Consider the following 133,463-nt stretch of genomic DNA (forward strand, 5'->3'; position numbering starts at 1 on the left):
AGCCCCCCGGACTCCTGGAAGGGCACAGAGCTGGCTGCACGGAGCCAAGCGACGCGTCAGCCCAGAGCACGCTGGCGCGGCTGCTTTCATCCATCTGCTCCAGCCCCAGCCCGGCACAGAGGCTCGGCACTAATTGCAACGCACCCTTTTATTTCCCTGTCATCATTATCTTCCCAAACTTGACATTCGTACTAATGAGCCTTGGCATTTTGTCAAGCGGGCGCATCTCCTCCCGATCCCGCTCTGCGCTGCTCTCTCCTGCTTTCTTCTTGGCTTTCTGAACCCACATGGCGCTAACACCCCGCGCTCATTAGGCCGGACAGATTGTGTGTTCCACTTCCAAACGCAGCCGTTTAGACTGCGCCAAAGCAAGCGGCTTAGCGCCAGCCCCGGGCAACGTGGCAGACCATGGCCACAGCCAGGCGCTGCAAGCAACCCACGTCCCTTCCCCCGGGCAGGGCCAGACCACCGCTGAGTAGCACCAGCTCAGAGCGCGTGGCCTCTCCGGCCGGTGCACGAGGCTCGTTCGGCACTGCCTGGGGTTGTTCACAGTGTGCTGAGGCAGGGGAGGGGCTCTGTGTGGGGATGGGATTCAGCCCCCCGGACCCACGCCTCACAAGGGAGAACAGGGCAGAGGTCACCAGCCGGAACAGGTTGCTTCTCTGTACACTGGGACTCTCTTGTGCAGCAAGAGCCTCGCTCCGGAAGGCCCCCAGATGTTCCATGACCAGAGAGTCCCAGGGCAGGGCTGGCGGCTGGGCATGACCCAGCCGGGCTGCCTGGTTTAGCAGTGAAGGGGGTGGAGGAACCAGGGGCAGCGTGGCTGGTGGCAGCAGGGGGAAAAGCCCGAGAGGCCGGTGGCCAGTCCAGAGGGCTAGTACCGGAGAGGGGGGAAGCTAGTACCAGGGGGGCCAGATATGAGCTCCCCAGGTCCAGCAAAATCCCTCCTCCAGGACCAGCCAGGTCCCAAGGGTGCCAAGGGACCAAGTAGTGAGTCCTGGAACCTCTGCCGGGATACCGACAGGTCTGGCCGGGGGGCTAATCGGGGCTGGCACTTCAGCTGCCCCCTCCCCCCGCTGCTTTGCTGCTCCTGCCCCTGCCTTGGAGCTGCCCCTTGGAAGCCTCCTGATTGCTACGCAGTGGGGGGCGGTAAAGGAGGGGAACACTGTCAGGGTGACCCCTCCCACCATCGCTGTGAGCAGGGTGGGGCCCCGGGGAAGGGGCGAGAAAGGAGGCGGGGCCCCAGAGAAGGGGCAGGGCAAGGGTATTTGGGTCTGAGGTAAACCCTGGTAAATCCTGGATTGATTTACATTCGAACAGTGACCGTGTGCCCCCGCGACTGGCGCGCCCCGCTTTGAAGGGTCAAGAGGCTCCGCGGGAAGCACCCCAACCTAGGCTGGGCTTTTCCCACAGCCCTCTGTGCTCTGTCCCAGGGTTTGGCTCCTAGGGAGCAGGCTGGGGAACAAATCCAGGCCCGGCGCCCCCGCTCGTCAGTGCACGTCCAGCAGGCTGGGCCCCATGCTGCCTCCTCCCCCTCCGCTCTGCCGGATCCCCAAATGCTCGGCAGGCTGTGCCCGCAAGGAGCCCTTCCCCCCACGTCCAGAATACGCGGCTCCGCAGGGCGAATTGATTCTCCAGCAGCGATCCACTGCTGGGAGGGGGCGGCAGTCGTTCCACGCCGCTTGCTGGGCAGGCCGCTGCATTTCACAGCCTTCTGCAGACATACGATGCGATGGGGCTTCAGCCGGGCTTCCCATCTCCCCTCAGCCATTAGCAGCCCAGCCCCTGCTGTGTTCCAGGGCCCTGGTTCAGAGGGAAGTGAAGCCAGCTACCGAATCACCAGCACCACTTCCTGCAATAGCTGGTTTTCCATCCGCCGTCCCAGGACTGACCACACCCAGCCACGCGCCGCTTCAAGAGATATGCTCAAAGCTGAACAACTCTCGCATTTCTGGAGACCTTGCGTACGGCCAACAGGCGGAATCAAACCTGGGACCTCCAGAGCTTCATGCATGAGCTTCTACCACACAAGCGACAAGCGACGGCTGTAGAGCAGACTCATTACTCTCGCTGCAAGTGGCGCCAGGAGGCATGTGGGTTACACTTGCTCCGGTGCAGAGGCTGAGCAAATGCCACCAGGGGCGATGGCTTTGCCAGACAGAGAGATACCTTGTGTCACACCTGAGCCGCCTGGACAGGCTGTCAGCAGGACCATGGGCTGCCTGTGAAGCCAGAAGGTGAGAAATCCCTGATTTGCGAGATCTGCAAACACTGAGCCTTTCCCTGGCTCTCCTGGGAGCTGCCCCTCTTGCTCCAGGCACATGGGAACCGGAGCCACCAGCTGCTTTGGAAGGCATTGGTGCTAACTCCCAGCTGCCCAGCGGGGCTCACGGGCCTGAAGAGACGGTAGCGCTACTGACGAGAAGCAGAGTGACCGTGCTAACGAGGGGTGCGACTTTCACCGAATCCAACCCGGAGACTGAGGCCCGTGGACAGAGTCGTGTTGTGCTCAGCAAGGAGACCAGCGTGCACCACGTTTGGGTTCAAAGTCGACCCGTTCATGCCACACTCCCGGGCACCCGCCCAGCAGCTCCCGGTGACTCAGCCCGAAGGAAAACAAGCCCCCCGGGGACCCTGCTGAGCGCATGGAGAACGCGCACGTCACACGCTGCTGCATGGGGTTCTAACGCTCAGCACAGTGGCCTGCCACCCTCGCGCTGGAGTCACGAAGCTCAGAGCAGCTGGGGCAGTTCAAAGGGAACCCCCTGCCTGCCCGGTCTCCCTGCTCTTCAGTGGCTCTAAACTCCCTGGAGCATGAGCAGAGCCCAGAGTTCAGGCATTTCAGCATCCAGGTCTCTCCCCTGCTCACGCACAATCTGCCCCCAAACATGTGCAAGGTCAGCAAGTGCCTGGCGCCGCCGCACAAGCGCCCTGCAGAGACTTCACCCGACAAACGTGCCTTTATTTGTCTTGCTTCTTGCCGAAAACCAGCCCCTCCCTTGTGGGCAGGGCATCTTCATATTACAGGAGCAGCCTCCTCGCTCCTGTGAGTTCTCCCACCTGCTCGAGGATGCCCCTGTGCCGGACTAGGTATAACTGACCAGAATGGAAAGATCAAACGTTGAGCGGGTCACTCCTTAGTCCAGAGGCATCTGCTCCAGTCACAGGCAGCTGCAGCATCAGAGCTCTCAGGAAACGGCAGCTCCAGCCAAAGGTCTGGGCAGGGAGAAGCCAGGCAGGTGCAGAGAGAGGGCTGGGAAGGAGCCTAGCTAGGGAACACCTCTTGGAAAATGGGCTCTTCAGACAAGCGGGGGAAAGAATCACATGATCCCACAGCTGAAGTGAGACAAATTCTGGCTGGGAAGAAGCCACACGGGTTTCACAGGAAGGGTAATTGACCATGGGAGCAGCTGACCAAGGGTCGAGGGGGATTCTTCATCCCTGGCCATTTTTCATGGGATCTTTCAAGCTCTGCTCAAGGGATTCTCGCGGGAAGTTCTCTGGCCCGTGTTATGCCGGAGGGGACACTAACTGATCACAGTGGTCCCTTCTGGCCTTGCAATCTGTGGGTCTGGGAGATCTATGGATGGGAAGCCAGGAATTTCCACAAGTTAGACACACGGCTGTTTTCACTGAACGGACAGAAACGTGAAACTGCTCAGGTGTTCCATGAGGGCCCTAAGAAAAACTACCCTCGGGACCTGCTCCTCCTCGCCCGACTCACCTCACCAGAACACCCCCTTCCAGGCAACCGGCTGTTAGAATCCAGCTGCCCTAAGCTGGCACAAAATGCCCTGGACTGAGGGAGATGCAAGCACTGAGGTTAAGTTAAGACAAACTCAACCAGCATTAACTTAGGTGTGATTCTCCAGCTTGAAAAGCAGTGGGTATCTCACAGAATGAGAAACAATTTGGCATTTTCTCTCCTGGGAACTTTGTATTTGTTCTCTCTTCGCGTTTTCCATAACTTCAAAGCAGAGCGATCGCCACCAAAAGTGCGCGCTTTGGAATCTGCGTATGGGAAACTGGCTAATTTGCAAAATGTGAAACGCGTCCATGTAAAGAACAATCAGTAAATGTCATTCTGCATGCGGAGATGATCAGTGACAGGCAGAGAGCGGCGGCAGTGGTAATAGATCCTGCAGGTGAACTTGAGATGCACTAATAGCGGTAACAGGAAACAGCTGGACCCGAGGCATTTTATGTAGTTGATGTTCCTCTACCACACTCCTGTCTCTCTCCAGCACATGCAAGGTCACACTCCCGTCTTTCCAGAGCTGTAGCGCGGGCCCTCATCATCCCCCTGATTGCACTCCCGTCAGGTGCAGTAAAAGGGTCAAAACTGGGAAGATTTTAATAATCTCCTCCAGAGTCATTTCTGGGAAGGATGGAAGAAGAACAGAACCGGTCTCGACACTGATGGGGAGGCATCCATCTGCCAGGCATGAAGAATTCTCCGTGCTTTGGAGAACTAAGGACAGGCTGGAGATGAATAGCAGCGCACCTCATACAGATGAGTCTTTCCCTCCAGCCCTTATGTTTTAAATGAAACACATTTGAGCTGGGCTTGTGGAAGCTCAGTCCCGTAGCGATGACAGTCCTTGGGTTACTGGCACCAGGTACCTGACTACTGCCTTCCCGCTGCAATTGCTGGATTATCAGGCCTGTCAGAATTAGCATGATCAGCCCCTATTTTCCAGGAAATCCGATTCTCTCCGATAGCATTGCTCGCCGTTAAATGGGTGTGCTCGGGCTTTCCGCTCAGGAGAATGTCCACTTTAGCAATGTAAGAAAACGAGCGGCACTGCATGGACCCCGCTCGCCATGGGTAGAATCCACCCTTGTGCAGAAGGCAGCACGGTGAGATTTGTGTGACCCTGGTGAGGATTCCCTGCAGAGTGGTAAATCTGGCCCTGTTGGCATAAACAAGCACAACTCCACTGGCTTGGGTGGATTTTTAGCCATTTTGTGCTTGCATGAATTTGGCCAATGTGGCTACGTTAACAGATGCAATACGAGTGTTTTAGTTTGTGGATGTAGCTTTGGTGCATAATACATCAGCCTCTATGTACATGTAGACACTTTTTCCTTAAAAACCCCAACACTGAAAAAACCAAGAACTACACACCCAGAGTGAGCAAGGTAATTCTGTGCAGTTCTGCAGGAAGATGTCACACATAAGGAATTCCCAATGAAGACCATACATATCTCCTGACCTGCCTGGATCTTGCCCCTGAGGCTCAGGGCTTCCTCCCCCAGCATTGGGGAACCCGCGCTGGCGCTCCAGCCTCTCTGTCTCCCCACTGTGGGGTTGGAGCACACAAAGCTGCCAGCCTGGGCCCCCTCAGCTCTGGTGTGCGTTGGGAATGTGGGGAAAGTCTTTCTGCTTTTTTTTTTTTTTTTTTTTTTTGCTTCTCACTCGTGTGTGGCCCCAACTGATTTCTCTGTGGGGCCCCTAACCCAAAAAAGGTTCCCACCCCTGCTCTAGGCACGTTAGCCCATATTCATGCAGAGTTAAACTGAAGACATTAGCCCCAAGCAGGCATGTGTACAGGAATACATATCTGGCCACTTTCAGAGGGGTACTTTCTGTGCACACACCCCACACCGAGAGGAGCTGCCCCCCCACTGTCCCATCCGGGAAGCTGGCTCTCCCTCCCTCCACAACCCAGGGCCGGCGGAGCTTTCGTTTCCTGCCCCAGCCTTGGGCGCTCCCTCGCCCTAGCCCAGCCCCAGAGGAATTCTGGACCCTGCTGACCTGGGAGGGCCTGGCTCCCTGCTGGCCCCCCTCTGTCTAGCCAAGAGCTAGGCAGATTCCTCCTATGTCTGTGTCCCAACTACAGAATCCATCTCTCTGTGCTCAGCTATCGGTCTTACAATGAATAAGCCTCCCTGTGTAAGCCAGGCCTTTAGCTAACCGATTCCCTGCCCTCGCCTCCTGACAAATGCTGTGTCAGCTCTGTTCCATTGACAGCCCTGACATCTTACCCAGCCCCCCTGAATCCTACCCTGGACCTTGCTGGCCCAGCCCAAGAAAGACTCTGTCTTAGCAAGCTCCTGAAACGCCTGCTAGTGCAGCAGCTGCTTTTTACCCAGAAGATATGCAGCACGCCTGTCAGCAGAGCAGGTGGGTGTCAGAGGTGGCAGGCACAGCCAGGTAAAGTGGGTTAAGTAGGAAAAACAAACCAGGTAAACAAAAGTCTTTCAGCTGCTGTTCAACAAACCAGGTTTGGGCTCAACTGAAATGAGTCTGTTGGCCTGAATGCCCCAGCACAGCTGTAGACCCCAGGATACAGACCAACCTCAAGAAAAACAAAGGGAGGTAAAAGTGATACAAGAATCACAGATAAACCACCAGTGGAGAGAATGAGGGAGGTAAACCTACAAAGGCTGGGAAAGAGGACAGAGGAGACACCAGAACCGCCCGTTAACCCCTTCCAGGTCACTGCAAATGTAAGGAAAAGAGGAAGAAAGGAAAGTTTAGACTAGGCACCCAAGAAACATTCAGAGAGTCTAGGCAGAGAGAGCCGGGGGGTGGTGAGCTGTAGGCAGAGTCACCACCCCTGTCAAAGAACGGGGCCAAAAAGTCTACAGTAGGGAAGATGTAGAAACGGAGTCAGCCCGGAACAGGAACCAGGCCAGACAGCCCCTTGCCACACCCCATGTGGACAGGGCACAAAGTAGGGAGGTAGCATCCCGGTTCATCAGTTAACCAGTGACATGTTGGGCCCACCTAATCTTTAACTGGTTGGCTGATGAAGCGGAGGCAGGGTTACCAGTTAACCAGCACCAATACACATCATCCATTCAAGTCCCGGTTAACCTTTCCCATCCCTGGTAGGTAGCCAGCTACCACCTGGCTTAGCTCTAACAAGTGGGGTCAGTTTCTCTCCAGTAGAAAAAGGACCAAGAGAGGAAGGAAGGAAGGAGCAGTCCAAGGCAGCCAGGCGGTTTCAGCCAGTTCCTTAGGCCTTGGGCTACTCACCCCAGGCAGGGCTGTTAGGCAGCGGGGGAGGAGAGCAGAAGTCACAGATCTTCAAAGGCGCTGAGCTCCCGCAGCTCCCGTAGAGTGATGCTGCTGGGGAGGGGGATCAGCACCTCCGAAAACCCGCCTCTAGCGCTTGGCACCCCCCTCGCCCGCTCCGGGCTGCCTGGGCAGAGGGGCAGGGCGCTGGGGGGGAGGCTCCCCGCCCCGCTGCATGCTCCCAAGGGGGGCCCATCAGGGGGGCCCCGGCCCAGCCCCCCGCCTGCAGGCGAGCCTCAGAAAGCAGCTGCCCACGGAGCCACATCGCCTGGGCTCCGTCCCTCCCGGGCAGAGGGGCAGGTGCCTGGACCCGCGCTCCGCGGCAAGGCAGAGTCCTCGGCAGCCCCGAGCTCCCGCAGCCCCCCGCCCCGGGGCTCGGCGCCCGCCTCCCATCCCCACCCCGGCCCTGCCCGCGCGGCGCCCATCACCGCAGCCTCCTGCCCGCCGCCTACCGGACATGTCCTCCTCGTTCTCCGTCTCGTCCCGCGGCTCCCCCGCCGGCCCCCGCATGCCCGCGGGCTCCCACCTGCCGGGCGCGGGCTGCGCGGCGCAGGGTGAGGCTGCTCCGCGCGAAGATGGCTGCGGCGGCCCCGGGTCTTTTTTTTTTTTTTCCTTTTTTTTTTTCTTTTTTTTTTTTTTTTTAAGGAGGGCTCTCCCTCTCCCTCTCCCTCTGCCCGCCCCCGCCCCCGCGCTCCTCCCGCCCCCGCCCCCGCGCCGGCCCCGCCAGCCCGCAGCGCGCAGGAGGGAGACACGCACCCAGCCCCCCCTCCCCGGGATTACACATGCCCACATTGTGACGTCCAGTCTGGTTGCCCCGGCAACCGCATCCCATCGTTTGGGCACCCGTCCTTCGCGGGGTGCGGGGGGCAGGCTGGGCGCTCGCTGCACGCCAGGGGCGGGGGGGGCAGGCGTGGCAAGCACCCTCACCCAAGGCTGCAGCTGGGGGGGTAGTCTGCTTATCCAGGGCTTTGTCTGCGAGAGGCACCCCCCCCCCACGCCCATCCCCCGTTTCCACATCACACCCCTGGCACAGTACACTCCTGACACTGGACATCACGCCCGGCCACTGCACCGCTGGCAGGGCTCCTGTGCCCAGGGGCGAGGCTGGCTGGGAAGGGGACAGGCAACACAGCTGCATCCCAGCCAGATCTGACCCTCCAGATCCTGAATGCTTAGCCTCCCCTAGCACCTGGCTAGCAGCCCAGGGTGGATGCAGGGAAAAGTCAGGGACAGGGCCCAGCTAAGCACCTGCAGAGTTCCCTGCTTCCAAGAACCAGCAGCAGCCAGTAAGCTCTTCGGGGCTCCTTCCATCCCCTAGGGCAGCCTGTGCTGTTCCCTTTCATTATCAGGACGCAGCCTGGAAGGGAAGCCCCCACAGCTGGATTCCTCCTGGCCAGAGACCCTGCCTTGTGGACCCATACATGCCTACCAGGCCCAAAGGAAAGGAGACAGCTTGGCTACTGACCTCACAGAGCACCCCTAAGATATTATCCTGGAGGGCTGGGCAGGGGGTGCTTAAGCCATGAGCCCCCATGGGAAACTGAAGGCAATAGCCAGAAAAGCCCTAGCCGGAGCCCAGCCTCTGACATTGGCCCACTGGCTCATTTCTTAGCTTTATAAACAACATCTGCATTTCTGAATAATTCACTCAAAGCGCTTAGGTAACACTAGTCCTAATCCACTGACCTGCTGGCCGTGGGGCATGACCTCCCTCATCCCACCAGCCAAAAGCATGATTTAATATGGCGCATCTTTTGTTCTTCATCTTTTGTTGCGCTCATCTTTTGTTCCTATGTGGTGGCTGTTTTAAAACAAATTGTACATTTTGTTACTGTGTAGGACCTGCAGCCTAGCTTCTTTTCAGTGTCATAACATATTACTCCTGGTTCAAATGAATAAAGTCACAAAGCTTTGCAGGAAAAGGACACAGCAACTCAAACTTTTGCATCAAATTCAGCAAGAGAAAGTTGAAAAAGCCTAGTTAAGAAGTGAGCATTCTGTTGAAATGACTCCCACATCCTATTTATTAAAAGAGACCGGGCACATCTGATCGCTGCCTTTACATGATATTTTTATTCTTCCTTTTCTTTGAAAGGATTAGCCACAGCTTAAAAAAACCCCGAACACGGGAATACTCCAGGTTTCTAAATACAAGCCCCTGCATCCCTCTGCATTACTATTCGGCGAAAGGACTGAGGCTAGGCTGTCTGTGCCTGCGTATCTCTAAGCTCTAGAACCCATCTGGTTGCTGGCACCGGAGCATCACGGAGGAGGGAAGGTGCCTGTATAGCTAGAGACACTAGTTTTTGCATTATCAGAAGCCCTGGATCCAGATTCCCTGTTCACACAAATCAGAACATGCCTCCCTCCCCCTTTTCACTGCTGCTCAAGCGAAGCCTAAAACTAGAGACGCTGAGATGATGCAGACCAGAACTGACCGTCAAATTTGGGCAAAGTTTGCAGATTGCCAACTAATACGGCTGGCTGTAACCTGGGCCATTTTCACACACACCAAAGAACTAAGGAAAAGGTCTGCCCAGATGGAAGACTAATGTTAAACCAAACCAATCACCGTAGCCCTGCTAGGAAGTTTCCCCCACATGTACTTCTACCCTAGTGCATAGTGGACCCATTTTTAACGGTCAACACAGAGGAAGTCTAACAACAAACTCATTAAAAAGTTCTTACATTTATTTTGACTGAGTTCAAGCTTTCAGCAAAACCAACAATTCAGGAAAAAATGTGGAAACTGCTCTGGACAAATCAAATGGGGGAGAAAGCCTCAGTTAGCCCTATTCAAGCCCCATATGTTCAGGGCATGAAAATGACTTGCTATGTTGTCCTGGGTGAGCACTAAAAGCGCCATGACTGAATATAGTGAGTCACCTGCATGACCTTCCAAGATGGCGACTGCAATGGGCTGCCACTGAAGAGGCAGCTGGTGCAGAGCTCAGCCATTTCCCTCCAAAGCAGAAGGTCAAACATTGCATCTGTGCTTCTCGGCACGCGCTCCATTCCCATTGCGTTCCTGGCTGTCGGTGACGGTGTTAGGCCCAAAAGTGAAAGGTTTTGTCTACATTAGAAAAGCTGCACCAGTCTAACGAGATACATTTAAAATCCACTTGGTTTGGCTCATGCCACTTTATAGACAAGTCCTAACCCTAAGACGATTAGGACTGCTGGATCCAGTGCTGATCATCTCTGACCTTCATTGTCCTGGCAAACTAGCAGGCCGATCACAGCTGCGAAACACTTCACTGGCATCCCAACAAAGGCCACCGTTTGCAAGTTTCAGGACACATTACAAAACGTGCGTTTCTGAAGACTTTGTCATGAACCTGACCAGATGGCTCTTCGTTAGTAATACATAAAATAAGGTTAAAATCCTCTTTTTTGAAGGGGGAGGCGTTGTTTTGTAAAGGAAAAATACTTCAAAACTGAGATCCAAATTAACAAGCCATGATAAAAGACTGCAACAAAAGCCTGATGAACTCCAGCAGGTCTCAGTGGAATTCAGTGTGTATGCTAGAACGCCGAGCATTGAATCCCATCACCCCAATGGGGCCTGATGGGGACAGGAGAATGTGCTACACTTCCTCCAAGGATCTCAAAATGCTTCACAAAAATATTCATTAAGCTTCACAACACAGCCACCAGGCAAGCAAGCTTTGTACCAGCTTAACTATGAAGTATTTTTAAATCCATTCAGTTAAACCAGTGTGCACCTACTAACAGGAAAGGCACGCACAACTGGCATACATCAATTTAGGCAAATTCAGTAATTTACTAGTTTTCATTAAACCAATGGAAGTTGAGTGTGTAAAGACGGACCCAAAGCGATTTACCCAAGGTCACAGCCATTCTGGGTCAGAGATGGAAATAAAGCTGAAGAGTCCCATATCCAGCTCCTACTCTGCACTAGGGACGTAAACTAAACAGGTGAGGCTTAACCGTTGCAGTTAACCGGCAGGGGCTGGAGCAGCTCCCCACCCGCTCCTGGGAAAGGGCCGGTGTCCAGCCCTGCGAGTCCTAGGGCAGGCAGGGGCTACTCTGGATGGCCAGAAGCTCCCCCACTGCAGGTTACACACTGGCTCCCTGGGAGTGGGGCCAGCAGGGGCCATGGGCCCTTCTCCTGAAGCACCAGCTGCAGAGCCCACAGCAAAGCCTCCGTAGGAGCGGAGCCGGCAGTCCTTACTTAGCTTTACAGTGCAGAGCCTGCAGCACACGCAGCCATGTAACCTCTAGGAGTTTTAGCGATTACGTCCCCGCCCGGCACACTGGACAGCTCAAGTTGTCTTCCCAGGCGTCTACTAAAGAACAAAACTCATCTGAATGTGACACAAATACCAAATGTCTTACGGGTGAGAAGTTGATAACATTGCCCCATAAATACCCCCCACATTTTTCTCTCTGAGGCTACGTCTATACTGCACTCTTCTTGCGCAAAAGCCTATGCAAATGAGGCATAAATTAGCATATTGCCACACTTCATTTGCATAATTAATTGGGGCAATTTTTGCGCAAGCGGCTTTTGTGCAAAAAGCTGTGTAGATGGCTCCTTTTTGCGCAAAACCCCCCTCTTGCACAAGAGCCATTCCTCATTTTTTCAGGAAAAACAGCCCCTAATTATGTAACTGAAGCGCTGCACTATGCTAATCCGTGCTTCATTTGCATAGGCTTTTGCGCAAGAAGAGTGCAGTATAGATGTAGCCTCAGTGTGCCAGAGAAACGGAGAGAAAGGAATATCCATTAATTACAAGCCATCTTGACTAAAGCACACTTATGCAAATAGTGTTTGTTTATGGTAATTAGTTCTGTAATGATACTTTTTTAAACCAAAGGTGTTACTACAGAAGCTGAGCATGACACATGGACAGGATCGACACTTTAAAACGCACTCCCTGTCAAGTAATTGGGCTTCAAATGAACTTACTTAGGATTCTGTTTCTAGGAGTGAGGTTTTCTGTTGGATAATAAAGAAAAAGTTCAATTACAGGGTAAGGTTCTCTCAGTGCATCAGCACTGTCCGTTATCTGAAATATATTTAAAGAACTAACGCCTAGAAGAATAAATACATAAGAACTCAACAGTCTCAGACTCCAAGTACAAGATCCTGCCAAACTGCTTTACTCAGAGAGAAGCTGGTCACAGCTTGCTGGCAGAAGTACAGCTGTTCTGCTGCCACACTCACTGGGTGGGAATGAAACTCAAGTGCTGTCTATTTCAAGGCTTCAAGACCAGTAAACCTGAAAACACTCATCCCGCACATCCCATACCTTTCGCTACTCGATTTCTATTGCTATACAGTCCCCGCCTCGTTATTAAATGATCCTAGACTGCATCATAGACAGTCACCTGAATAAAATGGAATCAGATCCCTTTATTGAAGTGTAGCAGTCAGGCCTTAGATAGGCTTCATATCCCAGGACAGATGTATGCTAAACGTGTGACGGCGCGTTGGGGGTCCCCCGTCTCCTGCACCTCGAAATGGCACAAACAGACTCCACCAGCCAGTAGAATTGAGGGTGGTTTATTGCTCCTCCAGGACACAGCATAGCACAGATGTAATCTGGTTACAGGAACTGGGGCTAAGAGGCCTCAGTGCCCCCCTTGAGATAGGGGAATCCCAGCCCCCTCCCAGTTCCTTCTCCCCTGCTTTCCAGCCAGGAACTAACTCCCCTTCTCCAAGCCCTGCCCCCAGCCAGGACAGCCTTCCACCTCCCTTTGTTTCTCCCCATGGGGGGTAGGCTGGTTCAACCGGTATGGAGTCACCTTTGCATAATAAGGTTTTCCCTGCTGGGTCTTGCTCCAGACAGCAGAGGTCACCACAGCCCAGCAAGTACCCCCACTACGTCACAAAACCTTACGTCTGTTGGTCGTAGCTTCCATTTTACCAGTCTGCATCTTCACTGCTGTTACAAATTGTCTTGTACTCACGCTGCAGACTAAGGGTTTGTCTCCACTGGCATTTTACTATGCAGCACGTTATAGAGCTGCAAAGTGCTAGTGTAGACGGACTCCCAGTGCCGGGAGCTACACCTCTCATTTGGGTGATTTACAGAGTATTTGGAGAGCTCTCTCCCAGCGCTGGTGCCACGGCCACACTTCCACTTTGAAGTGCTGCTACCCTGGCAGCACATTAATGTAGCATGTGTAGACATAGCCAAAGGTAAGTTAAACATTTAGAGTGGACGGAGACACCTGGCAGGTCAACGTCTGAGGATTCCTCAAACACTGGAAAGGCAGGTGGATGTGGGACGGAGATCATGATGATGCAAGGACTGCGAACATGACTTCACGATTGTTCACGACCACTGCTGGCTGCTTTGCTTATTTGTTCATTCTTCACAGCAGGAATTGATGCATCTTGCTTCTAAGTGGCTAATGGCTACATGACAAAGCTGTCGACACCCTGTTGTGGGCTTCCCAATTACTGAAATTGACCTGCCAGGCTGTCAACGTGGATGTCAGTGTATCTTTAGCCCATTTGTACTGATCATGAGATGCCTTGTTTCAAGTGACAACCAAACATGGCCTTGGGTAGTCTCTAGTCTGTCCTAAGGCGGTAGCCAGACCAACACAGCTGAGCTATTCTGAGCAGGCTTTGAATGCTGGACAGCTGACAATGATGAAGGATTTCAATAGCAGGCATAGTCCCACCATCCGCCCTTGCAAACAGCACATATGGAACTGACATTTCCCGATAGGGTGCCAATCTGTCGTCCACCTCTCACAACCACGTAGAAGTGCTGTTAGCACAAGTGTTCAGACATTTCACTTCTTGCTGGTTTGGATGCTCCTCCCTATCACTCCACTGGAAGTGGGACATTCCTAATGCAGAGCACATCTCGGCTATGGAACAGGTCATCTCTAACTGTGAGCACGCACTGGGGAGCAAACTTCTCCGCGGACTTGCAAGGAGCATTGCTGATTTCAATAACTGGGAGTGCTCAGCCCCTGGGGCAGGTTGTACTTCAATTTTGTTGGTTTTTTTTTTTTTTGGCTAATTGTGAAACCAAAGCAATTAACTGTACAAGCCAAGTGATCAGTTACATACAGAACATCCTCAGAGACAGCAACCAGTGCGTAGTCAGCAAATAAAAGCTCCTTAAACAAGAAAACCTGCCACTTTTGTGCAAGGACACAAACATTACAGATTAAACAACATTGGTTTGGAACTAAATGAATACAGTCAGTGTTAGGAACATGATCATAACTGAAAAAAAGGATGTAATAGAGCAGGGAAGCCCTGTTTGCTGCCATTAGTGACCAGCAGATGTTTTGATCTCTCACCATTTTCAAGCACTCTTGCCATCATCCCGTCCTGGAAAATGACTGAACAAACTACGCAGGGCATCCAAAGATGAAAAACACAAATGGTTCCCCCACTCCCTTGCAATTTACCTAATCAAAAGCCTTCAGTAGGCAAACCACCATCAAGTGAAGGGCTGTGGGGTTTGCTCCTGGCAATTTTCCTGAAGCTGGGGAGCTGCAAAGATCATATCTACAGTGCTCCACCCACAACAGAAAGCCAGGATAGCTTCCAGAAAACAAGTGTTAAAGCTAATCAATATGAATCATGCAGGGATTCCTCCCTTCCCCCAACAGAAAGCAGGGAAACACACTATTATCAAGGTTTAAGGTGAACAACACTGACATCTCTGTAGCCCCATGACAATCAGTCCCAGATAACACAGGAGAACCCTGAAAAATGCCTTGCAATATGGCCTCATAAGGGAGGCGCTAGTGCAAGCTCTTCTGGGATTGTAGTAGAAAGCAGCACAGTTGAATATTTGTACAATATCCTTTTAAGGGAACTCAAAGACCTGGGACTGGACATTGCAAATATCCGTGGGCAGGGCTATGACAGCGGTGCAAATATAAAGGGAAACATATCAGGTGTATAAGCACGACTTCTGAAAACAAACCCAAGAGCTTTTTTTTACACCTTGTGCATGTCACAACTATAATCTCATCTTGGGAGACATGGCCAAAACATGTCTAGATACGATGAGTTTCTTTGGAGCCTTGCAGCGTATTTACCACCTTTTTTCTGCATCTACTAAAAGATGGACTATTTTTAGAAAACATGTTACAGGCCTTTCTGTAAAGCCTCTTTGCAAAACACGATCGGAATGTAGAATGCAAAGCGTCAAAGCTCTGGGGTACCAAACAGGAGTTTTATGATGCACTCGTAGAAGTACCAGAAACAATTGATGATGATCAAGCAAAAAATGACGCTGAATCGCTGGCTATTCAAATGAAGGATTATAACTTTTTGGTTTCGCTAGTTTTCTGGCATGATTTACTTTTTCAAATAAATTTTGTGAGCAAAGAGCTACAGAGTGTTACAATGGATATTTCTGCAGGAATTTCTTCATTCGAAAAGCTTTGTAACTGGTTAAAAACATAGGGTATGTCTACACTACAAAGTTAGTTCGAACTAACGGACGTTAGTTCGAACTAACTTTAATAGGCGCTACACTAGCGCTCCACTAGTTCGAATTTAATTCGAACTAGCGGAGCGCTTAGTTCGAACTAGGTAAACCTCATTTTACGAGGATTAAGCCTAGTTCGAACTAGCTAGTTCGAATTAAGGGCTGTGTAGACCCTTAATTCGAACTAGTGGGAGGCTAAGGCTTCCCAGGTTTCCCTGGTGGCCATTCTGGCCAACACCAGGGAAACTCTATGCCCCCCTCCCGGCCCTGGACCCCTTAAAGGGGCACGGGCTGGCTACGGTGCCCGTGCCAGGTGTAAGCCTGCCAGCACCCAGCCAGCAGACCCTGCACCTGGCACGGCACAGAGCCACCCACCCGATGTCCCCCAGCCCACCCCCTCTTCCCGGGACCAGGCTGGCAGCTCCCGGGAGCTTGCCCGGGACCGCAAGAGGCGGGCACCCGCCTGGGCTAGTGCGGACATTGTGGACCTTGTCCACGATCTCCGCACTAGGCACAGGAAAGTGGCCGGCTTGGGCAGGAGAGCTGCCAGCCTGGCCACGCAGGAGCAGGTGTGCAAGAGAATCAAGGGGGTCCACTGAGACCCCCGACCCTGAGCCCTGAGCTTACAATGGCCGTACTGGGTCAGACCAAAGGTCCATCTAGCCCAGTAGCCTGTCTGCCAACAGCGGCCAACCCTACGGACCCTGGAGGGGATGGACCGAAGACAGTGACAAAGCCATTTGTCTCGTGCCATCCCTCTCCAGCCTTCCACAAACCTTGGGCAGGGACACCACTCCTACCCCCTGGCTAATACCACTCCATGGACCCAACCTCCATCACTTGATCTCACTTCCCTTTAAACTCTGTTCTAGTTGTAGCCTTTACAGCCTCCTGCAGCAAGGAGTTCCACAGGTTGACTCTTTGTTTTGTGAAGAACAACTTTCTGTTACTAGTTTGAAGCCTGCTACCCATTCCTTTCCTTTGGTGTCCTCTAGTCCTTCTTTATGGGAACTAATGAAGAACTTTTCTGTATGCACCCTCTGTCACGTTGCTGAATTGGAGGGAAGCAGCCAGATCACTGCTGCACCCCTAGGTGGGGGTGTTGGCCCCAGAAATTGGTGTGGGGGGGAGCCATGTGGGGTATTGAATGGGAGATTATTGTTTGTTGATCTTATGTACGCTATTTATGTGAGTGTATAATGTCTATGTGTGTAGTTAGGAATCTGTAATCTGTGTGGAAGCTGAATATTTCTGTGAATGTGATTAAGCATGGCTATGGACAGGCTGAATAGCAAAGCCCTGTGGAACAATGACTCTCAATAGGCTATGGACACACCCAAAGAATGGGGTTTGTCACCTGAGGGCAGCCAGCAGGGAACATAGAGTTTGGCCTCTGACCAGGTGACTTGCTGCATACAAGAAGAGGCCAGGAAGGGGATAAAAGAGGCCATGTGGTCAATGCCATTTTGTTCTCAGCTCAGCACTTCATCCCAGAGGCAGCATTGCAGGGATTGAAGAGCCCGGAAGACCTGTGAACCCATCCTGATCGTAGGATGTGCAATAAGAACTTCTAAACCAGCAGCTGCAACATCTCTGCTAGAGCCTGCATCGAGAACTGGGAGATTCGGTGCATGTAACGTACTGTACTTTAATAACCTCACTCTCAGGCTTTTCTTTCTTGTAATAATAAACCTTTAGATATAGATTCTAAAGGATTGGCCCAGCGTGATTTGTGGGTAAGGTCCAGAGGGTAAATTGACCAGGGATCTGTGGCTGGTTTCTTGGAACCGGACAGAACTTGTTCGGGGTAGGTGGGAATGGGCGCTAGGACCCCCCACCTGTGTATGAGGCCCAGGGCCATCTGGGGCACGGATATTGCTGGGGTGTCGAAGGGGTTTTGCTCAGGGGGCTTCAGGCAGGTTGCTGAAGCGCTCTGTGGGACTGGTTTGTGGCCTGTGTGGAGAGGTCACCAGTCGGGGGCTGTAAGTAGCCCCGGATTCGAGCAATTCACCCTGAGCGGACGCCCTCAGCTGTGCCCAGACACGGCCCGGTCCATCACACCCTCTCCACCCAACTCCTGCTTTTAGAGACCTCTATCCTGTCCCCCTCCGTCTCCTCTTGTCTAAGCTGAAAAGTCCCAGTCTCTTTAGCCTCTCTTCATATGGGACCTGTTCCCAACCCCTGATCATTTTAGTTGCCCTCCCCTCTCCCAGCCTCTCTCTTCTCCTCTCCCACCTCCTTTTCCCAGTCTCCCCCAGTTTTGTTCAATAAAGACAGATTCCATTTTGGAAGACACGTTATCTTTATTTTGTACATCAAGAAGAGGGGCTAGGGAAGGGTAAGTGGAAGGAGGTGAGGGAGGAATGGGGCACGAGCCCCCGATGGGGAGGACTGGGCTGGCTCTGCGGGCTTCTGGAGTGGAAGCTCTCCTGCAGCCCCCCAATTGCCCCCTCTCCCCAGATGGCAGCCTGCGGCAAGTGCAGCCGGGCTGATGGCCGAGTGGTGTGATGTGCCCAGTGTGGGCACTCAGGGCACTCCAAACCAGGACTGGTTTTTCAAGCGGGGCACCCCTGAGGACTGTCTGTCCGGGGTGGGGGTCGGGTCCCTTTAAGCACAGTCCTTGGCTAGCCTGAGACAGCAGCTCCACGCTCTAAGTCCTCATCTGATGCCCTGCCGGTACTGCTTCCGGCCATCCTTAGCCCCGGTTCAGGGTCCACTTAATGTGGACATGCTAGTTCGAATTAGCAAAATGCTAATTCGAACTAGTTTTTAGTTCTAGATGCGTTAGTTCGAATTAGCTTAGTTCAAATTAACTAATTCGAACTAAGTTAGTTCGAATTAGCGCTGTAGTGTAGACATACCCATAGAGAGAAGGGTTTTCAAAAAGTGTTAACTGGTGCCAATGAACTTGCCAAAGATCTAGATGTGACTCCAGTTTTCCAGACTAAACGCTTGTGCAAACGAAAAAACAATTTGAGTATGAGTCTGCAGATCCAAAAGAAGCCTACAGAGTGCAGTGCTTCAATCAAGTGTTAGACAAAGCTTTATAGTAACTTGAACCAAGGTTTGAACAGTTACAAAAGCATGTGAGTTTATTTGGATTTTTATGCAAATTCATAAATCTTCCCAAGGACACCATACGAAAATCTGCTGCAGATCTGGAACTCGCATTCAGAGATGTGAAACTAGCGGAGGAAAATGAACAAGTTTCAACTGTAAAATCAGTTGACAAATGGCTACATGCTTTGTGAAGAACTGGAAGCGTTACAGCCAATTCTTCCATCCGATTGTAGAAACCCCCTAAAAATGCTTCAGTTTCTTGCATCTAATAACCAATCAACAGCATTCCCAAATTTATTTATAGCAATTTGAATCTTACTGACTATTCCACTAACTGTAGCCTCAGGAGAGAGGAGCTTCTCGAAACTAAATCTAATTAAAACATATCTGCGATCAACAATGCAGGAAGACCGATTAAACAGTTTGGCAATCATATCAACTGAATGCGAAGTAATGAAGAGCTTAGAGTTAGGCAATATACCGAAAGATTTTGCTGAACAAAAAGCAAGGAAGATAAAGTTTTAAAAACATATGAGTGAGGTGTACAATAAAGTCCCGCTTAGTTGCCTAGGCTAAGGGAATAATGATTCCAACATTCAAAATGGAGTCTGACAGGTTCCATTTTACATTTCATTTCACCTCAGAGCGGTTTTCCCACCAAACCTAACAGAGTGTGCACACTAACATGCTTTGCACCCCGCACTCTAGCCAGTGCACACAGTCCTACCTCTCTGCACTCCTTCCCATTCTGATGTGCACACATCCGAGCTGTGCACTCAGCCCCCCTTTTCATTGCGCACACACCATATTTTGCAGCCCACTCGCTACTCCTGTTTTCCCACCTCAGAAACTTTTAAGGCTGTGTCTAGACTGGCAAGTTTTTCCGCAAAATCATCTGCTTTTGCAGAAAAACTTGCCAGCTGTCTACACTGGCCGCTTGAATTTCCGGAAAAGCACTGACCATCTCATGTAAGATTGTCGGTGCTTTTCCGGAAATACTATGCTGCTCCCGTGTGGGCAAAAGTTTTTTTCCGAAAGACTTTTGGGCAAAAAGGCCAGTGTAGACAGCACAGTACTGTTTTCCGCAAAAATGCCCCGATCGCGAAAATGGCAATCGGGCCTTTTTTGCGGAAAACCGCATCTATATTGGCCATGGACGCTTTTCCGCAAAAAGTGCTTTTGCGGAAAAGCATCCTGCCAATCTAGACGTGCTTTTCTGAAAATGCTTTTAACGGAAAACTTTTCCATTAAAAGCATTTTCGGAAAATCATGCCAGTCTAGACGTAGCCTAAATGTTTGGTTCTGAGGGGAATTCAGGTTTGTCTGTCTGTAACCTGGTTAGGTTCGTGTCTTCATTTGTCTCCCCTGTGATGCTCCATCCTATGCCTGTGGACGTTTGGCTAGGGTTTTGAGGCCTAACTCGTAGTGCTGTGGCAGCTCTGCGTGTGGGAACGCCCCACACAGCGGATTACTGGCAGGTGCCTATTGGACTGGGACTCTATTGCTCATCTACTAAACCCTGCCTACATCACCGGTCCGTGAAGCTGTAGGGCTTATGGGAGCTTCATCTGGAGGAGCCACCCCAAGGCGGAAACGAGGATTCAGGAGGCGTATCTGTTCCAGAGGACAGACCAGCGCTTCGAGGGATCTCCCTGCTGATCCTCTCCTAAGGCTTTCAATTAGCCAAGGGATTGTGGGTCACAGACATCCACTGCCATCTCTTATTCTGTAAAGCAGTGGTCCCCAACCTTTAGAGGCTCCCGGGCACCCGGGGGTGGGGCAACTCATGTGCCAGGCGCTCAGGGCTGGGGCCAGGGCAACTCATGTGCCGGGCGCCCGGGGGCAGGGCCGCGCGTCTGGGAGCACGCCAGGGGACTGGGATGCCTTTGCACCTGGCGCCAGCATGTGCCCTAGGGCCGGGGCTGGGGCCGCCCGAGCGCCTTGTGCCCGGGGCTGGTGCTGCCGCCCGAGCCGCGCGCCTGGGGCTGGCACCGGCGCCGCTTGAACGCCGTGCGCCCGCATGTGCCCCGGGGCTGGGGCCACCCGAGCACCGCGCACCCGGCACCGGTGCGTGTCGCGCACCTGGGGCGGCGCCTCCTGTGCGCCGCGGGCGGGGCCGGCCCAGGTTGTTGGCAGGCGCACAAAAATGCCCTGGCGGGCACCATGGCGCCCGCGGGCACCGTGTTGGGGACCACTGCTGTAAAGTATACCCCTTGGCTATGTCTAATTTACATCCCTTTTTCAGAAAAGGGATGTAAATTAGACATATCGCAATTGCTAATGAAGCGGGGATTTAAATCTCCCGCGCTTCATTAGCATAAAAAGTGGCTGCCGCTTTTTTTCGGCACGGAGCTTTGTGGGAGAAAAATACCAGTCTAGACGCTGATCTTTCGAAAAATAAAGCCTTTTCCAAAAGATCCCTTATCCCGTATTTCAAGTGTGCACGCATTGGGGGTACTTATAATTTTTTATAAAAAAGGTGCTGTATAAAAAAGGAAAAACTTAAACCACCAATAATTTAGTGGCACTTTGAAGACTAGCAGAACATGTAGATGGTATCGCGAGCTTTCGTGGACAAAACCCACTTCTGCTCATGAAGCCATCTACATGTTCTGTTGGTCTTTGAAGTGCTACTAGACTATTTGTTGTTTTTTTAAGTTTTTCCTGTTACAGACTAACTCAGCTACCTCCTCTGAAGCTTATAAAAAAAGGCTGAGAAAGCTTTGGGCAGGCAGGAGTATTGGTAAAAATATATCAGACTTGTGCACACGGTGCCTGCTCTACCTCAGCTGGTGCTGGATAAGCAGAGCCTCAATTCTAAAGGAGTTGGCATTACTGAGGTGATAGATCCCTCCCCCCCCCCCCCAAGTTTTTTTTGTAGATTTTCCCCCCAAAATGCTGGTGTTTTCTATAGGTCATATCTACAGTGCCCCTTCCCCAACAGACAGCCAGGATAGCTTCCACAAAAGTGTTAAATCTAATCAATATGGATCATGCAGGGATTTCACCCCGCCCCAACAGAAAGCAGGGAAACACAATTACCAAGGTTTCTCTCATCCCTGTTTATAAAGGTGAACAGGGCTTGACCAACTGCTGAATCTACTCGCCCATGGCCGGTCGCTCCGAGCGCCCCATTCACCGGCGCTTCGCGCGTGAGCAGTGCGGGGCTGGCGAGTGGCTCTTGCCAGGGTGTGTCAAGCCCTGAAGGTGAACAACACTGACATCCCTGTAGCCCCATGACAATCAGTCCCGGATAACACAGGGGAGCCCTGAAAAATGCCTTGCAATATGGCCTCATAAGGTAGGCGCTAGTGCAAGCTCTTCTGGGATTGTAGAAGAGCAATAATTGCTTCCTTAGAGATGGTGGAAGGGCAATTAAGAGGCAAACATACTGTCCATTAAGCAAGTATTTCTTTTTGTCAGTTATGAGTCAATTGCCATTGTGTGTGGATACAGGGGTGACACACAGAACACAGACCAGCCAAAAAAAGTCTTGGGAGGATGGGTCTTTGTGGTATGACAATTGTAACACTGCCACATTCTTTTCTCTCCACTTGATTTTCACTGGCCAAAGTTTGTTCTGAACCATCTGTTTTGCTCAATGATACGCAGCCCTCAGCTGCCAAATCCTTACTTGGTAGGCAGGCTCAATAGGCAACATGGAGTGAGTTCAAGAATTTGGGGTCATTCTCATGGTAGCTCTTTAAGGAAAGTAAAAACTTTAGCCACTCTGACAGCCTGAAAACATTTTTGGGGTGTCTCAACACCCACCGAGTCTTGTCGCTAAGGGAAATGCTTCTGTTGGAATTCAGACCATCACTTTCCAAGCTTAAAATATTGCTTTCAAGCAACACAGTGAAGAAAATAAATATGAAGAGGTATTTGATGTCTCAAAACCTTGTGATCTGACCAGCAGTTGGTACCTAATGATGCAAATGAGCTTAACATCATGAGATCTCTTCACAACACTAACAATTTAATCACGTGCCAGGGTTCTGAAAAGGGCCTTATTTGTTGACCTGCTAAAACATTTACTAGTGAAGACTAGTTTGTGTTCAGTGCATTTGGAGAGTAGCAGCAAGCTGTAACAGCTTGCATTATAAACTCTGATGACCTATACATTGTTCCAAACAACCCTGGTGGAAATCACCCAGGATGATCAATCTATAGTTACATGGAACTGACTTGATGCTATCAAGGGTTTGCATGGATCACTCTCAGTGCATGTGCGCTAATGACAGAAGCGTAACAACCTTTAGCAAAGCTGACATGGGAGAGCACAAGTCTCGTTAGCAACCTTCAGCAATGACTGAAATTCGTGGGCAGTCGTAAAACACATGGCGAACCCCACTGTGTTCATCCTCAGACTTGCCAACTCAATAAAGGTATCTACAACATCTGCTTCTAGCTGCGACTTATCAGCTAGTCTTGTCTGAGTGCAGCCATGGCTAGATTGCACCATGCCAATATTCTACAGACTATAATGGTTCTATATTTAGGTCCATTACTTCTGTCAAGGAGCATGTGACATTTCAAGGTTGCAAAATGTATTGCAGTGGATTGGGAACCCACACCTGAAGGAACAATGCCAGAAAGCTTAACCAGTCCCACCGCAACTCTACTTCATTTTTGAAAGCTGTTGTATGGATATAGCCATATCCATGGCATCAGAAATAACACAGCAAAACAACCTCATACAATAATCCCGAGCTGTCCCTCAAAGCATTTTTTAAGTCACAGCTGCTTGAAGAACGGTCTCAGGGCTGGCCTCGTAGAAAGTGACCTACTCAGGTTCCAGACTTAGGTCAGCTGAGCTCAAGTTGCACATCAGCCCTTCCACTGATCTACCAGCAACACTATCCATCTCCAAAGAGACACATGGCCAGCCCTGTACCACCGATAAGAATGGCAACCCAGACAGAAGGAAGGGAAATAGAAAAAACAAGAAATACATTTTGTATGCTTTAATGCTTCAGCTTCACAAAGCTTTCAAGACTAACTCTCAACATACTCCACGGTAACAGTTTAAATTTAATTACAGCAATAGAAAGGAAGATGAGCCACGCCACACCACAAGCATCAAGTCTCCATCTGAAGTGAGGTAACTGTACATGCAACAGGTTCTCTTCAATATTCTAGCTGAGCCAAGACTAGCTGGAAAACAGCTTCCTATCAGTGTTTTAGAACCCCCACCCCTCTCCCCTGCATTCGTACCAACAATCCTTCATCCTCTATGACCTCAGCCTGAGAATTCCCCACTCCAGCTGAGTGCAGAATACTTCAGGCAATTTTAAATTTTAAGGCTGAGTCACATTAGGTTTTTAGCATATTGTAAAATGTCGTATGCCGCTTGAAGGACATTACCCACACAAAGTAGGGTGTGATTTACCTTCTCTATCACCCACTGTGACACTAGCACTGCTTTTTTACTACTACAGCCTTGGAAGGGTAAAAAAGTCTTTATTGCTCTTTTGTCAATAGATAATTAAAAGTAGGGCCGCCAATTAATGCACATTAATGCCTGCGATTAACACAGGGCAGAATTAAAGCATTAAAAAAATTAACGTGTGTTAATCTAGGGTTACCATACGTCCGGTTTTTCCCAGAGATGTCCTCATTTTCACTTATTAAATCTCCAGCCAGACTGCTTTTTTAAATGGCAAAAAATGTCCAGGATTTTGCCCTGCAAAGGGGATCAAGAAGGGGGTGGCGGCACATGCCTGTCAAATGGAACTTTCGGAACGGCGCACCCGAACCGTTCACGGTGGCTCTGCACACGCCCCAGCGCCTGGAGGGAAAAGCGCATGGCCGCAGTGGCTCCAGTGAGACCTAGGGCAGGCCCGAAGGGGGGGTTGGCTTCTGCCACGGAGTCGCTGCATTACCCTCCACCCCACTAGGTTATGTCCCCTGTTCAGGGGGAGGGGTGAGGCATTGGGTTAGAGGAGGCAGCCTGGGAGTACCTGGCTCTGGGGGAGGGATGGGTGCATTGGGTTAGAGAAGGGGGGCTGGCTGATTCTGGGGAGGGCAAGGGCACTGGGTTAGAGCAGGGGGCTGAGGGTACCTGGCTCTGCGGGAGAGGTGAGGGCACTGATTTGGATCGGGGGGGGGGGGGGGGGGAGAAGAGGGGGATGTATTCTTATTGTTTAACAGAGCGATTAATTCCAATTAATTTTTTTAATTGCTTGACAGCCCTAATTAAGTCATGTATCTCAATATTTAATTTGGTTTTAAATCTGACAGCATAAAAAGGCTAGTTCCTGGCTAAAATTTTCAAACCCAACTAGGGATTTAGCCATCCAACTCTGCTCAAATGAAGAGACTAGTGGCAAAATCTACTTGTCAGCTTTGAAAAAAATCTCACTCCCTAGAGATAAAAAAAATTATACCCTAAGTACTTTACTAAAAAAAGAAGCCAGGCCAGTGAAATAGGTGAATACCAGAGACTATTAGGCCTAAGCTTTACTTACCTTATAAGTGTCATTTCACAGAAGAAATCCTGATTCCACTGATAATCTTTTCCACTTACCAATTTTCAGCGTAAAATACTTTAATCAAGCTATAAAGCCTCTGAAAAGAGACCATTTAATATTGCTGTACTTGGAGCATCACTATAAGGAAGAGGAAATCTCAATTCTCCAACAAACGGAGAAAACTTGTATCCCCTTTATGAGGAACCTTGTTTTCTGAATACATTCTCTGAATTAAAAGTGTGAGAAAGTAAAGTTCTGAAAGCTGGGATAGTGGGAGTTAAATATAATCCTTATAATGCAAACTGTAAACCTTCTCTATGAAGTAGACAGATATGAAGAAGTAGGCTTTAGAGTGATCACTGTAATCTGAACAACTGGAAGAGCTACCGATGTCTACAGTTTGGAAAACACAGAAAATGTTAACATTTTTTCCCCACATTTTATTGAAGGAAATTTAATGTACAAAATATTTCCAGATCCATGTGCACTTAGTCCTCCTCTTCCTCTTCCTCTTCATCCTGGTTAATCTGGAAGTATCGCAATTCATAGCTTTCCTTGCTATTGGCAACTACACGCAGCCAGTCACGCAAGTTGTTCTTCTTCAGATATTTTTTAGTAAGGTATTTCAGATATCTGTGAAAAGAAGGCAGCCAATCACTGAAATGGACACTGTATAAAGATTACTTATTCTACATTACATGCTCTTGAAATCTTGAATGATATTTAACTGAATTTCCCTACCTTGCATTATTTAATCATGCCTTTCATTTTCATCTCGGATAACAAAAAAAACCCAGTTTGTCTTAACATTTTCCTCTCACGCTTTATAAGAAAATTACAATATGATTGGCTGTAATGATGTAGATTGTAACGTGCCATTTTACTTCTCAAACAAAATGTGTAGGTTGAAAGTATTTTTTTCATGTTCAAATTTGCAACATTTGCCTAATAACAGCACTTAATATTATCTTTTCTGAAGACACTCCCTTGTGGGATGCTACCAACTAGCTCACCTTAGAAGGACAAATTATCTTTTCCATTAATGTTTTGACAAGCAGCTTTAAAAACAATTTTACTTAAAAGAAAAAGAATTGTCACTTTTGTGAGAAATTACTTTTCTGCAAGCCAAAAGCATTATATTACTGCAAAAGTGACTGGAGTTTATATTGCTCACAATACAGCATTGAGAAAGCAAAGCAAGACAAAAGAATGCGCTCTAAACACAAAAGAAAAGCACATTTAACAATCCATTCCATCAAAGCTCAGATACTATGAGCCAACTTCTCATAGACCTTACTTGAACAAAAACTCCCACTGGAATCACCAAAGTAAAGACAGCAGAACAACGTGCATTCAATTCAGAGGATTCTAAAAATGAGATACTACGAATCAGTGTTCCCTGGAAGCCGAGTGCCTGGGCGGCCACCGAGGAAAGATTCAAATTCCACCCAACTGATTGGCAGAATGACTGCAGCCAGCAGCATGTGTTTCTACTGGTGGTGCACATATGCACATGCCTCAGGTGCACATAAACTTTATTCCACGCATGGATGGAAAAAATCAGAGGCAACGCTGCTATGAATCACAGAATAAATCTTCTGTAATCGAGGTATGCCTATAAAGAAAGGCTAGCAGTTCTCTTCCTCTCCCAAAACTAAAGCAATTCAAACTGATGAGAAACAGCAAGGGGAAAAAAAAAATATACAAAATTCAAGTTTTTTGATACCACAGAAATTTAACCACCCAGAGGTGTAAAATCACCCAGAGAGAAATGGGCCAACTGACATTTTTGAATTCTTTATTTAGTTATTATTGCAGAAGTGCTCTTCTCAGAACGTGTCAAATCGCGTGACATGCAGGACACACTCCCTGCGTAGAAGGACAACACACAAAGGTAGGTAACATACATGCAAAATAATGTGTTGTGTGTATAGTTTATATATAAAAACCTGGACCTAAGCGTTAGGATCTAGACAGTCAAGCCTCCCTCTTAAGGCCTATACTTTAAGAATGTAGGCGTATTTTACAGGGGTCTAAAAACAAAGAATCAAAATCACTTCCTATTCGTATATAACTGTCTGAGCTAAGGCTTTTGGTTAAGCAGCCAGGGCAGCCATAAGCTGGGAAATCAGTCCTGACATGTTCCAAACCAGTCATATTGAACAGAGAAAGGAAAAAGCCTAGAAACTTCGGTGGACAGCTTTCAGTCTGGCAAGGACTCATTTATCAACAGTTGGGGTTCTGAAATCCACATCTCTTTATTGCTTTGTCATTATGCTCCCCATCTCTCTATTGTTTATCTGTATGGCTCTTTCTTTGTTTCCTGTATAGATAATTTTGCTAGGTGTAAACCAATTAAGATGGAATATAACCAATTGAACAATTATGTTACAATATGTTAGGATTGGTTAGTTAAATTTTAGTAAAACGTTTGGTTACAGTATACCTGAAAATATTACTAAAATAGTATGTGAGATCCACTGTTGACTGGGCAAAGTGATTCTGCGTAGATTACACTTGTAGGAAAGTTCAAGAAAGTAAATATATGTCCTAGAAATTTTTTATTAATGTGTTTGTAAAAGATCAGTTTTAAATTGGTGGGATTTCAACTTCAAACATTGTTAATTTTATTGAATATTTACCATACATAGTATGTTTGAATCAGAAACTTGTAAAGCTTCCATTACTCTTTCCATAGCTAACTTGAATTATTTTGCTTTAGGGGGTAGCCGAGTTAGTCTGTACAGGATAAACTTAAAAATCCACAAATGGTCTGGTAGCACTTTATAGACTAACAAAACATGTAGATGGTATCATGAGCTTTCATGGGCACAACCCACTTCTTCAGATGAAAAAACTCCAGTCATCTGAAGTGGGCTGTGCCCACGAAAGCTCATGATACCATCTACATGTTTTGTTAGTCTATAAAGTGCTACCAGACCATCTGTTGTTTTTTAAAATTATTTTGTGATTTGTAACTGAAAATTTTCTTTGAACTAAAAAGATAGTTGAATAGGAGACTTAGATTTTAAAATTGTTAGCAAATATTTTGTATGAACTATAATCATAGTGGTCATGATTTTTTTCCAATGAAAAAAAATATTTAGACCTTTCACCCAGCATATTCCAATGTAAAAAGTAAGTGCATTCAGCTAATTTAAGTAGCACAATTGCTCATGCAAAATTTGGTATCTGTAGGTAATCACGAAGTATGACTTTATTTTGCACAAACAAATCCATAAACAAACTCACTCTTCAAAATATATAATAGATATATTAGGAACAAACAGGACGTGAGTGAGGAAAAAAAGGTAAAAAGAAAAGGAAACTGAATGCATACTTGTTACAGACTGGGGACCGAATGGCTAAGTAGCAGTTCTGCAGAAAAGGACCTGCGGATTAAAGTGGATGAGAAACTGGATAGGAGTCAACAGTGTGTCCTTGTAGCCAAGAGGGATAAAGGCATATTAGGGTGCACTGGGAGGAGCACTGCCAGCAGATAATCAGCAGAAAAGTGATTATTCCCCTTTATTCGGCTTTGGTGAGGCCACATCTGGACTACTATGTCCAGTTCTGGGGCCCCCACTATAGAAAGGATGTGGACGCACTGGAGAGGGTCCAGCGGAGGGCGACCAAAACGATTAGGGGGCTAGAGCACATGACCTACGAGGAGAGGCTGAGGGATTTGGGTTTGTTTAGTCTGCAGAAAACTAGAGTGAGGGGGGATTTAATAGCAGCCTTCAACTTCCTGAAAGGAGGTTCCAAAGAGGATGGAGAAAGGCTGTTCACAGTAGTGACGGATGGCAGAATAAGAAGAAATGGTCTCAAGTTACAGTGGGAAAGGTCTAGGTTGGATATCAGGAAAAACTATTTCACTAGGAGGGTAGTTACCTAGGGAAGTGGTGGAATCTCCATCCCTAGAGACTTTTAAGTCTCAGCTTGACTTAGTTGGGATTGGTCCTGCCTTGGGCAGGGGACTGGACTTGATGATTCCTGAGGTCTCTTCCACCGCTATGATTCTATAAGTCTATGAAAACTAATCCAATGAACAGCAAATTGTTTGTATCTCCGGACTTTGGGTATTGCTGTTCTCTCTTCATGTAAGCAGGAGGATGCAGGGAAGTGGGATAGTGAAGGGATAAATCCTCTAGCATCTTGGTGCCATGACTCAGATGCATCATGTCAGACAGGTGAGTGGCAGCCTGTAAGTCCCCCTCCCCAATAGTCTGCACAGCTGTTTGGAGGGATTTAGTATGGCAGACTCATGATGGTAGTTACAGGATCTGGCAAGCCAGGATGAAGGATTTATTGGATAAAGCAACGTGGAAAAATCAGGGCCCATTTTAGGTATTGCCAGGACGGGGGCGGGGGGCAAACCTTGCATGAGATTAAAAAGGAATTGGAGGCAGCATTAGGGGACCCAAGGGATGGGGATGGGCAGAGTATATGGGTAGTAAAAGATCCACGTGGTCTGTTGTGAGGGAAAACCAAGGCACAGCACCTCAAATAAATGGTAAAATCATTCACTAGCATGCTTATAAAACAAAAGCGCAGGTAACTATGGGGGAAATTCCTCCGCTCTGCCTGCAATCAGCAAAAATATTTTTTAAAGTATGTTAAGCAATAATCTGCAACCCCAAAAGGGACAACAAATAATTCTTTAAAAAAAAGTCAGAAAGCTGGCACCAGCTAAAAAGCAACTAAGAGTACTATAAATCTACTATTGCAACAAAAATTGTTGTTTTGTGTTCTTGTTGCTAGCACTGTTGTTTCAATAAACAAAAAACCTCAAGAGAAGGGTGGGGAATGACTTCAAAAGGCTAACTTGGGGGGAGGGGGAGACCCGAAAGTGTTATAAAAAAGCAAAATGTTCAACTAAGGAACCAGCACACATATAGGTAATCTAATACCTTAAAATAAAACAACAAAACAACTAAGGGTGACCCCCATAAGCCCCATGGAAATATCTAAAAGGGAAAAATCTCACTGGGAGATAAATAAAGGGGGGGGGGGAATAAATGGTGTAAATTGCTCGATTCAGCTAAATAATTATTTATCCAAACAAAACATACAGATGTGCCCTCCCCCAATGGTCATAAAACAGCACACCAAATCCCCAAATTCCCTACAGCAAGTGGTGAACAGCTGGGTGTCACGGGCATAGTGTATGGGGTGTTTTGCTGGGAATTAACGTATTACCGGGGGCACAATTACACCAACACATAACCAAATCACACACCTCTACACACTGCTCCCTGAATTTGGTGCACAAATAAATTTGTAAAACTTAGAGAGGGTGAAAGGATAAATCCCTCCCCTAACATTAAACTTCAAGCTTCCCTCAGCCTAGTCCTTCCTAATTTTGGAAGAGTAGAAACATTTATATCTTGTAAGTGGATCTACAGACATGAGGCTTTTCACATTTGGTTGAGACAATGGCAGAGGTTGGATTATGAGGATGAAAGGGGGTTCCAGGCATAAGGGGACAGCCTGGAAGAAGGCAAAATGATGTCAAAAGACATAACAGGAGGATATCAAGGTTAGCATGGGAACAACAGGAAAAAGAAAGGCAGGTCAATGGTGTAGGCAGAAACTACTCATGGAATCTCAGAACTGGAAGGAACTTTGAGAGGTCATGAAGTTCAGTCCCCTAGACTCAAGGTAGGAAGTAAGACATTTATGTATTTCTGAGTTACTGGTAGTCTATACTTCCCCTCCCCCCCAAGGTATTTCATTAAATAATCTAGACTTCTTTGAATGTTAAAATATTGTATCATTACACTAGGCACTCTTTAAAAGGAAGGAATTCATTTATTTTCCACTTCAATATTCAAAAAATTCTCTTAACAGCCTATTCAGTTATTTAGATAACTAGCCCCAAACAAATCAGGTGTCAGTTTCTAGTCCAGAATGTACATGAGTCTTCATCTAATTATTAGTACTAAATATTAAATATCAGCATGCTATATATAAATTGGTGATCTGTTATCACTAGCTTCTGAAGACGACTGCATAGAAAATTCAAGTAGTAGCATCTACACAATGCTGACAGTATTAAGAAAAGCATGTTTAAGAGGGAATTAAAACTTACACATAGATAATACTAAATAAACAACTTTAGGACTTAAATTGGACCTATGCACACTTTTTGCTTGTTTTTGTTTCTGCTTTTATTTTAGTCATAGAAATATCACGTTTCTGAATTGTCTTTCCCAGTTCGTTCTGGAGGCTCTATCAGGCAACTCAATATGTAGAGAATGAGCACCAACTCAACTAACTGAAAGGATAAGGTGAACCTGGAACAAAGCTGTCTTCACCAAAATGGTTATTCACTCACATTAACCAGGCATTAAAAAGAAACTTAGAACAACAACTAAAAATCAGTTCCCTTCAGTTGTTCAGCTTTCATTGTCTGGACTTCTGTTATATTCATATTTTATTAGTTCTCTAGTTATTAGAAAGCTTTCCGAGGCTGATAAGACTTGAACTTCCAATGTAACAGGAAAGCAGAAAAAAAAGTAAAAGCTTCTACCTCATCTAGAAGGATCGTAACTGATGCAGGATTTAAGGAGACAGAAGAGGAGTATATTAGACTATTAGAAATCGTTCCAATGAGTGTATTTGTACCTGCCAGCTCTATGATATATGCAATCGGAGATTTCAATCAATGTAAAAAAATTACCGAAAGCATGTTGTCAGTAGCATAATGATGCTCACTTTGTAAATCAGTAACACCCTGTTAAATAAACTATAGCATGTATTGCTGCATGTCATTATTATTGCTGTCTGATTTCACATGGCAGAGATCTGTAAACCTGTTAACACTTCCTAAATTAAAATTTGTGTCTACCAGTAACTCATTTTGATCTTTATTTACTGTTTAAACATATTGTTAGGAGACAGCATAAAAGTGGGAGAGAGGCTGACATCCAGGAGGATAACTAAGAAACTGAAGAGTGTATCGTAATGGAAATCAATCTAGATGATTTCCATTACGTAGTCTTAATGTTTGAGATATTTTAGAAAGCTGTAGAACTGTTGTAAAAAACTATTTTTTGTTAGGCGTCAACTGGACTCCACTGAAACATCTTCCATAGCAAAACTCTAATAAAGCTTTTTGTTTACGAGCAGAAATGAAGTCAAAATGCCATGCGTGCAGTTCACTAGTACAACTGAAAGCTATTTGCCAAATCTTCTCCAAGATGGACCTGCCTTGACTCGTTTTCATCTTGTAGCAATGAGACTAAGATCTAATGTGTTAGTATTTAATGGCGGAGGATTCTGAGGACCCAGAGTGTCAGAGTAGGGCTGTGGTCACCGACTGGTTGATTGCGAGGCCTCAACCAGTCGATCGCGAGGCGTCCTGTCCGCCTCACCCCCATTTCCCTCCCACCCCCCGAGAAGCCCCACTACCTACCTCAAGTGAAAATGGAGGTAGTCTCGGCTTCCGGGGATGGACAGAAGTCCCACAGCTTAACGCCACTTCCAGCGATTACGGAAGTGCACTAGCTGCTCTGCCGGGTGTACTGCAGGAGGGAGCATTGGCTCCCTGCACTGCACAGGAGGGGTGAGTCAGCCCCGGGGGAGGTGCATGCAGGTTTTCCCGGCGCGCAGGGGGGGGCGGTTGGCCCCGGGGCAGGTGCGCGCGGGGCTTCTCTGCGCCGGGGGTTCGGTCCCCTGAGCAGGCACGCGCTGGTTTCCCTCTGGGGAGGGGGGGGGAAATCCTGGGAGGAGGCAGATGCAGGGGACTCTCTGCCTCCACTGGCACCCCGCTCCCCAGATCCCACTCTCCAGCCACAAAACTCTGTCCCCACTCTCCTGTTCCCAGCTACAGAACGCCTCCCCACTCCCGTCCCCACTCCCTCGTCCCCAGCTACAGAACGCCGTCCCCACTCTCCTGTCCCCAGCTACAGAACCCTGTCCCTATTCCCATCTCCACTCCCAGAACTCTGCCCCCACTGGCACCCTGTCCCCAGCTGCAGAAACCTATCCTCTGCCCTCCCAGCACCCTGTTCCCTCTCCCCTGCCCCCAGCCGCAGAACTCTGTCCCCACAAAATGTATAATTATAAATGCTTCATTTTAGATTTAAATAGCATGAATAAAATGCAGACCATTTATTTCATAACCATAAACACGTGATTTTAATTTTATATATCGCATAATTTAAAAATAAACTGTTTATCAGAGTGTGTAAGTAAGGGCTGGGGATAGCAAGTGATGGACAGGAGGAGAATAGAGAGGGCGGGGCTTCAAGGAAGGGGTGGGGCTTCAAGGAAGGGGCGGGGCGGTAGATCTTCACTTGTTCTGAGATTTAAAAAGTGATCTTGGGCATAAAAAGGTCGGAGACCATTGGAGTAGGGCATAAAAAAAGAAAGCATGAACAAAGAAGAAAACTGTTGTGAATGTGATGCTTGTCAATTAGTCAATTAGGACCTGCTGCAGAAGGCGGCGAAAACCATCAGGATCTCTGCCAACCTGATAGAGGGAAAATTCCTTCCTGACTCCAAATATGTTGCTCAGTTAGACCATGAGCATGTGGGCAAAACCCAGCAGCCTGACACTTGAGAAAGAATTCTCTGTAACAACTCAGCCCTCTCCATCAAGTGTCCTATCACCAGTCACTGGAGAGATTTCCTGCTAGTAGTAGATCCTCTAATCGAGTGAAAGCTATGCACTTATCCACAGAATATGTACAGCATAGACCAGGGGTCAGCAACCTATGGCATGTGTGCCGCAAGTGGCAAGTAAGACGATTTTCAGTGGCATGTGGAATCAGCAGCAGCAGCTCAACCCCTCCCTGCCCCGGAGCTCGCTCAGCCACAAGGTTTGGAGCACGAGCTCTGGCTTCTGGATGCATGGGGCAGGGAGGAGGGTGTGAGAAAATCCCGACTCACATTCACACCCGGTGTCCGAGAGCCACCCCAGTTCCCCACCCTCCCCACATGCATGCAGTTGCTGCTCCACCCACCCCAGCCCTGCTGGCATGTGGGGGAGGGAGGAACCGCCCCCAGGGTCCCCAAGAGCTGCCTCCCGCTCCCTGGGGGCATTGGGGGTGGTGCAGGGACCACACACAAAGCCGTGGGAACGAGATTCCACTCCCACATTGCGGCTGCTCCACCTGCCTCAGCCCTGCTGGCATGCGGGAACCCGCAGGTTAGGGGAGTGCGGGAACAGGTTGCCCTGCCCCCAGGGCCTGGCCCAGACCATCTCCAACCAACTGCCACCACACAAGATGGGAAGGGGAGAGCTGAGGTGTCGAGGGTTGGGGAGTGATGAGGCAGTGGGGGGAGAGGGGCTGGGAGAAAAGGAAAGCAATGCGGAGGGGGAGTCCGCTCCCAGTGCCCACAAGAGCTGCCCCTGCTTCCCACCCACTTCCACTGGGCAATGCAGGGACCCCACACAAAGCTGGGACATCCCTCCCCTCTCATGGAAAGGGTGAGGTAGTGGGGGCCAGGGCAGGGGAAACGGGGGTGGGGTGAGGAGGTAATGGGGGAATTGGGGACTGGGATATGACGGTGTCAGGCTCAGAGGGTTGGGGGGTTTTGGAGTAGTTTTTTGCTTCTCACTTGCATGGTCCCCAACTGACAGCTCACCACCCCTGCCATAAATAAAGAAAACATTGAAACCTTTTGTGTTGAACATAAATGAATATTTTACTCTATTTAAAATGAAGTTTGATAAACTAACACGAGAAAGTTAAAATGCTTACTGTTTAATAATTTAAATTAAACCATTCTCTCTAACTGCACCACTAGCAAAATGGCTTGGGCGTAATTATGTAATTAATGGAGAGTTTCCATTAGCAACTAGGGGTCCACAGAAAGGTTTGCATTGAGCCAGGTGGTCCACGGACTAAAAAAGTTTGAGAACCATTGTGCTAGAGGGTGAGTACTGCCCGGACTGCAGCTCCAGGGCTGGGTGGCAGCAGGGGCAGCTGAGGCAAAAGGAAAACATGTGTGTGGGGGGGGGGTCCTCTTGTCCCAAAGCCATGTTGCCCCCTGGGTGCCTGACAGGGAGGTAAGGGCACCATGAACTGGACCCCCATCAGGTCTGGACACCCCAGGGTCACACACCCACCTCGCCAATTTCCCTGAAACCACACTCAACCTGGAGCCATCCTGACTCCAGCCCACTTGGCAATCCAGCATTGTGCCCCCCGCAAGATTGGAGCCAGTGTCAGCTTCCTGCAGGGAGAGGGAAGCCCCGAGGCTCTGCACTGCATCCTGCTTCTGGGGAAGCGCACATGGACACTGCTCCCTTCTCTCCCCACAGGAAAAGCCAGAGCTGATCCCAAGACCGGAGACCAAGCGCGGTGCACGGTGGACAGAGCTCTTCCTGGGATGGTGGCATGGCCCAGGGTAAAATTTTGGCATGCCACTTCGGAAAGGTTGCCAACCCCTGGCATGGATAGTTACCATGTAAACACTTTGGCTATGCCACCCAAAGTTCCTTGGGAATTTGCATATCCTCTTTCGGAACTTCGGCATAGTCTAGACGAGCCCCTTTCCATTAACCTCTTTATTAACACAACTCAAGGCTGACCTAGAGGCTGAGAAATTCAAACTCTATAGACCCTTAGTGGAGGCAGCCAAAAGGGGGCCAAATGCTGTCAATGGTGACTGATTTGTTGTCAGAATCTGTACGGTGACATCATAAACACCGCTGATGCTGTCATTACCAGAGATTGGAACTAGCCCCCTAAAGAGAAAAGGCTCTGTATCCCACTCCCACCTAACCCCTTAGCTATATAGTCTCTTTATATTTTAGTCCATTAAGTTTATAGTTGCCTTCTCTCTTACCTCTTGGAAAATGGAACCTCTGAAGTTACAGTGATTTTGCTCTTGCTTCTCTCAATGGTCACCACACCTCCACCCAGATTGCCAGCTTTTCCATTCACTTTGATGCGTTCCTGCAAGAACTGCTCCTGCAAAACAAAGAACAAAAAAAAATAGGTCAGACCTATTGCCTTAAAGTCTCTTTGCCCCGAAGGGCAAAATGTCCCCACTCACTTCCTAGCATTCAAAACGTAATATATTAGAATGAAGAGCATTCCTCTCTGCCCCCAGTTCACTGTAGCCAAAAGCCAGACACATTTTAAAGTATCTTCCTCACACATCAAACATTGAAAGCAAATAGTTGCTGTATTCCTCCCCAAGACATAGGCCCTGATCATACAAAACATATTAGTCCTACTGACTTACACAGGACTATTCAGGTACCTAACGTTAAGAACATCCACAAATCATTGCAGAATGACCGGTATAGCAAGCAACATCCATCAGGCCTTTGATGCCTCAACATATTCAGAAAGGCCAAGACTGGCGACTCTGGAAAAAATAAGGTTTTAAGGATTCAAGAACCTGCCATGAGAAAGAGGAGATTTAATAGCCCCCTTCATAAAACTTACTTTCCTAACCTCACATTTAGTGATAATGAGCTTATAAAAAGGCTTCTAAGAGGCTGTAGTTATATAAGAATCATACTTAAGTGTCCCACACATTTCAGCTAGCCCACTCCCTTTTGCCTTTGAAATCCCATATGCCACTATGTGTGCATCAAAGCAAATATAGCAGTGTGACGACTTTCTCTGCAAAGTGTACCCAGTTGGAGGCTCCGCAACCAAAAGCAAAAATAGTAATCAGGAAGGATCTAAGTGGTGTCTAAGTTATTATTTGAAATTCTAATATTTTACTATGATGTCAATGTTATTGCCTTCAGTATTCATTCATAATCCTAATGTGATGATTCAGCTAGTTGATCTGATCAACATTCATCTACATTTCTGATAAAGCACTTAAATTACATAGGCACTGAGTAGCAATCAAAATACACTGCTCTATCCAATCATCTCCACCACCTCATATTTTATTTTTGATCTACAAAACGCGTGTAGTATAAAAATAGCGTGCTTAAACTGGAAGGCTTAAATAAACTTACAGGAAAATCACTGGAAGATATACCATGAATAAAAAGTATCTAGACATTCAGCAGGGCTGTTGAAAAAACTCCCCAATATTTCTACAGAATTTCAGGGTTACAAACAATTCTAGTATTTTTCCATGATGATCCCAATCAGCAGGCATTAAATTAGAAACCAACAGAAAATATAGTTGATCAAAGTCAGAATTATATGGCCTACTTGGCTTAAGACTAATGACTGCATTTGTAGCAAGCCCTCAGAACACAGGGCTTTTAAAAATTCTCTACACGAAGGTATAGAATCTCTAGTCCTGCACACTCAGGACCTGACTGCTGCTGAATCAGAGAATTTGCTGGACCACGGGAGGTCAATATTGTCCATTAGTATTACCAACACTTCCACTGCTAACAGGGCTAGATAACAGCACAGAACACGGACAGCCAGGACTGGTGGCTAAGCGTGGAGAAACTAGGCCACACCTATGATAAGTGGACATCGGGCTAACTAAAATCATGACGGACTAGAGGGGTTCAACCTGTAATTCAAAGGCAAGTAGACCATTCAGTTCAAGAATATTTCAACACAACATTTGAAAACGCCCTTCACACAGCTGAAAAGCCACAACATAATAATTCAACTTCGGTACCTCCACAAGGGGTCTCAAACTCATGGCCCGAGCAATTCCATAATCCAGCCTGTACACTAGGGATGTTAAACTGAATAGTTGAGTAACCGCGTGAATTCTTGTAGCCTATTCTATAGTTCCGGGGGGGGGGGGGGGAGGGGAGGGGGGGCATCAGCCAGTGTGCTCCTGCCCCACTCCTGAAGAACCCCCTGCCACTCTGTACTGCTGCGTCTGTATCAGATGAAGCAGTGTGGGGTGCCAGGCGGGAGCTGGTCCGTGAGGGGAGCCAATTTAAAAACCTGTTCCCCTCGCGGACCGGTTGCCTGTTGCTCAGTGCTGCTACCTCTGAAAGAGGCAGTAACACAGGGTGGGGGATCTGAGCTCCCAGAACTGAGCCGAGCTGCCTGTCTGCCCGGCTCTTAATACACTTTAAACACAGAGCCGCAGCAAAGGGAGGTCCCAGACCTGTCGCAAGCCAGGATTGAGCTGGGCTGCTGGCCAACCTGCTAAAAAATGTACTGGAAATGGAGGGAAATGCATGTAGTCTATAGCATTAACCTATAAGCTTTTGCTTATCGGTTAATCACTACACTATGACATCCCTACTGCACACAGCTGCTGGCACATGAATCTCGGTAGCGCTGGTGGAGGGGAGGTGGTGTCTGTACCCTACGCCCAAGCCCAGTCCCTACTCTGTCCTCACCTCTTCTTGTCCCTACTCTGCCCTCTCTCCTCCATTGCACCCAGTGCCTCCCCCAGACAGAGGGAACATCCCATCCATAGAATGTTTGGGGCAGCTGCAGCAGGGGCCTACAAAGCTGCACCAAACAGTACTATGGATGGGATGGCTCTGCACCCCCCCCCCCCCCCAAAGGCCACAGAGATGCAGAGCTAGCAGCCAGAAACTGCTCTAGCCCCTCTGTATTACCAGTGGTGCCTGGGGAGGGAGGGAGTGATAAAGTGCCCAGGGGCAGCGGGTGGGATTAGGGAGGGCTAGGAGATGAATGGGGCAGGGAATCCAGGGAGACCTTGCCCTGCCCCATAGCTTTTCCAGAGAAGGGTGTCCACTGGCCCACTAGGAGGATTTAAGGACTAGCACTAAGGTAAACTGAGTTTGAGAGCCACGATGTCGTGCTTAAGTTGATGTTGTTAGGTCAACATTAGAGATGTTAAATTTAGTTTAATCAACTAGTACCCCTTGCTGCCTCTGATAGAGGCAGGGGAGGGAGGGAGCAACTAGTCGAGGGACTAGTCGACTATCCAATAAGCTTTTGCTTCTTGGATAGTCAACTAGTTGCATACATCCCTAGTCAGCATAGTGTCGGTTAGACCGGGGTGAGGAACCTCAGGCCTGGGGTCACATCCGGCCCCCAGCGCACATGGCCTCCAAGGCTCAGAGCCCCCCTTCCCCAGCAGTGGAGAGCCTACGCTGACGCTTCAGCACTCCTGCCACTCCACCATGGCTGGAGGATACAACACCTACTAGTCTGGGCCTCACTAGGCTCTGGTGTGCAAGGGGAATATGGGGAGTCTCTTTTTCTTTCTCAATCAGGGGCCACATCAGTGAATGTTTGTGGGGAGGGTTCTCACTTGTGTACGGCCCCCAACTGATTTTTCTGTGGGTCAGCAGCCCCCGACCCAAAAACGTTCCTCACACTGGTGTAGATACTAGGTTGCTTACATCAACTATTGCTGCTATTCAGAAATTGTCCCACAATGCCCCATGCTGGCAGTTAAATTTGTGAAAGTGCTCATGGTGAAAATGTGCACATCTAATATAAGGAGCATAGTATGAACATGTAAAACCAATTCAATTACTGCAGTGCTATATATCACCTATAGCACTGCAGTGCCATGAGAGCATGGCGGGTGAGCACATTGTGTGCAGATGAGAGCTCCATGCTGCCATAATAAAACCATCTCAATTAGCAGCAGAAGCTGTGTCAATGGGAGAAGCCTTCGTAACAAGGACAGTGGGTAATTTATGCTGCTTGGGGGGTGGTTTATTTACACTCCTGCACAATGTTCTCACTCATCTTTTCCAAACACGTGCAGATTTTTTCCAGCCATGTGTGAATGTGCACCACCAACAGAAACACAAAATCTAGCTGTGAGCGCTCTACTAATCAGCTGGATGGCATTTGAATTTTTCCTGAGAAGCTTCACAAACACCCAGCTTACAGGGAACACTGCTCCTGAGCAATACAAGTCCTGCCAACGTAAGCTCTACCATGGACACAGCCTTAGGTTGTCTAAATTTCTGAAGTGCAGAAGAGCTATCCGAGAGAGCCTGATCAACAAAGCAGAGAATGTATGTTACGTATATTCACTTGAAAACTTTTTCAGATCCCAAAAGGATACTTGTTAGCAGTGGATGAATATGCTTTCCCAATATTGTACAAACTTGCATTAGGCAAATCCTTTGCAACTAAAAGCCCAAACTTGCAACTTTGCACAGAGCCTTGATTTCATAAACAAGCTATGCTTTTTACAGAAGGTTGCAAGGACTAGTTATAATACTTATGATACCACCTACATGTTTTGTTAGTCTAGTAGCACCTTAAAGACTATTTGTTGTTTTTTAGTAATACCTTGGAGACGATCTTAGTCCTGACCAGGTGCAGTGATCAGGTGAAGCCTCCAAAGCATACTCCTCCCAGCAACGGATGTAAAAGTGTAGTCGAGTCGACTACTCACATTCCCTCCCCCCCTGCTGTCTCTATATCAGAGGCAGTGGGAAGCAGGGAGGGAAGAGCAGGAGCCAGTGCTGGGATATCCGGCTTAAAGCCAGTTCCCCCCCAAAACCATTTCTGCAGGGAAGAGGGAGGGTGGGAGAGGCAGAGGCACAGCAGTCAGGGAACTGCTCAATCCCGGATTACGCCAGGTCCTGGACCTAATCCCGCTGCGGCTCCACCCAGTTCTTACTACATTTAAAAGGCAGAGCCGCAGCAGTCCTGGAGCCAGCACAAGCCATGACTACTCAGTCCCAGCTCGCACTGGCTCCAGGAGCTACTCCTGCTGCAGCTCTGCAGAGCGCCTCATCATCAACTAATTGTGTAGTCAATACAATTTGTATCAATTAGCCAAATGGCCACTCCTTAACTGCACAAAGGTTCAGTTGTCCTAATTTAATTACACAATTTTTGCTTCACATCTGGAAGCAACCCGAAAGCCCTTGTTCCCAGCATTATAGGATAAGTGAGTGGCATGTCCCATAAAACACTGATACAATCAAACATGTACATTGTGCTTTACACAGACTTTCCTGTTGTGTGGAGACAGTAAACCAAAAGAACCAGAAAATTTATGCAATTAATGTCACCACAAAAGTCCTCTCACTTAGGGTCAAATTCTGAAATGACTTCACACCATTCATTTCTCCATCTATCAACATAAGAACAAAAGAATGGCCATACCAGGTCAGACCAAAGATCCATCTAGCCCAGTACTCAGCAGACAGTGGCCAATACCAGATGCCCCAAAGGGAGGGAATAAAACAGGTAATCCTCACATGATCCCTCTCCTGTCACCCATTTCCAGACAAACAGAGGCCAGGGACACTATTCCTACCCATCCTGGCTAATAGCCATTGACAGACCTAACCTCCATGAATCAATCTAGCTCTTTTTTGAACCCTGTTAAAGTCCTCATCTTCACATCCTCTGGCAAGGAGTACCACAGATTGACTGCATGTGGCGCGAAGAAAAACTTCCTTTTGTTTTAAACCTGCTGCCTATTAATTTTATTCAGTGACCCCTAGTTCTTGCATTGTATGAACAAGTAAATAACTTTTCCTTATTTACTTGTTCCACACCAGTCATGACTTTAAAGTCCTCTATCATATCCCCCCCTTAGTCTACTCTTTTCTAAAATGAAAAAACCAAGTCTTTTTAATCTCTCTTCATATTGGATCTGTTCCAAATCCCTCATCATTTTTGTTGCCCTTTTCTGAACTTTCTCCAATGCCAATATATCTTTTTTCAGATGAGGCAATCACATACTGTAAGCAGTATTCAAGATGTGGGTGTACCATGGTTTTATATAGAGGCAATAAGATATTCTCTGTCTTAGTCTCTATCCCTTCTCTATCCCTTTTTTAATTATTCCTAACATTCTGTTTGGTTTTTTGACTTATGGTATTACAGCAGGCGCAAACTGGAATAAATATGGACCGTGCATGTAGAACCACAAAAGATCCTGCCATATTTAACTGCAGTTTCACACTTCATGCTTCAGTTGTTGTTTGATCATGACCATCTAATCCAAGGTTTCCCAACCTATGGGTCGGGACCCAAATATGGGTCACCATTACCTGGTGACCCTTTTGAAATGTATCTCCCCAGGTGGTTCTTAAGGAGTCATTCACACATTTTTTGAATTGCCCCTGGGCCACCAAATCTTCCTGAATTGTCAAAATGGGTCCCCATCTGGAAAAGGTTGGGAACTGCTGCTCTAATCAATATGAGTAGTTTACCTTCAGTCAAGGTTGAACAAAATGTGTCTATATGGCTAATGTACGTTGCTAATATAGACGCGGTATTAGACTTCATCTTGACCAGATAAAATGGTCAAATTTACATTATTTACGACAGCATGTATTAGCTGAGCGCAAATTAAGCTCAATGTCCCCCCCCCCAACACATATGTAGGGTTACATCTTGAAGTCTTGTTTAGCTGGCCTTGTTCTACCCTAAGCAAACACTTGACTTTTTTTTTTTTTTTTTTTTTTTTACAGTCAAGACAAATCCTAGGAGATTTATCAGTAAAATTTTCAGAAACATCTATATGACTTAGATGCTTGGGAGCCTAATACCATTGAAAGTCAATCAAGTTTAGGAATCTCAGTGCCTATGGAACTTCTCAAAGTATTGCCATAAAACACTAGTCTAACAAAAGGTTTTCTCATATATACAAGCTTGGATTATGCTACCCAGGGAACACACAATTAATGTAATTTAAATCCAGCACAGAAAGGGTTTACTTTCAGATGCTGGCTTTTGTTCTGGGATAGTGAAGGTGTTAGAAGCAAATATTGTTCCTTCCATAATATTCATGCACTAGTTTTGCAGAGTTCCACTCAACTGCCAGCCCAATGTGAATGAATTCAAATTTACCCATTCTCAATGCCAACCACTAACCAGTGCACACCCTTTTAAGATCTCATCTGCAGAGAGATTTTTAGATGAACAAATCCCAACACTGCTTCTCCGCTGTGAGTAACCACAGTAGGTAAGTAGAGATATGTGACTGTCACCTGCCTTTGAATACCATATAATGCAACTCGAAGTTTAACTGATATCATTAAACAAGGAGCATCAGCTTCTTGGTTAATTGGTTAAACTCTAACATCCCTAAGAGAACCCAAGAGAGTGACAGCTCAGAAGGGAAGAAGTTAGTAGATTTTACTATACTAAATAAGTTTTCATAGTCATTTCATATCGCTGCCAAATGATTCTTGCGCTGGAGCTCCTACTGGAAAACTCCATTACAGAAGAAACACTTGGGGACTAGCACCACGGTGTCCAAGCAGTTCTGAAGCTTTAGCCAACTAGCCATGCTCAACCGGCCGAACAGCCGCATGTGGCTAGTGGCTGGACACCGCGGGGCTGACGCATTTAACACTTACGAAGTTGGCTGCATCCATGATGCCATCTTCCACGGGGTGGGTGCAGTCCAGAGTGAACTTGAGGACCTGCTTCTTTTTTTTGCCGCCTTTCGTCGCAGGCTTCTTCTGCCGAGTTAGAAAGGAGAAGCGCGCCGGTGAGCCGGGCGAAGGTGGGCAGGGGGGCCGAGCGTGCGAGACGATGGGGGGTAGGGGATGATGGGGGGGGGGCTGGGATGGTGAGGGGAGGCGGGAGCGCGAGGCGATGGGGGGGCCGGGGACGGTGGGGGGCAGGGGATGGTGGGGGGGGGGCCCGGGGCGCGAGGCGATGGGGGGCCCGGGGCGCGAGGCGATGGGGGGGCCGGGGACGGTGGGGGGCAGGGGATGGTGGGGGGGCCCGGGGCGCGAGGCGATGGGGGGCAGGGGATGATGGGGGGGGCTGGGATGGCGATGGGGGGGCGGCCGGGGGGGAAAGGCCGGTCCCCGGCGGCGCCTCAGGCGGCCTGGGCGGGGGGGCGAGGGGGGCTCCCGGCCGCACTGACCAATCCCCGGCCGGCGCCTGGGCAGGCTCGGGGGGGGGGCAGGAAACGGGGCCCCAGGCCCGAGGGGGCGCCCGGGCGCTCAGGAAGCGGGGGGGCTGCGGCCTGCCCGGGCCCCGCCCCGCAGCGCGCGCGCCCTGCCGGGCCCCCCACCGAGCGGGGCGGCGGGGGGCGGGGGGCGGGGGGCGCGGCGCGGGCCCGGCGTGGCTGGACACTCACCACAGGCGCCATGGCGGCTGCAACGAGAGGAGCAGAAAGGGAGGGCGGCCCGCCGCGCATGCGCCAAATCGCCCGTGGGCCTTGTGCGCAGGCGCCCCCCGCGCCCCCGCGTGCCTGGCGCGCAGGCGCCCGCCGCCTCCATGCGGAGGCACGCCGGGCGCAGGACAGGCTAGCCGAGCCCTGAGCCAACAGATTGCCGTTGGCGTGCGCGCGACACCCGCTTACCTCAGCCAGCCGCAGCTCTGGGGTCGATTAGCGCTGCCTGTGTGCAGGGAGCGGGGCTGGGCGCTGTCCCCTGCCTGGCTGGGGGGTCCCAGAGCAATGGGGGGGGGGGTCTGGTCCCAGGGCCATGGCGGGGGGGGAGGGGTCTGATCCCAGGGCCATGGCGGGGGGGGAGGGGTCTGATCCCAGGGCCATGGCTGGGGGGGGGGGGGTCTGATCCCAGGGCCATGGCTGGGGGGGGGGGGGGGTCTGGTCCCAGGGCCATGGCGGGGGGGGGGGGGGTCTGGTCCCAGGGCCATGGCGGGGGGAGGGGTCTGGTCCCAGGGCCATGGCGGGGGGAGGGGTCTGGTCCCAGGGCCATGGCGGGGGGGGGGGGGGGGGGTCTGGTCCCAGGGCCATGGCTGGGGGGGAGGGGTCTGGTCCCAGGGCCATGGCTGGGGGGGGTGTCTGGTCCCAGGGCCATGGCGGGGGGAGGGGTCTGGTCCCAGGGCCATGGTGGGGGGAGGGGTCTGATCCCAGGGCCATGGCTGGGGGGGAGGGGTCTGGTCCCAGGGCCATGGCTGGGGGGGGGGGGGTTCTGGTCCCACAGCAATGGCTGGGGGGGGGGTGGGTCTGGTCCCAGGGCCATGGCTGGGGGGGGGGGTCTGGTCCCAGGGCCATGGCGGGAGCGGTCCAGGCCCTGGCGTAGGGATGTAAGTGACTAGTCGAATGTCCCGTAAGCACAAGTGATGTGACTATTCGCTTCCCCCCGCCCACAGTGCTCCGGCCGGGGCTCTTGTACGTTTCAAAGGCTGAGGCACCACAGGGAGTGTGGGGCCAGTCCTCCGCCGACCCCATACTCCCTGCGGGGCTTCCGCTTTTGAACTGTAGCAAGAGTCCAGCAGGGCTCCTGGTGCAGTTCAAAGGCGGGTCGCCCTTATCGACTAATTGAATAGTCAATGGAAATCCCATTGACTATTTGGTTAGTTAATTAATCTAAATTTAACATCCCTACCTGGCAGGGGGGTCTCTGGGCAAAGAGCAGGGGCCTGGCTGGGCAGAGGTGTCTGGGTGGGGTCTGTACCATGGGGAAGAGGCAGCAGTGGGGGAGAAGGCAGGGTTTGTGTGGGGAAGGGAGGTCCCAGGCAGTAGTAAAGAGCACATGGTAGAGCGGGAAATCGCCCCAGAGAAGTAGGGGCACATGCAGGTTTCTGTCCCCTCAGCACAGTAGCCCCAAGGGAGACTCTTCTGTGGGACTCACGTCACAACGGCTTTTTTAAGCAACAATAATAACTGATAAATTAATAAAAAGCCACTTTTCTTCCCAGTGATCTCAGATCACGTCCTAGTACACACATACAAATCACCTCTTCCTGTGCTGAAATGCATCCTGTTCTGGAGTAGTACATAGCAGCTATGAACACCTCACAGAAACAGTGCACTAAGACAGGAATTTAGCCTGGGCACTGGAGCCAAAACTCTACTCCAATTCATGGTGTATGGAGTACGTAGCTCAACAAGGTCCTGATCCTTTGCTGGGTGCACTCAGCACTGCCACAATACACAATATGTAGCAACACTGAAGAAAAACTCTGCATTAGTCAGGACTTCAGTTTTACCTCCACTGCTCAGATTCTGCCCTCAGGCAATCCCTAGTCTAAAGGGGTGGTCTTTAAAAGGAGGGAGGGAGCATGGACTGAGGTAGTGAACAGCCTGGCATTCAGCATACTTGACGAAAGCATGGTCGTAGATGATGCCGTGCATCATTTTACAAAGGCCACGAGGTGGTGCTGCTCCCGCAGTGGCCTGCAGAAGGAGAGAGCAAGCCGTTATGAAAGCCAGCATTGCCGGCAACAAGTATTCCACAATAGGAGGCACTAGTTGGCAGGTGAAAGAGGCACACATGCTTCAAGGGGCACAAATTCCCTTCACGCTGGCCCAGTTTTAAACTCACCAAGCAGAAACTGACAGCTCGGGAGACTGAAGTTGCAAGCTAGCTAAAGAGCACAGACAGCAGGGGTGCAAGCTTCCTTCAAGCTGCCTCTCGCCAACACAGCTTACTCCCCAGTCCTGAGTTGGAGGGGCACAGGGGCTGTGTCTAGACTGGCAAGTTTTTCCGCAAAAGCAGCTGTTTTTGTGGAAAAACTTGCCAGCTGTCTACACTGGCCCCATGAATTTCTGCAAGAACACACTGACTTCCTACTGTCCGAAATCAGTGCTTCTTGCGGAAATACTATGCTGCTCCCGTTCGGGCAAAAGTCCTTTTGCGCAAAAGGGCCAGTGTAGACAGCTCAGATTTGTTTTGCGCAAAAAAGCCCCAATGGCCATTTTCACGATCGGGGCTTTTTTGCGGAAAAGCGTCCGTGCCAATCTAGACGCTCTTTTCCACAAATGCTTTTAATGAAAACCTTTTCCGTTAAAAGCATTTGCGGAAAATCATGCCAGTCTAGACGTAGCCAAGGAGACCCTGGGCCTCCGATCACTCCTGACGAGGCAATTACAGTGCAGTAGGTGACATGGACAATTTCCCCAGGAGACAAACTCGCCAGCCCATTTTACACAAGTTACCAACGGGCTATCGGCTCTTTGGTCATTACCAGCTTGGACAGGATATGAACTGATCACTTGGATGATCAAGCTTCCATTTCTAAAGACCAGAACCCGCCATTCTCCACTGGCTAACGGTGACCACGTTTTTCATTAGCACACTCTTCTCCACTTCCAAACGAGCATTGCTTATTTGTTACTGTTCTCACTAATGGCAGCAAGGACTCCTGACATCTCTATAGCACCAGAGGTCACAAGCATCGGTCCACACTCTGCCGAGGTGGTGTATGAATAAGGAGAGGTCCCTCATCCCTGGCATGTGGTTGCCTTTGGGGTTGAATCCTCATCGCTATTGTGTGCCAGTAACCAGACAGGTCTCATGAGAGAAAGTGAAGGAAAACTAATTTAACTGAATATTTGTAAAGACATTTGAGATCCACTGAGTAAACGCGGGGAACAGGCAGCTCAGAGGTTGCACCTGTGTTTAAGGTTTGTCTTTTGGATGGGAACATAGTTGCTTCCGAGGAAATCTGCTGTAATTCACTACAACACCAGAGGAGATAGGGGCCTAAGTTTTACGCTGCCTCTGAAAGCCTGTTGAGCACACAATAGCTCCGGGTATGTCTACACTACAAAGTTAGTTCGAACTAACAGATGTTAGTTCGAACTAACTCTCATAGGCGCTACGCTAGCGCTCCACTAGTTCGAATTTAATTCGAACTAACGGAGCGCATAGTTCGAACTAGGAAAACCTCATTTTATGAGGATTAAGCCTAGTTCGAACTAGCTAGTTCGAATTAAGGGGTGTGTAGCCCCTTAATTCGAACTAGTGGGAGGCTAGCCCTCCCCAGGTTTCCCTGGTGGCCACTCTGGCCAACACCAGGGAAACTCTTCTGCCCTCCTCCCGGCCCCGGACCCCTTAAAGGGGCACGGGCTGGCTACGGTGCCCGTGCCAGGTGCAAGCCTGCCAGCACCCAGCCAGCAGACCCTCCACCTGGCACGGCTCGAGCCAGCCACCCGATGCCCCCCAGCCCTCCCCCTCTTCCCGGGACCAGGCTGGCGGCTCCCGGGAGCTTGCCCAGGACCGCAAGAGGCGGGCACCCGCCTGGGCTAGTGCGGACATCGTGGACCTTGTCCACGATCTCCGCACTAGGCACAGGAAAGTGGCCGTCTAGGGCAGGAGAGCTGCCAGCCTGGCCACCCAGGAGCAGGTGTGCAAGAGAATCAAGGGGGTCCACTGAGACCCCCGACCCTGAGCCCTGAGCTTACAATGGCCATCCTGGGTCAGACCAAAGGTCCATCTAGCCCAGTAGCCTGTCTGCCGACAGCGGCCAACCCTACGGACCCTGGAGGGGATGGACCGAAGACAGTGACCAAGCCATTTGTCTCGTGCCATCCCTCTCCAGCCTTCCACAAACCTTGGGCAGGGACACCACTCCTACCCCCTGGCTAATACCACTCCATGGACCCAGCCTCCATCACTTGATCTCACTTCCCTTTAAACTCTGTTCTAGTTGTAGCCTTCACAGCCTCCTGCAGCAAGGAGTTCCACAGGTTGACTCTTTGCTTTGTGAAGAACAACTTTCTGTTACTAGTTTGAAGCCTGCTACCCATTCCTTTCCTTTGGTGTCCTCTAGTCCTTCTTTATGGGAACTAATGAAGAACTTTTCTGTATGCACCTTCTCCACCCAACTCCTGCTTTTAGAGACCTCTATCCTGTCCCCCCTCCGTCTCCTCTTTTCTAAGCTGAAAAGTCCCAGTCTCTTTAGCCTCTCTTCATATGGGACCTGTTCCCAACCCCTGATCATTTTAGTTGCCCTCCCCTCTCCCACCCTCTCTCTTCCCCTCTCCCACCTCCTTTTCCAAGTCTCCCCCAGTTTTGTTCAATAAAGACAGATTCTATTTTGGAAGACACGTTATCTTTATTTTGTACATCAAGAAGAGGGCCTAGGGAAGGGTAAGTGGAAGGAGGTGAGGGAGGAATGGGGCATGAGCCCCCGATGGGGAGGACTGGGCTGGCTCTGCGGGCTTCTGGGGGTGGAAGCTCTCCTGCAGCCCCTCAATTGCCCCCTCTCCCCAGATGGCAGCCTGCGGCAAGTGCAGCCGGGCTGATGGCCGAGTGGTGTGATGTGCCCAGTGTGGGCACTCAGGGCAATCCAAGCCAGGACTGCTTTGCAAGCGGGGCACCCCTGAGAACTGTCTGTCCGGGGTGGGGGTCGGGACCCTTTAAGCACAGCCCTCGGCTAGCCTGAGAAAGCATCTCCACGCTCTAAGTTCTTCTCTGATGCCCTGCCGGCACTGCTTCCGGCCATCCTTAAGCCCGGTTCAGGGTCCACTTAATGTGGACATGCAAGTTCGAATTAGCAAAACGCTAATTTGAACTAGTTTTTTAGTCTGGATCCGTTAGTTCAAATTAGCTTAGTTCGAATTAACTAATTCGAACTAAGTTAGTTCGAATTAACGTTGTAGTGTAGACATACCCTCAGGGAGCCTACAGGCAGATCAAACTAATGGACTGTGGATCAAACTAATCCATCTGCAAAGCATGGACATGTGAAGGTGACCCTGACCTGGCCTCGCTGGGACAGAGTATGGACGAAACCTGCCAGCATGAAGTGTGTTTCTATGTGTGACCATAAAGCGACCTGCTTCTCTGTCTCTTTAAATATACCATTGGGCTTCATAATCCCAACAGACTGAGAACAATGGGGAGGGAGACTGATCTTTTTCCGTCACATGGATCATCCACTTGATTTGACCTTGGGTGAACCTTGATGCTTGTTGATGCGATGAAAGCAGCGAGATGGACAGGACTGGAGTACAAAGGAAACATGAATCATGCATTCCCATGTCTGTTGTGCTGGCTTCAGTTTACACCCTGGGCTACTTTTAGAGGTGCCTTTTCCTGGGAATTGCACTCAACGCAGAGATAACTCAGTCTGGAGAAAACTGCCGACCTGTGGTAAGAGGTTCCTCCTTTCCTCCCTGGAAGAGCTGGGACTGAATTAAATGCACTGAGTTTCCTCCCTTTTACTTAGCCTTAGCAAATCCTAACAACCCCTTTGCTAATACTTCTTAGCCACTGAAGGGGAACATGAAAATATCAAACAGTCCCCTTCCCACCAGGGCTGAGTAAGGCATGTCAGCTGTTGGGGTTTAAAAAAAAGTTCGCTCAGTTATGCCTGCAGAAACAACTTACTTTGAACCAGGCAGCTCTTCCTTTTTGGCAATGTTGCCCCGGCTATTGCGTTCACGTCACTCGTAATATTCTGGCTGTGCTGAAAGCCTCGGCATGTCTGTCATTCTAGCTTCAAATGCAAGAAAAGCAGGAGCCAGAGCAAGGGGACTGAAATTTTACCTTCTAACAGGACGAAGTGGAGGCAACGTTGGTAACCTTGGAAAAAAAGGTAAGAATCTTTGATACTACTGCTGTGTCTAACTACAATAAAGTGACCATAAAGGATATACTGTTGGCATTTGCTTACAATGCAAAGGTAGCAATTGCTTACAAAGTTCACTAAAGAGGTTCTGGCAGACCATAGACACAGCCCACCTTGTGTCCATACATGTGTCCGTATCTGAAACTCTGTTTTAAATTCTGAGCTCTGTAATAAATTTCAGAACTTGCAGCTTTGCTCTCTATGGCTTGCTAGTATGAGTATAAGGACTTAACAGGTAATTTGCTGATCTGTTTCAAAATAACTTATATAAATGGCATCACCGTTAAATTGACAAATTGAAAATAGCTAGATTTGCTCAATAGGTTAAAGGAAATGCCTTCTTGCCTCTCATTTTTACCAAAGTGTTTTCACTGGCATAATGGAATAGCCATAAACATTTCTCTTCTTAAATGTGGTCACACACTGTAGGAAGTAAAGAATTTTAACTATACCTTTTCTGTTTGAGAAGTTGCATTTTTCCTCTTCCAACTGTACAACGTTGCTCCTTTGTAGCTGGTACAATGGTTTTGGAATAAAATATTCAGATTAAAATAGTATAAGAAAATGGGCATGTTTAGAAACCTTCCATCCGCCTTCACTTTATAAATAATTTGTTTTGTCAGCACCAAACAACATAGGATGGTGTCATTTTTACGCTCTGGCTGTTTGTCTTCTGGCATGCAAAGACTAGACAGAATGGGCTATGTCTACATTGGCAAGATTTTGCACAAATACTTTTAACGCAAGAGTTTTTGCGTTAAAGTATTTGCGCAAGAGAGCGTCTACACTGACATGTGCTTTTGCACAAGAGCATCCGTGCCAGTGTAGACGCTCTCTTGCACAAGAAAGCTCCAGTGGCCATTTTAACCATAGGGCTTTCTTGCGCAAGAAATTCATGTTGCCTGTCTACACTGGCTTCTTGCGCAAGAACAGTTGTGCAAGAGGGCTTCTTCCTGAGCGGGCGCATCATCGTTCTTGCGCAAGAAGCCCTGATTTCACACATTAGAACGTCAGTGTTCTTGCGCAAGAACTACCCGCCAGTGTAGACAGGCAGCATGTTTTTGAGCAAAAGCGGCCGCTTTGGCACAAAATCGCGCCCATGTAGACACAGCCAATGTTAGTTTACTTGTTACTGCTCTGTATTGGCTCTTGCTCATGGTCAAATATTGGAATAAATTGCCAAGGGAGGTGGTGGAATCTCCCTCTCTGGAGATATTTAAGAACAGGTTAGATAGACATCTGTCAGGGATGGTGTAGACGGAGCTTGGTCCTGCCTTGAGGGTGGGGGGCTGGACTCGATGACCTCTTGAGGTCCCTTCCAGTCCTATGATTCTATGATTCCAGACCTTTAATTATTTGTGTTGCTCTTCTCTGGTCCTTGTCCAATTTCTCCACATCTTTCCTGAAATGTGACACTGGACACAGTACTCTGAGGCGTAATCAGCGCAGAGCAGAGCGGAAGAATGACTTCTCGTGTCTTGCTCACAACACTCTTGTTCATGCTTCCCAGGATGATGTTGGCTTTTTTTGCAACAGTGACACTGTGGTTTCATATTTAGCTTGTGGTCCATTACGACCCCTAGATTTCTTTCTGCCGTTCTCCTTCCTAGACAGTCACTTCCCATTCTGTTTGTGTGAAACGGATTGTTCCTCCCTAAGTGGAGCACTTTGCATTTGTCTTTAAACTTCATCCTGTTTACCTCAGACCATTTCTCCAGTTTGCTGAGATCATTTTGAATTATGACCCTATCCTCCAAAGCAGTTGCAACCCCTCCCAGCTTGGGATCATCTGCAGACTTTATACACATAGGCTGTGTCTAGACTGGCAAGTTTTTCTGCAAAATCATCTGCTTTTGTGGAAAAACTTGCCAGCTGTCTACACTGGCTGCTTGAATTTCTGCAAAAGCACTGACCATCTTGTTGCCGGCACACAGTGCCCGAGGGGGGGGCAACAGATGGGTTTGTTGCCCGGTGTGCCCGCTCCAATAAACACACCAGTGTGGAGAAGCAAAAAAAAGTTTATTTGAATGCTCAAATAGGTGCCAGGAGACTAGACCTCAGATCAAGCACCCCAACGGAAGCAGTTTTCCCTCCTTATATACCCAAGTTGTTTACTTGCAGGAATATAGTGAACTGTAGCAAGTTTCCCACGCTGGGACATGCTGCCAGCCCCCCTCCTCCTCCCTTCTACAGAAACACATCTGAATTCTTCTTCTATACCCCTGATAGTAACTAGGCAACTTCAAGGTCTTGCTGTTCCCAGCTGTTAGCGAGCTAGAGAAAAGTTATGTCAGGGGAGGGAAGGGGCTTTTAGGGTGCTTGGGCCTAGAGCAGGGGCGCTTCATCGATCCTTGTGATCTTCCATTCCCCCGAGTTACCTAGGATCATGCCCAGTGACCCCAACAATCTCATGTAAGATCGTCAGTGCTTTTGCGGAAATACTATGCTGCTCCCATTCGGGCAAAAGTCTTTTTCCGAAAAACTTTTGCGCAAAAGGGCCAGTGCAGACAGCAGAGATTTGTTTTCCGCAAAAAAGCCCCAATCGCAAAAATGGCGATCGGGGCTTTTTTGCGGAAAAGCGCGTCTAGATTGGCCACGGACGCTTTTCCGCAAAAAGTGCTTTTCCGGAAAAGTGTCCTGCCAATCTAGACGCGCTTTTCCGAAAATGCTTTTAATGGAAAACGTTTCCGTTAAAAGCATTTCCGGAAATTCATGCCAGTGTAGACGTAGCCATACTTTCTAACACAGGGCTTGTTATCTTAGCAAAGGAAGCTATCAGATTGGCTTGACATGGTTTGTTCTTGACAAATCCATGCTGGCTATTACCTATCACCTTATTATCTTGCAGATGTTTGCAGAGGGATTCCTTAGTTATTTGTCAACTGCCCTGTCTGTGGCAGCTATCAATGGCCAGCCGATGTGTCTAGCACCCAGCCCCCTCTGAGGTGGAGGCTCCTGCAGTGTGACGCGCCAGAAGAGCTATATTTTGAATTGTGCCACACGCACTGTACCCTGAATTAGATTTGGAATGGCTCTGCCTACCCTGCATTTCTGTAACATCGTTCTGTTTCGGTTCCCTCCAGATGTCCGGTGGGATTTTCTCTCCTTTGGAAAACCTCTACGACCTGGATAATGCCCACTGCCACCCACTGGTGTGCTTCCTCTGTCACGAGCAGTACGAGCACCCCTGCCTCCTCGACTGTTACCACAACTTCTGTGCCAGCTGCCTGCGCGGCCGGGCTATCGACAGCCGCCTCACCTGCCCTCTCTGCGGGTAAGAACGTCCAAGCCGCGCTGCCCACAGCACAGAAAGTCGGTGACTCGCCCGTAAAAGCTCTCCCCGGCCTGACCAGTGCCCAGGCTGTGCAGGAACACGGGCAGAGCGTGCCGACATGAATACATTTCACACCTGTCAGAGGAAGAGGACCCCTGAGTGTAGCTAGCCAAATGCAGAACAGACACCCACCTCTGAAAGCTAGGCCCAAAGAGAAAGAGGGGCACTTCCCTCCTGCTCTCAGGCCGAATGCCTGCGGGGTGCCCTGCTGGGCAAGGTTACTGACATTGGCTCATGTACCTGGGTGATGCACTCCAAGCCTGGCACAGGAGCCGGGAACACCCCTGACAGGAAGATGGCTGCTGCAGTGCGGCCGCTCCATGGGTGAGTGGGGGTCATCCCATTCATTTCGCTGAGAGCGGGACCAGCCCCCCAGCGGATGCCTGTTATGAGAGCCTGGGTAAGGGTGGGGGCGGGGCTACATGTGGACCAGCATTGAATCAGCTTAGCTGGTTTCCACGCACACCTCTTCTGATCTGGAGACGCTGAGGGCGGAATGAACGTGTCTTGTCTGGGTGTCATTTAAACTGAGGCCTCCCACAGAACAGCGGCTCTCCTGCTGCACAAGAGGAGTGGCCGGGCACTGGCTTGCAGGGATATAACAAAAGTGTGAATTAAAACTTCCTTTGGTGCTCCCTTGTGCCTCGGCTGGCTCCTAGCCTGCTCCGGGCCCGTTGAGTGTCCTCAGACGCTGAGTATTCCCTTGCTACCGCGGTGCAAGCAGGAGCCCAGGGTATCGCCTCCTTGCCTGGCTCTCTGAGGGAGACTTGCTCAGCACTTGCAGTCTTTGGGTTTGGCACTAGCCCCTTGTAGTTCTTCAGGCTTCGCTGTAAGTTGCAGGAAACTCAGCACCCCCGCTGGGAAGCAAGCACTGGGTTCTGGCCACACTGCCCGGAATGAGAAGAGCTAGTGTGCTGCTGAATGGCCAGTCAGCTCTCACTCACTCCGTCCAGCCCCACCCACTCAGGCGGTTAGAGGGGGTAACCAAATCCTGCCCTCAACCAAAATGTCTGGTAGGTGGAGAGGGGGAATCACGGTTTACGGGGGAATACACTGTGAATGCGCTACAGCTGCATCGCCTGTAGACAGACAGGCAGACAAAGCGCCTCGCAGCCAGCTAGTGGCTTGCCCTTACAAGTCGGGTCCCAGAGTCTGAAAACCCCCGATCTTCATGGAACTTCAGTGCCTCACGTTCTCACGAGTACGCTTCCGATAGCAGAACGGTGGGAAATCTACCTTTGGACTCGGACTGCTCCCATGCCCCTCTGCTTTCTGAGCAGGGAGTCTGCTTTCGCTGCGCAGGCAGGAACCGACAACAGCACGCAGGGCGCTGTGTTCCAAAAAAGGAACGAGACTAGCGGGGCAGCTGATTGTCATTTATTCTCGTGAGTAGGGTGCTCTGTATCAGGCCAATTATAGGTGCCACGGAGTTTTACTGGAGGGCTGGCAAAGGCAGCGCGGAAGCCTAGCGGCTCTGAAATGTGTCTTTAGAGCTGTCCACAAAGCAGTGGAAGAGGTTAGCGTTGTCCCATGCTGGATTTCCCCTCTGATGTAGACAGATCTCTCGGGACAGGTTTTCCAGAAGGGAAATAGAGATCTGATGGACATCCAGTGAGCTTTACAGTTATGACTCTTCTTTTTAGCTGAACACAAATTACAAAGATGAAAATACCCCCACCCCCCCACGGTTTTGATAAAGCCGCGTGGGAAAGACGCCAAGCAATGCCTACAAGTTTGCACAGCTAGTCCACAGCCTAGCACACACTCTTCTCTAGCCACAGCTCTTGTCTTTAAGCAGTTAAAAAACCATCACCGTTCTGGGACACTCATTAAAATAAAGCTCACGGTACTAAGGAGCATCCCGTCACCAACCTGTCTGGGCATCTTGCAGGCAGCACCATTGTCCTGGCAGCTGCTGTGGGAGGCAGGGCAGGGCTTTCACCCCCTCCCCCTTGTAAGAATGAGACCTGAGGCACAGAAAAACTAAGTGACTTGTCCAGGGTCACACAGGCTGTCTGTGGCAGAGAAGGGAACTGCTCCCAGCTCTCCTGAGTTCCAAGTCCTGGGCCAGTCTTCCTGTCCAATTGTCCCATGTGCCTTATTTACTTAGAAGCCGGAGCACCACTGACTTCCACCGAGATTTAGGCTTCAAGTCACGTAAGAACTTTTGAATTGTTTTCCCCCGGCTCTCAGACGTGTGCCCAGGGCGGGTCAGGCTGCTTAGTGGGAAAGCCCCGGGGAAGCTGTGCCTAGCTGCCCTAGCACAGGGCCTGTCTCACCGCATTGGAGGGCCGTGGCATCGTGCTGCCTTTGTGCCTCTGGAATCCGAGGGTCTAATCACAATGGGCTCACAGGGGAACAGCTGCCTCGCACACGAGTGCTACTTATAGCGCCACAAGAATTCAGGAGAGCTCCCTCCCCTCCGCACGCCGGCCAGGGCAGGGGAGGCACCGGGGCACTTCCCACACGCGGCCCCACAAGCCATCACCCCGAGGAATCACTGCAGCCCCGAGGCCTGATCTTGCAAGATGCTGAGCTCTCTGGCCTCCAGCCAGCAAAGCACCCACATGCTTTGGAACAGCCTCCCTGGCGTCCATGCTCCGCACCGAGCAGGCCTGAGCCCCTGGGTGGGGCAGTCTCCTGACCAGAAAGTGACCCTGGCACTGGCGCCCGAGCGGTGGGGGAAGGGCCGGGGGACACCTGCCCGGGCGGTGTCACTCAGGGGTTTGCTTTCTCTCTCTGTACTAAACAAAACTTCTCCTGCGGGACGACCGAGCGACGCCATCACGTCACCCTGCATCCCGCCTGCCTCAACCCTCCCTCCCGGAGCAGCCCCCCTCCCCTGTGCTCCGGGAGGGTGGCTGAAGCCAGGAGCCACATGGCCTCCCCCCTCCCCGCCTCCCATGCTTGGGGTGGGGGGAGCTGCGCAACCTCCCCCTTTCCAAGGTCTCTCCCTCTCTGGTGCTCCGGGGGGGGGGGCAGGAGCCAAGACCCCTCCCTGCACCCTCACACACCCCCTAGGTCTGGAGGAGAGCTGGGCCAGCCTTGCCCTGGCCCCCTCCCTGGCAGCCAGGAGCAGGAAAGAGCCAGAGCCGATGGGTGAGGGGGAAGGGCTGGTGCGGCGGGGAGGGGGGGGGGGACTTGGGGTCAGGGGTTAGGGTTGCCAGATGGCTGAAAGAAAAATACCCAACACCCTCCTCTCGCTCCCCCCCCATTAAAACCCACCGGGAAAAAATTTTGTTGAAGGGGAAAAAAAAGGGGGGGGGGCACCAAAGTTGTTGAGCAAAAAAAAAACCCCTCCGAGAACCTGGAGCACTGCTAGCGGTTACGAGGTAATCATTTAAAACCAAAAACCGAACACGCTCCTTTGGGGGGAGGGGCCAGCCAGGAAGGGAGCCCTGCTGGCCAGGAAGACGGGGGGGGGGAGGTTGGAAGCAGCTAATGGGGGGGGAGCGGCAACGGGGCTGGCTGGGAGAGATGGGGGGGCCAACAGGAAGCAGGGCTGGTTGTGGGGGGGGGGTGTGGAACGGGGCTGGCTGCAGAATATCGGGGGAGGGGGGGACCAGCTGGAAGGGGGCAGGAGTAAGGGGGGATGGGAAGCACAGCTGGGGGGGATCGGGGGCCGCGAGGAAGGGGAAGCGGGAAGCAGAGCTGACGGGGGGTTGGGGGGCGGGAGGGAGGGCAGCGGTGCTGGCTGGGAGGAAGGGGAAGCAGGAAGCAGAGCTGGCGGGGGGTTGGGGGGCGGGAGGGAGGGCAGCGGTGCTGGCTGGGAGGAAGGGGATGCGGGAAGCAGAGCTGGCGGGGGGGCGGGGGGCGGGAGGGAGGGCAGCGGTGCTGGCCGGGAGGAAGGGGATGCGGGAAGCAGAGCTGGCGGGGGGTTGGGGGGCGGGAGGGAGGGCAGCGGTGCTGGCCGGGAGGAAGGGGAAGCGGGAAGCAGAGCTGGCGGGGGGTTGGGGGGCGGGAGGGAGGGCAGCGGTGCTGGCCGGGAGGAAGGGGATGCGGGAAGCAGAGCTGGCGGGGGGTTGGGGGGCGGGAGGGAGGGCAGCGGTGCTGGCTGGGAGGAAGGGGAAGCAGGAAGCAGAGCTGGCGGGGGGTTGGGGGGCGGGAGGGAGGGCAGCGGTGCTGGCTGGGAGGAAGGGGAAGCGGGAAGCAGAGCTGGCGGGGGGTTGGGGGGCGGGAGGGAGGGCAGCGGCGCTGGCTGGGAGGAAGGGGAAGCAGGAAGCAGAGCTGGCGGGGGGTTGGGGGGCGGGAGGGAGGGCAGCGGTGCTGGCCGGGAGGAAGGGGATGCGGGAAGCAGAGCTGGCGGGGGGTTGGGGGGCGGGAGGGAGGGCAGCGGTGCTGGCTGGGAGGAAGGGGAAGCGGGAAGCAGAGCTGGCGGGGGCTTCCCCTCCTCCTCACACTCAACCGACTGAGGGCTCCCAGCAGCAATCGCGGCCCCGCTCCCAGCTGGGACTCCCAGCCGCTCCCCCGCCCCCGCCAGGCTTCCGTCCGGTGCGCAGCCGGAACAATCAGAAAATGCCGGATGTTGCACATCGCACGTCCAGTATTTTCTGATTTTTTTTACCGGACAGAGCCCGCAAATACCGGACTGTCCGGTGCAATCCCGGACACCTGGCAACCCTGTCAGGCGTAGAGGGAAGAGCTGGGGCTGGGGCGGCTTTGGACCCTCTGGGCATGGAGGGGAGAGCCTGGCCCTGGGGGGCCAGCAGCTGGGGGGGGAGAGCCAGAGCAGGCCAGGGCTGCCACACCTCAGCTTGGCCTCTCTGGCGGCCGGGGTCAGGAGAGCTGGGGCTGCCTATCGCCAGGCTACATCTATACTGCAGGCTTTTTGCAGAAGAGGAAATGCAAACGGAGTGCTCATTTGCATACCTCATGCTCTTATTTGCATATCTTCTTCCGATCCTTTTTGCAGAAGAGGTTTTTGTGCTAGAGCCCTGTGTAGATCGGTACATTTGTTGGGAAAAAACCCCTTTTGCACAAGAGCCCTTATTCCTCGAAAAATGAGGTTTTCAGGCTCTTGCACAAAAGGGTTTTGTTCTGACAAATGGCCCCGTGGACACAGGGCTCTTTATCGCAAAAACCTCTTCCACAAAAAGGATTGGAAGATATGCAAATAAGAGCCTGAGATATGCAAATGAGCACTCCATTTGCATTTCCTCTTCTGCAAAAAACCCGCAATGTAGACGAAGCCCCTAGTTAAATTTAAAAATAGAAAATACCTACAGGGAACGGTGTAGGGATGGGTCCCAGTGATTCAGAAGTTCTGGTTAAGGACAGGGACATAAAATCCATTTCATTAGTTAACCGGTTAAACGTTAAGTTAACCAGTCAAGTGACTAAACAGGGCAGGGTTGGAGCGTCCCTCCTCCCCCACCCCCCCGCCTGCCACAGCCTGGCTGCGCCAGCCCCCCTCCAAGGGTGAGGCTGCCAGCTCCCAGCCCACATGGACAAAGCTGCTCCTGGGTGCCGGTTACCCGTTATCCAGTAAACATCGTCTGTTAAGGGTGCTGCTTACTGGGTAACCGGTTACCCGTGCACATCCCTACTTAGAGGCTCTTCTGCCTCCATGACCTAGAATTTTGCTCTCTCTCTTCCCCACTCTAACTCCTAAAGACGAATACGTGCAGGGAGACAGACTCCGTCTCCTCCAGTGTCAATTCTTAAAAGCTGCTCGTGCTGTTTGAGATGGTGCAGCTGGCGGGCCGAGGTTGCTTCAGAGCTCGTTTAACTTGGAACTGGCAAATTAGCCACAATTTAACATCAAAAACCTCAGCCCTCCGCCGCGTCCCCTTCCGCCCCCCCACCCTCAAAACCAACAACAAAAGCATAAGCAGTAAAGAAAAATATCCAAGTACCAGCCACTGTGCGGACATATTTTTGGAATCTCTCATATATACGCTGCTACTTTAAGCACGCCAAGGAAAGTGTTGCCCAGAGCCAGGCGAGACCGGACAAATGTTATTTTTAGGTATTCATCTCTGGCTTTTGTATGTTGAGTGCATTCCAGGGGCTGTTCAGATAGCATTAGAATGAAGCCCAAGGTTATCTGAAAAAAGAATTGCATATTTTAAAATAATGTAATTAAAATAAATCAGCTGGCGTAGACATTTTCTGCAGACAAACCGCACTCTCCCGCATGCCGTGCAAACACCCCCTGGTAGTGGCTCAATATGAACCGTTAGCTTAGGGAAAGTCAGTTGTCTTGGGAGGGGATGTGTGGATGCCAAGAGCACGCAGGCATGAGACACGGGCCAGCATGGAGCAAACAACAGGGTGGGAGCCACAGCGTAGCACCAGCTCTTTCAACAGGCAGGGGTGGCCCTGTGTTTGCAGGCTCAGGAGGGAGTGGGTGGCAGAGCCTCGTCCGGAGCTGGTCCTGGCGTGCGAGCGGCGAGGCTCTGCAGTAAGGGAGCTAGGCCTGCCCCACTGCCCGTGCTGTGCCGGGGATACAGAGAGGCCCTTGGGCAACGGGGCTGCCAGCCTGGACTCTTCCATCGGCAGGATGGTCATTTCTAAGGTGCCCATGGTCTGTTCTGGTGGCCATCGTCTGTTCTGGTTTAACACGTTTCTCTCACTAGAGCAGGGGGCTGCGACCGTTTCAACCCCCGGTTCGCTTTTTGAATGTAAGTGCAACGTACGACCTCCCTCAGCCCAAATACTGAGGTATCCTTCGTGCCCCTTCTCCAAGGCCCTGCCCCTGCTCACTCCGTCCTCCCGTCCCCCCTTCCCCATCTTGCCTCCCTTTCACCAGGCAGGGGCAGAGGTGGGTGCAGGCTCTGGCCTTGGGCTAAGGGATCTGGAGTGCGAGGGGGGCTCTGAGCTGAGCCTGGGGCAGGAGTTGGGGTGCAGGAGGGGGTTCAGGGTGCAGGCTCTGTAAGGGAGTTTGGGTCCAGGGGGCTCAGGGTTAGGGCAGGGTTTGGGTGGGGGGGGGGGTTCAGAGCTGGCTCCAGCAGGGCAATATTTACCTCAAGTGGCTCCTGGGTGGGGGTGCCGTGGGGCTAAGGCAGGCTCCCCCCTGCTCTGGCCCTGCACCACTCCCGAAAGCAGCCAGCAAACTCCCTCCATCCCAAGCCCTTTTCTGTGCCCCCCCCCCATTCTGTGGAGATAGAATACAGGGTAGGTGGGAGAAGGGGCACCCTGACATCAGCGCCCCCTCCTGTACCGCAAGCAGGAGACTCCCAGGGGGGCAGCTCCAAGGCAAAGGGCAGGAGATGTGCAGCAGTGGGGGGGGGGGAGCTGAAGTGTTGGGCTCGAGAGCCTCTTGGCCAAACCAGTCAGGATCCCGTCATAGGCGAGCGACAAGGCGCCGTAGAAGCAAGAGCCCTGGAGCCAGGCGTGCTGGAGACAGAGCGAAGCAGTTCCTGGGAATCGTGGGGCGCTGCAGCACTAGATTGGTGAGTCTGCATCGAGGGGACCAGTGGGCAGATGGCCTACGCCCGACTCTTGAAGGCAGAGCTGGTGGGGCTGTGCAGAGAGAGGGGCTTGCCTGTGCAGAAAGCAACCAAGGCCCAGCTGATTGCCCAGCTGGAAGAGAATGACCAGCCACAGGGCCAGGATCCTGTCCCCAGGGGGAGCAACCAGACCCCTCCTGAGAGTGTGTCAGGCTCAGAGAGGGGGAGGAGCGCTGGAACCCACTGGAGAGATGAGACAGCTTCCCCCAGGAGGCCTGCAAGATGTGGCCCATCTAGGGCAGGGGCCAGCCCAGCGGAGCTGTGGCGGCTGGAGATCCAGCTGCAGGTCAAGGAATTGGAAGTAGAGGATTGAGAGAGGCAGAGACAGCATGAGTTGGCCATGGCAGAGCGGAGAACCGGAGGGGCCCCAGCTGCACCAAGAGTGGATGGGCCCCAGGGTCCCGGGACTGCCAGACGCTTGGAGAGGCTCGTGGTGGCCCAACTGAAGGACGTGGGCAACATAGACGGGTTCCTCAGCTCCTTTGAGAGGGCCTGTGGACTGCAACGGGTCCCCCCAGCTGACTGGCTGCAGGAGCTCATCCCCGCACTGAACCAGGAGGCGACCGGAGTGCTCAGTCAGCTGGAGGACCTACAGCCAGGGGATTACAGCCGAGTCAAGGAGGCCCTGCTGCACAAGTTCGGGCTGACCCCCGAGATGTACAGGAAGAAGTTCCGGGGGGTACAGAAAGGGCCACGGAAGACCTATGTGGATCTGGCCTCCCGCCTGGCGCAATACGGCCGCAAGTGAGTGTCTGGAGTCGGAGCCCAGACTGCAGAGGAGCTGCTCAAGCTGGTCCTGATGGAGCAGTTCTATGAAGCGTGCCCACCCAAACTGAGGCTGTGGCTCAAGGACCGGAGACCAGAGAACCCCCAGGAGGCCGGGAGACTGGCAGATGAGTTCACGGAGAGCCGGTCCGGGTGTGAACGGGAGTCCCGGAGAGAGAGGGAATCACGCAGAGACCGGATCTCGGCTGAGCGACGGAGGGAGTCAACTACGGGGCGAGACCAAGGAACAGGTCGTCTGCGCCCCAGAGAACCAGCCAGGGCCAGGACAGAGACAGCCCAAAGGGGCCCGCAGGGACTAACTTGCCATCGCTGTGGGCAAAAAGGCCACAAGAGGGCTCAGTGCACCAGGTCCCATGACCGGGGACTTTCCAGGGTTAACTGGCTGGGGCGGGAGGAAGGGCAGGCTGCTCCAGAGGTAGGAGCTGGCTGGCAAACCTCAGCTCAGAGTGGGGGGGGGGGAGGATGCTCAGTGCACCTCCCCTGGGAGGTCTGACCCTCGGGAGGTGGATTTCTCCATGTACCGGGTGGGGGCAGGACGGCCCCTGCGGAGCGAGTGCCTCATACCCCTGGAGGTGGATGGTAGGAAGGTGACGGGCTTCTGGGACACGGGGGCGGAGGTGACTCTGGCCCGATCCGACAGTGGCCCCGGAGCGGATACTACCCCACACCCAGCTGACCCTGAAGGGCATAGACGGGTCCCCATTTAAGGTGCCTGTAGCCAGGGTGCATCTGAAATGGGGGGCCAAGGAAGGCCTCAAGGAAGTGGGGGTGCACCCGCACTTGCCCACCGAGGTGCTGATGGGGAATGACCTAGAGGAGTGGCCCCATGAATCCCAGCGGGCTCTAGTCACTGCCCAGAGCCAGAGCCAGCGGGGGGCTGGCAACCTGGGTCCAGGGAAGGACTCCGGGCAGCGTCCTCAGGGTCCCATCCCAGTGGGCACGGGGTCCAGCCAGGCTGGGACTCCGGACTTAGGTAAAGGTGGGGAACAGGTCCCGATCCCTGCCTCAGCAGCTGAATTCCAGGCTGAGGTGCAGGCAGACCCCTCCTTGCAGAGGCTGAGGGACCAGGCTGGCCTCCGTGCAGCTCAGCCCCTGGGGGGAGGTGGCCAGGAGAGATTCCTGTGGGAGCAGGGATTCCTGTTCAGGGAATGGCTTCCCCCCAGGAAGGTGAGGGCACGGGGGGTCCAGCGGCAGCTGGTCGTCCCCCAAAAGTATCGCCTCAAGCTGCTGTATTTGGCCCACGACGTCCCCGTTGGGGGCCACCGGGGGATCCGGAGCACCCGGCTGAGGCTGCTCCAGCACTTCTATTGGCCAGGGATATTTGCAGCCGTGCAGCGGTACTGCCGGTCCTGCGACTCCTGCCAGAGGGGCGGGAAGGCCCAAGACAGGAGGAAAGTGGCTTGGGGGCCCCTACCCCGTATAGAGGAGCCTCTGGGCTCGCTGAGAGAGTTATGGGAGGGGAAGACCTCCCTGGATGGAGCATCGGGGGTGGAAGCTGCCCTGGCTGTCCAGAGAAGGCTCACTGGGCTCATGGCCCCGGCCCGAGAGACCCTGGCCAGAGATCAAGGCCAGCGGAAGGGTGAGTGTGACCCCCGAGGACAGGCCTGTGCCAGTCGCCCTGGAGCGGGGCGGCGAGTGGACAGAGGGAAGCCAGCTCATGTGGGGCCTCGCCACGGCCGGCCCGAGTCAAGGGGAGCACCCATGGCCCCAGGGCGGGTTCCCACGCAGAGGACCCGAACTTCCCTAGGTCACGAGCGGAGTGACCCTGCTCAGTTCGCTCTCGGAGGGGGGAGAACTGTGACGTAGTGGGGGTACCTGGCTGCTTTCTATGCTGGCTCTGTGGTACCACGGCCCAGCAAAACAAGGGATGAGTCATTATGCAAAGAGGGTCTCTCAACTTGTCTGACCAGCTACCCCCCAGGGAGAGAAACAAAGGGAGGTGGATGCTGCCCTGGCTGGGGGGCAGGGCTGGAGGAGAGTTAGTTAGTTTCTGTCTGGGAGCATGGAGGAAGCAGCCTAAGCAACAGGCTGGGGGTTTAGAAGCCCAGACCCCCCCCATATCAAGAGGGGGCTGAGGCATCCTAGGCCTGTCCTGGAACCAGATCACATCTGTGCTGTATCCTGGAGAAGGAATAAACTCCCTCTGTTCTACTGGCTGGTGGAGTCTGTTCGTGCCGCTACGGGGGTGCAGGAGGCGGGGGAACCCCAACGCGTCGTCACAGTTAGACTTTAGCAAGGCAACATGCCCAATGTTGTTGCTGCCTGCTGTGTGCTCTATAATATCTGTGCAAGTGGGGGGTGGGGGTGTTGAGGTAGATTGCCTAGTGGCTAATTATGAGCTGCCAGACATCAGATCAGCAAAAAGAGCATCTTGAGGGGCAATGTGAATCAGAGAGGCTCTGAAAACCAGTTTCATGGATGACCAGGCAGCGATGTGACAATGAAGTGCCCCCCCCCCACCTCGCGCACAGCTGACGCAAACCATGAAGATCGTGTTGTTCTGAAATGGTGCATTTTTATTTGGGAAACTCAGGGAATGGACGCAGAAAAGGCGTTCAGGGCACGAGCTCCGATGGGGCAGGGGGAAGGGGGGAAGGGCAAGCGGCTTATTACAGACCCCCAGTGTAGCAGTCAAAGCAGATGGAGTAGCAGCCTTCTGCTCCAGGAGGCATCCCTGGGAGCTGAGTGAGCAGCTACCCATGATTCCCCCCGTCCCCCGTGCAATCGAGGGTGCCGGGGAGAGGAGGCCATGGAAATGGGTGAGGAGGGCAGGTGGTGGGACTCTGTGCTCCAGATGCTTTTCCTGCACCTCTACCAGGCGCCTCATCAGCTCTGTTTGCCCCTCCCCCTCGAGCCTCAGCATGTCATCCTGCTCCTTACACACGTGTTCCCTGCATGCTCCCCTCTCCTCCTCGGTGCATCTCACAGTGCAGGCAGAGTGGCCGCCACCCCTCAGGGTAGAGCAACTGGGATCAAACCCAATTACAGTTACCCACCCTCCCTGGACTGCCAATGGGAACTCACCAGAAGTGCCCTCCCCACCCGCAGGATTCAGCAGCAATAAGCCCAGGGAGGCGACTGGCTCCAAAGTTAGACAAAGGTCCTGGCTGTCAGTGAGATCGGATCCTCCGCTTGCCTGCTCATCGTCCACAATGTCCTCCTCGCTGTGGCCCCTAGCTGCTGGGAGAGTCACTTGGGAGGTACCCCCAGACAGCTCTGGGACGGTGGTTGGGTCCCCCCAAGAATCCGATGCAGCTGCTCAGAGAAGCAGCGTATCTGTGGCTCTGACCCAGACCAACCATTTGCTGCCTTTGTTTTCCGGGCTGCCTGCTTGGGTGCATTTCATTTTAAACCGGCATCTGGGGTGCCCAGCACACCGAGGGCTGCAGAGCCCAGCAGGCTGTGCAAGATGCCCCCGTATCCAGTTCCGCCCTGCAGCAAGGAAAACAAACCAAGTGCCAGGGAGATGAATTATCCAGCTGGTATTGGTCCAGCACATCTCTCCCCATAACATACCACCTTGCCATGCCAGAATCTTAAGAGAGACCAGCCTGGTGCAGTGCAAAACACTCCCAGGCTAACAAGTCTTCCCCAGCTCTAGCTCCTTTGATTCTCGGCGTACGCACTGCACCCCTTGGTCAGCAAGTGGCCATGTTTTATGAAGCCCAGCCAGCTGCACCCAGGCCTCTAGCTCCATGATTAGTTTGCTGGCAGGGCCACAGCACAGGGAGATGCAGACTGGCGCTATGAAACCCAATCTCTCCCAGGTGACTGGTGGGTGAATCATCATTTCAATCCAACTCAACGTGCTCATTGTCCAGGGGAGGAGACGTCGAAGTTCCTGCCATCTCTGAGAACCTGCACGTGGAGGCACACTCTCCCGCAAGGGCTGGCGGGGCCGCAGTGCGGTGTCCGGTTGCGCTGGTGTCATACTGTTTGCGTTCTGGGTTTGATGGGAAGCGTCACAGTGGCGGCAGTAACGATTTCCACGATGCTCTTAAAGGAAACGGAGGAACATAAGTAAGGGCGTGACTCCTTTCTCTAGCACTGACGGGGAGCTGCAGTCTGAGCTCAACTGTGAGTGACGTTTCTCAGGGGCAGCACTGCTAGGATCTTAATCAACGAGCCTCTGGTTTTTTAGCGGTGCTGCTAAAGCAAGCCAGTGTGGTCAGGGCCAGGTGAGCTGCGAGAAGGCGCCTGGATTCTTAAAACAGCTTCTCTGACCTGATCCTGCAGTCACCCACCCTGGAAGGATTTCACTAACTTTGAATGTTGCACTCTTGCTTTTTAGGGCTCCAACAAAGCGTCCGTATGTCTGAGTGCCGGGACTTCGGCACTGTCCGAGGGCTTTAATGCAGGGCTTTGGGCAATTTCCGTCCTCTCGGAATTCTGTTTACTGCTATTTTGGGAAGCTGTTTGGAGGGTTGTTAGGGGAGGGGCTTCCGTGGTCACCTGCTGCCCGTTGGTTAAAGCTCCTTCCTGAAGAAGTCCCCTCTTGGCTTATTTTGATGTTACTAATATTTCCCTTCTGGGCTATGCTCTGTGGGACTGTATGGCCTGCTCCTTCATCTCTGCAATTAGAGGCTCTCTGTGGTGAAGGGAATCTGGGCAGCAATGTCCAGCGCTAAGCACGTGCCACAAGACTTGTGGAAGTTAAAGGCAAGTCGGAGCATTTCCGACACGAGCAGCCAGCCCCTCGCCATGTGTGCACACTGCACACCGCCCGTGGGCAGAGCCACATGCAGATGGGCAAATTGGATTTAAAGATTAGTACTTTCCTGTTTACGCTGCAAGGGGGGAACAGGCGAGGATTTTACACCCCTGAAATTCATCAAGCACGGCTCTCCCGAGACTGGAATTACTCTGGCAGGAGCCTGTGGAACAAATCACGCAAAGTTTTGATGAGAAAGTCCCTGGAGCTCAGGCTGTTTATTTGCAAATGAGATATTTAAACGGCCTTTCTCTGTGCACCCCACGCAGTAACCTCCTAGGAGCCGAGCCACCGTGTGCGGGATCCCACCCACTAGCACGCAGACATGCTGACGAACCTTCAGAGAGTTCAGCATGCTCTTTGGGGGACCAGCCTGGGCTGCAGGCAGGGCATTGCATTAAGATGGTTCAATGCTGCAGCTTAACGAGAATGCTTGCAGCAAATGGGAACATGCAGCAAGACAGAATGCAGCGCTGATGAAAACACAAAGTTCTGAACCAAAGTCTGCTTCCAAGAATGGGGCATTCCTGGCCAGGAATGCCAGGTGCACAACAGGAAAGCACAGCTCTGAGCCTGGGTGGCTGCATTGCACTTTGCCTTATAGCAGAGGCCAGGAAGAGTCGGGCGGTAGCTTGTCACGCCAGCCCCAGAGGGTGGTTTCCCGTTAACATTTGCTGGTTGGAATGCAGAGCGATACTTGCCTGCCCTGTCTGTTCTGTCCCCTCAGCCACCAGTCCATAGTGAAAGGAAACAACGGGCTGCCGCCTGTGGACCGGCTCCTGAAGTTCCTGGTGGACAGCTCTGCAGAGTGCGAGGAGGATGTTCAGTGTGCAAACTGCGACCAGGAGTGCAAGAAACAGGTAAGAGAGAGTCCTGTGTTATGTCTCCAGCTTCACAGCTGTGCCTCACCCGTTGCAGAAGGCAAAGGAGTCCACAGCCCTGGTTGTGACGGCGCGTTGGGGTTTTCCCGTCTCCTGCACCCCCGTAGTGGCACGAACAGACTCCACCAGCCAGTAGAATAGAGGGAGTTTATTGCTTCTCCAGGATACAGCACAGCACAGATGTCATCTGGTTACAGGAACTGGGGCTAGGAGGCCTCAGTGCCCCCGCCCCTTGAGATGGGGGGTGTCTGGGCCCTACAATCCCAGCCCCCTCCCTAGCTCCTTCTCCCCTGCTTCCCAGACAGAAACTAACTAACTCTCTTCCAGCCCTGCCCCCCAGCCAGGGGCAGCATTCCACCTTCCTTTGTTTCTCTCCCTGGGGGGTAGCTGGTCAGACAGGTTGAGAGACCCTCTTTGCATAATGACTCATCCCCTGCCCTGCTGGGCCGTGGTACAGATAGCAGCCACTGGGGGTCACCCACAGCCCCAGCATAGCAAACAGCAAGGTACCCACACTACGTCACACTGGTCCAAAAGGCTTCCAGACTACAGCCAATAATTCCAAACGCAAGTCCCACTTAGGCACCTATGTGAGTGGCCTGGTTTTCAGACGAGCTGAGTTTTTTTCCTGCCACGTTCTTGTTGCTTAGAGGGTCTTTTTTATGATCTCCCCAAACAGACTGTGTTTGGCTCCTGAACAGTGTCAGCATCACGTCCTAAAGCCAAGCCAAACTGGGAGAAGCACAACAGGGTGTATGGATCAGGAATTGGTTAAAAGACAGGAAACAAAAAGGCAGGCATAAATGGTCAGTTTTGAGAGCGGATAGGGGTAAATAGTGGTGCCCCTCAAGGATTTGTCCTGGGACTAGTGCTGTTCAACATACTCATAAATTATCCAGAAAAAGGGGTAAATAGTGAAGTGGGGAAATTTGCAAATGATACAAAATGACTCAAAACGGCTAAGGCCAAAGCTACCTGTGAAATGTTACAAAGGGATCCCACAGAACAGGGTGACTGGACATATAAATGGAAAATGAACTTCCAAGCTGATAAATACAAAAGTAATGCACATCAGAAAACATAATCCCAACTCTCTATAAAAAGGATGGATCTGAATTAGCTGTTACCACTCAAAAATCTTGGAGTCATTGTGCATTGTTCTCTGACAACATCTGCTTCCTGTAAAGCGGCGGTCCAAAAAGCTAGCAATGTTAGGAACTGTTAGGGAAGGGAGACATAAGACAGACAATATCGTAATGCAGCTGTATAAATCCATGGTAAGTCCACATCTTGAATACTATGTGCAGTGCTGGGCTGGCTGTCCCATCTCAGAACATTGAATACGGATTGAATCTCTCTAGTCTGGCACCCTCAGGACCTGATCGTTGCTAAACTAGAGAATTTGCTGGCCCATGGGAGGTCAATATTGTCTAGCAGCATCGCCATCACCTCCACTGCTCACTGGGCTCTTAGAAGACATTTCAGGGTAAATTAGAGCTAAACAGCAGCACAGAACACTGCGAGCCAGGGCTGGGGGCTGCAAACAAACTTTCTGGGACTGCGGTTGGCCACACCCATGATAAGTGGACGTCTGGCGAACTAAACTCATGCCGGACCACGGTGTTGCTGGACCAGCGAGTGCCGGATTAGAGAGGCTCCATCTGTTTTAGAATTGGAAACACTCCTGAGAAGGGCAACAAAAATGATTTGGGGTGTGAACAGCTTCCATACGAGGAGAGAGGAATAAGACTGGGACGTTTCAGCATGGAAGAAAAATGACGGTGGCTATGACAAAGAGCTATAAAATAATGACTGGTGTTGCCCTTTCACAACACAAGAACCAGGGATCCCCTGATTCAAGTAAGAGGCAGTGGGATTAACACAAATGCTAAGAAGTCCCTCACACCGGGCCCCGTCAGCTTGTGGAACTTTCTGCCTGAGGATGTTGTAAAGGCCAAAACTACCACTGGCTCAACCCCCGCACCCCGCACTAGATACGTTCATGCAGAGGTGACAGAAGTGGGGACACCCAGGTGTGCAGCTTCGGCAAGAGCTGGCCGAGCTGAGGCAAAAGCCATCCGGGGACTAGTGACAGAGCCAGCAGGGACCCAGGTTGCGATAGGAAAGCATCTGGCAGACACGGCAAGTGACTTACACCGCTGAGTTCGCGGAAGACAGGTCCTTCAATGGCAATTAGCCAGGGTGTCAGGACAGCAAGCCTGTGCTTTGAGTGTCCTTTAATGGCCAGAAGCCAGGACCAGACAACAGGTATTACCATGTGATCATTTCTCCATGCCCCTGTGACGGACCGGGCCGTGTCTGGGCACAGCTGAGGGCGTCCGCTCAGGGTGAATTGCTCGAATCCGGGGCTCCTTACAGCCCCCGACTGGTGACCTCTCCACACAGGCCACAAACCAGTCCCACAGAGCGCTTCAGCAACCCGCCTGAAGCCTCCTGAGCAAAACCCCTCCGACACCCCAGCAATATCCGTGCCCCAGATGGCCCCGGGCCTCATATACAGGTGGGGGGTCCTAGCACCCAATCCCACCTACCCCGAACAAGTTCTGTCCGGTTCCAAGAAACCAGCCACAGATCCCTGGTCAATTTACCCTCTGGACCTTACCCACAAATCACGCTGGGCCAATCCTTTAGAATCTATATCTAAAGGTTTATTATTACAAGAAAGAAAAGCCTGAGAGTAAGGTTATTAAAGTACAGTACGTTACATGCACCGAATCTCCCAGTTCTCGATGCAGGCTCTAGCAGAGATGTTGCAGCTGCTGGTTTAAAAGTTCTTATTGCACATCCTACGATCAGGATGGGTTCACAGGTCTTCCGGGCTCTTCAATCCCTGCAGTGCTGCCTCTGGGATGAAGTGCTGAGCTGAGAACAAAATGGCATCGACCACATGGCCTCTTTATACTCCTTCCTGGCCTCTTCTGGTCTCAGCCGGTCACCTGGTCCTCAGCCTCTCTGTGTTCCCTGCTGGCTGCTCTCAGGACAGCCCCCATTCTTTGGGTGTGTCTTTGGCCCATTGAGAACCATTGTTCCACAGGTAATTAGCATGTCCACAGGCTCCACAGGCTCGGCCCTGCCCAATGCTTAACCACATGCAGGGAAATCTTCAGTGTCCATACAAGTACATGCTAATAATTGCACACACAGACATTATACAAACACATGAACAGCGTATATAGGATTATCAGATAATAAACTTCTATTCAATACCCCACATGGCTCCCTTTTATACCAATTTCTGGGGCCAACACCCCCACCTAGGGGTGCAGCAGCGATCTGGCTGCTTCCCTCCAATTCGGTAATGTGACAGCCCCTCTGGGGCACCTGGCACTGACAGAGCCTTGGTCTGACCCAGCCTGGCAGCTCTTATGGGCAGGGTTCTGGACCAGCCTGCCAACCCCCCGAGCCCCGAGGGGGACAAGAGGACTGTTTGGTTCCAGTCAGCCAGTCCTCGGCCTCTCTGCTGAAACGGTCCACAAGGGAGCCACTTAGCGCCCATCGTGGCAGTGGGGGGTTATGGGATATGGCTTCCTGCCTGCTCAGAACTGTAGCGCCTGCTCTCAGCCCCAGCTGCTGGCATTCCTGGCCTGGACAATCACAGCAGGGAGCTGGAAACGAGGCTTCCCTCCTCTCCCCAGTCCCCTGCACTAGCCAGGCGGAACCCCATGCCCAAGGATTAGGCAGGGAGAAACCACACACCTGCCCGTCCTGCCATTGCTCGCAAGCCAGAGCTGCCCGTGGGGTGACCTGTCTAAGCACATGCTCAGTTAGGCTGAAGGACTAAAGCCACAGAGAGTCTCTGTCCCATCCCCCCCATCCTTCCCTTGCTGCTGTGTCTGCACGGAGCCAAACGGCACGAGCCAAAGGAGAGCTGGGCAGCATGTTTCACCAGCTCAGAGAAACATGGCTGCACTCAGAAAACACCCATGTTTGGGCAGTGGTCCCTGTATGCTGTGGGCTTGCACTCAGGGGAGATTCCAGTGCCACCCAGCTGATCAGCAGAGCACTCACAGCTAGGCTTGTGTGTCTCCTGCTAGTGCACATTGGCACATGCCTGGCTGCACATAAAATGTATTCCACACATGGATGGAAAAAATCCACACCTGGGAAAGATTAGCGGGAACATTGGTGTGGGGACGGGAGGGAGCGAGGCTGGAGGCGTGGGCGTAGGGCGGCGGCTCTGGACTGGGGTGCGAGATCTGGGTGGAAGTTAGGGACTTAGGAAGGGGCTCAGGCTGCATGCAGGGCGCTTACCAGGGGCAGCGCCCATTTGGTGTGGTGGGGGGTAAGGGGGTTCCATGCAGCCCGCACTCGCCTGCCACGATTCGTGGCCACAGGAGCTGCCCTCCAGCTGAGAGCAGCGTGGGGATGAAGGGGCAGGAACGTCAGCCCATGGAGCCACCTCCCTCTGCCCGCCGGGAAGGGCTCGCCCAGAACACGGGCTTTGTGGGTTACAGCCCAGGTCCCCCCAGTTTGAAGCGCTGGGCTGCAGCCCCTACGACCCTTTCTGGACCCCGCCCTGCTGCTGAGGCCGGAGCAGTGTGGCTTTCCCCGGGCCACAGCAGCACCACGTGCAGCAGCCCCGAACCCCTGCACGGGGCTTGTTAGGCAACTGCACAGCTGTGCCACTCGGAGGGAGCCCTGCGTTTGGATTCACTCCCAGCTTCAGCGCCCCAACAGGAGGCTTCCTGTGTTGAGGGCCTTCCAAGTAGGGCTGCGGCCAGCATGTCAGGTGGCATTTGCTCCCTCGCCTTGGGAACCGTTCCTGCATATAAGTTAAGCTACAGAAGGCACATGTAGGTACTGCAGCCACAGGCATTTCAAACACCTGTGCACCCTGTGGAACTCCTTGCCAGAGGATGTAGTGAAGACTAGGACTTTAATAGAGTGCAAAAAAGAGCTAGATACATGCCTGGAGGTTAGGTCCATCAATGGCTATTAGCCAGGCTGGGTAGGAATGGTGGCCCTGGCCTCTGTTTGTCTGGAGGTGAGTGACAGGGGAGGGATCCCGTGACAATTAGCTGTTGTGTTGCCTCCTTCTGGGGCACCTGGCACTGGCCACTGCTGGCAGACAGGACACTGGGCAGATGGACCATTGGTCTGACCCACTCTGGCCGTTCTGATGGTCTAGCATGGGATACATGGCACCAGCACTCACAGGCACCTGCGAGCGTCACCCTTCTGGAATGTATGGAAACGCATTTCTCTACCCGGGGTGGCTGTGTCATCGCTACCCTCCCGGAGAGACCAAGCGCGGAACGTGCGGCTGATTTAGAGCTTCACGGAGACTCCTGCTTCCGAAGATGGTGCCATCAGCTACCCCTTGGGTGCTGGTAGGGAAAAGGCAGGGCAGACCTACCACTGCCTCTGTCCCAGCATTCCTGCAGCTACCCACATGCTCAAAGCCTTCCCTTCCCCTGCTGCACTGTCGTCTCAGGCTGGATTTGGGCTGCCTGGTTTTCTTCCCTGGGCGTGGGCTGCAGTCTCAGATGCTGCTGCAGGCCCTGCCAGCAGGCCGGTCACCTGCGGGAGGTTCCGCTCTTCTCCCAGCGCAGGGACGTGCGACAGCAGGGAAGCGACCCAGCAGGTGAGGAGGCAGGAGCGTCGTAGGACAGCGAGTTGGCTCCCCCTCAGGAGACCCTGTCTGCCCAGGCGAGCTGGTAACTAAGCCACGGGCTCACTTGGGGGCACTTAAATCGCCTGATGGGGGCACGTGACCAAAAGGACTAGAAGCTGTAACAGGCAGGGGCGCTCACGCCCTGGGGGGCAGCCGGACAAAGCTGGCTGCAGGAGAGGAGAGACTCGGTGACTCAGACGCCGTGTACCGGGGGCGGAGTTCCGAAAGGCCTCCGGCTGACCCCCAAAGGTGCTCAGGCATGGGAAGGCAGCGGAGGCAGAGACAGAGCTTCCATTGCGAGTCTGCTGTGGGCTGTGGAAGGCAGCGTGTCACGGCGTCACAACCCTTCGCAAAGCCCCTATGCTATGCGCTTCTCAGACACGCGTCCCTGCCCACAAAGTTTTGCAAAGGGTAGATGAACAGGTCTGAGGCCACACCCTGGGCCTGACACAGCTCAAGGGAGGTGCAGCAGGCGTCCAGTACGGGGAGATGCCGGGGAGGGTCCAGCAGGAGGCGCTCGACCGGGGCTGTGACGCTCCCCGATGCCGTTAGCCACAATGCTGATGCCTGCCCGGCTCGTCCTGGTCCCTACTCTTGGCCAGGGCCGTTTCCGCCCAGAGACAGACCGACACCCTCTCAGCTGAGAAACGCCCTCCCGAGAGCTCAGAGTTCAACCCCCTTTGCGGCTTGTTCCCCATTTGCCCCCAGGAGATGGACACCATGTATTTCTGCAACACCTGCAACCAGCCGCTCTGCAGCAAGTGCCGCGAAGAGACCCACAAAGCCAAGATGTTCTCTCGTCACGAGATCGTCTCCTTGACGAAGCGCACCAAGGACATCCACAAGAAATGCTGTGAGTACCTCCCCCCGCCCTCGCCCCCGGGCAGCGCCACAGGGAGCAGGGCCTGTCGGCACCACTGGCCCAGCGGGATCCAGCATCTCTCCTCTTGGAGTAGCAGGCACCGGCCAGGAGCTGGACCCTGCATTGCTGTCCCAGGTGGGGTGCCAGGCCAGGAAGCTGCATGGGGACCATGCAGCTGGCAAACGGAGGCAGCCACCCCCCAGCTTCTACAGGAAGCAAGGCTGCACCTGGCTAACAGGCAGCACGCGCTGCGCCTCCGTGCAAAGGACTCCGGGGTAAGCACAGAAGGCTCCCTGCAAGGTGCGCAGGTGAGGAAAGCATTGATTAAAAGGGCTATGCCTTGGGCAGCAACCTGCCTGCAGCCTCCTCCAGTTGGCCTCATGGGATGCCCAGCCAGAGAGCCTGCAGGTCCAAGCGGTGCCATCTGAACAGAGGGGCAGCGATAACAGACCGGGGCCAGGGGCTATGCTGTCAGAGATGGGGCACCTCTCAAACCCGGGAGGAGGGACATCTCCAGCCTCAGCGGGGTGGGCACCCCCTGCCGCTCCGCTGAGGACGGAGACGCCCCTAGATTCACCTGCCTAGATTCTGCGGTTCTCTCTTCCGGGCGCTTGTTTTACTCTGGGCTGAATTTGTTTGTTCCCAGCTCTTCATGAGGAACCTTACATCATGTTTTCAACCGAGAAAAAATCCATGCTCTGCATTAACTGTTTCCGGGACATGCAGGTGTAAGTAGCAGAGTGGCTGGCTCCCGGCCCCTCACCTTAGAGCAGCCGTAGCCTGCACCCCCTTTTCAAATTCCTTCCTCAGCTCCCCGGAGGCTGGGGGGAGACGGAGTGCGGGGGGGGGGGGGCTGCAGGGAGGGCATGGTCGCTAAGCCTGAGAAACAGGCCTGGGCTGTCGTTTGCAGAGGTGACCGTCAGGCCCAGCAGCAGCTGCCATCCTGGTGCCAGGCACAGAGCGGATAGGGCCCCTGGGCGCTGGAGCGGCCCAGGGAAGGGACAGCGCGAATGGAAACAGATCCAGAAAGCAGCAGCACTTCTCAGCTGGAGCCGCGCCCCGCTCACCCGGCGCTGGAGCTGTTCCAGAACAGCAGCGTTTGCTGGACCTGGGGGAGCTTTTTCTAAAGGGGAAGGAGGGAGACACGTGGGCAGAGGTCAGGAAGCAGCAGCAGGAGCATTTACATTAGCAGGCTGAAACCCACAGCCCCCCCCAGGCTAAGAAAGCCACAGGCAGGGGACCCAGGCAGAGTAGCAGGAGATGGGAGAGTGCGAGCAGAGAGATTCTGCTTTGGGGGGCAGACAATCGGCACACGACTGTGAGCCCGGGACTGTGTGTCTGTCTCCCAGGCAGCTGACAGATGGGCAGGGGGAAGACCCGGTCGTTGTTCCCCTGCTGCCGCAAGAGGCCCCGGTTCAAGCACCTTGCTGCTCCAGTCTGCAGGGGACTCTCGTTAGTGGCCGGGCAGCTCTAGCCTGGCCGGACTAGAGGAGAGGAGGAAGAGCGACGAGCAGCTTTTGCAGGCTTCTGGCTGCTCCTCATGCCCAGGTCTCTGCCTCTTCCAGAGAAAGCCGAGCCCACTGCATTGACATCGAGACGGCCTACATGCAAGGCTGCGAGAAGCTCGACCAGGCTGTCGTGGTGGGTAGCGTTTGGGAGCTGCCTTCTGCGGGTCAGTCTGGGGCTGGTTTATCACCGGAATTGCGGGGGTGCGGGAATGGCTCTGGGATGGCTCCGTCCGCTGTACGGGAGTGAACGTTGCTTCATGGCTGCGGGGGGTGGACAGCGCCCAGGCCCGGGCCACGTGTCCTGGCTCAGTCACTGCTTGCCCCCGACTCCCCCACTGTCTCATGCTCCCTAGGCCGTGAAAGAGCTGCAGACGTCCACGCGAGAGGCCATCGTCCTGCTCAAAGCCATGATCGAGGAGGTGCGCAACAGCGCGGACGAAGAGAAGACCTCCATCAACTCGCTCTTCAGTAGCATGCAGGTATGGAGCAGCTGGCCGCGGCCACGGCTGGCCCTTTGGTGGGCTGCCCAGAGAACAGGCTTCCAAGCGGCACTGCCCGGACACTGCACCCACATGAGGGGGATCAACAGCCAGCAGATGCTCTCAGAGTGCGGGAATTATCCACCTCGGGCCCCCTTCGCCTCTCACCCCCACTGGCGGCAGGGGCGCTCCCCCGCCTGACAGGGAGAAGTCAGAGAATCAGCTTCTCCCATCTGTTCTCCCAGGCAGAGGGGCATCTCGGCACCTCATTCCCCACGGGGCGGAGAGGGGTGAGAGCTCAGCAGTGGACTCGAGAGCAGGGAGACTGTTTGCGCTCAGCCTGGGCCTGGTGAACGGCAGCAGCTCGCTAGGGAAGCTCTGATCATTGTCTTTCTCCCGCCGCAGGAGAAACTAGCAGAAAGGAAAAAGATGCTTCTGAAAGCTGTTCAGAGGTAAGGCCAGCCAGCACCGTCACAGGGACTACCGTTTTAATGGGGAGCTTTAGTAAGCTTCTGCAAAAATCCCAATCTCTCATCTGGGTCACAGAATCCGCATGCAGAGGGAAGAGCAACAGATACGTTAACAGGTAAGAGAAAGCGAGAGGGGCAACTCCTCCTTCACACACCTGCCACGGTTAACGGCAGCTAGAGCAGAGCGGAGGATTCCTCTGTGTTGCTGCTCTGCTTTCAGAAAAAGAGGAAGAAGAGCGGAGGCGTTTGCAGTAAAGTCCCCGGCTGCCCCTGTCCCTTTCCATTCAGAGGCAAGAACTTCTACCGCAACAAGATCAAGGACCGTGTGATAAACTTCAATACGTTGTTGAGGGTGATTTTGTTCTCCCGGACATTGGGCTTGTCTTCACTTGCCCCGAGATCGATGCTCTGGAGATTTAGACCCGCTAAATCAAACCCTGGGAGATCAATCGACCACTCATGATGCGCACACCCCCCCCCCCCGGGTTGACCCACGTATGCCACCGGGTCACGAGGAGTCAGGGAAGTCGACTTGAAGAGTTTCTCATGTCGACCTCCCCCAGTGGGGATGCTTCGGAAATTCAACCTAAGGTACCTCAATTCCAGGAACTCCATTCTCATAGCTGGAGCTGTGTATCTTAGGTCGACTTTCTCCCGTAGTATAAACCTGGCCTAGAGCCAGCTGTCAGCATTTGTGGCTGCATTACTGATCACTTGCTCTCTCTCTCTCATTCACACACCCCATTTCACTGGTACAGGTTGAACCTCTGTCTAGTCCGGCACCTTCGGGACGTGACTGGTGCCAAACCAGAGAATTTGCTGGACCACAGGAGGTCAATATTGTCTAGCAGCATCACCAGCACTTCCACAGCTTGCTGGGCTCTCAGAAGACACTGGGGTAAATTAGAGCTAGATAGCACAGAACACGGAGAGCCAGGACTGGTGGATGTAAACAAACTTTATGGGACCGCGGGAATCATGGCCACACCCCCGCTAAGTGGACACTGGCTAACATCATGCCAGACCATGGAGGTTGCCGGACCAGAAGCTGCCGGGCTAGAGAGGTTCAACCTATAGCTGACCGAGCAAGCCGCCCATTAGTGTCAACATTTTTGTAACTGATAAACAGAAAAGTTGGTGCAGCTAATATTAGCGAGCAGTCCCTCTTCCCACCTGCAGTCCTGCCCCTTCCTCTAGGCCAGCTGTCCTGTCTGCATTTTGGACATTAGCAGCCCTGCAAGTAGGGTGCCAATTGGTGTCAGCTCCATAAGACGCGATGAAGGGGCTAGTTCGGCAATGGACAGTTCCAGGTTTTATTCTTTTCAGTCAACGTTTTTACAAAGTTGCAAACATTTCAGCGGTTGTTTTGCAGGCTGAGCCTCAGCGCAGGCAGCTCGCCCAGCAGAGGGGACAGCAACAAACCAGCGAGCTGGGGCACACGAGTTGATCTGGATTGTTGCTCTTGCCTCCAGCTGCAAGAACTTGCATCCCAGTTTGAATTTTAAAAAAGGATTTTCCAACAATACAAACGTCCTCATGCCTTGTGAAATATTTTACTGTTAATACAAATGAGTCACACGACGTTTCAGGTACTTAGTCAGCACCCAGACCATTAAACAACATGGCGAGCGCTGTGTTCTAGCCAGCACCCTCTCACTCCTGGGTTTTTCCAGTCGTCTAATCCACAGCCCAGGTTATACAATAGTGACCCTGAGCTGGTCTAGTGACGTTACCTAGGCTGTGTCTACACGGCCGTGTTATTTCGGACTAACGGCAGTTATTCTCACATAACACCATGCGCGTCTACACAGCAAGCCCGTTATTTCAAAATAATTCGAAGTTATGGGCTTCTTACTCCGACTTCTGTCAACCTCATTCATGAATAAGGGAAGCCAGGGGAAGAGTGCTCAATTTCGACAACTGCTGTGTCGACAGCATCAAAAGCTCGCAATTAGTGTAGCTCAGGTTACATAGCTTCTTTCGAGGTTAGCCCTGCTGTGTAGACATGCCCCTGCTGACCTGCCAGGGCCCCGGACAGGTCCAGTATATTTCTTGGTAAAACACTATTCAGTTCCCTTCCTCCACAGCCAGTAGGCGAGGCGTGAGCTGGACCAGAAAACTGGGTTTTGCAGTAATAATATGTACGAATAGTTGGGTCCTTCCCGCGCAGTCTGGTCTCGACAGTGAAGTAAAATGTTGGTTTTCTCCTGTAATGTCCAGTCAGTATGAAGAGAAGGAAAAGGCGTTTAAGGAGCAACTGTCTCACCTGGCATCCCTGCTGCCCACCCTGCAGGTAAGCCCAGGCCAGTCCCAGCCCCGCCGGGCTACGCTGCTCCTGCAAGGCGCACGCTCTCCGGGGAGCCCAGCAGATGCTCAGTGATCCCGCGATCTCTAGGCTCCTGGCTGGTTGCTTGTTTACATAGGAGTCAGTCAATACACGGGGCTCTCGGGCCTCAGTGCAGCACCTCAGTGACCAGCAGCTCCAGGATATTTCCCAGGAAAAGAAAACAGCCAACTAAGCGCAGGGTTGGTCGCGTGGCCATGGAGCGGCCGCCACGCTTGCCTGCCGCTCTGCAGCCAGGCTGAACCAGAGCTGCTAGAAACCTTCGTGTCCCTCCAGGCTGGGGTGTTTGCCAAGGCCAGCCGGGTGTTCACACTTCGCTCCTGGAGCGGTTTTCCCATGAACCCAGCAGCCACGCTGCAGCGGGGAAACTGAGCCACAACCCGAGCAGTGCTGCGCTGCTGTAGCTCCCCCGGGGCCCGTTCCACACCTGTGAGTTCAGAGAGAAGGGTCAGACCCGTCGTGCCCACGAGTGGCAGAAGCTGGTCCACCGAGTGGGGGATTGTGCACGGCATCGTTCCCAGAGGAGGGGTGGCTCCGTGGCACACGGGGCTTTGGTCGGGTCCGCAGGCCGCGGGCGTTTTCCATCTGCCAGGGCCCTGCCAGGCTCTTCCTGGTCTCTGCCGCGGTGACATCCGCCGACTGAGCACTTACTGCATATACCTGGGCTGGGAATTCCCCCGGGGCGGGAACCCCTCCCCCGCCAGGTGCCCAGCCCTGGGGTTGTGCAGCGGATGTGAGTAATGGCCCTGCTTTGTCATTCTGTCCAGGTCCATCTGGTCACCTGCTCGGCCTTTCTGAGCTCTGCCAACAAGGCCGAATTCCTGGATCTGGGCTACGTAAGTAACATTCTGAGCCTGGAGCGCTGGCTGCCTTCCACAAGCACCGGGGGGGGCGGAGCCGTGTGCCTCCCCGGAGCCCCGGGGAGAGGGGAGCGGAGAAAAGGATTCCCCCAAACGCGCCCGGACCCCAGAGGTGGGAAGACGCTTGGCTCATGGGCTCGCACTTTGGGGCTGGTCGTCTCACTCCCTGCCCTTGGGTGTCAGCTGCGCCAGGGAGCGGAAACCCAGCAAAATATCAGGAGCCAGCCCGTCTGTGCCAGGCCTCCGGGGCAGAGTCCCCCAGCAGCACAGACGCAGGCACCGGCACTGCCCCAGGGCCCTGGAACATTTCCTAAGACCTTCCGCAGAGCTGAGCAGAAAGCTCTTCGCCGTCGGCCTGGTCACGTCACTAGTGTGCAGGGCAGCCCACGGCGAGAGGGCGGCTCCCGGCATGTCCGACAGCCAGGCCTGCAGCAGGAAGGAGGGGGCGCAGGGCCCGCAGCGGGAAGGAGGGGGAACAGCAGCGGGAAGGAGGGGGCACAGGGCCCGCAGCGGGAAGGAGGGGGCGCAGGGCCTGCAGCAGGAAGGAGGGGGGCAGTAGCGGGAGGGAGGGGGCAGTAGTGGGAGGGAGGGGGGCAGCAGGGCGTGCAGCAGGAAGGAGGGGGGCAGCAGCGGGAGGGAGGGGGCGCAGGGCCCGCAGTGGAACGCTCTCACACAATGTCCCGCTCGCTTTCAGCAACTGATGGAGAGGCTCCAGAAAATAGTCAAGCTCCCGCATCGCTTGCGGCCCACGCAGACCAGCAAGGTAAGCCCCGCCCTCCCAGGCCACGGGCCCCGCTGTCGCCGGAGCGCCACACTCTGGAACGTGCTGTACACTTGTCAGGTCGGGTCAGGGGCACTGACCTCTCCCGCGCCTGCCTCCAAATAGCCAAGTCACCGGAGTCATTGCTGCTGTTACGTCCCCAGCTCCCCACGGCCCCAAGCCCACTGCGCTTTCAGCACGCACCCCAACAGCCCGGCAGCACCACGGCTGCCCACGAGATAAGCCAGGAGAGCTGGCAGCACGTTAGCCCGGGTGGGTATTTCCTGTTCCTCAAGCGTGTTTCATCCCTCCTTGCCTGGAGGAAACACCCAGGCCAGACTAGACTGGGCCGGGTCGCAGACAGAGCACGGTGCCCTATGCAGCTAGTTTGGGGCTGCTCGGTCTTGAAGCCCAGTGCATTTTAGGGTACCTGAGCAAGGGAATAGTCACGGAAGGAGCAGAGGTCACCCTGCCTCCCAGATGTCCTCATCTGTCTCTTTGGCCCTGTGCAGATAAACACCGAGTTCCGGGCTGAGTTTGCCCTTTGCTTGGAGCCGCTGTTGCTGCTGAATCCGCGCCGGTCTGTGGTGGGGAGTGGAGGGGGCATCGGACCTGGGATCAGCAATGGAAACATGTAAGAGGCCCAGTTCTCAGCTGCATGCCCGGGGAGGGAGAGGGGAGCCACCGTCTCCACGTGCACAGTGAGATTTGGGGGGTAAATACTAACACAGGACTGGCCTGCAGAAAGCAAGTGGCAGTTCTCACCGGTGGCTCCGCAAGATGCACACAAGCCAAAAGGTGCCCAGGTGGCCGGGTAGCTCGGTACTGGAGATGAATCCGGGCCAGGAGATCATGAGCAATTGCCATAGGATGCTGCAGTTGGCTTCTGCTCTGTCGTATCTGAGGTCACCTATGCCCATCACCCTGGTCTCTGGGCACGTTATCAAAACCAGGCCAGCAGAATCCAGCCCCACTTTCTCCGTGTTGGGCAAAGCACTGGTACGCTGGGGCCAGAAGTCTCACAGGAGCAGGTCAGAAAGTAGGCTGCCAGAAGACCTTTCAGGGAGGTTTCTTTCCAATCTCTCTCTATATAAAAAGTTTTTCCCGATGGACGATAGAATGTTCCTGCCGGGCAACAGACGGACATCATCACATCATCAGCATCAGCAGGCTCTCAGAGAAGAAAGCAGGGGGGGTAGGTGAGTGTAGCGAGCAGAGGATGCAGCCCCCTAGTAAACCTACTTTGAAGTTGCTGCTTCTACACGCTGAAGAAAATCCACCTTCCCCCAGGACTCTCCCTTGAAACAATGATGTAAAGTTGGATTTTCAAAGAACCGAGCAGTCCTGTACAAATCTGAGCATCTCCTTAGAGGCAGAATCTGTTCTACACACAGTCGGTAGAAGAAAACAGAAGGGCAGGTCCATCTGGGGTAGACTTTGAAACCCTCGGACATCTTGGGTCATTCTTCCAGCTGCCTTCTTGATTTCAGGATGAGGGTAGGATGAGCAGAAACACAGACCCTGCTGTGGCACATGGAGAGTACGTCAGGGTGCTCCCGGAACGAGTCACCTTCACAGCTGCTCCAGCAGATAGCACGGCTAGTGGTGCCATCTGGTGCAGCTCTTCCACAGCGACCGCGACTCTCTGGGAGCGTGGGGGGGACGGTGCCTTGCAACAGCCGCCTGTGGAAAAGGGCAGAGTGGGATGTAGTTGCACATGGAGTTTCCCCACTAAGCCACCGATCCTTCCAGCATTCAGGGAGAACTCGCGGATCAGGCTAAAGGGAGCAGCCTCCTCCACGGAGCCTTTGTGGCTTGGTTTGGAATATTTGGTTTGTTACATTTTATAAACACAAAACACAAACACAGAATTATTGGCTAATCCACACGCAATGCTGGAAGTGCCACTCAAACACCATCACTGCATCTCACGCACAGCGCCGAGGGGGGCAGCCTGCCAAGCACACGGAAGACTCGTGACAGCTGGACTGCCGTTCAGTTTTAGTCCTACATTAAGGTGACCAGCAGGACGCAGAGGCTAGTGCTCCTGAAAGGAAGAGCCTGACAGCATGAGGTAGAAGCAGGAGCAAGGCTGGCTTGGCCAGGATACCTCCCTCCTGACCTGCAGCACCCCTTGCTATTCCTGCCACAGGCGGCTGTTTATTTTAATTTTATCCCTGCCCCGTGCATTGGTATGAAATGCTCCGATGCTCTCTTGCCGCTCCGCCTTTCCAACGAGCTGCCCTTGACTTTGTCAGGATGAGCAGTGCCCCAGGGACAGTGCGTAACAGCTGTGCTGATTAGTGTCAGGAATAGGCACAGGGAGGTGAATTGGCAATTCCTGGAAACCAGGGTTTGGTGCACAAGGGGAGCTGCGCGTCTGTTCTGCCGGAGACAGTCTGATGAAACGTGATGGACCCTGAAAGGTGGGATCCTCCTTACAGCACAGCAGGGGTGCGGGCTGGTGCAGATCAGGAGACAAGTGGTTAGTTTAACAGCAGCTTTAAGGAAAATCTGCCAGAAACTCCTCCACCCACACCCCACCTTTTCCTTGCAAAGAGCGGCAAGTGTCAGAGGACAGAGCGTTTGTCTGTCCATGACCAATGCCTTCCTTGGCGGACAGGTAAATCACAGGACACTGGAATTGCCGAAGTCGGGAGGAAAGCAGTAAGCGTTCCCAAGAATTCCCGCCCTTATCACAATCACTGGCGAAGTGGGAATCTTCCCTGTACTAATCCATACAAACCGTGAGCCCGGAACTACTGACCACACAGCAGCAGGGCCCAAGTCGTAGATTGCAGCAAGTCCTCTGGAATATCTGACGAGACCTTCGCTGTAACTAGTGACTGTTGGAGGACAAGATAACGGAGGCTGACGCGCATCGTGATCCCCCATGACAGTATCTATCCCCTCTGAGCCAGAGCTCTCCCTGTTCCTTGGCCACTTCTCAGAGCCCCACCGGGCCCATGTCACAGCTGCAGAACTGAAACACATGGCGGGAAAGTGACCCAAAGGCCACGTGGAGCATGGTGCCAAGCCAGCGTGAGGGGCCAGGCCTCCTGGCTCCATTGCTACGCTCTGCCTCGTAGCTACAGAAGAACCCTGCCCACCTGGAGGTCACGTCTCCCCACGGATATGCCTATGGGAGGCCCTTTGGGCTCTGGCAAAGAGCCACCCACACAAATCCAGAGCCACGTCTTGAGACTCCAGCGACAACGATCCTGGTTTGGCTCTTGGTCGCTGCCAATGCCCTGCAGCTACTGACCAAGTGCCATGAATCTTCCACCGGGAGTCACTCCTCATCGCACCGGCCTCTGGAGGATCTTTGGGCTCCCTCCCCCTGGAGTTAGCTGGAGCACAATCAACTCCCTTCTCTGCCTCAGGCATGGAACGCAGTGTGGTGAACAACACGGAGTCCTGCGACACCTTATAGACCAACAGATTTATTGGAGCATGAGCTTTCGTGGGCGAAGACCCACTTCGTCAGTGTGATGCAAACAGTCTGCTAGTCGGCCTCCAGCCCTCCTGCATACGCGCCCCTAGCCCCCTTGAAAGGATCCGACCAAGCCAGCTCCCGGGTGGTGGGACGGGTGCTGCACTGCACTGCAGGATGAAGAGCCCCGAGCTATTCTCCATGATGCTGACAGTGACTCGCTCGCTCCCTGGTTGAGGAGCTGCTCAGGGCTGTCCCGGGGTCCTCTCCCCGCTCTCTGCTCCGCGCCGACGCCAACCCCCGCAGCACTCCAAAGGAGCGCCTGCCTTTTCGCCCGGCGCACCTGAGTGCCTGGCTCCAGCCGAGGCCCCCGAGCAGCCTGTCGGTCTGCCACTATTTTTATCAGAATTTCAAAGAACTCTCCAGGACACAGTTTCCTTGCACTGGATATATTTAGGCCAATTGATGTCACAGACAGCCTAGGCCCCTCCACTCTGCTCCAGCTGCTCGCCCTGCGAAAGGACATCAAGTTTCTTGCTGTGAATGGGGATCATGCCTGGGCTCCAAGTGGATTTTACAATTCAGGGAAACTAATCATCGTGCGGGGGAAGTGAGCGCCCCCGTTCCTTGTCAAGGGAGCCGTTCAGCTGCATTTAACGGGCTGCCTTTCAAGAGACTGGGATTCTGATGGGACACGGGGAGCTGGACGATATGAATCCAGCAGGCACTGCAGAGAGGGTGTCCGGCTGCCTCCTCTGATCAGTGAGCACTGGCTCTAGCATGAGCCTTGATTCATCGCATCACGCCTGGAAAGGTGGTAGCAGCCTGTGCAGGCAGCGTCTGAATGCACCGAGCAGCAGTCACTTGCTTTCTTCAAAGTGCTTCCACTGAAGAGTTTGACTGTTATTAAACAACGGATGAAATGCTAAATCATGCTGTGAGTATGTTCTATGTGCTTGTCCAAATATTGCTGCTTTACTATCCTTGTTGGCAATTTGCAGCTTCCAGTCACTTCACAGCTCAGTGAACTCACCTGCTCCCTGGCATATTTTGCTGAAACTTGCATTCCTGTCTCTTTGGACTGGGCTGTCGGAGCCGAGCTGCAGCTCCCTAGAAGAACTGTTTCTTTTGGCCATCAAGAGAGGCCAATAAACGCAGTGTGTGCATGAAGCAAGACATTGTTGGTGTCATCAGTGTAGGGATCCAGTCCCAAGACTCTCCTGGGGGGCAAACATCAGGATTTTGAGACTCGGGACGTTCTTGTCGGTAGTGTCTGTCTCATCCGACCTGACAGAGGTGGCACTTGATACAGCACAAGAGAATCCACATCGAATGAGGTGCTTCCGATTGTCCTTCTGAGTGGAGGTTGGTTCTTACTGGGTATTTGTCACATTGTGTTAGCAGTGCACAGCCTCACTGACACCTTCCCTATTCTTCAGTCACTGGCTTTATGACTGATTCAGAAGCGATCAGGCAGAACAACTTAACAGCATGAGAACAGGAACTCCGAATGCTACGGTATCGTGCTCATCCTACCATAATGGGGTTCCCTTGTAGGAACCATCATTACACGGTACAAACTCTCAATCAGATTAACAGGGATTAGGAGGAGCTTGGTGACGGGTTAGCCAGGTGGCGTGCCCACCCTGTAACCGCACGGTAGGCCCAGGGTCTGAGCCGGGGGCTTAACTAAAACACCTTGTATCAGGAATGGCACCGACGCGGTCACCTCATTAGAGTTGGTGATTTTGTTGCTTTCTGGTCATAACGGTTGGCACCGAATGCGATGTCCTCCCTCCCCCGAAAGAGGCAGTAACTATGGGCAGGGAACCTCCCTGGGGAGACGGTCAGAAATGAAACGTGACATCTGCCTTTAGAAGTACAGGTAGCTCTGGAACGAAAGGGCGGGCAGGAACTCGTCCACCTTTGGCCTCTCCTGTCAGTGCCGTTGTATCTCCCGGCACAGGGCAGCTGTGGTCTTAGAAGGCTCCCGGCCCGCTGGAAGGAAGGAGCCGGTCCCGTAGGATGACGACCTGCCCGCCTTGTCCTGCGCTAGAGGGCTCTCTCAAGGAGGAGCTGGATTCCCTTTGGCAGACCGACTCAAACACACAAGGGGCGGCTGCCTAGCTAGCATGACAGGCCGGACACAAAGGCAGGCCGGCCGGCCGGCCAGAGGATGCTTGTTCCACACCCTGTGCAACTGAGGCCGATGGAGGCACTTGCTAGTTTGCTTCTGCTAAATAGCATTGTCAGGGCCAGCGGCTCATCTCTGCTTTCCCACCTCTCTGCTTAAGGCTCTCAGGTGGCCAGTGCTCCAAGACTCTGATCGTGTCAAGCTGCTCCCCTGCCTGCGATAAGATTCCCATCACGGGCTCCATCGTTCGGAAGCCCACCATGCACCGTTACATCAGCACCAAGGTCCTGCTGGCGGAAGGGGGGGAGACGCCTTTCACGGAGCACTGCCGCAACTACGAGACCATGTATCGGGTAAGTGTGCAGGGGAGGGCAGAGACCCACTTCACCACTGGCCGTGGGACTGCTGGCCCTGCTCGAGGGTCTGCCCCGCCTCACGGGATCAGTGCCCATAGGTGGAAGAAGAGTGTGGGACGGCTCCTGGCATGCTGCAGGGCAGGCCTGACCCAGGGAGGGGCAGCCAAGAGAGCTGGGGAAGCAGAGAGAGATGCTGAACAGTTCTCCAATTAACTCTTCTAGCTCCTCCGTCTGGGCCTGATCCCTCCCGTCTTGGTCACGTGGAAAAGGTTAGAACCCTTGGGCCAAATCCCCCCTTGCTGTGAAGATGCAGTCACCTTGGACACTTTGGGTCGGGTCATTGTCACCGTGCTTAGGACTCACATGGCCGTTGGCTGGCGCCAGTGGAATGGGGACAAAGTGCCACCAGACCAGCCATCAGGAACGTTAGCTGGTGGGTAACAGAATAGTCAAGTAACCACATGAATTCTTATCGGTTACTCCACTCTTCGATGGTCCCTGGGGTGGGGCTGGCAGCCAGTGCACTCTGGCCTCACTCCCGGGGAGCCCCCAGCCATCCCCGCACTGCTGCCTCTATCACAGGCAGCAGTGTGGGGTGGCAGGCGGGAGCCGGTCCACGAGGGAAGTCGATTTAAAAGCCAGCTCACCAGGCAGACCGGCTCCTGCCCGTCGCCCTGTGCTGCTGCCTCTGATACAGCGGCAGCAGCATGGGGTGGCAGCAGCCCGTCTGCAGGAGTCCGAGCTCCCCACGAACAGAGGCTGCTCTAGTCTCTGTCCACAGAGAGCTGGGAACTGGCCCCCCTGGACGGGGCTGCTGCCGGGGACCAGCCTCTGTCTGCAGCGGGCCCAGATTCGCTGCTGACCTGTGGGAAGCCCAGACCCCCCGCGGACAGAGGCTGCTGTCATGCTGCCATAAAGCAGCCTCTGTCTGTGGCAAGTGTGGCCTGCTGTGGGCAAAGGCTGCTTCACGGCCGACTCCCCTGCCCTCCCTTGTGCTGCTGCCTCTCAGAGACAACAGCGGGGGGGAGAGGTAGGTGGGACTGTGGAGCCAGCTCCCCCAGCTCCGGCTCCTGCTTCCCACCCCCCATGCTGCCTCTCCTGCAGATAAACATAGGCTTATCGGTTAATCGTATACTCGATTACTTGTCTACATCCCTACCAGCCATGGGAACTTACACGGGAAAATCAGGTGAGTTGGTTCTGTTTCTCTTCCTAGAAGACTTAAGGAGCTCAACCTATTTAGCTTAACAGAGAGAAAGTTAAGGGGCAATTTGATTACAGTCTGTAAGCACCTGATGCCTTATTTCCAGTCTGAATGTACTGTTCTTTAAACAGAGTAATTAGCCATTAGAAGAGTTTACCAAGGGTTGTGGCAGATTCTCCATCACTGATCTTTCTAAATCGAGCCTGGATGCTTTAGCAGAAAGAGAGCTGCTCTAGGAGTGATTTGGGGAAGGTCTAGGACCCGTGCAGGAGGTCAGAAAGGAGTTTTACCGTGCTCACTTCTGCCCTTGGCACCTGCAAAGTCCATTGGCTTAGAAGAGCTCTTCTGTACCGTATGTAACTGCCAGGCCCTGTGTCCCGTCAGCGGTGACCTCGTCCCAAAGACTCTCCTACGTGTTGATGGTAAGATGGTGCTTCCACAGGAGAAAATAGCATTAGCGCGAAAATCGAGAGAGGCTGGACAAGCCACATTCCTTCCCCTTCTGTAACCAAACTGGCTGCCTGTGCGGGATGGAAGGGAAATGCCGCAGGAGCTCACCCCTTTCCCTTTCCCAATGCAGACCCTGCAAACGGAGATCCAGAACCTGAAGGACCAGGTACAGGAGCTGCACCGTGACCTGACCAAGCATCACTCCCTCATCAAGACCGAGATCATGAGCGAGATCCTGCAGAAATCCCTGCAGATGGATGTGCAGATTGCCTCGCAGTACTCGTCGGTGGAAATGATGCGGAGCATGTTTGAGGAGGTAGGTGTCCTGCGGCGGGGCGGGCACGCTAGCCCCTCTGCCAGCAGAGCAGCTTCCCTAGCGCAACGCAGAGCGGCGCTCGTGGTGGACTCGTGATGGTGCCAAACCCCGGGAGAGAACAAGGGGCATCTCTGAGCAGGAAGGGCATCAGGGAGCACCAGCCTCATCCCCATTTACCCAGAGGAAAGGCTGGATCCTGAGGAAGGATGGGGTCTGGGGCAAACGAGTGGCAGAGCCAGTCCTACGAAGGAACAAAAGACAGGACGATGCAGCACTTTAAAGACTAACAAGATAGTTTATGAGGTGATGAGCTTTCGTGGGCCAGACCCACTTCCTCAGGTGAGTTGTGGGTCTGGCCCACAAAAGCTCATCACCTCATAAACCATCTTGTTAGTCTTTAAAGTGCTGCATCGTCCTGTCTTTTGTTTCCGCAAGACCAGACCAACACGGCTGCATCTCTATCACCGTCCTATGAAGGATTTGCCAGAAAGACACCAGCCCTACTCTTGTGTTGCAACAGCTCCACACAGGCTAGGGCTAGGCTGCAGCTTAAGCTGACACGTTCTGTCACTCAGTGGGTGCCAATTAGCCACCCCCGAGGGACATAACTTACGCTGAGGACAGAGCTAGGTTGCTGAAGAGCTTCTCCCGCCGCTCATGGGGGCTGGCATGACTACGTGATGGGCGAGCTCTCTCCCTTTGGCGGAGAACAGCTGTGTGAGAGTTTGCAGCGGTACAGGTAGGTTTGTGCCGTCGTGGCCACAGCCTGAGCTGCTAGGACAATTAAAAGGGCCAGACTCTCGAGTGTTGCGAACGGGGCTGCTGCTGCGGTGAGATTTGTGCGTGGGGCGCGGCTGAGCACGTAGCTCTCCCAGCCTGGGCAGGGAGAGGAACAGGCTCGGCCAACGTCCCTCAGAGCAGGCACTCCAGCCCTCTAGCAACGCGCTGCCCAGCTCACACTTTGTGTTTCAGATTTGGGAGGAAACCTGTCAGAGGGTGGCCAATGAGCAGGAAATCTATGAAGGTATTTGTGAGCGCTCTGCCCACTAACCCGCTGAGTGCGCGTGCTGCCACGCCCTTCCCCCGCTCACTGACACGCGCTTGCGGAGCAGCGGGAGGGCTCATGGAGCACGTGGGCTGGCACACGTACTGGCTTAAAGGGGACATTTCAAACGGGGAACGCTGCTCCATTGCTCCTCTGCTGCTCCACACTGGGCTCCAGGGGCTTCCAGCACCGGAATGCCACCCTAAGCACAGCAAGGTCTTTCCCCACATGGGGGGGAGGGGGCAAGAGGGATCAGCCTCATTTCCCGCTCACGCCAATCCCTCCACCCACTTATTACCCCTCTCACTCCTGCCACGCTGAGGAGCGAGGCAAGAAGGGTCCACCCCACTAAGACCCACCCCTACCCATTCAGAGCATATTCTGTCAGGGTACGTCTAGACTACGTGGCTCCGTCGACGGACCCATGTAGATTTGTTTGTTCGGCAAAGGGAAATGAAGCCGCGATTTAAATAATCGCAGCTTCATTTAAATTTAAATGGCTGTCCCGCTCTGCCGATCAGCTGTTTGTCAGCAGATTGGGGCAGTCTGGACACTCCCCTGTCGACTTGAAAGCCCTTTATCGACCTCCCTGGTAAACCTCATCCTACGAGGCATAACGGGGAGGTCGATAAAGGGCTTTCAGGTTGGTGTGGGAGCGTCCAGACTAGTGCGCTGAGACAACAAACAGCTGATCAGCTGTTTGTCGGCTCAGCGCAGCAGCTATTTAAATTTAAATGAAGCCGCGATTATTTAAATCGCGGCTTCATTTCCCTTTGCCGATCAGCCTAATCTACATGGCTCCATCGACAGAGCCATGTAGTTTAGACAGACCCTTAGAGAAGATAAATCAGGATGGGTGACTGTCAGGCAAATCCCCCCCAACTCCCCTGTATTGCAGAGAGGTGATAACACAGTTTCCAACCACACTATGGCCAGAGCCCAGAAAGCAGCGAGATGAGCAAAAGCCAGAAAACCCCACAGTTCCAAAAGCAGAGTCTGGAGGGAAGCTGGGGTATTCAAAGACGAGAGTATCTAAGCAGCACGATAGCTTTGCAGCTCTCTCCCCTAGATGGCTGCTTAACTGCAGCCCAAAGAGATGGGAGCTTCTGGAGTGTCGGTTGGTTGGGGTGTACCACATCCAGGCTTTGCAGAAAGCGTAGAAGCACAGAACGAGCCCCTCGGAGACCTACAAGGTCAGAGAACACACTGGTTGACGTCACAGAAACTCCTCGCACGTTGTAACACCACCCGCTCAGACAGCTAGAGTCAGGAGGGACGCTCCAGTTTCTGGAGTGGCTGGATCTCGTTACGCTGTGTTCCCTTCCCATGCAGCGCAGTTACATGACCTGTTGCAGCTGAAACAGGAGAACAGCTACCTGACCACCATCACCAAACAGATTGCCCCCTACGTCCGCTCCATCGCTAAGGTGAAGGAACGGCTGGAGCCCAGGTAGGACAGCACAGAGCTGTTTCCCCAAGAGGAGAGGCCTGGGGGGGCGGTGGGCTTTAAAGTGGATGTCTGTCTCAGGCCAGTGCCCAGTCGACTTAGCCCTCAGCAGGGACCCCACGGAGAGCAAGCTGTCAGATGTGTCATCCCATTCTTCGGAGATGAGCCACAGTGGCAGGGAAGCACAGGGAACCTTGTACTGCCCTGCTGACGCCTCACAGCTTCTGTGGACAGAAAATTTGTCGTTCTTGTGCTGCTGCGGGTCCCAGGGAACCCCCAAGCTCACTCGCCTTTTCATTTCACTTCAGACTACAAGATCCCAAGGAACTGAAGGATGACCAGCCAGAGAATCTGCTCAAAATTTACGATGACAGCACAGCGACCAGCGACACAACGCACAGGTAGCGGGACGGGCAGAACGATTGAAATGCTGACGGCTTCTCTGAATACTTGACACCAGAATGAGTCCATCCACTGACAGATTAGTCATCAGCGTCCACATAAAACTGTCAACTAAATGACTGAAGTTAGGAAATACAAACGGGAGACTTCCAGAGAACTAAGTGCTGCCGGTTGTAGCAGCAGGGTATGTCGACACTGTGCAGCTGTCAACAACAAGGCTGCGTCGACACAGCCTTGTGGCTAAAAGTCAGCATGTGCGAATGCTGTTTGGTGTGTTGGCACCACATTTCCACTCTCTATGGTGGGATTTCACTTGCAGAGGCAAAACTTTATTTGGGGGGTGGTGTTTTAAGTGGGTTTTACCTACAAAAGCTCATGATTCCATGGATTTTTAAGTCGAGTCCTGTGGCACCTTAGAGACTATTAACAAAAATTGTTAAAATCAAGTCCAAATATAGACTTATGCTTAGGCGCTGCCAAAAGGCGCACACAGAACAGATGCGGTTATTAGCAATCGCCATGCATTTTGCGTTAGGGTAGGAAAAGGTGGTGGTTTTGGTTTTTTCGCCAGACTGTCCTGGCTGAATTCCAGCTTAAGCAATTTACATACCGATTCCACCTCCGAGTTCCAGCTGCAAAAACAGTTCTTCACCACATTCCTTACATTTGTTTTTCTACCATGACCACGTCTTCACTCAACGCCAGCGAACAACATTCTGGTGTTCAATTGAGCAGGTCTAATACAGATCCATAAATTTAACACTGAGGGCAGGGCTGGCCGGCGCCTGTACTCCTCACAGATGCAAGGAGTAAGGGAAGTCGACGGGAGCATGTGTGCCCATTGGCCTCCCGCTGTGGGGACACCACCAAGCTTGGCTTAGAATAAGCCAACTCCAGCAACCGTATTCTATGTAGCTGGAGTTACATACCTTAAGCCAACTTCCAGGTCTAGTGTCGACCTGGCCTAAATGTCAAAGTTACAGAAACACAAGACAGTAACTAAAAAGAATGAACTCATCTACAGTAATATTTAAACCATGAGTTTGTTTCTCAAACCATATAGACTTCCTTGAGAAGCTGCAGCTGCAGCAATAGATGCTAAAGAAAATCCTGAGTTACATAACCCTGAGAAACTAGTGTGTAAATGCACCACCTAATTGTTCAAAGTACTTGGTGGAGAGAACAAGGAAGGCGGGAGAAAAAGAGGAAGGGGGTTGCCCTTCATGAATGAGGAAAGTAGCATATCCAAGTATCCCGCCATCCACTACTGCATTGCCGCAACTGAAAGAAAATATGGGGAGATGGAGCAAGCCACTAAAAGCACCTTGCAGTGGTACCCTTACATGCCAGCAGCGATTGCATGGAGTATCTTTAATGTACCTCAGAGGAGCAAGCAGCATTGTTTGGGGCATTCCCTACAGGTGCCAAGTGTTAATGGCTGGGGTCCATTGCCAGAGAACTACTGTAACTGGAGCCTGGTTTAATCTGACGTGACCCAGTTAAGGATTAGTCATCCCATGCAGATTTCCAGCATTTTACATACTCGAATGGCTGGAACTTAGAAATGTTATTTAAAAACAACCACATGGCATGTGCTGTTGAAATTTTGCTACCCAGACTCAAGAAAGCAAATATGGTAAGTAACAGCCCACATGGATTTGTCAAGAACAAATCATGGCAAACCAAGCGGATAGCCACAAGGCTTGTTAGCCTATCAAAGAAAGCTAAGGGGGAGGCGGTGGATGTGGTGTACCTAGAGCATTTGATAGGGTCTCACATGACATTATGAATAAACAATGTAGATGGAGCTAGTATAAGGTGAGTGCATACCTGGGAGGATAACCATTCCCAGAGCATAGTTACCTGTGGTTCATGGTCATGCTGGGAGAGCGTAACAAGAGGTGTTCCGCAGGGATCAATTTTGGGATCGGTTCTGTTCATGATCTTCATCAGTAATTTAGATCCGGGGTGTCCAACCAGTTCTGAAGCAGCTGCCACTATAATGGCTACTGCTATAGCGAATAGTCACATGTGGCTAGTGTGTTGGACACCACAGATTTAGATAATGGCATAGAGAGCATGCTTGCAAAGTTTGCAGATGATACTAAGCTGGGAGGGGTTGCAAGTGCTTTGGAAAACAGGGTAACCATTCAAAATGATCTGGACAAACTGGAGAAATAGTCAAGAGGTAAATCAGATAACATTTAATAAGGACAAATGCAAAGTACTCCACTTAGGGAGGAACAGTTTCACCCATACATACTGGGAAGTGACTGTCCAGGCAAGAGTACTGCAGAAAGGGATCTAGGGGTCATAGTGGATCACAAGCTAAATATGAATCAGTGACATTGTTGCAAAAAAAGAAAACCTGATTCTGGGATGCATGAACAGGAATGTTGTAAGACACAGGAATCATTCTTCCCCTTTATTCTGTGCTAAATTAGGCCACAACTAGAGTAGTGTGTCCAGTTCTGAGTGCCATATTTCAAGAAAGATGTGGAGAAATTGGAGAAGGTCCAGAGAAGAGCATACAAAATGATTAAAAGTCTGGAAAACATGACCTGAAGGAAGACTGAAAGAATTAGGTTAGTTTAAGCCTGGAAAAGAGAAGGCTGAGAGGGGACATGACAGCAGCCTTCAAGTTCCTAAAAGGGTGTTACAAGGAAGAGGGAGAAAAATTATTATTCTTAACCTCTGGGGATAAGACAAGGAGCAATGGGCTTAAACTGCAGGAAAGAAGGCTTAGGTTGGACATTAGGAAAAACTTCCTGCCTAGGGAGGTTGTGGAATCGCCATCACTGGAGATATTTAAAAGCAGTTTAGATAAACATCTACTATGGATTATCTAGATGATGCTTGGTCTTCCATGAGGGCAGGGGACTGGATCTGACGACCTCTCGGGGTCCCTTCCAGTTCTAGTGTTCTATGAAACATGGAAAGTGTAAGAATAAAACTTGCATAGCAAGTTTGCCCAAGCCAGCAGCAGACTGCCTAGAATCTCTCTTCTAAATAAGAGTGTTAAAATATTTGAGCCAGCTGACAATTCGATCTTTTTGTGATTTAGCCAAGGTGCCTTTTCTGCTCTAGGAACGACTTGACAAGAAGCTTGGAAGACAACAGGGAGAAAGCGCTGGATCCCAAAGTGGACAGCCGAACGCTGAACATTCAGTAGGGGATCCTCGGTGGCAAAGACACTTACAGAACCAAACAGAAAAGTGGGACAGAGTCCCAGCCAGAAAGATTTTGCAACTTAGACAAGCAGAGTATCAAGAAATTGCACCACTTTGCATTTCATATATGCAAGCAAAAGACTATGTAGGAGTTTCTCAAGTACATTTATGGTTAAGATCTATCCATTGAAATAAAGACTTGACAAGATGGGGAGAACCAGCATTTCCAATCTTACTTTGATGAAATTGAGTTTTGAGGCTTCACCAACTCAGTGAATCTAAATACTGTTTTCATTATATTACCAGATGGTTTTTAAATTAGTTAGGGTCTGATTTCCCAGGCCAATCTCTTTGGCTATTTGTATACAAGAAACCCCCGACACACGACCTCCTGAGAAGTAAATGAGGGTTCAAGTTACGACGCCCCTGACTTGCGACACTTCCCCAGGAAGCAATGGCGTTGCATGTTGGGGGCCGTCTGTATTTTCAACAATGTTACAGAAAAATACAGTGTATCAGAAAACAAAAAAAATCTCTTGTGCAGCAGAGAAGTTCAGGAACTCTTTGGTAGGCCCCCATTGGAATTGGTCTCCCTTCTCCTTCATATAGAAACTTTGAAAAGATCTAGGTGTGAAATATCAGTAATTCTTTATTTCAGCTGCTGAAAGCAGAGTATTAATAAGCTTAATTTTGACATTATGGCACTGTATCGTTTATTTTAAATGCATGGAAACTGCCAGCTCTATGTAAGTTTTATTCCCTCTACCTTCTCCCCACCCTGATGAATACAGCTTATTTCAAAGTGTAGCTTAGTAAGTAATGTATCCTTTTTACAAAGTGGAATGTAATTCTTTATTTCCTCAAAGAGAGTCACCTTGCATAGCCTTGAGGCTGGGTTTTGGGGAGGTTTGTGGGGGGTTTGGGGTGATGATGTAGTGTTATGTTGGAGAGTTGTTTTTTAGCACTTCTGCACTGTCGTGTAATGAGACCTGTAGGACAACAATATTTCCTTTAAGTTTTTATGCTGTAGATGGTTCAGAAGTCTTGTTTTCCATACAAGATGTACACAGCTGTGTATATTACAAATCTGAAAAAATAAAATAAAATGTCAGTTCTTGATACTTAGTGCAAGTTGTTAATACTGTATGACTACACCACCAGGGAATTCTGGGATGGCCAGATTGTTACTGACTCATATGCCAATGTTCCTTCTAAGTGAGTGCTTGGCTGGCCACACAGGAGAGATCCAAATGCCACGCCACTGATTGGCACACTGACCACAGCCAGCAGCATGTTTCTACTGGTGGTGCACATCTGCACATGCTTTAGGCACAAAATGTATTCCACACATGCATAGGAAAAATTAAAGGGCATACTGGACAACACTCCTCGCACTAGCAGACTTCTCAAAAGATCAGATAAATTTCCTTTTGATACATTTCAGAGAGAATTTGTTTCCCCATACAATCACCACACCTTTTTGGGTTATTTCAATCTAGTATAGTTTTATTTAATAAATGGAAAGAATTTTCAACTTCTGCAAAAGGAACTTTTAAATAAAGAAATGTCCATTACAGATATTTAAGAAAAAGTGTAGAACTACTCCATTAGTTTAATGGGGTTAGTTTTAGCAAGCTCAAATAGATTGTGGAGTGATTCTAGTAAACGGTTTCAGCACAGACTTCAAACATATGATGCTATAACAAGGTAACAGTCTCCTATTGCACCAGGAACGTTAAGGTGTTTTCAAGGCAAGACACAACTTCATCATATTCCAATCCAACGACAAACTCCCGAATAACTAAAAAGTGAGATCAGAAACTACTCCAGACTGTAAGAAAGTGCAATAGAGGAACACTTACTCGATGCCATTATCTGAAAACTGTATTCTGACCAACAGTGTCAGCCAACACTTGCATGTTCTGCTTATAGCACAGAGTAAGTCAAGGAACCAAGGCAAAGTTAAATTCCTAAAACTGTGGCTTTTTGTAAACATGTTATATTTTAGGAATTTGAGGGGGGACTACGTTATTTTCTGTTGGACATTAGGATAAATAAGTACTCTGTGTTCTTACTAATCCCTTCAGTGTTCCCTGTAAGGTGAACCACCAAGGAGAGATTCAAATGCTGTACAACTGATCAAAAGAGCACCCACAGCCAGGAGAATGTGTTTCTACTCGTAGTGCACATGCACAAGCTCCTTGGTGCACGTAACATTTAGAGTTAGGAACATTGCTCCTCACTCCCAACATCCATTAATAGTCGACTTTCCAGTGTGTAGCTTATGCTAATCACTCTTTCACAAGCCTATGAACAATAAAAATGGACAGATGTTTCACTTTCCAATTTTCCCCGCACTGGCTTAAAATTGCAAACACCGCAGGGGATACAAACTAAGGTGACATGAAAAACATCCTATGGAAGACATTTGAAATCTATTGAACACATTCAGCCAAAAATGTAGGACTTGTACCTCGTGACAGTGCCCTTTATATCTGTTAGTAAGAAAGGGGCAGAGAGCCAGCAATTCAAACATCTGACAAACTTAATTTGGTCAACTGCTTCAAAATGCACAGAATTTTATGCTACCCTTTATTAGTGGTTAAGAGGTTTCCCCAGACTGCATAAATAGTCCTTTCCCACAGGACTTCATAACTGCTAACACGAGACTTTGGCTACCACTGACCAGAATCAAGCTCTTATTCACTGGGTACAGAACTAGAAGTTGTTCATTGATTACCTGTCTTGATTTTTTTTTTTAAAAATAGCCTCAGTGCTGAAGCATGTGCCACAGGATCTATTTTTATTAATAAATACATTGACAATTTATTGATTAATAAATAAATGTGAACAAAGGGAGACCTTTCCTTGTAAATGCTGACTCCCCTTTCCTTCAGGAAGGAGGGCTGCAGCAATCATTCCAGATATTTATACCACAAGATGAAGTACTAAGATCCATACTCCTATGCCATCTCCAGAAGTAGAACATTAGTGCAATTCAAATTGACTTGGGACATTATTAAAAAAAAAAAACACTCTGCACCTCATTTTCAAAAGTGATTTAGGTGTTTGAAAGATGTGTCATAATCGAGACGTGTAAAGATCATTCTTCTAACCAACCACACCCAGGGAATGATCCTACACGGGATCCTATCTGATTTTTGTGCAAATTCTAGCCTGAAATTTACAATTAACAGGAACTTTGGGGCACTGTCATAATACTAAAATAAATATCAGCAAGGCCACTGGAGAAAAAAGGGCTCTCACTGACCACTGTGTCAACCAAGTAAATCATTTGTTGGGCCCATTCATATTCTGATTATATATGTTTGTGCTATGCAAAGCTCTTTCATTCAAAGACACAATCTTAAAAAAATTGCATTCTCACCGTGAACATGCATCCTAACAGAGATCTTATTTAACAGAACCTGAGATTTGGTACATGCTAGGCAAAATCTTCAGCTACACAGAAAAAAAAGTGGCTGATGTCTTGCAACAGCTACAAATGTTCTGAGTCAACACCCAAATGTAACATGTAGATAAAGCCCAAAACTAAAGGATAACTGTAGTACAGTAATTCCTCATTTAACACTACAGATGCATTTCTGAAAGTGTTCGTACTAAGCGAAAACGTGCTATGCGGGGTCAATTTTCCCCATTAAAAATAGCGGAAAAGATGGGGGTTGGTTTCAGGTAGTGGTGGCAAAGTCAATTTTTTGTTGGTGCTGGGTCATCAACATCAACATTAGATATCTAACAACACAAGTCACCACGGTTTGTTAAAACACAAAGATAAAACACGTGAGTGAGTGGAGGAGCACTGTGACCATGTGAATTCATCTGCTCATGCGTATTACCACTGTTTTCACCAATTTATACTGCCACACGAAGCAGTCCACCACTTGATTATTTTCGTGTTATTTTGGGGACGGTCGTGTTATTCGAAAAATGTTCCCTAAAAAAGTCGTGCTATTGCGAAAACGTGTTAAGTGGGCATGTGTTAAACGAGCAATTACTGTAATGACACCATATTTGAGATCAGTGACAGGCCTGTTTAAGTGATGGAAAGCAAGCCATTTATGGAAAGTCAAAAGACAATAACTCTCCCAAAGAAGTGCTAATAAAAGACGACAAAATGTGTTTCTTTACATACTCCATCCCACTAAGTTAGCTAAATAGTTTAAAGCAGTAAATTTTAGCAGCTAAGAGCCTATTTCAAATCCAGACATTCAGAGCCCAGCCTCTCGGTTTTACATTGAAGCAATTACTGGACTGTTTGCTTTCTGGCCAGAACAAAATCAAGCACAAAAACTAACAAAAGAATGAGAAGTCTCACTGAACGATGATTTTTCAACTAAGAGGAAAGACCCATGAAATCTAGCTAACTTACTTGCCGAAACAGCTGTCCAGTAGTTGTAGACGTATGCAGGCTCATGTGGTGAACAGGGGATTTGTTCCAAACTAGACCTCAAACAGCCATGTGAGAAAGATGTGAGCTCGAGTCTAACAATGAGACAAGGAGTAATGCAGCATAAAATGTTTAGGGTTAGAGATATTTGACCCACAGAAGTGAGTGATACACAGCACATGATTAAACAAGGCATTTCTCACTGTGTCACTCCACCAGTTTGACCTAACTAATTATTTATGTAAAACCATGTCCCTAATGCATTTTCTCCATTACCTGGCAAAATGAAGTCCAGAGCACATTTAAGTTTACTCTGCTGGGTCATTTTGAGTATACCTCGTTATTTCCAGGGCTATACTATGAGCTAGGAGCCTGATTCCCCTGCTCATGTACACATTTGCAGCAGCAAGTATGAGCCATGCGGCCACAACAGCCCAATTGCAGTGGAAGCCTGGTCGAGCCATGTGGAACGCATACAGATCAGTTTTTGGCAGGTTTGTATTCTGCATGGCTCACCTGAACCTCCACTGCCATTACCCATGCTATCATGGTTACAAGGCTATTTATCCCTGCATTACCTCTCATGGAGCTATCGCTAGTATGTGTACACAATCACCCGAAATGACCCACTGGCTCATAGTACGATGCTTTTCAACTTTGTCTCAAAGTGCTTTACAAAGAAGGTAAATATTATCAATAGTAGTTGTAGTTATGAAATATTTATACAATGGAAAACTCATCTCAGCAAAAAAACCCATTTGTATTAAGATTTTTAACTGGTTTGAGATTTCTTCTGAGGTATCATAGAATAATAGGACTGGAAGGGACCTCGAGAGGTCATCGAGTCCAGCCCCCCGCCCTCAAGGCTACAGCCACATAGCAACTTTTATAACTTTCAGAAGTACATTTCAGGCACTTCTACTGCAAAGGAAAAACAATCTGTACAGGAATCAAATCCTTACATATAATTACGCAGAGGAAAGACAACATTAGTCAAATACAGCCCTGCTGAAGTTTTATACCCCTTCTTCGAGCAAAAAAGCCAATACATTAAATCTCATACTGAATCTCAGTGGATATTTTAACTAGAATTCAATTGAGCAAGTGCCATGAAATTTGAAAACTTAACTTGGAAAAGAATTACCGTATTTTCCGGCGTATAAGGCGACTGGGCGTATAAGACGACCCCCCAATTTTCCAGTTAAAACATAGGTTTTGGCCTATACTCGCCGTATAAGACTACCCCCCCCTTCCGAGGCAACACCATTTAATAACATCAGATTTGATTTAAATAATTTTAATTAAAATGGTTTTGACTTACGGGTACTTAAAATCCTTCAAAATCCTCATCATGTTCATCCTGTGTATTCTATTAATGCATACAAAGCCTGCTCGGATTGGCAAAGGTTGTAATAGCCCGCCTCTCTGACTCAGCCAATCCGAGCAGGCTTTGTATGCATTAATAGATGACACTGCTTGCCGTGATTGGCTCAGCGTGGTACATACAGTATCAGCACAGGGACGTTCTGTATGTAGCCGAAGCTACAGTATGTTTATACCCAGCGTATAAGACGACCCCCGATTTTTGGGGGATGTTTTTTAGTATAAAAAGTCGTCTTATACGCCAGAAAATACGGTACACTTTAGGGAAAGAGATTAACAATTTGTCCCTATACCTCTTGCTATTCAGGTCTACAGGGATTTGTTTGGTACATACCTCATTTTAATACTAGTGTGTTCCCAGTGGTATTTCAGCATGCCTAAACTTAAGCATTCTAAATAACCCAGATAGTCAATAGCACCATGAAAACAAAACAAAACACTCTACTGAATTACAATCCAACAGAAGCTTCTACCAGTGCTCTAATTAAGGGAATACTTCAAGCCAAGCTGTTACTTGTCAATATGCAATTCTCATTCCTACAAGGAAGTCTATCTAGAATCAAGGAAACGGACCATCTTTGGTATATAGTAACAGAAAATAAATTATACCACAAAATCTGAATATAAATCATTTCCAGAATATTTAGACTATCACCACAGTTACTCCAAAAAATACCTTCTTACATTAGTGTATTTTCTGGAAGCATTTCCTGTACAGATGAAACACCCAAGATGTATTCTAAAACCTGGCAAGACTCTTACCACCTACAGCCTTTTACAAGTCTGACATATATTGCTCTTTTCCTGCGTGTCACAAAAACCAGGAAGCTGTAATTTCTTTGAATTATAATTCACTCAAGAAAATAAGTTTGAGTGGAGAAAGAGCTAACAGTTTATTTGAATAGGATTGAATGCAGCACGATTTTCATGAATTTGAAGAGTGTGCTTTACAGAAGCAAGTTTATGATTTGCCAAGGGTACTATGGAAAAAATGAGAAAGCAATAATGAAACGTAAATTCATGGCACTAAACTGATGGAAACAACTGAGTTATGTAACCTAGAAAGTATCTAGCCTATGCTTTTGTGGTGTTTAAAGATTTGTGATTTAAGAGAGCTTGCATATTGAAAGCCCCCTATTAACATTGTATCAGAAGACAGTGCTTTGTGCCACACTGCCAATCTTTCAGGAAAGCATATCTCCCAAACAGTATGCAAATTCATGCATTTAAAAGACAGACATAAAAGGCCAAGTTCTGAAAGCCCTCCAAGCAGGACATTACCACATTGACTTCAGTGGGAATTCCACACACTGCAGGTTTGTAAAGTCAGGTCCAGAGAGGTTAAAGCTGTGCTGTGGAGTGTTTTTATTGTCAAAAAGCTTGACTTTTAAAGTTTCACCATGGAAATATGAACCAGCACCCTTCAAGTGCAATGGTAGTTATTAGGAAGTGCAAAGCTCATTCTTCAACAGAATCTGTCAACATATTCAGTACAACTCAGCTGTTGTAGGCAGAGTGAGTCATCTTCTCGCCAGCATTACATGACATTTTAGGATCATTATAGATTAAATAATCCCAAAAACGCCCCTATACATCTAAGAACACCTATCTTGACTGAGCTTCTTGTTTATTTGGAAGGCATTCCAGTTGCCTAGCCTCTAACGATTCTCCAGCAGATGACCAGTAAATGGACATGGGCAACTATTAGAGTGTGTCACAATATAGTGCTATGCATAGTTCCTTTCCATATGATGCCTGGAGCTTAGTCTGATTTTTCACGTTACAGTTCCACTTTGATTCCCTTGATAAAAGGCAGACCTGATGGCACTCTCTTTTTATACTTCAGGTATTCCTCTCCAAAAAAATGAATTAACGTCATCTCCTCCTCTTCTATTCGCTCTTTGAAGAATCTCCAGGAAGCTAAAGTGTAGCCAACAACACAGATGGGATTACAGAGTAAGACCTGCAAGAGGACACAAACTATTAAAGTCCAATTCAGCCTTGCTAGCAAAACTGTTCACCCTGGGAAAGGATTTTGGTTAGTTGTTTGAAAAACACAAGTGAAGTTTCATTAGTTGTCCACAAGTACATATTTGCAGAAAGACTTAAGTTGTCCCTGTTCTCCAAACACAAATATTTAGAATTGTTATTGATAAGAATAATCTCTGCATTCCAAGTCCATCTATAAATGAGTTCTGATGAAGAGCACTGCTGTTTCTTTCTACTGTAATACCAAACCCAAAGAGTGTGCTGCTTCTAAGAGAATTCAGGTTGTAGAGCTTATAGAATCATAGAATACTAGGACTGGAAGGGACCAAGAGGTCGAGTCCAGTCCCCTGCCCTCATGGCAGGACCAAATACTGTCTAGACCATCCCTGACAGACATTTGTCTAACCTACTCTTAAATATCTCCACGGGGGAGATTCCACGACCTCCCTTGGCAATTTATTCTAGTGTTTGACTAATGCATACATGGTTTGCATATTTAGAATGTCTCTTAAAAAAAAAAAAAAGACAGCAACACACGACTAAGTTTTATATATTTGATGCTCTATATTTGTTCTCAACTAACGTAATTACAATATCTAATGCACTGACATTTTAAGTTACAAGAGTACTATAGTTGGTTTCAAGTATTGGACCTAGATTTTATACACACTAAATGGGTTAGTTTACTTGTCAGTCCTGTACAATACTAATATTTAAAAAGAATAAAGCAAGTCTGATGGCTTACTGGAAGACACTTTGGAAGTAAAGATGAAAGGGAGGTCTGGAAACACCCTGGAAGCTTTAAGGTCCCATGGCTAGCAGCAGATCACACCTTGAACCTCTGAAAGTGTTCCAGTTCAAACCCATGCTCCATTGCCTCTGCTTATTTCATACAGAAAATTAAGGATATAGGGTCTTCCCAACTCACAAGATGGAGAGTTCAGAGGCCAGCAGTTTCATGACTGACAGCTAAAAGTGTGCTGGTGGAAGACAGAATGTGTCAAAATCCATTCCAGGACTCCTATAAGTTGATCTTTTGCTATACAGATTAGGTACAGACTCTGGGTAGCATTAAGAAAAACTAGAAGATCAAGATAGCTAAGTGTATTTTATACAATACCTGTGTTCCAATACTCCAGTAAAACCATCCCACGTAAGATGGGTGCCGGAACCACCCATACACCCCACTTGTCACCAAAGTATGAGTATCCGATTTCTCATTCTGAACAATATGGTTGAAGTTGGAGCCAGCTGTGAGCATGGCAGCTTTCCTCAGACATTCCCCAAAGATCACCATCAATAACCCTACTGCACTGAGCCAGGTGATCTGCTTCATTTCTGCAAGTGAATAAGTACTGGTCACAACAGGTTTTAAAAGTTCTCTTATTGCAGGTAAAAAAGGAAATTTAGGGTTAGAGGTCTAGAGCAGAGTGAGTGTACCCTCGAAATTAATTAACCTAACTTGATGCATCAAAGCCCCAAAGTTATTATATACTATCCCCAAGAGACTGACAGGCATGCTCTTGTTGTTTTAAGACAATGAATAACATAAATGCAGCATGTGTTTTAAAATTTTAGTCTATAAAAACTAAACAAAGCATTTGAACAGCAGTCTGATGCACTACTTACTCTTCACCTATACTGACAAGGCGGCAGTGTCTCTTAACTATTCCTGATAAATCCAAATGCAAAGGAAGAGTGGCTAGAATACACAGCTAAAAGAGAATCTAACCCTAGAACTGAACACTGTCTTGTTATTTTACAAACTGGTTGCAGTTAATATGCTTAGTCCTCAGAGGAAAAAGTATGCACTAAGACTCTCCCCACCAATTCAAGAGCAGCACCGAGGAAGCCAAAACAACCCCCCTCTGGTCTAACCTAGGGGGTTTGAAATGGAGAAGCCATAAGTACGTCTCCCATTCCAGAAAACTAGTTTAAAAAAGTGTCTAAAAAGATGAAGAATCACAAAATAATTGTTATTTATTGGTAACATGAATCTTGCTTGAGCACTGACAAAAATCCAGTCAGGAAGATCTCCACTTCCAAGTTTTTTTTTTTTTATATATAAACAGAATGCTAATCATTCACTGGTACTCAAGATTGCCTAAAAACTATACTCACTTTCAAGAGTCAATACAGCAGGCTTAGTGTTTGTAACAATTGTCAGTTTACTCAAAAATCTCTTCTTCTTTAGACAACCCAAGACAGAATTACTAGATGTGACTATCAAGCCTAGCTGTGCAACTCCCAGGTTTCATCCTTTACCATGCTTTGTTAGAATCCCACATAAAATGTATTTAAACACCAACATGCTGAGCCATACCCATACACAAGGTGTGAAATCCTGGTGCTGTTTAAATCGGTGGCAAAACACCTATTGACTTCAGCAGGGCCAGGATTTCACCAAACACATCAAAATAATTTAATCCTAGGAATGCATCTCCTTTATGAATTGCTTAAAATATGCTGTATATGCCCTCCTGTGACATACAGCCTATATTCACCCTGGGGCAATTACTATTCTTTTTAAAAAACTTACCCAGAAACCTCAAATAAAGCTACTGACCTGGATAAATGATTTTTTCAACTGTGAACTCTATCCAAGAAGAGAGAGCAGCTAGATTATACTCAAAACTGTGGTTTAGGAGGAAAGAGTCCAAGGACAAACTTCTGGGATTATTGATCGCTGTCACCAAATACTCAGAATAATGGAACAGTGACAAGGAACACATATACCTAGAAAAGAAGAAACCACCCAAATTTAAGCTGAACTTAATTTATTGAAAAACTCCAGTTACATTTTGCTGTGTTTTTTTCTGGAATCCTGTTTTGAAATCCAGGGTACTCTGTTGACCGTTCAGCAGCATAACTAGAATTCTGCAACTCTTATTCTCCACTATCTATACAAATGTTACGAACAAACATATCATTTATATAAGGTTACATATACATGTATATTAAAAACAAAACTGTTAAGACTTTCATTTAGGAAGAACTGGATGCTTCACGCATTAGTAATAAAGTTTTACCTAATGCATATAAAGCAGACCACAGCAGCAGGTAGAGACTGTAAGGAAACGATGGGCAATGTAGGCTAGTAAGTGGGCCGCGTTCATCTCAGTGGGCCGCAAGCTTGCAGTAATCAGAATGCCTCCCAGAATTAGCTAGTTTTGTTAACTGCACTTGCATACCTAAAATTTGCAGGGTGTGCAGACAGAACCATAGCAGTGCTTCAATTGGATGCAGAAGGGGCATGCATCTCTCAGTCAATGTTGTGTGCAATCAGCATGCACCTCACTTAACATGCATGTTACTTTAGTAATACCAATGGGGAGGAAAAACACTACTTGGACAGAAACCAACACATTCTGACACCCTTGCGTGTGGACCACAGTAAACAAAATGTCTTGTGGGCTACACACAGAAGCTTGATAAGCTGCATGCGGGCCAGTTTGCTCACCACTGCTGTAAGTAATAATACCACAATGGCGCACACATCCTGCAAAAGCAGGAGTATTGAATAAATAACCAAATGGTACATTTCCCTCAATCTAGGATTTCTAGAATAGACTATCCAATCTGTCACCTCTCCGCCACTGATGTGAGGACATGTAAGCACCCTGCATGTGAAATCTCTCAACTGCCAGTGGGCAGCACTCTGCGACAAAGGCCAGGAGGGAATCAGACCTGTTCAATCTTTGGCTTTCTCCTCAGTGACAATGATGCAGGTTTGCTGATGCAGCATGAGCAACAGGACCAGAGCCAGGCAGGCCCAGGTCTCCCGCACCACAGTCACCGTGTTGGGACACACCAGCTGCCCTGGGCCCCGCTCACCCAAACCCTTTCCTTACCAGCCGAAGTGCTGCCACGAGGACTGTGCGAAACTCAGCAGTAAGCCGCAGCCGCAGGCAAAGCCCAAGAAGCAGGCTCGGATGGCGATCTGCACACAACAACGAGCAATCAACAGAGATGCAGCTCCCGCCCGGGCCCAGCTCCCCCCCCCCCCCGTTTCCTCCCCCCCCTCCGCCCGGGCCCAGCTCCCCCCCCCCCGTTTCCTCCCCCCCCTCCGCCCGGGCCCAGCTTCCCCCCCCCCCGTTTCCTCTCCCCCCCTCCGCCCGGGCCCAGCTTCCCCCCCCCCCCCGTTTCCTCTCCCCCCCTCCGCCCGGGCCCAGCTTCCCCCCCCCCCCGTTTCCTCTCCCCCCCTCCGCCCGGGCCCAGCTTCCCCCCCCCCCGTTTCCTCTCCCCCCCTCCGCCCGGGCCCAGCTTCCCCCCCCCCCCGTTTCCTCTCCCCCCCTCCGCCCGGGCCCAGCTTCCCCCCCCTGTTTCCTCTCCCCCCCCCCGCCCGGGCCCAGCTTCCCCCCCCCCCGTTTCCTCCCCCCCCCCCCGCCCGGGCCCAGCTTCCCCCCCCGTTTCCTCCCCCCCCCCCGCCCGGGCCCAGCTTCCCCCCCCCCGTTTCCTCTCCCCCCCTCCGCCCGGGCCCAGCTTCCCCCCCCCCGTTTCCTCTCCCCCCCCGCCCGGGCCCAGCTTCCCCCCCCCGTTTCCTCTCCCCCCCCCGCCCGGGCCCAGCTTCCCCCCCCCGTTTCCTCTCCCCCCCCCCGCCCGGGCCCAGCTTCCCCCCCCCCCGTTTCCTCCCCCCCCCCCGCCCGGGCCCAGCTTCCCCCCCCCGTTTCCTCCCCCCCCCCCGCCCGGGCCCAGCTTCCCCCCCCGGCTCCACAGCCGGGCCCGCCCCGCCCTCGCCAAGCGCCGGCTGAGCGGCCGCGGGGGGGGGGGCGCCGGGCCCCGCCCGCACCTGGTAGAGCGGCGGCCGGTAGAGCAGCAGCAGCAGCGCGTTGACCCCCGCCCCGTGCAGCGCCAGCGCCGCCCGCCCCTGGAGCCCGGGCCCGGCCGGCAGCGCCACCACCGAGGCGCCGAGCAGGAAGGCGGCCAGGCTGGCCCGGCCCTCGGGCGGCAGCCTCCCTCCCGCGGCGGCCATGACGGCGGCCCGCCACCCCGCCGCGCGCGAGCGTCCCCACGCACCTCTCGCGAGAGCCGCGCGCGCTCCAATCTCGCGAGAGGCCCGGCCCGCCGCCCTTGCGAGTCCCCGCCCCGGGCATGCTGGGAAGGGTCGAGGCGCGCGCAGCGCACTCCCGGGGCATGCGCAGAGCGAGGGCCGTTGCCCCCCGCCGTTCTTCCCATGCTCGCGTGGCGTCCGCGGGCTGCCAACTCTCCCGACCGGACACGGCGGCAGCAAAGGCGCCCGGCCGGGAGAGTTGGCAACTCCGTGGCCCCGTTCGCATATTTTCCTTCCTGGCCTGTCCGGTGGCTCACGGCCCGGGCTCAGCGGCCGGAGGGGAGGTGCAAAGCCGCAACCCCCGGGCCGCGCTAGGGCAGCGCCTCCCTCCCGGCCCTTTTATACCGCGGGCCCGCACGCTCGGCGCGCCGCTAGCCCTGCATTTGCATATTCAGTATGCAAATAGCGAATATGCAAATAACACGGTCCCAGGCGCCCCGCCCCCGGAGCCGCGCGCCCGGCTGCATTCAGCTCGCGCAGCCCGGGCCGGACCCTGCGCTGCGGGCTGGGCTGAGCGTCCGAGCCCTGGGGGGGCAGTGTCCGGGGGGGCGCGTGCCCCCCCCAGGCCAGTGGGTGCAACAAACTTTCTCATGAGCTAGTAGAAGCAAATCGTGGCTGCGCCCCCCCCCACACCGTGTGGAGGGGGGGTTCGGGGGGGGGGGCTGAGGATGCAGATTTGGGGCATCGGAGGTGGCTCCCGCTTTGGGGGGCAGGGCTGGGGCAGCAGGTGCTGACCTCAAGCAGCTCGCACTCAGCGGTGCAGTGGACAGGGGGCTAAGGCAGCTTCCTGCCTGTCCTGGCAACGCAGACCATGCTGCGCCCCAGGAGAGCCAGCAGCAGGTTCCCAGCCAGTGGGAGTGCGGGACTAGTGCTGGGGGAGGGGCAGTGTGGGGCGCCCTCTGCACTCTCCCCCGCCGCCACCGGGGATCCAGGCCTGCTGCTGGCCACTTCTGGGGCGCAGTGCAATCTGTGGTGCCAGGACAGGCAGGAAGCTGCCTCAGCTCCCCCCCCACCACCACCACCACTCACCTGATCCCCCTGCAGCAAGGACACTCAGTGCCTGACATTCCACCACCCAGTGCTGGATCCCGACCCATCCCTTGAAAATCACTGCTGCGTGCAACAGAAAATGCAGGGAAGAATTTATCTTCAGGTCCCCAAATTGTATGAAAACCAGTATCAAAGTGGCAGACTCTTAACTAATTGTTTATTAAGAAGCAAAATGCAGGACAATGTAGCACTTTAAAGACTAACAAGATGGTTTATCATCTAATAAACCATCTTGTTAGTCTTTAAAGTGCTACATTGTCCTGCATTTTGCTTCAACTACCCCAGACTAACACGGCTACATTTCTATCACTTTATTAAGAAGAAATCTCTCTTTACAAATGGTATCCCACTATAACAGCCCAAATAATCATCTCATTTATACTCTTTCTTCATGTAACTTTGACTTGGGTAATGTCTCTCTGGAGTTAGACATTACTCAAGATTTACAGGTGAGATTAGCTGTGGGCCCACTGTTTTGCTGTAATGTCGTTGTGACAGAAGCTTTCTGCTGCAGAGGCAGTGCATTAATACTGCCAAACAGAAGAAGCTGCAAATAACACACTGGTCTTCCCCTCTTGCAGCAGGAATTTTGGATAGGTGTGTGAAGCTGTAAATGCTGCAGCAGCAGAGCTGGCCGGCCCAGACAGCAATAAATAAAAGCTTGGTGTATCCACTGGGGTTGTGTCACTTGTTTGTGATTGTCCCAATGGCTTGTAACTTGATTCTTGGTTTTGTAACCGTGTTGTGGCATAGACACTAGAGGGGGCATGTGCACTAGTCAAAAGAAGCCCACAATTGCAAGTTAGACAATGTATTTTAGTATGTATGTAGCGTGTGCAGCTGAATTCTTGCACTGATTTCAGTATCAGTTTCTACCTCTTTAGTGATTTGAGAGCCTCGTTTCTTTTTTCTGAAAGTTTTTCAGATCACTTTTACATAATTTAGACCATCCCACTTTTAAACTTTTTTCTCATATACTGAGCAACCTTCTCCTACCTCAAATCTCAGAATAATGTCTCTAACTTTTGTTAATGGGTCCCGCCTATGCTCAGCACCTTTGAAAAGCATACTCCAGGTCTCCAGCTGGGCTCCCAAAAATGCAGGCACTCCATGCTGGTGGACAGTTTTGAAAATGTTGCTCTCTTGTCCCATGTCAACAGTACCAACCTCCTCTCTCCTGATCATTAACCAGTGAGCTATGATTTTTCTCATTTAAACTCTAAACTTTTATAGGCAGGGCACTTATCATCTTGTAAAGTCATGCATGTGTGGTGCTGTATATAAAATAATAGTACTCTGCCATTTGAAACCAGCCATTCTTATTTGTAACTGAACCCCTTCAGTGGACCGCTTGGAGTTCAGTGCAGCTAGCTGTAGGTAGCTGATGAATGTGATAACCCAGAACAATATTATTTTGGGTACATTTCAGTTTTTGTACATTAAACTCACTAAAACTTCTGTAAGGGCTGCATGTTCTATCAATGAATTGGGCCAAAGTGTGTAAATTACATCTGAACAAAAGAGCGGGGTAAATATTTAAAGAGAGGAGCCAGCTGGAGCTATGCACAAAAGGCTCAGACAATGGGGATCTTTCTTGAATTCATTCTTCTCAACTCTTGCAAAACCCAGTTCAGTGTTGATTCACTTCCTTGATTCACTCACTTGACTCATTATGTGATCGAAACCTAACTAAACAGATGTTAAAGTCACTTCCAGCAGACTTCTCAGGAATAGGTTAACTTATTTCAGCACGTTTGAATTTGCTCCAATCAATTGTGATTGTCACTCACTGCTGATTGAAATATAGTTTGAGTGAGCCCTGAATTACAGTATCATGTGATGAAAGGAAAAAGACTGCTGTCAAGTCCTCGCCAAAGCTTTAATTTGTAAGACTGTGTCTAGACTGGCAAGTTTTTCTGGAAAATCAGCCACTTTTCCGGAAAAACTTGCCAGCTGTCTACACTGGCCGCTTGAATTTCCGGAAAAGCACTGACGATCTCATGTAAGATTGTCAGTGCTTTTCCGGAAATACTATGCTGCTCCCGTTCGTGCAAAAGTCTTTTTCCGAAAGACTTTTGTGCAAAAAGGCCAGTGTACACAGCACAGTACTGTTTTCCGCAAAAAAGCCCCGATGGCGAAAATGGCGATCGGGGCTTTTTTGCGGAAAAGCGTGTCTGGATTGGCCACGGACACTTTTCCGCAAAAAGTGCTTTTGCGGAAAAGCATCCTGCCAATCTAGACGCGCTTTTCCAAAAATGCTTTTAACAGAAAACTTTTCCGTTAAAAGCATTTCCGGAAAATCATGCCAGTGTAGACGTAGCCTAATAGTGGCCAAGCCACTGGAGAAACTCTTGTCAATCCCAGCTTCTGCTGGTCTTGGGCATTCTCCAAAACAGGAAAAATCAGGGCCCACAGAACTATTTTAGCCTCCCTCCTCCCCCCCCAGCTGGGAAATCAAAGTCTTCTGAAGTTGGGAATCTTATAACCCAAGACTGTTCCCGAGAGTAGCAACACTATCATGGGGGGAGGGCAGGCCCTTTTACTCTTTCTATGTTTCAGAATAAAAATAACTAACAGGAGCTGGTGGTTTTGACTCCCCAGCTAAAGCAGACAATGACTCAGGCAATAGGCAATGTGGTCCCTTAACACAGAGCTTTTACCTGCCAGGGCAGTGCAGTTTGCAAAGATATAATTGTTCTTCAGAAACATTCATATTATCAAAAACAATGAGCAGTCCTGTGGCACCTTAGGGTATGTCTACCCTAGCTCGTTAATTCAAGCTAGGTAGGCAAATGAGGCGACTGGAGTTGCAAATGAAGCCCGGGATTTAAATATCCCGGGCTTTATTTGCATGTTCCCGTCCGGTCGCCATTTTGAAATTTCACTAGCCCGAACTCACTGCTGCGTGGCTACACGCGGTAGTGAAACGTTAAGTCCTTAGTTCGAGTTAACGTTTGACTGCCGCTTGTAGCCACGGGCAGTTAGTTCGGACTAAGGGGATTTAAAAATGGCGCCCGGACAGGAAGATGCAAATAAAGCCCGGGATATTTAAATCCCGAACTTCATTTGCAATTTCGAATGCCTACAGTAGCCTCCCTAGTTTGAACTAGGGGGCTAGTGTAGACATACCCTAAGGCTGTGTCTACATTGGCATCCCTTTCCAGAAAAGGGATGCTAATGAGACACTTCAGAATTGCAAATCCGTGGGGGATTTAAATATCCCCCGTGGCATTTGCATTTACATGGCTGCCGCTTTTTTCCAGCTTGGGGTTTTTGCCGGAGAAAAGCGCCAGTGTAGACGCGATTTTCCGGAAAATAAGCCCTTCTCCGGAAGATCCCTTATTCCTACTTTCAAGTACACTAAGAAAAATAAAGAAGATCATGAGCTTTTGTGGGCAAAACCCACTTCATCAGATGAGTGGGAGTGGAAAAAGCAGAATCCAAGCTATATATGTGTTGCAGCAAAAGCAATTACCTGGCAATTGTAGGACCCGTGTTAATGAAGCTAATTAAGTGCGCTGGATGTGTCCCATCCATAATAATTAATATCATTGTTAAAGATCAAAGTGCATCTCTGCAGTTAAACATTCCTTGGCAGACCTAAGGCTTTAAGCAACGTGTGAGTCAGAATATAATATAAATTAAAAGAAAGAAGATAGTATGCAGCAGAGAAATGTGCAGCACACTTAAAGTAACCTACAATTAGGAACTCATTGGCCAAAACTGTGATGAGCAAAACCAAATGTCTATGTAAGAGTCTGTATAAGGCTGGATTCCTATTTCACAGCAGCTGCATATGAATATCATGCCACTGTCTTCCGGGGATTTGTACTGGTGTAAGCGAGAGGAGAGTCGGACCCAACGTTTCCAAGCTCCCTTTATATGCAACAGACGGTTGAAGTCCAGTGTGTGATGTATAACTGCATTTTCTAACTGCTTGCTGAGAAGCAAATTGATGGGAAACTTCCCTATACAGATCCCTGAGCAGCTTGGGAGACCATGAGCTTTTGAGTATTCTTTGGCTCTGTGTGGGGTAACATTTTGGGGGGGGGAGGGTAGAGCCCATTAATATGGTGCTGCCTCCAAATCTGGAGCGTGACCAGCAGTGAATAGCAGCTCTCAGCCCAGCTCCAGGAATCGCCTTCGCACAGCCAGAGCAGAACATTGCACATTAGCAACATTTTTCGGTCAATTTTCCACTGTTTAATACTCCTCACCACACAAGTTGTTCAAACCCAGCCAGATGTAGCGTACAGAATAGGCAAATCCAGAGAGCAGTGTGGGGATATGTTGAACCATCAGGAGCCTTTTCATGCAGTCATTCATTAAACACAGCCTGCTGTGCAAGAAATAGCCATGTAATTAAAATAATAGGTGGGAAAAACAGGCACACGATTAAAGTTGGGCCTTAGGGGGAAGGAAGATCGGTAAGTAACCATGAGAGGAGAAGAAAGGTTTGCAAGCCCTTTACTTCCTGACCTCGTCTGAATCTGGATCAGACGCTTCCCCCTTTCTGTGGCTTGAGGGATGCATCCAGATGAGGAGATTTTCTCTTGACTCCTTCATTCCGTTTTGCTGCATGCTCGCCCCCTCCTCTAAGCGTTTGCAGAAATAAGCAATGCGGAGAACAGAACCACCCGGGTTGCTGTGACTCCAGGGAAGGCTGAATTCCAGACAGCTTGCTGGAGACATCCTGGTGTATTTGAGCGAGTAATAGTTACAGATTGTAGCTGGACTATGCACAAGGAGCCTCTCTCTGTCCCCTGCTTTGTGTGGCCAAGAACACGGGTTAGGCACGGGGATTGCTTATCCATCCTCTGCCCCACAACACCCAGAAGGGGAAGGAGAAGTGTGACGCCATGGCCCTGCTGGGGTGAGATCTGTGCAGATTGGGGGAAGGGGTGTGATGGGCAGCCAGAATAAGGCAGACGCTCCCTCTCTGCAAGCTGGGGAGTTCTCAGGGTCAGATTTCTCCCCCAGACTCCTGAACAGCAGCTCCATCCTGCCCCTAACGGTGGACTCTGCCTCTAGCTCTGTCTCATGCAAAATAAAAACTACAGTAACAAAGCACCGAGACTGAGATGTTAAACTCCAAAAAGCCAAGACACAGAATCCTAGAGCTGGAAAGGACCTCAGGAGTCATCGAGTCCAGCCCCCTGCCCGAGGCAGGACCAACCCCAGCTAAATCATCCCAGCCAGGGCTTTGTCCAGCCGAGACTTAAACACCTCTAGGGATGGAGATTCCGCCCCCTCCCTAGGGAACCCAGCCCAGTGCTTCACCGCCTTCCTAGGGAAATAGTTTTTCCTAACATCCAACCTAGACCTCCCCCACTGTAACTTGAGCCCATTGCTCCTTGTTCTGCCATCCCTCACTACTGTGATCAGCCTTTCTCCGTCCTCTTTGGAACCCCCCTTCAGGGAGTTGAAGGCATGCAGAGTTCTAGTGGAACCTAAACACTGTCCCTTGGGCTGGTGCATTTCAACCGGGCTTAAATCCATGGTCACACACAGCAGCATCTTCCGGGACACAATATGCACGCAGGCAGTTCCCTGTCACAGGAAGAGCTGACCATGTTCGGTCCTTAGAGCAGGGGTGGGGAACCTCAGTCCTGGGGGCCAGATGAGGCCCCTGGCTTGCCTGGATCTGAACCCCAAGCCTCAGGCCCCCCACCCAGCATTGGGGAGCCTGCCCTGCCACTCTAGTCCTCACACAGCCCCCGGCTTGCAGGCCCCTGAGGCTCAGGGCCTCTCCCCCCAGCATTGGGGAGCCTATGCTGATGCTTCAGCACCCCTGCCACCCCACCATGGGGCTGGAACACACAGAATCTACTAGGCTGGGCTCCTCTAGGCTCTGGTGTGCCAGGGGAACGTGGGGAGAGTCTGTCTGCTCACTGGGGGCCCACTTCTCACCTATGTGCAACCCCGACTGATTTTTCTGTGGGTCAGCGGGCCCCGACCCAAAAAAGGTCCCCACCCCGGCTTAAAGTATGGAAACCAAATGGTGAGGTTCCCCCAATACCCTTAGCTCCCACGCTGCTGGTATGGGCCCGGCTCTCCCGCCGGAACACCCGCAGGCTGTCCGGAGTCGGAGGCAGTCTCTCAGGCCATCTGGCCCCTAAAAGCCTTGATGGCAAAGACTCCATGGCCTTGGGCCTGGAAGCCTCCATGTGTGACATGAGTCAGCTGGTCACCATGGACTTATGGGAGAAATCCTGCCCCCTTGTGCCCCATGTGCAACGCTCCCATTGGCGTCCGAGGGAGCCGGACTTCACCCCACCACAGTGGTGTCCTTGGGCTCCAATGCTGCTTCCTCCTGAGGCCGGAGCGGGACCCTTGTTGTTATCCTCCTGGCCGAGACCCAGCACCCAGGGGTGCCCAGCGGCTCTGTGAGCGTCCGGGGGGATTAGCCGGTTTGGAAGCAGCTGGGCTTGGCAGTGCCTTGTTTAATTACCCTCTGCGCTTCCCAAGTGCCCTTTGCTCCCATTGTTCTAGCGGGATCAGCATAACAAGGGTCATTTGGCTGCTCAAAGGGCCCCTTTGAAAGCCTCCCGAAGCCATCAGGGCTTTATGACAAGGAAGCAAATCATTAGGTGACAAATTACCCGGGCCAAGAATGGGGGTTCCCCTCCCAATACAGGCTCCGCAGCCACCATCCCCTGGCAAGGCACTGAGCTCGCGCGGGTTTTGGAGGAGCCCCAGCCCGTCCAGCTGGGATCGGGAGGATCATGGCAGCGCTGGGCCCAGCAACGCACTTACCGCGTTCACCGGAGCAGGCCGGCTCCGGCCCCTGACGCCTGGGGACATGGCCCCACCCCTGAGCGTGTGCTCAGTACAGGGGCGGCCCCTGCCCGATGCTGTGGGCCCAGGCGCCCAGCCTGGGCAGGTGGGAACCCGCTGGCCCCTTTGCTGGAGCTGCTGAGGGTCCCTCCTGGGCCGGGATGTACCGTTTGCCTCGGGAGCGACCCCCGCTGTGCTCGGTGCTGTACAAAGGCGAGGGGAGCAGACGGGGCAGATACTGGGCTGGGGGAAGGGGGCGCCGGAAGGATCAGGGTTTGCAGCGGGAGGATCCCCCCCCCCCAAGCCCAGGGCTGCCCTGGCTCTCACGGGCAAGTCCAGGGGTTCCCTGCCCTGCGCTGCCTCCGCCCTCGCTGCCAGCCTGCTCGGCGGCCCCTCTGCGCAGCCAGGCGCACAGCGACCCGGGCCGGCTGGGCGAGCCCCCCAGGAGGGCGGGGCGGGACGGAGGGGCCCGGTCTGGCTCCCCTGCGCTCCCAGCCTGGCCCCAGCGCGGCCCCCGAGCTGGCAGGGGAGTGAAAGGCCGGGGGCGGACCCGCGATTCTCCACGCTGCCAGGGGCCGTCCTGCCTGGGAAACGCCGGCCGGGCCAGACACTCCAGCAAGCGCGCCCCGCCCCGCCCGGCGGGGGCTGCAGCCGGCGGTGCAGAGCGCCCGGGGGGGGGGGGGGGGGAGCTCACCTGGCCCAGCAGGGACTCACGCTCCGTAGCGCAGCCAGGGCTCGGGCGCTTTTCACTGCACCCCGGGGCGCCGGTTCGGCTCAACAGCTCTCAGACCCCCCCCCCGAACTGGCCCCGCCCCGGCCTGGGCCTGGAGCTGCCTGGGCTGCGCAGGGGCTCCGGCGGGGCCCCAGCAGGAGTGGCGGGAAGGGGGTTCACCCCCCTGGTGCCCCGCAAGCCGGCGGGAGGGGGGAGCTGGCAGGTGCAGCCTGCACTGAGCCCGCAGGGCGCTCGGCCGGGGTGTCCTCCACGTGCTGGGGGGGTGATACGGGGGGGGGTGTCTGTGCGGTGCGCGCGGTTCCAGTTCGGTTCCCGCTGTTTTTGCGCCCCTGCTGGGGGATCCGCTGCCCTGGCGCCCCCCCCCCCCCCCCCCGGGGCCGAGACCCTCCCGCCTAATCCGGCCTCTGGCCCAGGAGCTTGTGCAGCGAGCGCAGCCCTGCGCACCAGCCCGGCGAGGGGAGGGGGAACAGGCCAGGCCTGGGGGCAGAGCCCCGGTTCGTAGCCACACGCGCTGGGTTGGGATCCGGCCTCCCGGCTCCTGGGGCGCGGGCGAGGGGGGTTAATACAGAGCTCGTCCCGCCAGCTCGCTCCAGCCCCGCGGGCACCGGCTCCTGGGCGCGGCGGCGCTCGGCCCGACCCCGAACAGCCCCTGGGAGAAACTCTCCCCCCACCTTCGCCGCGCACCAGCGAGCAGGGCCAGCCCGGGCCCCCGCGGCCCTTTGATCCATTGTCCCTGCGCCGCCCCCGGGCAGCTGTGACAGGCGGGACGGGCCCGCTCCGGGCCTCCTGACCCAAGTTACGCGACGGGGCGGCTGGCTCCGCGCTGCACCCGCGCCCGTCTGCAAGCCCTGGGCGTCAGGGATGGGGCCCCGCCCGCGGGCTGCCCCGTGGCAGTAAAACCCGCCTGGTTCCGAGCGACACGTTCCCTCGGTATTTGCGCTGCTGCCCTACGCCCTGCGCCCCGGGCAGCCCAGCCCCGCCCCCGCCCTGCGCCCTGCGCCCCGCGCCCCGGCAGCGTGCGCTGCGGGCTCTGGTTGTACCGGGCTGGGCCCGATCCTGCGCCTCTTCCGTTGAAGGCAAGGGCCCGGCCCCCCACGGGCTCCATTTTAGTACCCCTCGCCCCCCCGGGAGAAGGGCTCAGCGGGGAATGCTGGGGGGAAGTTTGGCTTTGCCGCCGTGTTACCAGCCCCCGGGTACGTGCTTCGGGCAGCGGGCTCCCTGGGGCGGTTTGGGGGGTCCCCTCCCCAGCGAGCGGGAGAACCCCACGATTCAGGCGCCCTCCCTGCGGGCGAACCGGGGCTCCAGCCCCGTCCCCCCGGGGCTGCGCGTTGCGTTCTGCCCGGGCTGGGGAAAAGCGCCGCGGCTCTGGCTCTCACGACCGGGCTGGGCTTCCCAAACATCTGGGGTTTTGTGTCCGGACCAGACCTAATTGTCTGTTCTAAACCCCTTTGAGCCGAGTGCGCGGCAGGAATTCGGACTTTGCAAGGCCATTTGGAAGCGAGGCGAATCCGGGAACGCCCCCGCCCCCCCTCCCCGCGCTGGTTTCCCACGTGCAGCTGGGGAAGGGGCGCCCGGGTAGTTCTGACTCCGGACAAAAGCCCGCGGCAGAGAGCCCGAGCGGCCCCGCGGCAGGGGGGTGCGTGTGCACGGGACAGGGGACACCCGCGGCGCGCGCTGCGCACCCTTCCCGCGGCCCGCGGCGCACGCTTTAATGCAACACGTGTCCGCGCGTGTCCCCGCGCAGAGCGGAGAAATCGAGCCCCGGGCGCTGTGAAGGGCTGGAAGGAGCAGAAAATTGCTGCATTGTCCGGCCATTAGGGCCGCTAATCTACCCTGGCCGCCCCGCGCCAAGCGTGAAACGCGGCCAGAAAGGAGGGGTTGCTGGCCCTGGCTGGCATGTCTTCATCTCCGCGCGGCCCCCTGGCCTGGGGAGGGGACGGACCCTTTGTTAATTCGCATCGGCGGCCCGCTGGGCCCGGTGAGGCAGCGACTGAGAGCAGAGACCCAGCTGGCGCTTGCGGTGCGCGGCGCTGCACAGCCCGGCCCGGCCCCAGCACGCCCCTGCCGCGCGCGTGTCCCTAGCTCCGAGCCGCGCGCCCAGAGCCTGCTGAGCCCCGCGGGGGGGGGGGGGGAGGGGGTGGAGCTAATTAGTGATGCCGCCCCCCCCCGCGCACACACACACGCGGAGCCCCCCCCGCCGGGGGTGTCAGGCTGGCTCGTGGCTCCGGGCTACCCGCAGCGAGACACGCAAACGACACTGAGCATCCCGGTAAAGTCCTTCTCAACCCGCCCCCCCCCCAGCGCCTGGCCAGTCACGCAGCCCGTGGCCACGGGAGCCCCCTGCGCCAGCCGGGCCGCCCCGCCCTGGCCCCTTCGGGGAGGCGCTCCGCGCCTGAATGCCCGCATTGACATGTAAAGCGAGGGCCCCGTATAAATCCGGCTCCCGCCCGCGGCTGCGGATGCCCAGGGCCGCTCGCTCCCAGAGGGGAACATGCTCCCAGCGCCGGCGGGCCAGGAGACACCGCAGCTGGGCAGCTTCCGCAAGGTGGGCCCGCGGCCCCGCCGGGAGAGAGGCGTGTAGTTGGGGGGGGGGGGCGGAGGACAAACCCCGGTAACATTTTCTCCCCCCCCCCCCCCGCAGATTTCCAAACCCCTAATGGAGAAGAAGAGGCGAGCTCGGATTAACGTGTCTCTGGAGCAGCTGAAGGCGCTGCTAGAAAAGCACTATTCCCACCACGTGAGTCCCCCGCACCGCTACCCCGCAACTCCCGCACCGCTACCCCCGCAATCCCCCCCCGCACCGCTACCCCCGCAACCCCCCGCACCGCTACCCCCGCAACCCCCCCCCGCACCGCTACCCCCGCAACCCTCCGCAACGCTACCCCCGCAACCCCCGCAACCCTCCGCACCGCTATCCCCGCAACCCCTCCGCAACGATACCTCCGCAACGCCCTGCACCGCTACCCCCACAACCCCCGCAACCCTCCGCACCGATACCCCCGCAACCCCCCCGCACCGCTACCCCCGCAACCCTCCGCAACGCTACCCCCGCAACCCTCCGCAACGCTACCCCCGCAACCCCCGCAACCCTCCGCACCGCTATCCCCGCAACCCCTCCGCAACGATACCCCCGCAACGCCCTGCACCGCTACCCCCACAACCCCCGCAACCCTCCGCACCGATACCCCCGCAACCCCCCCGCACCGCTACCCCCGCAACCCTCCGCAACGCTACCCCCGCAACCCCCCCGCACCGATACCCCCGCAACCCCCCCGCACCGCTACCCCCGCAACCCTCCGCACCGATACCCCCGCAACCCCCCCGCACCGCTACCCCCGCAACCCTCCGCAACGCTACCCCCGCAACCCCCCCGCACCGATACCCCCGCAACCCCCCCGCACCGCTACCCCCGCAACCCTCCGCACCGATACCCCCGCAACCCCTCCGCAACGCTACCCCCGCAACCCTCCGCAACGCTACCCCCGCAACCCCCGCAACCCTCCGCACCGCTATCCCCGCAACCCCTCCGCAACGATACCCCCGCAACGCCCTGCACCGCTACCCCCACAACCCCCGCAACCCTCCGCACCGATACCCCCGCAACCCCCCCGCACCGATACCCCCGCAACTCCCCCGCACCGATACCCCCGCAACTCCCTCTGCACACAAATCGCTACCCCCGCACCACTATCCCGACAACCGCTCCACCGCCCCCCTCTCCCCCCGCTCCCCCCCCCCCCCCGCACTCTGCTTAGCCCTCAGCAGCCCTGGCCATCGCTGGGTCTACGCGCCTTTCCCGTGTCCCGGGCGGCTCCGCAATGACAGGGTGGCCCGAGGCGCGGTCCGGGCCCGCTCGCTCCGGTATTTACCGCAGGGCCGGGTCTCTCCCCAGATCCGAAAGCGCAAGCTGGAGAAGGCGGATATCTTGGAGCTGAGTGTCAAGTACATGAGAAGTCTCCAGACATCGGTGCAAGGTACCGGCCCCCCCCCCCCCGAAACCGGCGGTTGTGTCCGGGGAGAAGGGGGTGCGGATCCGGAACGAATCTCTGAGCTCCGGTGTCTCTCCGGGGAGGTCCCTTGACGAGTAGTGGTGCGCGGAGAGGGTCCTGGGGCTGCCTTTGGCTGGGGCCGGGCTACGGAGCGGACCGTGGTTCCGGATTTCGAGCCCTCGCCCCGTTGTATCGAGCCCCGTGTGGACACGATGCGGGTCCTGTGCCCCGCCACTCGCAGCGGGCAGGAACCCGGCTCTCAGACTGGGGAGGCGCGGGGCCCGTTCTCCTGGCTGGGCTGCAGGGCAGAAATCGCGCTGCCCGCCCGCCCCCTGCCCTCAGGCCGGGGCCGCAGCCTGGCTCTGGGCGCGCAGGGGGCGAGGCCCGCGGGGGAACGCAGCGCCCCAGGCTCCCCGAGCAGAACTGGGTTCGCGCTGCGCAGCGGGGTCAGGACCCCCGGGGCGCCCCGCTGGTTGCGCAGAGCCGCGCGCAGAGTCCTGGGCTCCCAGCGGGCGGGCGCTGCTCGCCGGGGCTCGGCCCTGGATCCGCGGATGGGGGGCGCCGGGCCCCTCGCTGCTGCGCGCCCCTGGGCTGCTCACCTGCTCTCCCCTCCCCAGGCGCTGACTACCAGGCCGGCTTCCGGAGCTGCCTGAACGGCGTGAACCAATTCCTGCTGCGCTCCGAGGGGGGCAGCGACGCGTCCTCCTTCCACCTGCTGCAGGAGCTCGCCCGGGCTGCGCCGCTGGGGAGCGGCTCGGGCTGCAGGACCACGGACAGCAGCCCCGTCGCGGCCCACCCGGGGCCCCGGAGCTCCAGGCCCAGTCGCGGGGCGGAGCAGCCAGCGGGCGGCCCCAGGCCCTACACGCAGCGGCCCGGCGCCCGCCGCTCCCAGACTGAGCCGGGCGCTGCAGCCCAGCGGGGCGGCCCCGTGGAGCAAGGACCCTCGGTGCCCGGCGGGAGCCAGGCGCTGTGGCGGCCCTGGTAGCGCTAGGCTGGCCAGGAGAAGGTGGCTGGGTGGGGCGTGCCCGGCCCGTGGGCGTTACGCGCAGGGCGGACGCGCCTGGCTGAGGATTATCCCTGATCCACCCTGGCCTCGGCACCCTGGCCAGCCGGCGCCCGGGGCAGGCAGAGCGCGGTGCCAGCCGCACTCCGGGCAGGCAGAGTGCAGTGGTCCGAACAAGCCGGGGAGAGGTGGCCCGGTCTGGCTGGCACCGGGCCTCGCGCTGCTGGAGCCCCCGGGGCGCTTGTACCTGTGTTTAGTCCCGGGTTTCAATAAACCGGCTCCCACATCCCGCTGTCGGTCTCGGTTCTGTTCCGGGCTAGGGCTGATGAGAGGGAACGAGTCCTGCAAAGTCCCCGGAGAAGCAGCCGCTTTGACTAGCGCAGCCCTGGGGGGAGCGGGGGCGGACCCAGGACAACTTCTCTCCGCCTGGGCGTAAACGGTGAGCAGGCGACGGTTGCAGAGGATACAAAATTAATCAAGCCGGTTACATTCGGAGTGGTCAGGCGCAGAGTTATCCTGGGCCACCGGACAGGAAAATGGCAGATGAAATTCAATGTTGATAACTTTGCAAAACATGATCCCAACTGACACTTCCAGCTGGTGTACGTTAACTGTTACCCCGGGATGAGAGTTTGGAGTCCTTGTGGCTTGTTTGCTGAAAACAGCTGCTCAAGGTGCAGTGCCAGTCAAAAAAAAAAAAAAAAAAAGTAAGGCTGCTGTAAGAGTCCATTAACACAGGAGTATAGCAAACCATTGCAGAAAGCGATCTAGGGGTTATAGTGCGGCCACAAGCTAAATATGTGTCACACTGTTGACTGTTGCAAAAAAAGCCAACATGATTCTGGGATGCATTAACAGGTGGGTTGTGAGCAAGTCATTCTTCTGCTCTATTCTGTGCTGATTAGGCCTCACTTGGAGTAGTGTGTTTAGTTCTGGGCACCATATTTCAAGAAAGTTGTAGATACATTGGAGAGGGTCCAGAGAAGAGCAACAAGAATGATGAAAGGTCTAGAGAACATGAGCTATGAGGGAAGACTGAAAGAACTGGGCTTGTTTAGTTTAGAAAAGAGAAAACGGAGAAGGGACACGATAGCAATTTTCAGGTATCTAAAAGAGTGTCACAATGAGGAGGGAGAAAAATTGTTCTCCTTGGCCTCTGAGGACAGGACAAGAAGCAATGGGCTTAAACTGCAGCAAGGGAGGTTTAGGTTGGACATTAGGAAAAAGTTCCTGTCAGGGTGGTCAAACACTGGAATAAATTGCCGAGGGGGGTTGTGAAATCTCCATCTCTGGAGATATTTAAGAGCAGGTTGGACACACACCTGGCAGGGATGGTCTAGATGGTGCTGGGTCCTGCCGTGAGGGCAGGGGACTGGACTCAATGACTCGCGAGGTCCCTTCCAGTTCTAGTGTTCTAGGATTCTGTTTCTAGCATGATGCCATTGTAAATCCACGGCACAGCCACTCCGTGAATATGACACACAGCTCTGGTCACCCATCTCAAAACTATGGATTAGAACTGGAAAAGGGACAGAGCAGCACAAGGGAATGATTAAGGGTCTCGATGCCATATGAGCCACGATGAGAAAACGGAGGCTGTTCTTGGCAGAGAGATGGGTGTGTGGGGGGGGAGGGGACAGGGACAGGTTTACAACAGAGGGCTCTAAACTCCTGCCTGGCCAGGAGAAAGTGGCTAGAGACGCGCCATTCACCCCTTCGCATCACACAGGAGTCAGCGCTTACGAGGCCACTGGCTGCCCTGCCCCTCTCCCTGGCAGCCCAGGCAGTCGTGGTGCCTAGGGGAGTGTCTAGACTACACGGCACTGTCGACGGAGCCATGCAGATGAGGTTTCTAGACATAGGGAAATGAAGTGGCGATTTAAATACTCGCCGCTTCATTTACATCAAAATGGCCGTGCTGTGCCAATCAGCTGTTTGGCGGCACAGTACAGTAGGCTACGCGACCGCCCTGTTATGCCTCGTGGAATGAGATTTACCGGGGCGGTCGACAAGGTCAACCACAGAGCATCCAGACGACCGCACAGTGCCGCCAAACAGCTGATCAGCACAGCACGGCAGTCATTTTGATGTAAATGAAGTGGTGATTATTTAAATCACCGCTTCATTTCCCTATGTCTAGAAACCTCATCTGCATGGCTCCGTTGACAGAGCCATGCAGTCTAGACACACCCTAGGAGTGCTCTCTAGGCCTGTGTCTAGACTGGCCAGTTTTTCCGAAAAATCAGCCGCTTTTCCGGAAAAGCTTGCCAGCTGTCTACACTGGCTGCTTGAATTTCCGCAAAAGCACTGACTTCCTACTGTAAGAAATCAGAGCTTCTTGCAGAAATACTGTGCTGCTCCCGTTCGGGCAAAAGTCCCTTTTGCACAAAACTTTTGCCAGTGTAGACAGCTGAGATTTGTTTTGCGCAAAAAAGCCCCGATCCCAAAAATGGCGATCGGGGCTTTTTTGCGGAAAACCACATCTAGATTGGCACGGACGCTTTTCCGCAAAAAGTGCTTTTGCAGAAAAGTGTCCTGCCAATCTAGATGCGCTTTTCTGAAAATGCTTTTAACAGAAAACTTTTCCATTACAAGCATTTCTGGAAAATCATGCCAGGCTAGACGTAGCCTAGGTAAGGGTGAGCCTGTGCCCATCACCGTGTTATCTGTGTGGCTCAAAGCCCACAACAGTAGCAGGGCAGGAGCTCTGGGCAGCAGCAGGCACCTCACCAAAGACAAGATGCAGAAGGGAATGTTGCATCTGGCAGGGGGGAGAAGGAGCAACCTGAACGTGCTTTGCTGAGGACTCGCCATGGGCCCAGCATGTAGGTCCTGAGGTTTAACAGACGCCATTAAGGGAGCCCCCCTCTCAAACCACCTTTGTGCAGGGCTGGTGATAAACTCCCTGAGCTGAGTAACCATGGCTGTGTCTGCAAGAAGGGAGCTGCTTTTGCAGGGTCCCCAAGCTAGCAGCAGGGTACCTCTCAGCCAGAAGAATCCACCTACTCAGCCAGCCCCCAGCTCCCACCCTCCAATCAACCACACCCCAACATTACAGGGGGGCTGCGTCCTCCCAGCTTGCAGAGAGGAAGATGGGCAGGAATTTCTAGCAGCTCCCCGCACCATCTCCTGAGCATCTCATGTTGCTTGGAGCTTCCAGGGTGAGCAGCTGGCACAGGAAAAGGCTCCACTATGAGCGTGTCACCGGGGCTAGGCAAGGGGTGCAGAGAACTGATGGCAGAAGAAAAGGGGCATTGAGGCCATGCAGCCACCCCCACTACAGGAAGAGCTCAAGCGCCAGCCTCCCTTTGCATTGTGAGCGGCAGCAGTGCCCAGCGAGGGGTGCTCCGTGCGAATGGCTGGCATCAGTCAGAGCTTGCCATTGGAGCACCTGGGTTGCCTGCTGGAATGGAATTAAAAAAGCTTATCAGCCAGGTCAGCCCAGGATCACTTGGCCGCCATAACAGCTTTTCATTGCCCAGTGGAAGGGTTCTCGGTGCTTCCTCACCGACAAGTCGTGGGGGACCCTTTCCCTCAAGTGAATTTGTGTATGTAATGTAATTCCAAGCATACACAAATTCAATTCATATGCTAATGGACTCACTCTTGATTTAGGTTGGTGGGGACTCTACCAATGAGGGTGCTAACAGCTTTCAGAGTGGTATCCTTCCTGTCTTAGCAAGCTATCTATTGACTTTGATCTTTATCTGCTTAGGTTTAGCACCCATTCTCCAGATACTAAAAGAAAAAAACAGGAAGGGGGGTGGGAGACAGAGCATCATTCTCTTTTCCTCCCACCCCCTTTCCCTTCTCCTATTTATTTCGAGTTTTCAAATCCCCTACTCATAACTCTGGTCATCTGAAGAAGTGGGTTGTGCCCATGAAAGCTCATGATCCCATCTACATGTTTTGTTAGTCTATAAAGTGCTACCAGACTATTTGTTGTTTTTTTCTGATGACAGACTAACTCAGCTACTCCCTGAAGCTTCAGAGATGGAGATTCCACAACCTCCCTAGGCAACTTATTCCAGTGTTTAACCACCCTGACAGGTGGGAAGTTTTTCCTAATGTCCAACCTAAACCTCCCTTGCTGCAGTTTAAGCCCATTGCTTCTTGTCCTAGCCTCAGAAGCTAAGTAGAACAATTTTTCTCCCTCCTCTTTGAGACACCCTTTTAGATACCTGAAAACCACTATCATGTTCCCTCTCAGTCTTCTCCTTTCCTAACTAAACAAGTCCAATTCTTTCAGCCTTCCTTCATAGGTCATGTTCTCTAGACATTTCATCATTCTTGTTGCTCTTCTCTGGACCCTCTCCAATTTCTCCACATCTTTCTTGAAATGGGGTGCCCAGAACTGGACACAATTCTCCAACTGAGGCCTAATCAGTGCAGAGTAGAGCAGAAGAATGACTTCTCGTGTCTTGCTCACAACGCACCTGTTCATGCATCCCAGAATCACGTTTGCTTTTTTTTGCAACAGCATCACACTGTTGACTCATATTTAGCTTGTGGTCCACTCTGACCCCTAGATCCCTTTGTGCCGTTCTCCTTCCTAGACAGTCGCTTCCCATTCTGTATGTGTGAAGCTGATTGTTCCTTCCTAGGTGGAGCACTTTGCATTTGTCTTTATTAAACTTCATCCTGTTTACCTCAGACCATTTCTCCAGTTTGTCCAGATCATTGTGAATTATGACCCTATCCTCCAGAGCACTTGCAACCTCTCTGAGCTTCGTATCATCTGCAAACTTAATAAGCGTACTTTCTATGCCAATATCTAAATGGTTGATGAAGATATTGAACAGAACCAGTCCCAAAACAGACCCCTGCGGAACCCCACTTGTTATGTCCTTCCATCAGGATTGTGAACCGTTAATAACTCCTCTCTGAGTACGGTTATCCAGCCAGTTATGCACCCACCTTATAGTTGCTCCATCTAAATTGTATTTGCCTAGTTTATTGATAAGAAGATCATGTAAGACTGTATCAAATGCCTTACTAAAGTCTAGGGATACCACGTCCACCACTTCTCCCTTATCCACAAGACTTGTTATCCTATCAAAAAAAGCTATCAGATTGGTTTGACATGATTTGTTCTTTATATATCCATGCTGGCTGTTCCCTATCACCTTGTTATCTTCCAGATGTTTGCAGATGGATTCCTTAATTACTTGCTCCATTATCTTTCCTGGCACAGAAATTAAACTGACTACTGTGTAGTTTCCTGGGTTGTTCTTATTTCCCTTTTTATAGATGGGCACTAGATTTGCTCTTTTCCAGTCTTCTGGAATCTCTCCTGTCTTCTGTGATTTTCCAAAGATGATAGCTAGAGGCTCAGATACCTCCTCTATCAGCTCCTGGAGTATTCATCATCTGGTGGGTCCCAGCCCAGAGTGGCAAGGCAGTGGATGAATAGGACTTCAGCACATAAAGGTTCCGGTGCCTCTGGTCTGTTGGGATTATTTTTCCAATGTGCATTACTTGAAATTTATCTACAGTAAATTTCATTTGCCATTTTGTTGCCCAGTTTGGTGAGATCTTTTTGAAGCTCTTCACAGTCTGTTTTGGGCTTAGCTATCTTGAGGCGTTGGGTAGCATCTGCAAATTTTGCCACCTCACTGTTTACCCCTTTCTCCAGATCATTTATAAATAGGTTGAATAGGATGGTCCCAGGACAGACCTGGGACCGGGGCAGAGGCGTTTGTCTCCGAAAAGCTGAACATGGTGAGGTGGGCGCCTGGCACGGGGATGCTCAGGTCTGCATGGTGCTGAGAAGCCTGGTGGGTGAGGTACCAGTGACAACGCTGAGTCTGGAAGGTTTGTCCTTCAGACCTTGCCGTGTTCGGGTGGGGCCAAGCCCAGTCGGAGCCGTGTTTGCTCTGGTAGAGTTCCAGGGATTTCCTGCCCTGCTGGTGCTGGGGGAGTCCAATACCTCTGGGTACCAAGCTGAAAGGTCACAGCTTCCACACTGAGGGGGACCAGCCACACTGAGGGGACACACTTGGGGACCGGCTTCTTTACGAGCTCCTCTCTGAGGAATGTAGGCAGAGCTCCTCTGCTCGTGCCCCTTGTGGCATCTCCCTCGCTGGGAGAAAGCGGAGCAGTGGCCGGAGAGCGCTGGATCTGCCCTGAGACTGGGGCGTGCCCTGGCCTGGCTCTGAAGCCGGGCAAAAGCCGCCCTCCATCATTCACAGCCTCAACGTAATCCCCCAGGCTTTCTGCCGGGATTGAAGGGCCACTTGCGAGGAACACGAGACTCGGCATGGCCATCGCTAACTGGGAGGGCATCCTGGCAAGCTGCAAGCTCCTCCCGAGGGCGCCCACGCTCCCTGGCAGGCATCTCCCGGTGCTTGTGGGGTCTGCTCCCCAAACACCAGGCTTATTTTGCCTCAACAATGGGTGTTGGTCGCAGGTCCGGGTGTGCACCGGCCTGCCTGGGACGCTCATTTTTTATGCCATCTCCTGTCTCGGGCCAGGCCAGGAGTCATTTCAGAAGCAATTTCTGTCTCCTTCCAGACAGACGTTTTTCTCGCTTGCAGCCAAAGTCACTGCCCCAGGCCACCGCTGGCCGAGAGGAAGCGGCGATTGCAGTCCCTCCAAGTCACGTTTTTCCCACCAAGAGGAACTGGAGCCTGGAGCAGGCTTGTGTTTGAACAAGTGGTCACCAAAGGTCACGTTGCTCGCTGGGCCAGCTGTCAGCGAACTCGGCTTCCGGCCAGTTGCCAGCCATGAGCAGGGAGCCGAGCTGGACTGGGCGCCAGCCGGGGCAGAGGAGTCATTTAAAAGCCCTTGTCCTGCTCAGATCTCAGCATGTGCAGGAGTTTATTCGGGGGCATTTAGAAAGGGTTAATGATTAACCTTCCGGGCTATAAACTGGGCTGCCCAGCCAGTCTGCCACTGAATCACGCCGAGCGCGTCCCAGAGAGAGGAAGGCAATTGAGCCGACCCATAAAGGAGAGAGACGTGCAATCCCTAGCGTGACAATAGCCCCTGCCATTGTCTGGGCCCCCCTTTGATCCTGCCAACGGGGCCGGGGGAGGGATTTATTGCCACAGCCACGCTGTACATGCTGGCGGAGAATCTCCTGGGAAGCACGAGGCTGGGTTGTTCGTGCCTCATTGGCACGGCCCGCGTGGCTCCAGCCCGGGGCGCCAGTGGTGGATTGCGGGCGGACGGACGTGCCTTGCCAGCCACGGGAGAGGGACGCTGCCCCCGGTTTTGCTCACTGACCAATAGCCGTCGCCTTTGCCAGGGCCACTCGGTCCAGGTCTGCTTTTAACTCACCAGCGCGTGGGAGCAACGCTGGGGAAAGCGCTCCTAGGCGAGGCACTAACGGCACCGGACAGGCCGGGGCTCCTGGGGTCCCCTTGCTGCTGCTTGGAATGGCCTGGCCTTCTTCACGGCTGTCCCTTCTTTCCTGCTCCTGCCGGCTCCGGAGGCCCCCCTTCCTGTGTGAGTGGCGGGGAGGCCTGGCGGGGCAGATCCTTCTCGGGGAGCTGCTTTGCCGAGCGCTGCCCCTTTCTGCCAAGGGGCCCTTGTGCCCGCACGAGGGAACGGGAGCTGCTTGTGTGCTGCACCAGCCGCCTTCCTGCCCACTCCAAGTGCCCTCCCGCCCCGAGGCCACGGAGAGACACACAGGCCTGTTGGCACCCCAGGACCGCCCCCTCGTTGGGCTCCGTGGGGCCCAGCAAAGGCCAGGCGTGCGCTGCCAATTCTGCCCCCTAGATGGCAGCAGCGGCACAGGCACTAATAGGGATGCTGCCTTGCACGGCGAGTGTGTGCAGACCCCCATGCACTAGACACCCTGCTTGCTGGCACTTCCTGCAGAGTAATCGACAGCCCCAGTGCCTGGGATGAGCTGAACTCCAGGGCTGGGGCAGGCGGATGCTGCTGGCTTGGCATCTTTTCTGGGGGCGTTGGGTTCCGATGCCTCCGCCCAGGCCAAACCTGCCCACGTACAGCCAGCCCTGAGCCATGCCAGGCGCCATGCCTGCCACCATGCACCGCAGTGACATTTGGAGAGGGGCAGAGGTGACAAGAAGCAGGGGCGCCCCAGTGTGCAGCTCCAGCAAGAGCTGGCTGAGCTGCCGCAAAAGCCGGCAGGGGGCTATCGAAAGTGCTGGCAGAGATCCGGGTTGCAATAGGACAGCGCCTGTAAGAAATTTAAGTTCCTTCACCCCTGGAGAGCGTACACCATGGCCGAGTGTCTGGAGAGCCTTGCCAACAGACACAAAATGCGGCTGGTTCTGGGGTGTGTGGCATCACTAAGCTCTGTAGCAGAAATGGGCCCAGGGCGGAGTTTGGATGATTTGGGATGGGATTTTCCAAACACACTTAATCATTCGGGAGCACAAGCCCCAGGGAACCGAGGGGGATGTCTGCTATTCTCTTGCCCATGTTCAGGTTTGCAGAGGGCCCCTGGAGTTTGAACTGCTTACCCCTGGGCCCGGTGGCGAGAGGCAGGAGAGCTGTGGCCTGCACCTGAAGAAACAGAAGCGAAGTGGCAGGGCAATGCAAAGGCAAACCAGCAAGGTGAACAGCGTGTAAACAACAGCGAAGGAACTTTTATTCAGTCCTTTCCAGAGAGGACCCCGCAAGCTGTCAGAAAAGAGCAAATTACAAACGAATCAGAAACACTGTGAAGAAAAGCTTTTCACGTTCTATTTAAGACAAATCCACTTCGACCAATAGAAAGGAGTGTGGCAAAGCATCAATATCACTGGCAGAGTGGAGGTCTTACAAAGGCAGCATACACACAGGATTGGTTAAAGAAGTAGTTTGCGTTCCAACAAAAGGACCTTATTGGAATAAATTGGAATTTACAAAACATCCATCGTTATTGTGCAATTGAAAGACATTGGTTAGTTCTCTCAAAGAACGGAGCCACCTTTGTATTCTTTTTTTTCCTCCAAAATTCAGTAAAAATCAGGGTGGGCTCTCTGTGATATGGTGGCACAAACACATTCTTTTCAGAATATTGCGCTTTGACACTACAAATAGTTAAAAAGATACAGTACTACAAATTGTTAACAACTCTTAAAGCCTTGTTCTCCCCTGGGTAGAGGTGAAACACAAAGAGGTCACCAACAGAATTATTAATAAATAACCAGCATCAATATTTGTAATCCTTAAAGGCACAACATCACTTTCTGGTGGTGGAATTTTATCAATAGGAATAAAACATCCGCCCAGATGCTCTGTTTAACCCCTTGCTTCTAAGTTTGTGATTCATGTTTTATTGCAATTGAAAAATGGTTCATTTAAACCAGGGTTGGGGAACCCTTTTTGGGTGTGGGCCACTGAGCCCAGAAAAATCAGTTGGGGACTGCACACAAATGAGAAACAACCCCCCCCCCCAGGGTGGGCTCCCCAATTCTAGGGGAGCCCCGAGCCTCAGGGGCCAGATCTAGGCAAGCTGGGGGCTGCATCCGGCCCCAGACCTTAGGTTCCCCACCCTTGATTTAAACATTGCACATTCCAAATTCTAAGCGTGCCTCACACCCCGCCCCTAGCACAGAGATGCTCTTCGCTCACTTACCAGGAGAAATCTCACTCCCCTGGTGGTCAGAGCTCAAGACTAGTTTTGCTGACGACAAACGATTACGGATCCAACCGGAACACTGAGACAGGCTGTTTCTTTAATGCTTCAGTCATGAGTTTGAATCGATGGTAGGGTCTGGGTTGTTTGTTGGCTGTTTTTTTTTTTTTTTTTTTAAAGAGTCAGGGTTAGACCTGTCACACCTCAAAGCCAAAAGAATTCAGCTGGTGGCTCCAATTTCAGAGGAGTTGAACTTTGGTGTCCAAAAGCTTTTTATTTCCAGTCCAGTGCAGTTGGCAGCCGTCTGTGAGGGCCATTGAAAGCAGTCTCTGTCGGGAAAGTGTGCGGGGTTTTGAGTGTGGTCCGCACATGGAGGCCTCTGCCCATCAATGACAGAACATATTGGCTACTCTCTCTGTCGTCTTTCACTGTCACAGGCAGCAGATTTTCCTGGCAATCTGTTATGGACTATTTCTCACAGCAAAGGAGAGCTGGCCCACACCCAGACATTTAGCTCCATGCTCTCCCTGGAATTCCTTTCCCCACCCTTGCTGATTACCAAGGTAGCAGGGGCTACCTGGGGGCAGCTGAGTACTCCTACAGGGCAGTGAATCAGGACAGCTGACAAGGAGAAACCACTTTGCACTCACACATGCTGTCCATCAAGGGATCATCACTCTGTGAGAAAGGCAAACATTACTAACCTGCCTTTGAGGAAACTGAGGCACGGAGTAGTGGTGTGACCTTGGGCAAGTCACTTAGCCAGTGAGTGACAGAGCCCACAGGAGCCTGGTGTGTCAAGACCCAACAGGCCTCCCCGTACGGAAAAGGAACGCTATCGAAGGGATGTTTTCTGCCTCCCTGCCCAGGGCAATCAGTCATGATGGGAAAGGAAATGGCAGAGGACACAGGCCATATGCAGGCCCTGGTGGGTTCTCCTGAACATGCTCAGACACCCTTCCTCACTTGTGAGCTGGCAAAAAAGCTCACTGCATAGAAAATAAACAGCAGGGCCCAGAGTCCTGTCAAAAGTGCTAGCAGTTCATTTTCTGCGGCGTCGGATGTCGACTCGCTGTTCTCAGACTGCCCCTGTGGGCGACGGGGAACCTCGGCAGAACACCGCTGGTCTAACGCAAAGAAATGCAAGAGTACATGGACGCAACACATGCATGGTGCCGTATTTTACAGTATATATCGGGCTGCATTCACACAAGCCTAACATCACAGACCTGAGAGGAAAGAGCCGTGTGTACGCAGCACCCATGCAATACCGCATGCAGATGCAGTCTGGGGCAGCCTCCTTCCAGGTGACAACGACAAACTGAAGGGATCAAGAGAGGAAGTCCAGTGCAGGATGTGTCCAGAGGGCTGCTGACCTAATGGAGACCACTGGAAGAGCAAGAGGCCAGGAAGAGGGTGGCAGGGAACGGCCATAATGCAAGTACTTGACAGACAGAAGCTCTGCAGCAGAACCACCAAGTCAAGAGAAGGCAGGGATGGCAGGAGTTTACCACAGGGAAAGCTGAAGGTGGAAGTCAGGACAAGTGTCCTAGGGCTTGTCTACACTGGCATGTAAACTTTGTCTTGGTGACAAAAAACTTCCAGCCCTACCAGACTTTTGTCTTTTCCTCTCCCTTTACTGTCTACAAACAGCCAGTGTGGTCTCTGCTGTTTGTTTTGTCCAGAGTACTAGTTTCCACCAGGATCCCACAATGCCTGCACTGATGCCTCTGCTCAGTATTCTGTGATCTCTGCTGCCCTGCAGGCCTGCGCCCTTCCCCTTTCTAAGCTCTGGGAAGTGTCTGACAGCTGCGTGAGATTCTCCGTTTGGGGAACAAACGAAGAGCAAATCATTGGAATGCTCCTGTTCTGCCCGGCTAGGAACCCAGCAGCAGACAGACTGCTGCTGCAGGGGGAAGGCTGGAGAGATGGTGGTACTGCTTTGACATTCCTCAGCCCGGAGAGCTCTCAGGGAATCCCAAGAAGCACAGGGATCAGCTCTGCCAACCCACAGCTCTGCCCTGTGGGAAGCTCACCCACAATGCTTTGCTCTATCTGACCACAGGGTGCTAGCAATGTGGCCATGAAATATCAAAAATGGGAGGCAGAAAAACTGGTTTGAACATTTTTCACTTTTGGTGACTTTTGTGTCTCGACAGCACTTTGGTTGCCAAACCTGCCCTGTGTAGACACAGCCCCCTTCATGTGGATTTGGACTCTGGAAGAGTCTCCCCAGGGAAAGAGGGTTAGCACTTCACTAGGAACGGCCCCTTGACAGGTGTGTGAACGCTGAACAATCTGCTCCACTTTGCAGACACCTGTGCTGCTGGGAAGACCTTTCCCAGAGCTGAGCTCGGTGTGGCTTGCAACTGTCTCGCTCACCAACAGAAACGGGTCCAGCAGGAGATATCGCCTCCGCCGCCTCGTCTGTCTGGGACCAACGCGGCTATGCGGTGCTGCCGAGAGCAGGTTCTAGAGTCCGACGGGAGCTTTGGCAACAGCGATTCTTCCCCTGCTACAGACGGTTATTAACCCCCGGCGGCACCGTTTCCTTCCAAGCCCTCCAGAAACAGCTGCACTTGGGCTCAGCCAGACCCAATGAGCAGTGGTCTCTACACGGCTTCTGCTCGGGAGCCCAGACATGCCCGACCGAGGCGCATCGCCAGCACCTGGCTCCCCGGCAGAAAGGCCCCATTGACAGACACCTCGCCTTGTGTCCCTGCCCCCATCCACTGGCGGGCTCCAGGGAACCCCACGTCCAAGCCGCTTTGCACGGCAGTGGGATGTGGCTGGCACGGACCTCGAGGTATTAGAAGGTGAAAAATGGCAGGGAAATCCCCATGGCTTTTACCTTTCCCAGCCCCCTAAACAGCCTCGGGACTGATTCCGACAGGCACTTCCCATGCGCCGCAGTCAGAGAGCGGAACCTACCTGCTCACGGCACTCACCGGGCTCCAGGGCTGCTACTCCCAGGCAGGGCAGGGGCGGAACCTCAGGTGGGTCTGAGGGACGTAATCGTTCTGCCACTGCACCCCCATCCCTCAGTCCCCACAGTCTGCCAGTGTGCCCCATCCCTCAGCCCCCTAGTCTGCCACTGCACCCCATCCCTCCACCCCATCCCTCATCTGCCATTGCACCTCCATCCCTCAGCCCCCTAGTCTGCCACTGCACCCCCATCCCTCAGCCCCCTAGTCTGCCAGTGTGCCCCATATCTCAGCTCCCCCAGTCTGCCACTGTGCCCCATCCCTCCGCCCCCATCTGCCACTGCACCCCCATCCCTCAGCCCCCTAGTCTGCCACTGCACCCCATCCCTCCACCCCATCCCTCATCTGCCACTGCACCCCCATCCCTCAGCCCCCTAGTCTGCCAGTGTGCCCCATATCTCAGCTCCCCCAGTCTGCCACTGTGCCCCATCCCTCCGC

At 52.3% G+C, this 133,463-nt stretch overlaps 5 protein-coding genes across 13 annotated transcripts in view; 2 read left to right on the top strand and 3 right to left on the bottom strand.

Annotated features, from left to right (window-relative positions):
• Nucleotides 1-7,684, bottom strand: part of CHD5 (chromodomain helicase DNA binding protein 5) — a 93,024-nt gene extending 85,340 nt beyond the window's left edge. For all 6 annotated transcript variants that reach the window (XM_075906315.1, XM_075906320.1, XM_075906319.1 and 3 more), the window contains exon 1: nucleotides 7,477-7,684. In XM_075906315.1, the coding sequence (XP_075762430.1) occupies nucleotides 7,477-7,534 (58 nt within the window). In that variant the 5' untranslated portion in view covers nucleotides 7,535-7,684. The remainder of the gene's footprint in view (nucleotides 1-7,476) is intronic.
• Nucleotides 7,685-25,411: 17,727 nt separating this feature from the next.
• On the bottom strand, nucleotides 25,412-44,041 carry RPL22 (ribosomal protein L22). The gene is made up of 4 exons (XM_075906102.1): nucleotides 43,899-44,041; nucleotides 43,165-43,269; nucleotides 35,793-35,917; nucleotides 25,412-25,625 (listed from the first exon to the last, which is right to left on the bottom strand). The coding sequence occupies exons 1-4, from the start codon at nucleotides 43,956-43,958 to the stop codon at nucleotides 25,481-25,483; spliced, it is 435 nt and encodes a 144-aa protein (XP_075762217.1). The 5' UTR covers nucleotides 43,959-44,041; the 3' UTR covers nucleotides 25,412-25,480.
• Nucleotides 44,042-49,423: 5,382 nt separating this feature from the next.
• Nucleotides 49,424-95,539, top strand: RNF207 (ring finger protein 207). 2 transcript variants are annotated; one of them, XM_075906588.1, is made up of 19 exons: nucleotides 49,424-49,608; nucleotides 49,955-50,053; nucleotides 53,170-53,360; nucleotides 67,096-67,228; nucleotides 73,593-73,737; nucleotides 74,393-74,474; nucleotides 75,312-75,387; nucleotides 75,608-75,733; nucleotides 76,139-76,185; nucleotides 78,424-78,496; nucleotides 79,315-79,383; nucleotides 80,102-80,170; nucleotides 80,680-80,801; nucleotides 85,895-86,087; nucleotides 87,875-88,060; nucleotides 89,033-89,084; nucleotides 90,438-90,555; nucleotides 90,861-90,953; nucleotides 94,019-95,539. In XM_075906588.1, the coding sequence occupies exons 3-19, from the start codon at nucleotides 53,170-53,172 to the stop codon at nucleotides 94,050-94,052; spliced, it is 1,809 nt and encodes a 602-aa protein (XP_075762703.1). In that variant the 5' UTR covers nucleotides 49,424-49,608; nucleotides 49,955-50,053; the 3' UTR covers nucleotides 94,053-95,539. The 2 variants fall into 2 exon arrangements, with proteins under 2 accessions (XP_075762703.1, XP_075762702.1); XM_075906587.1 differs by having other exon boundaries at nucleotides 49,425-49,608; nucleotides 94,042-95,539.
• ICMT (isoprenylcysteine carboxyl methyltransferase) lies at nucleotides 94,952-106,914 on the bottom strand. 3 transcript variants are annotated; one of them, XR_012897340.1, is made up of 7 exons: nucleotides 106,694-106,914; nucleotides 105,756-105,844; nucleotides 104,471-104,640; nucleotides 103,025-103,242; nucleotides 101,197-101,878; nucleotides 98,515-98,627; nucleotides 94,952-95,211 (listed from the first exon to the last, which is right to left on the bottom strand). XR_012897340.1 is itself a non-coding variant. In XM_075906589.1 (5 exons), the coding sequence occupies exons 1-5, from the start codon at nucleotides 106,874-106,876 to the stop codon at nucleotides 101,696-101,698; spliced, it is 843 nt and encodes a 280-aa protein (XP_075762704.1). In that variant the 5' UTR covers nucleotides 106,877-106,914; the 3' UTR covers nucleotides 95,602-101,695. The 3 variants fall into 3 exon arrangements, 1 of the variants encoding a protein (XP_075762704.1); XR_012897339.1 differs by having other exon boundaries at nucleotides 98,515-101,878; XM_075906589.1 differs by lacking the exon at nucleotides 94,952-95,211 and having other exon boundaries at nucleotides 95,602-101,878.
• An 11,245-nt stretch (nucleotides 106,915-118,159) lies between these two features.
• On the top strand, nucleotides 118,160-120,771 carry HES3 (hes family bHLH transcription factor 3). Its single transcript, XM_075906077.1, has 3 exons — nucleotides 118,160-118,251; nucleotides 119,407-119,488; nucleotides 120,121-120,771. Exons 1-3 carry the CDS (start codon nucleotides 118,171-118,173, stop codon nucleotides 120,486-120,488), a joined length of 531 nt encoding a protein of 176 aa, XP_075762192.1. The 5' UTR covers nucleotides 118,160-118,170; the 3' UTR covers nucleotides 120,489-120,771.
• Nucleotides 120,772-133,463: the final 12,692 nt, after the last annotated feature.

This window comes from Pelodiscus sinensis, chromosome 23, assembly GCF_049634645.1.
Source record: "Pelodiscus sinensis isolate JC-2024 chromosome 23, ASM4963464v1, whole genome shotgun sequence".
Taxonomy (NCBI): domain Eukaryota; kingdom Metazoa; phylum Chordata; order Testudines; family Trionychidae; genus Pelodiscus; species Pelodiscus sinensis.

Coding starts and splice junctions, on each gene's coding strand:
- RNF207 (XM_075906587.1), top strand. CDS start 53,170: ATGTCCGGTGGGATTTTCTCTCCTTTGGAAAACCTCTACGACCTGGAT. Junction 76,186..78,423: donor CTTCTGAAAGCTGTTCAGAG/GTAAGGCCAGCC, acceptor TGTAATGTCCAG/TCAGTATGAAGAGAAGGAAA. Junction 90,556..90,860: donor AAGGAACGGCTGGAGCCCAG/GTAGGACAGCAC, acceptor ATTTCACTTCAG/ACTACAAGATCCCAAGGAAC.
- RPL22 (XM_075906102.1), bottom strand. CDS start 43,958: ATGCGCGGCGGGCCGCCCTCCCTTTCTGCTCCTCTCGTTGCAGCCGCC. Junction 43,270..43,898: donor CAGCCGCCATGGCGCCTGTG/GTGAGTGTCCAG, acceptor CTAACTCGGCAG/AAGAAGCCTGCGACGAAAGG. Junction 25,626..35,792: donor GAGGTTCCATTTTCCAAGAG/GTAAGAGAGAAG, acceptor TTCTTTTCACAG/ATATCTGAAATACCTTACTA.
- ICMT (XM_075906589.1), bottom strand. CDS start 106,876: ATGGCCGCCGCGGGAGGGAGGCTGCCGCCCGAGGGCCGGGCCAGCCTG. Junction 105,845..106,693: donor ACCGGCCGCCGCTCTACCAG/GTGCGGGCGGGG, acceptor TGTTGTGTGCAG/ATCGCCATCCGAGCCTGCTT. Junction 104,641..105,755: donor TCGTGGCAGCACTTCGGCTG/GTAAGGAAAGGG, acceptor CTTCTTTTCTAG/GTATATGTGTTCCTTGTCAC.
- HES3 (XM_075906077.1), top strand. CDS start 118,171: ATGGAGAAGAAGAGGCGAGCTCGGATTAACGTGTCTCTGGAGCAGCTG. Junction 118,252..119,406: donor AAAAGCACTATTCCCACCAC/GTGAGTCCCCCG, acceptor GTCTCTCCCCAG/ATCCGAAAGCGCAAGCTGGA. Junction 119,489..120,120: donor TCTCCAGACATCGGTGCAAG/GTACCGGCCCCC, acceptor TCCCCTCCCCAG/GCGCTGACTACCAGGCCGGC.